The 144179-nt window shown below is 40.2% G+C and overlaps 1 protein-coding gene and 1 long non-coding RNA gene across 2 annotated transcripts; one reads left to right on the top strand and one right to left on the bottom strand.

Moving 5' to 3' along the window:
* Positions 1 to 25802: 25802 nt before the first annotated feature.
* Positions 25803 to 118088, bottom strand: cspg4 (chondroitin sulfate proteoglycan 4). The gene is made up of 11 exons (XM_028034796.1): positions 117888 to 118088; positions 58103 to 58266; positions 52560 to 56099; positions 49927 to 50115; positions 49507 to 49782; positions 45461 to 45637; positions 35417 to 35615; positions 34970 to 35101; positions 33481 to 33641; positions 31056 to 31239; positions 25803 to 30400 (listed from the first exon to the last, which is right to left on the bottom strand). Exons 1-11 carry the CDS (start codon positions 117961 to 117963, stop codon positions 28614 to 28616), a joined length of 6885 nt encoding a protein of 2294 aa, XP_027890597.1. The 5' UTR covers positions 117964 to 118088; the 3' UTR covers positions 25803 to 28613.
* On the top strand, positions 61094 to 62110 carry LOC114155105 (uncharacterized). Its single transcript, XR_003597668.1, has 3 exons — positions 61094 to 61145; positions 61802 to 61873; positions 62006 to 62110. It is a non-coding gene; the product is annotated as an uncharacterized LOC114155105 (long non-coding RNA).
* Positions 118089 to 144179: the final 26091 nt, after the last annotated feature.

Raw genomic sequence — 144179 nt, 5'->3', positions numbered from 1 at the left:
TCTATGGGGGCATTGAATTTCTTTTAATGCCCCCATAGATTAAAATATAATTATCCTTAAAATACTAAAATATCCACACAAATTTACATTTTGGTCCATCTGATGGTGTAATTTTTAAATATTAAATGATTCATGTATTGATAAGTAACTCTGTATACTTTAGTCATTTTACCGAATACTTTATCCTTGCTTTAGTAATTTCTGAAACAGCTATTTTTACTTGAGTAAAAATATATTGAAGTATAGCTATTCTTACTTGAGTCCAATCTTTGGCTATTCTAGCCACCTCTGGTGTTAATTTAGTTCTTACATGACTTGTCCAGTTGACAAATTTCTTTACAGCTTGTCACACCACAGCCACAAACGTCAGCGTATTTTATTGGGATTTAAACTGACCAACCAGAACCGCTTTCTAAAGGGATTGAAGAAGCAACTCCACATGTTAAATCTAGTGGGCCTTTTTGTTGCCGTTTGCTCTTGTTTCTACACTGTAAATCAGATTTGTGAAAACGGGACGCTGTTCTGCGGACCAGAGCTTTTGTGTTTGTGGGAGTTAACATGCTGAGACGCAGATGTGGTAACAAAACACAAAGCTTGAAGAAGTATGTGACTGTCCTACCAGAGGGCTGGTGGGGAAGAGGTGTGCTAGGTTTGGCCCAGAGAGGCCGATCTCTTTTTTTATTCTGTTGTTTGTTTTGACACACATTGATTTACAAGACACTGTGGCTCTAGGCGTAGACAAATCAATAAAATATTAGATCACAACAACCATCAATATCCCAGAGAGAACTTTATTCACGTGAGCTCTATGTTTACCTCCTAAAACAGTGACTTGTTGTGCTCGTTTTGTCACTTTCCATACCACAAATTCAATGTATTCTGTTAGGTTGTCTGCATGATAAACCAAAAAGGGCATTTTTATCCCATCCCGCTTCATTTTCCTGCTTGACAGTGAAATAATGTGTTCGACTGCCTTCAGAAGTCACCTAATTTACTAAACAAAGTCCAGCTGTGTGCAGTTTGGAGAAAAACAATTGGCCCGGTGAAAGTTCAGACCTAAGTTCAACTGAAAGGTTGTTAACTGGAACTGGATGGAAAACGTTGCAGTCTCTAGATGTACAAAGCTGGTACGCACACAACCTAAACTAAGTTTTATTTATACAGCCAAAGGTTATTAGAAAGAAAACTATTGAATTCTTGTCATTATTTATAGTTAACGTTGGCCTATCATAAAATCTCAATAAAATACACAAGATTGTGGTTGTAATGGACGGAAATGTGGAAAAACTACAAAGAGCGGTAATGCGTGTTGGAAAGATCACTTGCAGGATAAATTATACACTCAAAATATACTTCAGAATAGTCTTTGAAGCAAACAACTTTAGAATAAAGACACACTTTTCACTTTTTGCATCTGAATACTTGGAAAAAGGGTAAAAATCAGGCTATACGTGGCTTAAACTTTCACTGTTTTAATTTTATTTTTTCAACCACTGGTATAGACCGAAATCCTTCAGTCCAGGAACGTTTTATTAAAAATTTCCTTGAATGAGTCAAGCTCTCCTGCCGAGCCGATTCTTGGAGGCACTATACAGAAATGCCAAGCTGCAGCTTGCAGATCTAGTACAGTACGTTCAGGTGAAGACTAATTTCCCCCCCCGGCTTTAATGTGTTCCAGATGCTCCGAGGGCAAACAGAGAAGGTTAAAAGAACGAGGTGGACAGCGCTGATGGCGGCAAGCTCCTTATTCTGTTTCCAAGCTATCAGCTTCTCGTTGAGCCGCTTAAAAAAAAAAAAAAATCTGCGGTCAGTCAACGAAGTCAACAACAAAGGTGACTCGACGTTACGGAGAAGGTAAGGAAGTCCAGATGTTTCTGTCTGAACTTGAGGCCTGGGAGGGAAGGTAATGTTTCTGGTAATGGGATGCAACTAACGGTGATGTCACCTTTTACGGGACACAGAGACCTGTCAACAAGTTCCCCCTGAAACTCCGGGGCTCGCGGACGAACGAACAAAATCTAAATCTGACGCATTATACACCACGGGAATTAAGAGTGTTGATAGCTGAGTTAGAAAGCGTTTTCAGACCAATTAAGTTTATTCTTTACACACTCCTCCGACGCTCCGAGAGTGTTTGGGGAAAAGCTAAAAAGGGGTTTAATGGTAGGGAAATTACAGCTTGGAGAAAGTTCCAGAAACCCCTTAAGTGATGCCAGCTAACCGTGCACATCTCCGCAGCTCCCGGATTTGTGAGAGGAAGAAGGGTGGGTGGGGGTGAGGTATGTAGAAACCGGTCGCATTCGCCCTCTCAGACGCTTTTTCCATCAGACGCAGCTGATTCCCGGGACCAGTAGACAACTTCTTTCCCAAGGTGGCTGAAACGGATCCATTGCGCCGCATTCCGAAGAAAAAAAAGAAAGCTGAAGAAGTCTGGAAGCAGAGTTTAGTTTATTCGAACTTCATAGGGAAATATTCAGCTCCTTTCAAATCTAGTCATAGTTGACAAATGCTTTCTAAAAACTTTAATGAATCAACCACAACTTTTATTAGGCTTTTATGTGACAAGCCACCATAACATAGTGGACAAATGTGAAGCGAAAAACCCCCCACAGTTTTCAGAAAATTCTCCAAGTAAGAATCTGAAAAGTGTGGCCTAGAGCAGGGGTGTCAAAGTCAAATGGACGGAGGGCCAAATAAAAAATTTAGCTACAAGCCGAGGGCCGGACTGATCGAATGTTCATTGAAATTGTTTTAAATGACGCATATAGTCTAGTGAACCTAATTGAACCTACTGAAAACCTAACAAATATATTCCAATATGATCAGATAAATAAAGCAACATTTTCTTATGGCTCTGTCAGTAATCTTTAATTTTCAACAGACACAACTGAAATATTTTTAAAATATAATTGGATTGAAATACAATAAAATAAAGTGCAAAAACTATTAATCAAAAACAGCACTTTCATCAAGGAGAAGTAACATGCAGTGAAAACAAATATTAAACTTTAACTTTTAAACTTGAACTGAGTAAAAACTCTAAATATGTGATTGCACAGTAATGTTCACTTGTTTGAGGTTGAGGGTGACACTTGGTGGTGTCCCATCTTTTCCACAAGTTCATCAATGTTCGGGGTAAGGCTCTGAGCTGAGGAAATCCTCAGAATTGAGTGAAGGTGTTCAGCAGTAAGTCGACTTCTGTGTGATGTTTTGTTCAGGTTCATCAAAGAAAACAGTTGTTCACACAGGTATGTGCTGCCAAACATAGACAACGTTTGAGCAGCCTGGATGCGCAGCTACACGTGTCGCCGGCGACACATCTAAATTTGCAGTACCGTAATTCCGCCACACGTAGCGCTAAGTGGAAAAATTCCAACGGTTTCTGAAAGGGGAGACGTTGCACTTTCCAGCAAGTATCGGGTTAATACTGTAACTTCGCAGCTGCAGAGTGTGTAATTAATCCGGGGGGCACTCCTTTAGTAGATGGTATATTTCGGCAATAACTTGGTGGATATTGAAAGTTCCGGTTGTTATGGATACATGGGTAAGTACATCATCTCACAGAACATTTAAAGAACTACTTACAGTTCAAATAAGGAAGGTATTTTTTTTTCAGACGGGGTGCCGGCTTACTGCGGTCTGCGGGCCGGTTCTAATAATAAATCAAGATCATTCCAGGGGCCGTAAAAAACCTTCTCGCGGGCCGGATGTGGCCCGCGGGCCTTAACTCTGACATATGTGGCCTAGAGGCAGTGGTGCCCCCAGGAGGGGGGAGAAGGGGCCATAGCTCCCTCTTTATAAATACTAAAATACTGTCCACCCCATTTGCCCCCCCCCCCCAGAGAGTCATATATATATATATATATTCACACACACATGTTAATCACTATGTTCATCTTTGTAAACTTGAAATATGAAAATTTATGTCTTCAAAAAAATGGTTACAGAAATTCTTTTACTGTCTTACACCAAACATCTGTTTTCCAACTTTTTGATATTCAGGAAGGTTTGAAAGAAGCCATTTGTTTCAAACGTAATTTAGAAACGTTAACCATAAACTGCTGAATGCTTCAGTGGAACAATAATCCATTGTGGCAATACGTAGGCGTTTTATCCAAACGTCCATTGCGGTGTTTTTGTTGAGCTAATTTTGCCTCTGAGTTCATTACGTTGACTCTCCTCACTAATGTTTTCACTCGCGTTTGTGACTGCATTGCTGACCGAAGTACAAGACCGTGTAACGCACTGCTCTGAACTAAGAGAGGCTTCACCACCTCCACCAAAGGAAAATATTCCCTCAGCTTGGTGCTGCCACCATGTTTCACTACGGGATTGGTGTGCTCAGAAAAAACTTGGAGTGCTAATTTCCTTGCCTCACATTCACTAGTGTTCAAAAAATCTCTCGAATCCTTTTCTTCTTTATTTCCATAACATCCAAGTGTCCCTAGCAACTTTGAATCTTAAAGCAAAAGCCTAGATGTCAGAGTAGTCTGTCTTGCAGCCTTAAGAGACGCATGGTAAAAGCATCATGCCTTAAAGTGGCAGCAGATGTCTATAAAAGAAAAAAAAGGACATAGTGTTAGAATTCAGAGTCTGTATGCAGAGAAGCGCTCCTCTGCTTTTCCCTCCAGGAGCAAACCTCAGTCTGCCTTAATGAAAAATCAGTCTGCTCTCCTCCAGAAACATGTTGTCGGGCCCCAACAGCGCCACAACTGTCTGCGTTCACTGTCTGACTGCAAACATGCATCACCCAACTCAGATTTGCCTCACATTCCTAAGTGATCCTCCCTATATGATGTGTATATAGTATATGATCTGTTTCATACGGCTGCTACTTTGGTTCAACCGGACTATCTGACCCTCCAGGCTGACACCGCTGATGTTGTCTTGACCCTTAGGACAGAGGGCTTCCATCTTTAGTGTCTGAAGGAAACGAAGGCAGCAGATGGTTGAATCCGCACCACGGTTGAGTGTGGTAATCTCCTCTCCCGCTTATCGCCAATGTCACAAGGCCAAAAGCTCACGCTGAAATGTTTCTGTGGATCCATCTTATCTAGACTGGAAGGGATGTCCAGCGCTACACGTTTAGAATATTTCACAGGATGTTTTGTCCTCGTTCGACTGTTTGCAGAAATTCCTAAGATAACTTTGTTTGTGAGCTGCTGCTTCTTCTGTCTTTTCTTTTAGAAATTAATTTAACTGCTGGAGGAGCTAACCAAATTTCACAATTTTTGATAGGGGTTTAGAGAGTATTTAAAGTAACACTTAAAAAAACCAATGCTACCAGGACATGATGGTTCTAAAAATAGGGGTAGAAGCCAGTTGGACTTCTCCTCTTGTGTCTTGAAGACATTTCACCTTCTTCACTTCTGAACTTGGCTGGGAGTAACAGGCTTACTTTAAGTTGTAGTCAGAACAATCACACTAATAGGATTGTTAAGGTCACTAAAGCTCTTTCTCCACTGTTAAGTCTCACTGTAGTCGGCTAATGTATGGTTTGGTTTAGGCCAAAGTTGTGTGTGTCTCTGTTGGCAGTAGTTGGGAGGTTACAAGGTTCAAACAAAGTCATGCAAAAGTATTCATATCACTTTAAACTTTTCCACATTGTGCCACCCTACAACCACAGGCCTTGTTATATATTGTAGGTATTTTATGTGAAAGAAATCCAAAGTATTGGTGTGTCTGTTGATATGTCAGAATCCACCTCTGCATAATCTAATCTCAGCATAAATACAATTGTTCTGCCAACTCCTTAAAAACTTTTCAGAGAGTATTAAAGAACAATTGGCATCATGAAGACTGAGGGGCATGTTGGGGATAAAACTATGTAAAAGTCTGAAGCAGAGTTGGGTAATAAAACCACGATTAAGACTTTCAGTAGGTGTTCTACTTCAATAAAACTAAAGTTAAACCTTGAGAACCCATGCATAGAGATATTTGTGGAGGAAATCTATCACTGAAAAACACACCATACCATAATGGAACATAGCAGTTGCTTAGATGACAACATTTTCAAGTGATACAATGGCTCAGTCAAAGTCCAAACCGAAATCCAACTGAGAATCTACGCCAAGACTTGAGAACTAATGTCCACAGACTCTTTTCATCCTTTGACTGAGCTTTAGCTAATTTGCGGAGATGTATGGCCAGCATTCTGATCTCTGGCTGTACAAAACGGGTAGATTCATTGTCTAAAAGATTTTCATTTGTAACTGTAGCAAAAGTTGCTTACTACAAATTATTGACTCCAGCAGTTTGGAATACAAATGCAGACTACACAATTTTGGAAAACCAAAACCTTCTACTACCTCATACGTTTTTATTATTTCTTACTTTACCACAATGCCCTCATACTGTTTACCATCTTTGTGGCAGCCAGATTGTTTTTGTGGTTTCCTTTTTTTCCACACTTGTTTCCTTGTCCACCCTCAGCATTCCTCTTTACTCCCAGTCACTCAATAAAACCGAGGGAAAGCTGACCCAGAATTCAGCGGAACTAGTTAGTCACTTTGGTTTCCTTAAAAAAACGTCTCTCACAGAGTGAGGGCTCTATTATGCCTGCTAGGGGTTCCAGGTTAAAAGAGCTGTTCTGTAACACATACAAGATATGTTTTTTGTTCGGCATGGAACGATTGAAAATACTCCGGGTCAAAGTGATGTAAGCAGAGACAGGTCTGCGTGGTCCATCTAATTGATTATGTGTAATGGAAACTTTACACAAGACATACATCAGCTAGTTCAGTCTAAGATGCTTTTGAGGGTAAAGGTCACATATCCACTAGTGACCACCCCTTCTAATTAATGTTTGCGTCAATGTTGGTTCACTCTAGTAAAAAAAAAAAGTATCTCTCTCATGAGCAGCCGCTAAATCAATCCAAACTTGTACTACCTACAAAAGTAGGACTTTGCAAATGTGTTGACCCTTTCTTTTGACGTGACATCACAATCTTCAGAACGGACGGACATCCAAACAACTGATGCGCTCCTGCAAAGCTTGTCACAAACGAGACAGTTGATATTCAGTCAACAAGTTGACCATAGGGTGTTGCCCGGTCGGCTACACAAACAGACAAGGATGTAAACCAACCTCGTCATTTTATCGTGACCCTTTAGATGAGGAAAGACGGTGACGATAAATAGCAGCCGTCGATTGTAAGGACTGACAACATTCGGTGAATTCGGGATTTGCAGCAAACACTTTTTACATGGTAAAAAGATTAACATTCATACGCTTGATAAGTAAGCAAGACTAGAATGATGCAATCAATTATTGCCTTATGGAAAAGGTGTGTGCCTAATCAGTTGTAATCCTGGAGAAAATGACTCACCATCACGTAGCCTAGTATGTACCAAAGGAAAACAAAAACAAATCTGGTTAGCATCTACACTTTTGTACGCTTTTAAGTCTACTCCGGTGTGAGAGGATGTGGTGGTATAAACCATGTGGCGTGAATTCAAGTGAAGTTGGTGATCAAATCATCACAAATTGCGGTTCGTCTTATAAGCTAGCTACTTCCAACTTTTGTAAATAGTGCCGTATATGAGCCCCAACCAGGTGTGTTATGTTCACAGACAAATTAGCTCGATTTGAACGAGTCGAAACCATGGCTATACTGGCAAAAACAACCCGGGGGTGGGGGGGGGACGATTTCTGTCGCTCTGTTCAATAGTCCTGTCCCTCATGTCTGACATCTGTCAGAGCGCCTCAACGTGGTTAGGTGATGTAGTAAGCGCTGAAACTTTTCCCATTCTGTTGTGTTATTAGCACAAACTTAAATGTATTTTATTGGATTTTTATGTGATAGAGCAACAGAAAGTAGTACATAATGGTGAAGTATGCCTTGTGTTTACACAAGTAGGGACTGAAATTTAGACCCGTTCCTCTTTGCGCAATAAAAGTTTAATAAGCTTTAATTCAGTCTTAGTAAGTCTTCATATTCTGAGTTGGATTGAGATTTGGATTTTGACTGAAATCACACGAAATCCTGATGAAATAAAGTTTGTTTGAAACATGAGACACAAAAGCATAAAGAGTACGGATACTCCTGCAAGGTAGTCTTTGCGCCAATCCCATAAAATCCTTAAAGCGATAACTGAAAATAAGTTTTCATAAGAGCAAACTATATAATTTCTTAACATTTTATTTCACTCTGCCTGGCTGAGGAAGCAGATTCCAGTGGACAGAACCCGACATGCTTCCACATTATGTGTCATAAGTCATTATGTGGTGTGGGAGAGAGAGCACCCGTGTGCAGAATTTATAGGAGGCAGCTGGACAGAAAACTGAAGTCTGACCCAAAACAAAAGTTTTTCAGAAAGAGGACAACCAAGGACAGCAAAATCCACAGAATGAAACAGGAACGTAAATAAGAGGAAGACTGAACACAATTATATGGAAGTGATTTAATGAACCTCGGCTGAAGTTGGACACAGAAGTAGTGTGCACATACTGTAGAGTACTTTGTTGATAAGTGCTGTTAATGTTTTTTTCCCCCCCGGAAACATTTAACTTTTAACATGGCTGGACTATCATCCTCCTATCACTATTTGTCGTCTTCATGGTATTCAGCTGTAGTGACATCCGGGTATTGATCACGTGAGTTGTGTCATGCAAAAGGTTTCTCCATTGCAGTTTGGCAAAATGCATCTATCTCAATACGGCTGAAAAATCACCTCATCCTTGCGCAAAGGCTTATAATCAGGTTTTTCGAAGTTGGCGTGTTTCCATTAAGCAAATTTATTTTCATACTTCCAATTTACGCAATTTTTATGGTTAATGGATCTATAGATAGCAATTTGAGAGGGGTGGGGTAATTTATATGACTCATTCCAGATTTTCTAGAATCTCTCTGGATTCTTAACGAGTCTCTTAGCTTTTCCATTTTATAGCTATCCAGAATAACTTGGAACTATTTGTGGATGGGTTTGGCTCAACCACGTCCTTCCAATCGCTCTCTTGCTAGCCGCTAAGAGAGCCCGAAGCAGTTTAATATCTCCTCCTTTTTGCCAGTCTTGTTACCTGGCTGAAGTCTAAATTTTGAAAATCGCATTTGATTGGGTTTGCTGCTGATACCAACTGTTTAAATTGGGACAATCCCAGAAAATGTGATAGTGGTTTGCCTTTGTCGAGCCATATTGCCTCCAGCGCTCTCCGTTTTCATCACTATGTTTGACTTTGGAGGGAATCCTGAAACATCTTATACATTTTCTAGAAATCAGAACTTTCTGATGATCACTTTAAATACAGATTGTTGTCCTTAAGTCACTTTATAACTAACTTATTTGGAAGACCAATTGGCTTATGTCTTGAGATGTTTCCACATAATGTTTTGTCAGGACACCATCTACTTGGTGAAATGCACCACACCCTCGGGCAGCAAAACACCCACAGAAAGTTTCCAAAATTAAGGCCTTTGTCTCTGAATGTTGCTGCAAACTGTGACCTTATTTTGCTGCTGCTTTTAGACTAATAGCTTCTTCATCACTGAACGGCCTCTCAGGTCATAGCAGTACAGGTTTTTGTTTCAGTGTGGATAATGAAATTCTCTTCTACTGGTTTCTGTCAGCATCTTCACAAGTTCCTTTGCTTTGATTTCACACCTGAATATGAAGGGATTTGTTATTGCGTATGCAGAGTATGTTGATATCTGTTTTCGACAGTGTGAAATCCCAACATGATTTTTTTCTTTGTTTCTTCTCTGTTGCTGCAAGAAAAGAGGGTGTTCCACATTGCCTGACCAGTTTATGTTTTTTTTTAATTGTTTGTGGCGAGAATGATTTACGCAAAGTTCGTCTGCTTGCTTTCATTAACTATGAAAACAATCCAGATCTCTGTGGTGTTATGTTGCTGCGCTTAAAAATCAATAAAGCTCGCCTACAGATGTCGCATAGATTATCTGTGAGGTTCCACCGCTTTACATTTCAAGTTTGCTACGTAGCGCCAGCCTGTTCCTGACGTAAAAGACTGTAAAACTTAAGAGTTTTTAGTTTGCAAGTGACTCGCACTAAAATTGCTGAAGCCTTTGGGAAAATAAAGAGAGCAGCTTATGTTTAAATGAGGCAAACTACAAGACCTATAAACAAATCCTTCAGGGTCGCTGTGTCATCACGTGGAAACTGCAGAGGCTGTTGTTGTAATCTGAGCACTTCTGTATCTTTATAAATCTGTCGGCACTCGCACCACTGAGCTGCTTTAAATCTTATTCTGACTTTGGCACATTTTCAGACTTGTGCAAGGAATTAACCGGGACTGGAGTGACGCAAGACACCAAGCCCTACTGAATGAAAGGAAAGACCAAACCCGAGTTTTTATATACTGTATATATTTGTATATACATGTACTGAAGCAGCATTATTGATATCGGTGTTCTCCAAATTCATTACTACAAACTAGAAGTTACATGGAGTTAATAGGGAACAAAATGGAAAAAAAGAACAAAAAAACCCAAAACGTTTTCTTTGGTAGAAATTGTAAAACCTTATTCTTGTAGTTTTTCTCAGGCACTGTATATGAGGGATGGATCCAGTCTGACATGAGTTTGAACTAATTTGCAATGAAGAATGGGGGGAAAAGTTTCAGTTTTAAATGTGCAGAACTGGTGCAGACATACCCAAAAAGACTTGTTTGGGGCAATGCAGCAGATCGTGGTTTTGAAGTATTAACTCACCGGATTTGAACACAAATTCAGATTTTTCAGGTTATTTGAAAAAAAAAAAAGTGTATTTTCTTCCTAAGTTATGTGCTGCATCCTAGGTGCACAAACCAGCGTCATCACAGATCTTTCCACCTAGCAGCTGTTAGATTAGGTTTTTTTTAACCATCACTGCTCCAAATAAACTCAAACTGATTGAAGTATTTATATCATTTACTGTTATATGCACAGTTTATCCAGATTCTTGCAGACGTTGCATTTTATTCACATTAGCTGCTTTTTTCTTTGAATGAATGATGTAAATTTGCTCTTGCTGTGCAGTCTCTTGTTAGGTTTGCCTGAGTCGTTGCAAGTAGTCACAACACGTTGGAGTGGCTCCGGCTTGGCTCTGATTTGTCCTTTTTGTAGACATTTGTTTATAATTTTTTGGGTTGAGGCATTGCATGTCTGAATAATTATTCCCTACTGAATTTCAATGAAGTGCAGATGAAAGGAAATGGCTCTTTGGTTTTTACATTCGGACAGTTTTAATGGGTAAACGTGGAAACTATTAATCTTAATTCTAGAGCATTGGGACACAGTTATTGGCATAAACTATAAATGCTCTACATTCTTGGGATTTTTATCAATTTCCTTTGAAGTGTGTTGTTTACATTGTTTATAATGGTTAAAATTAGCATCTAGAGTCGTGTATATCTGCTATAATAAGTCTAAATAATCAATAACTTAATTAATAATAATAAGCCTATATGGTTGTCATGACATTTAGCATTCAGTACTTTGCAGAAACTAGAGTGAAAATGACATCGCACAAACATACCAAACAATAAGAAGTGGGAATTTGGATACTCAATAAAGAAACAAGAAAGCAAAAAACACCACACAGAAACACACACGCATGCACAAGCATAAATCTGGAAGAAACTAACGCAATATCAGTGATATCATTAGAAGATACAAAACCTTATGGTTTGGCTTTTTCGGCTTCCATTTGCATTTCCATTGACCTTATCAGTTTGACATTTTGGGAATAGATTTGCTTCAATGGAAACACGCCAATTTCGAAGAAAATATTTTTTGATTAAAACAAGTTTGTTTTTTAAAAAAAATCAAAAACATGGGACTTTGAGTATTTAATGAGAACATTGCAATTGGAAAATTGTGTTTTTCGACATTAGCCAAATATCAACAAAGTTTTGTGCACATTTGTAATGCCAATTCAGCACGTGTGGCTAATTAACAGCCCATTCTTTTTAAAGAATGACATCTTGGGTTTAACAAGTCTTCCATCTCCATATCCAACCATTTGCTCCTGAGTCAGGATGATATTATGGTCTGCTGCAGTCCAGGGAACAGAGTTTGTTTCCACTCCAGCAGAAGATGAGCCCAGCCAGCTCACGTTTCAGACTGGCGAAAAACGACATATGGATAAATCTCAGTTTGATCTGCAGAACTAATTAAACTTCTAATTAAAATTGAGTCCTATTCATATTGTTCTAGTTTTGTAACAGAACCGAAACTTTAAGCCACAAAGTTGTCCTCAGGAGGAATTACAACATCCTCTAAAAAGGCAATGAAAACAAAAAACTACATTACGCATGTGTCGTTATTTCATCACATCTTTTTTTCTGAGGCGGCTTTAAAAGCGTGCTACTCATTTTGTTTCCTGATCCACAGCCAGGCAGCAGAAGTTCCCTCTGGAGACAACATCCATTTCCTCAGAACACAGAGCGCATTCCTGAGACGCTGTCCGATCCATGTAAACAACATTCCTGCTTTGGGGAAACAAAAGAAATGCTTCTTTTTTTAAAAGTCACACATTTGGAGCTGACTGCTTCTTTTTTTTCATTTTTGTTCTTGGGTTTTATTCTTGCATTAATAACTGGCTCTTATTTTCGATCTCCGCTGTGGCGACAGTGTGTTCAGGGTAATAATACGGTGTTCTATATACCGAGCCTGGATGGACCTAGCTCCGCCTCCGAGGACGAAGCTCCTCCTCAGAGCTGCAGTTTCTGAGCGTCTCTCTTCCCCCACTCAGCGCCTTCAGACTAGCCAGCAGCAATTAGCAAACAACTGGTGGAACTGTGCATCTGCTGAACTCATAATAGGAGCTACTTCTCAGTGAAACTCTGGTAAAAACATTGTTATAGGGTTAATAAAGGAGCCATGTTGTGATGACTTCCTGAAGGCGGAGTTTCAAAAAGAGCTGAAGTTTCTTAAAGAGGCAGAAGCCCAATTTCAAGGAGTTAAATATCAAAGTGAAATTTTGTTTAAATCATATTTGATACATATAGTATTTTTTATAACAACATAATGTAACATAGATACTAGATTGTGCTATAAAATGTCAGCCACATAGTGTTTTTCAGCCACTATATGGCTGAAAAACACACAATACTGCCCCTTTAGCAATTCTCCCTTCTTTTATTGTTCTGTCAACATATTCTCCCACCTGAGCAGTGGACCTCTGCAGCTCATCCAGAGTCACCATGGGACTCTTAACTTGTTGTCCCACTATTGCTCTCCTTGTTATCCCTGTTAGGTTTTGGTGGAAAGCCACGGCTTGGTTGATTTTTGCAGCTGTTTTAAGAATGTTTCTGTTTTTCAGATGATGGATTGAACACTGTTCTGGGAGATTTCCAAACCTTGATGTGTTGTGTTTTTTTTAACCAAACTTTCTCTCTCTCTCTCTTTTAAAAAAAAAAACATCTCCACACTCTCATTCCTGCTCTGTCCACTGTGTTCCTAAGTTCTGGTGTTGTTTTTGTTTCTATAATGGCCTCCAACAAACCGCTGAGGCCTTCTCAGAGCACTTGTCTTTATTCAAAGTTGCACCAGACTGCACCAGATTTTATTAAGGACTACCGGGTCAACTCGGACCAGAAGTCATTTGTCCTTTTTCTTTCACTTCAAAACAACACACAACTGTTTTTATTACTATTTTGGGTTTATTGAATAGTAAAATATTTCAATAAAATTCAATGTACAATTCGATTAATTTAAAAATTGAATTGAATTGTCATCACGTGACGTCCTCCCGGTGCGCTTTAATCCGAAAATACTGTAGCTTTGTTTGTGTATCTGAACCGGGGGAAAATGTTTGACACTGAAAATTAGAAGCTAGGATGGATGTGACCACTAAGGAGGAACAGCGCCACCACGCAGCGCGGCTGTTTGTGCCGTAACCAAAAAGCTGTCTGTTGCCTCAAGTGCAGAATGTAAAAGCTCAATGTCCAGACAGTAGAGATGATATTTCATAGTAGCATGTCCTGGATGACATCATTTTCAACAAGCACTGCTAATCCACCTCATTAGTTTTTGCTGCTCCTCTTTAAATCTCTCACCGTATGTTTAGCTGAGCAAGAGAGACGGTGGAGTAGGGAATAAGATTGTTTCATATTTTTATGGATGCAAGAGATGGGCTTTGCAGCCATTGTTGGGGTAGCCTTTGAGATAATGGTTAGCGACTCCCAGTTGTAAGAAACAATACCTCGTTGCCACGGTTACGGATCATAACAACTGTCCGAAAGTAAAAAGGCAAGAGTGAAAACATTTTGAGCTGGTCAGTACTCAAAACTAGAGACAATAATTGTGCAAAAGAGTAATACCTCTGCAAAAATGTCAACAACAAAAAAACAAATCAGAACTAACATTAGGGAGCTGCAATTCTGGAATAAATGTGATGTACAATCTTAAAATAAAAAACAAGTTACGTTGCTGTGAATGATGTTGTGATTCCACAGATTATTAAAACATATTGTTCCAATAAACTGAGCAACGGCCAACTATGTCAGCTGTGCACGCATTCTTTGGTCTCATTGTCTCATTCAAAGTTCCCACTTGACCAAAGACGAGCATCAGAGCGCAGAGATTAAACAGCCAAAGCATGACTCAGGCTTTGTTTTTCCACCAGCACACACATCTGCGGTCAGTGATTCACAGCAATATCTCAGTTTGTGCTGCTTAATGTTTCCAGAGAAGCTTACTTTTATCGCCCAACCCGTAGCGATAATCCTGCAGCTCAGATATCTTCACCAGAAATAAATCCCTCTCTGAGAAGAAAAAAAAAAGTAATTCCTAAACACACGTGGGAGAAAAAATGAAAAATCTGTCGGGCCCTAGTGTGCAGTAAACTGATCGGACCGGTCGAAAAGGACGTTTTCATGAGATTTGCGTCAGATATTTTCCTATTTCCACTGCAGCTTATTTAAAGATGATTAATGTAGAATTGACACCAATTTTTTTTCTTCTCATTTTTACGTCAGCTTAGGAGAAAATAGAACACATCAAATAAGTAGAGCAGATGCATTTAAATAAAACCCATAAACTATCATTACAAAGCTTCTCTTATCAATAAGATGCTTAAACATGACATATTTAGCTCTTCTTTTTAATTATTTGCAACTGTGAGATGATAAAAGATAAAGTTACCCTAATCACTCCATTCACACCTGAACTCTCTGTGTGTTACAAGCTCCTCCTACTTCCCGCACTCTGCAGATCATTTTTCAAGGTGCTAAGGCGTTCACAGGGATGAATTTATAGATAATAATGAATATTTAACTTACAAAAATTTACAAAATGTACATTTTGCTTGAGTAGATTCCCTTTAATTTACAAGAAGTAGAAAATCTGTTTAGTAGTCACAAGAAAGTGTTTGCCTTGTGTTTGACAAGTTGGCCTGCAGCACTTTAGATGTGACGTAAAAGCAGGAAAATACGTCATACAGGTTATGGACAAACACCATCAGAGATTCCCACAAATGGCAAATGCAAAGCTGGTGGTGGTTATCTGCCCGCGTCCCGCCCTCTGCAAACGTTGGACTTGAAATAACGAGCAAAGGGAAACGGATGAGGAAGGGTTCTGCTCCGGTAGAGAGGCAGCGGACTCCTGCCAAAAATATTTCCTTCCCAGGTAGTTGCTTGGGATTTCTTTGTTTCTCCAATGTCTCTGCTTTCACTCTGGAGCCGGGCACTCTTTTTATGGTTTGAGACAAAACTCTGAACAGCTATTACCAGTGAAACAAGCAATGAAAATATACACTGCGTGCCAGAATTATATGCAAATCGGTCTTTTTGCTCTAAGTCGAATAGTTTTCAATAAAAATTGCGATACTCGGCACGTTACATGACGATGCTAAGACATGTGTAGATCTAAAATTTCAAGCTGATCGGAGCAATAGTAAGCAAATGGCAACCTTTTTGGTAATATCTAGTCTGTGTGAGTGAGCCATGTTTATATGCAAATCAGTGTTAAAGTGGCAAAGTGAGGACGGAAAATAAAAACATTTATTAGATTAGGAACATTTAATGTGAAAACAACAATAATACCGAGCAAACATAGTCAAAAAGGTTTCTTGGTACAATCAGTGTTTTATGTAATTGCCATTTTTGTGGATCAGAGAAAAAAGCCTTTGGTCCATCAAAGATGTCAAACTTCCGATGTCATCTGATGAGATGTTGTTGGCAGCAGTCAGAACGGCATTCCAGAGGTCATCCTTGGAAGAGTACTGCCTCCCACCGGAGTAAAGCTTCCTTTTCAGGATGCTCCACAGATTTTCGATGGGATTCAAATCTGGTGAACAGGCTGGCCATTCCATAATTTTCCCATGCTTCGCAAAAACATTCTGCAAATATTCGTTGGTAAGCCTCGCAGCATGGGATGGGGCATTACCATGCATGAATACCATATTTTTTCCAGAATGACAATTTCTTCTTGTGCCAAGGTTCCAGGTGTTCCTTGAGGAAGTCAGTGTAAAGTTCGGCAGTCATTTTCACCCCATATGCAACTCTGAATGGTCCTACCACCTCGTTTCCAATGATTGCCGCCCAAAACATCACACCACCTCCTCCTTGCTGACGCCTGATTCGATGGGGACGTGGACCCTCCTTGCAATACCATCCTCTCTTCCATCCATCGGGTCCATCAAGGGTCGCTGGTGAACAAAACTGTTTGAAAATGGACTTTCATGTGATTTCTTGCCCACTCCATCCTCTTCTTCTTGTGAACATCCTTTAATGGTGGGCGAACTTCTGGTTTTCCACATTCCGCAACCTTCCTCAGGATACAACATCAAGTTGATTTGGGTACATCTGGAACGTCTGCGTTTTCAAAAACCTCTTTGCTGGTTCCAAGAGGGTTACGGCGGATTTCTCTCTTGATTCTACTCATTTCTCGATGTGAAACAAGTGCTTTCTTACGAATCTTCCCTTTGTCAGAACGTCCGTTGAAAAGTTAGGGGTTATTCGCAAATCTTTTGATGGTACGATGATCACGGCCCAATTCTTTGCTTATTTCCAAGGTAGGTATGTTATTATGAAGCCTTTGAATAATTTTAGATTTCTCAGCTTGACTCAAAGCACCTCCACGTCCCATCTTGCATATAAAGTTGGCACGTTGCACCAGACGAAATATCGTCACAATTTCTGCCGTTTGTTTACCATTGCACAGAACATCTTAAAATTTTAGATCTGCGCATGTGTCAGTATTGCCATATAGCATGCCAAGTTTCGCAAATTTTAATTGAAAACTATTCCAGTTAGAGCAAAAATACCAATCTGCATATAATTCTGGTACGCAGTGTACACCCACCTTGTCAACAAGCCTCCAAGCCACATTCCTGGTGTTTCATGAGTCAGGAGGTCTCTCCGGAGGAGTCAAAGAGTCAAACAAATTCTCATGCACAAAAAGTGAACAAGTCAAAATGAAACAGAAAGTTTGGTGCATGAAAAATATTTAAGTTCTATTCAGAAATGAATATCATAGCCTTTAGCTTGTCCAATGATTTTTTTTGTGACTAATTTATTATTCTCAGTTGATCTCTATTGTTAGCTTAATTGTTTTGAGTCTTCTCCGCAATGTAACACATTTCAATGCACATTCGTTTGTGTATTTAAGCACTTCTCTTATCTGAATAAGATTTAAAACCAGCCTTTTAATTTTGATTTCATGTCACTTCATACATTTTTGGTCGTTATGGTGGACTGTGAACTTCCTCCCCAATGCCTTTGAAAAATCTGTTCCCTCACTCGCCTGTGGGGGTGCTGCACCAAGAACCGATGAAGGAAATGACACAAAAACCTCCAAAGAAGACACTGAGCGCAACTTCCCTGCAGAATAGCATCAGCTTATGGCGGTGGAGCCATTTCTCCTACTAGTGCTAGACTTGTGCGTTTGTTTTGGTTGTATCTACCCAGAATGCACCCTGAACTTGGCATTAGGTTTTAGTTTTGGCTTAAGACCTGCATATATACTTTGCAAGAACACATATTTTTCTGTCACTTGAGTGGCAAGAACAAGAAGATAATGCACTTCTTTGTTGTTTTTAGACAGTAGAAAAATAGAATTTGAATGAGCAAAATACTGTTGAAGACCACCAACCACAATTAAAATTGCAATTTTTAGGCTGATGCTTCCTTTATTAAAATAGAGCTGTAATTTCTATAGTAGTCAATAAAATAAGACTGTTACAATCCTTCAATTAAAGTAACAATTGAACAGTTCCTTCAGCCATGCTGGGGCAATCTTTTATTAAATCTATTCCCAGACTATAAAGGGGCAAAATGTAAAGCAAAGTGCTTGTTTCAACGCTGTTATGAGGTGGTTTGTGAAGCAAAGCTGTTAATGAAAGGCAGCAGAGGCAGACGGCGGCGCTGAGTGGATTTCCAGAAGGTCTCCCCCCTCATAACTTCCCAGTCAGGTCCTGCATACCACATCTCTGTGTGTGCCACAACCCGCCCCAATCCACTCCCACCCCCTTCCCTCCTGGTCCGTGTGGATCGGGGCATCGCCTCGCCTCGCCTCGCCTCGCCTCGCCCGCTCCCTCAGCTTTCACCTCCAACCGCACTTCCTCCTCCTCCTGCCAGGCCTTTACGTCTTCATTATCCAACAGCAACAAAGGGAACTTGCTCAACATTTGACCTTGATTGCAATCGAGAGGAGTCGCAAGCGCAGCAGTTAGGCCAAGTTCATAAAACAAGGACTGCTGGCTTCTTACACAATCGCAGCGTGGAACAATTGTTATGCTGACATGTTTTGGGCAGTTTTCATGCAAAACTGACGCAGTTTGATTCCTAAAAGCACCAAAACCCCAGAGGGAGAGACCCACCCTATCAGCTGGTCGGAGGAGTTACACAATGCAGATCTGAAGACTTGACGCCACCCCCACCTTCTGCTGTCTGGGAGGGATGATGGGGGTCCACCCTGTTGATTTCCTGCCTGATCCACTCTTTTAGCCTGAAAATGGAAAGAATTAAAGCATGGTGATTTTGACTAGGGGTGGGGGACATGAAAGGAGGGTGGGATGCAATGTAGAACCAACACCGCGTCATTCCTGTGGACTTTCCCAATCCTGCCGTAGGGTGTTGGAGACTCTCGCAAACAGACATTTCCATGACAATAGTGTTCCAACCATTGAGAAAGTAACAAAGCAGGGTGACCACAGTTTATTTCACACAGAGGGAAACATGGATGGAGTCATCTGTTCCCATCAGGCCCAGTAAGTGAATAAAAACAAGGCAGAACTCATGGGAGTTAGACTGAAAATAAAACATTTTATACTGTATGTTACCTTCAGTTGTTATAAAAATACTATATATATCAAGTATGACTTTAAAGAATTTTGTCTTTGCTCTTTCTGAAACTCTGCCTTCAGGAAGTCCTCACATCACTCTTGTAACCCTTTAACAATGTTTTTAACATTGTTGAGCTGAGAAGTAGCTCCTATTATGAGCTCAGCAGGTGAACAGTTCCAGCAGGTGTTTGCTAATTGCTGCTGGCTAGTCTGAAGGAGCTGAGTGGCAGAGTCGTGGGGGAAGAGGGCTCTGTGAGACAGAAGGCCAGAAACCTTGAAACTTCAGCTCCGAGGACAAACTTCGCTGTCGGAGGTGGTGCTTGGTCCCCCTAAACATTTAGCGAAAAGCTGAACGGTTGCCACGGGAGATTAAAGTATTTCTCAAAAATGTATGAAGGGATCAAAGCATTATACATAAGAACTGATTGTAAAATGTTGCAAAACATTTATTCACAGTTTTTGGAACTTAACACATTGTCCTGCATGACAGAATACATTAACAGATAAAAATAAAGAAATGTTTTAAAATCAATTTTCTACATCTGGAAAGCAATTTGAAAAATTATTTGACTTCACACATTTGAAATCTTAAGTGGCAGCTGTTTAAAACAGACATTTGATTAAGTATATTTGTCACCTTTCTTGTTGATATATAGAAAAACCTACATAACATATATTGCATACATGAGAAATATTTTATTCAACAAAACGTGTTGTAAATCTGTTACTGACTAGCACTAACTTTAACAGTATTAATTCAGCAAATATTCAAAGCTGTATTTTTTAATAGTGCAACGTTGTCAGTAACATTCCATAGGATTTGGTTTTACTCAGTTTTTGCCCCTGAAACTTGGCATCTTTTAGCCTGGACAAGTACATCAATATCAGGCATCATGTCCTGAGCAGCAGCCAATTTCAGAGTCTCATTTAAGTGCTTATGTGAGCTTTGAGTGCAGCTTTGTTTTATTTATATTCATTAGTGAAAGAATTTGCTCCCAAAGGTAGGTAGTCCCAAACATGGACAACATTTTTGCAGCCAGTGCTGTCAATTTAGGATATCCTGGTAGGGGACACTTGTAAAATGTGTCCAAGCCAACTGATGCAAACTTGTCCTTCAATTCCACATCACACTGCAAATCAATGATTTCAAGTTGCTTATCAACGGGCAAATCAGAAGCTCTGACTGTGAATGGTGAGCGAAAAACTGAGAATTCTGTCTCAAGTTCGCTAAATACCTGAAATCGTTTCTCAAACTCACTCAGTAAACTTGAAATCGTATCTTTGTACCGTTTCACTAAATTGTTCGGCGGGCCAGTTCCAGCCCGCGGGCCGTGCGTTTGACACCCCTGTATTAGCCTAATAGCTGCATAGCATATTCCCTTCCCAGTCATTAGAACGTCCTACAAAGAGTTCCATGTAATTACATGGTATACGTGTCCCACTGTGAGAGGAATGTGTACTGAACAGTAAAAGAGAATGCACACAAACTGCAGGACAGGGACTTTAGAGTAGACGGTTGTTACAGTCTTCATGCAGACTTTGTTCATGTTCAACCCTTATGGGTTGTTTGCTCAAAATCCACACGACAAAGTGAAGACAAAGACTATTACCTACTTTTAAGGTAAGATGTCGATAGCTCATAATTTAATAATAGAGCCCCATGTCAAAATTATTGAGCTTTTAGGATTGTTTTTATTTTTCAAAATGTGTGGAAGCTCAAAGTAGCCAATGCATGTCCGACTACTTTATTTCCTACTAATTTAATGCTGTTCCACAAGCAACAATTACATCACCCCACCCCGTTTTCTCTAATGTGTTTGTTCTGGAAGCTCAAATTTTTCTCCTTTGTTATTAGGACTCAGCTGATTTCCTTTCATTTCCAGGGTTGGAAAAATACATGAAGCATGACAAAAACAAACCTTGTAATTTTGACAACCTCAAAATTGTTGCGTTCGATATTTACAGGATAAAATTCCCAAGCTGTGAGGCACAGAAGCTCAGCAGATTCAACACAAATTGTGTGTCGACCGAGTAAAGACAAGCAGGAAGTTGCAAACAATTACATGAGCCTGACAGGAGAAAAAAGTCTCAGTTCACTATTTTATCTAATAAAAGTGACACAACTGTCAGCGGCGAGGCGAGGCCTCTGACTTTCTGTGCTGGTTACGGTAGAGAGGGGAGCGTACCGAGGATTGAGGAGCGTCTCGTTGAGTTCCCTGTGGTGTGTGAGGTGGGCTCATTGAGTATGTAAATAATGTAGCTTAATGACGTCCAAAGCAAACAGACGTATCACTTCTGCAGCAGCTGACTCAGAGAGGAAAGTCTAATGTCAACACAACTCTGCATATAGAGGGTTATAAACAAACAATGACCCCTTTTTCCTGGAGCAATGTAGGTGCTTAAATCTTTGGTTGTGCTGTTTGGTGTTTCTGGTGGATGAATAATTGTGTGGGATAGAAGACAGAGAGTAAAAACTTTGAATTTTTCATGAGTTGTTGCTTTTGAACCTACTTGACGCTTCACAAGCAACTCCACAGACATTCCCTCCGCCCCCACCAAGTCTCTGACAGTCAGGGTTGACCCGATGCTATCCGAAGAATGGATTGTGCTTCCTTCGTTGCTTGTTTTCATTCCTGTTGGCCTACTGGGAGGAAGGACAGCTTCTTCTCAATCACAGGCCCGGCTATCTGATTAAGCTGAAAACAAGCCTGCAATAAAGAGTGTATCTCAGTTCACATTGGAAGTCGAGAGATCTCTGTGATTACAGAGAAAAATTGAGTCCTAAAACCAGTCTGTGTCCGCGGGAGGATTCCTTTCAGAACCAAAGGAAGAGATTACTTTCTCAAATCAGCGTTTCCCTTTTTCAGATTTTTTGTTGAAGGAGCATGGACGTTAAAACAAAAAAGGTATCACACTTGAAAAAAGTCGGGAAGGATATATTGGATGAATATCCCAGAAAAAAAGCCGGTTCAGACAGAGGTTAATGTAAGGGATCAGGCAACGACTGGAATGAGCGTCACTGCTGTGCCAGATCTGCAGTCTGTGTGCTGGAAGAGAAACCCAGCATGCAATGCAATGAGAAGATAAATACTTAGATATAGGGAAGAATTGAAAACCCCAGCTTGGAGGAACGGGATGATATGACGATAACTTGATCTTCACAAAAACAAAAACCTTAATTCCTCTCTGGTATTTTGGTCCAATGGAACATTCTCTTTATTCTCAGAAGTCAAACTTCTGGAGCTTCCAGCTTTAAATACAAGAAAACCATCCCTCAGAAGCCAAATCGTGACTTGTATTGAAATAGAAGTTCAAGTTGTTTGCTGTGTTTCAGGTTGGCATGCTGCGCTGCTGGCAGTGTACCACTTACTTTGTAGAGCTAAAAACAATTAAAGTGCGACATTAAAAGGGCAGTATTTTGTAAAATTGACTTTTTAAATCATGTTATAATCATCAAATACAGACCTGTAGTGTTGCTTTGATTCTTTCATGCAAGTTAGATCCCCGTGGCAACCGTTCAGCTGTGGAAAATGCCTGGTGAACCTAGCCTGAAGGCGGAGTTTTAGAAAGAGCAGGAGCTTCTTAAAGAGACAGAGACCCAAATGGTTTTAAGGCGTTAAATTACAAAATCAAGTGTCTTTAAGTCATGTTTGTATATATACAGCATTTTATAACAACTGAAGGTAGCTGCTTACTGGACTGTGCAATATGTTTTATATATTTTCTATGCGCCTGGGAAACACATAATTCTGCACCTGGTCATCAAGGTCATAGAGATGGCCTTGATGACATTTGGACAAATATCAAGAAACATTTAAGTGACAGAAATGGACTTTAACAGTTGTGGTGATGTTGTAGCCAGAATATATGATCATCTCTATTGAGCTTGGGATGCCAAATAAGGAACAGTACAACCCTTGGGGGGGAAATTTGATAGTCTAGTTAAGTTGATATGTGATAATCCTGGTGGTGGGTTGGTGGGTGTAATCTGGAATACTGGTGTGTGAGGTGGGCTCACACACCAGGAAGTTCTGGAATACAAACCACATAAAAGCAAAATTTTATTTGACAAGAAAATCCACATTGCTGTTGCTGGTGAGAGCAAATATTATTATTAATACATAATATGTATTATGTATATTATGTATTCATAATACATATTATTATGTATACATAATACACATGTATTATGTACACACATAATACATGTGTATACATGTATTATACACAAACATATAATTACATGTTTGTGTAAAAAGTTCATAAATTTGTTCAAAAACCAAGTCAAGTCTTTAGTCTTCTTGGGGCAAGCTGATAGTCTTTCATCCCATAACCAATTCAAATCTTATCTCTTTTGTTCCAAGTCAAAGCCTCTAGAGATTAAAGTAAACACTTTTCACTGCTGTTAGTCAGGAATTCAAATCCTGCAGTTTCCTTAGGTATCATTTCACACGGAGACGTTTGACAATTGTTCTGGCGAACTGCTAGGTAGCCACTCCCCTCTGCCGCATCTTTCTGCGGCTTCACTGCTGGTTAGTGATGAGAACCAGGTGGACTCAATCTCCTAGCAATCAGAGAGTGCAGGTACTTTTGGTGTGACTGAGCTGTCACTCCTGTTTGAAGAAGTGCCACAGCATGAGAAGCAAACCGTGCTGGTAGCACGTGTAAATTGAGAACCGTGCAAACGTTTTCTACGAACTGTGAAGGACAGCCGGGAAGCCTCACAATGCTGTTGCTCACTTCCTGAATCTAACTGGAGCAGCAGATGGACTCTGATTGATTGTTGTACTGAACAGTTTTAATATTCAAATCAAATCAAGCGAGTAACTTAAAAATAACAAAAAAACACTTGGTGTTTATTGTTTATGGTAGAAAGTGAAAATGAATAAATGCTGAATAGAATTTTGACTAAATATATATTTAACAAAATGTTGATAAATATGCTAATTTATTTATTGGTGTTGAATTTTACTGTAAAATATTTGCTATTTATTATACTTTTGCTATTTATTATAATTGGTTTAAAGGGGTGGTAATCGGTTTGATTATTTCACAATGTATTCATCTTTAATTTAATAATTTAATAACATCTATTAATTTCAAAATGTAATAGATGTGTTTCTGTTTCTTTTGAGGTTTTTCACCTATGTGGCTGGAAGGCTAAAAACTATGGTGACCATCATACAAAAATAAAGATGGATCAGCTAAATTGAAGGCTCTTTGAGTGAAATCCAGTTAAGTTTCATAGTAGAGACTATCTCCCTTTCAAGTGGGGAATTGCACAGTAAACCAAACCTGACAAAACTTGACAACATTTGTCTCCTAACCTTTTAATATTTATAAAAAACTACATTTTAAGATTCTAGAAATTAAATAAGCGGAAGAAAATCTTACAAATTGGTTTAAGTTGTTTTGCTTCAGAAGCCTAGATCAGACGTTTACCGCATATACTTTCTCCTGATGGTTTTCTCAAGAGAAGTTAAATTCATGATAGTTTTCTTGGGATAATAACTTAATTTCTGGAAAACAAAAACCATTTCAAAAAAGTATATGCGGAAAACATCCGTTCTTGTTTTCCATATGTTGTGGATTCAAAAGGAGCTAGTTTTTCCTGGCAATATATATTTTTAATGAGGAATCTACTGTCTCGTATTTTCCCAGAACCACTCTTTTAAAAACTCCATATTGGCCCTTTAAACTTGAAGCAAAATGTGCTGCGTTTGCTTCATTTCTTAATATTTCATTTTCAGATTGTGAGTTACTTCCCAAGTATGACTTTAGCCTTACCTGTTTACGTAATTATTTGACAAGAAAATCCACATTTCTGTTGCTGGTGAGAGCAAAACTGGAGCTGCGGGCACCTTTCTTCATGCATCAAGAATGCTCCAGTTTCTGTTCGCTCGCTTTACTTTCGGGTTGTGGGTTCAGCAACTGTTTTGCTGACAGAAAGCAGTTGTGGCGCGTATTAAAACACAAGGAGACTTGTTGCTCACAAGCAATGCGCTGCTCAGAGACGGTGACCTAAGCAGACACATGTGGAGGCACAGCTGTGCCAAGCAGCTTATGAAACCTGCAGGACTAGTTCTTAAAGCGTGGCCGAAGGCAAGACCAGGCCAGAGACAGACGGGGAGAGAAAAAAGGAAAAAAAAAAAAAAGAAAGTTGGGCGACATGCTTAAAGCAAAGGCCATTCAGTGGAAAGAATGATGGCTGGAAGTGAAGTTTAAATCATGACAAATTGAAACATTGCTCAAGTCTCCTCACTACCCCCCACCCAAGAGCTTTTTACACTGCACTGCCCCCTGCTGGTTCAAAAGATTAATGTCTGTGTTTCGAGGTTCTAAAACAAACTTGTACAAGGGGGTTTATTGGACTCTTTCAGTGTGGGAAATATTAAAATGCACTTCACCATGAATGCATTTACACGTGTGACCACAAAAGCAATAAGCCAAACTTGTCATATATATTTTCCTATCTGCGATCTGCAGCAGCAGGACATTAAAAGAAAGAAAGGGTGTTGCTCTTGAGTTTTATGACGAACTAAAGCCACGAAGAAAAATAATGAGCACACAATTTGTTGCGTCAACATTTTTATTTCCATTAGCGCCTGTAACAGAATCAGAGACATACTGCAGTCCTGATGTTGCATTTGGTCCAGAAACATTTTACTTAAAGGCGCCCGCAGAAGATGAAAAATAACAAAGCACATGAAAATATGAGCTGATGAATGGGGAGTGACCGACTTAATAAATAACAAATGCGAGGACATGGTGATGAAATGCTACGGTGAATTAAAAAAAAACAAAAAAACATATGAGTGACGCATAAAAAGGATGGACTCGCAAACATATACATATATCAACGTTGAACAGTCAATTTTAATATAATTGTTCTCATAACATGTATACTCCGATATGGAAAATCTTATCATTTACTAGGAAACCAAAGACTTTATTTTTTTAAACACAATATTTACACAAAAACCAGAGGGTGAAAATGGGATATCCTGAGGGAAGAAGCTTTGTTTTATGTTGAACATTATTACTCAAATGCAACTTGTCTTAATGTTTTGAAGCTCTGTGCTGCATCTATAATTACTGCTGAAGACTATTAAAACAACAAATCAAGGCTACTGTAAAGAAACAAAACATGACAAAATTACTGTTTGGCTTGTGAAAAAGGCAATTCTGGTAAAGGCTGTCAGAAAAAAATATATAGCAGCTCATTTTGCTCTAGTTTTGTTCTAAATTAGAATGATTAACTTGGCACAACAGGTCAAAGTACCAAAACTTTAGCAGGAGAAAATTGTGATTTACAGTAGCAACCTTTTTTAAAAAAATCTTTAACACGCAATCAAAAAGAACTAAAGAATTTTTTAAACATTTATAAAATGAGCTTGAATATTCAACGAGGCTAAAATAAGGAATGTTTCTAATAAAAATAATTGCTTTTTGGTTTGTCATTAAAAGTTAACAAAACCCAACAAGCTCAGGATGTTTATGGTCAATTTCAGTTTTTGTGAAGTCTTTAATGGAGACGTGGAAACTGGAAACCTTTCAGTTTGAGATTAAATAGGTGTGTCAGCGTAAATATTACAGGACCAAAGTAATGTTTCTGTTCTGCTGCTCCAGTCCAATAATGTTTTACAAGCTCTTTGGAAACACATAGCAACAATACAATCTGACAGATGTCGACATGACTGAGAGCTGGAGTGGATTAGATTTGTGCAATTTGACTTCAAGTGCTTCTTTTTAACTCCTGTCTGCTTCAAAGCATCAGTCTTGTGGTTACAATTGGAAAAGCATTAGCTTGGCATAAGATGTCAGGTACCAGCTATTGTTAGCTTAGCTTAGCATAAAAAAATAACAAGGGAAAACCCTAAACTTTAGGTTTGAATGTCATGCAATGGTGTGTAGACATAGCTGTAAAAGTGGTATTCATCTTTTGGTTTCTAGACAGAAAGTGATATTATCTTTAGGCTGAATACATGAGATAGGACTTGGAACATAATGTTCTAGAATTGCGCTGGCAGCATGTTGGAGTAGCTCTGTTATTTAATTTATCTAATTTGGGATCAGTAAAGTATTTTGAATTGAATAATTGAGGTTAGATTTTCAAAAATGAAGCAAAAATAATGTACCTTATACTCCAAAGCTACGTTATGTGCTACACCTTGCTAGTATTACGGTGTAAGTGTCTTTATTTTTCAGAACTGCTTTAATTCTTTTTGGTAAATATTCACTAAGGTATTCAAAACGTTCCTGAGATTTTGATTTGTCAGCTGCACATCCATAATCCATGACACCAATGTTACACCACATCACTAAGGTGTTCTACTGGATCTGGATCAAGAGCTTGTGACTGCGGATACGGTTAGAGTGCACTGATCTCAATGTCATGTTCAAACCTGTGTGAAAAGGTTTGTAGCTTCATGACATGGTGCACTGTCCTTCTGGAAGCAGCCTTCAGAAAATGGGTACACTGTGAATATAAATGGATGGAAATTTATTGGTTGGCACCAACATTTTGGTAGTTGGGGCACTTAAAGGATGACCAACTGGTACTAAGAGTTTCAAAGTGTGCCAAGAAAATATCCTTCACCATCATCTGCCAGAACCATTAAAATAAGGCAGATGAAAATGTGCCTTAATGTTGTTAAACCCCAATATGACCCGGTGGATGTTTCAGGTGAAATAGCAAGTTTTTCTGATTTCTTGTAATTCAGTTTTGTTGAGTTGATTCTTCGCTGACAACAGGCTGCTGTGGGTTATTTGAGTTACAGTTGCTTTTCTATGAACTGTAACCTGCCATTTTTTTGCCAACACATCTTGTCCCTTAATAGTTTCTTGATTTTAGACCATTGTCTGTAAACTACAGAGACACCTATGCTAATTTGCTTTTTATGTACCTGGAAAAAGTGGCCATTAAGTGATTCACTTATTTTTCACTTATGTTTCACTTAGTCATATTTTTTTGTTGATCAAGTATCCTGATTATCCAAAACGTAGTTTAAAAAACAACAATGAAATACGTACCTATCAGCATGACTAATGTTTGGCTATATGACATTTAATACAATAGTTGAGCACATCAAAAGTACTTTTTTTGCAAACACTTTGCATGTTCATGTCATGTCTGTGCCCTTTGACAGAGAGGAATGATACAATGGAAATAAATAGACATGGCATTAGCCCTCTGAATGTAAGAAATCACTTCCTTCTTTGCCAATACGTCTTCAGTGTTTTCATGCCTGAGAATTTGTCCACAGCTGTTCTGAGAGAAGTCAGTGAAAAAATGCGTCAAAAGTGTGTTTCGTTTAAACTGCTGTAGGAAAATTTAAACACCAACATAAATGAAGTTCACCTCCTTCTATGTCCAAAATCAAAGTGTTTCAAACCCAGTACTGGTTCTTTTTCAAGGCCGGGCTCGTTGTCCGACAGTGCTGAAGCAACTCTGGATCCGCCCCTTTAGAGTCCACATTGGACATAGGAATGTTGTTGGCTGGGTCCGTTTTGCGAAAGGTTTCCGTTGTGGCCACCTCTCCGTTTTTGGGCTTTGAGGTTGCTGTCTGGACGTTGTGTTTTCCTGTCTTGTTTTTACGGATTAGATAGTAGGCCAAGACGCCTGCCAGTAGTAAGAGTAGGAGGACAACTAGAATGGGAATGAAGATGGACCAAAAATTCCCACGACGGGAAACGTGTGGTTTCCCGTGGGTACCAGAGTCAGGGGATGATGGGGTGACACTGTCTCCTGGGGACCTGAATTTTTTATCAGGATTCTTTAGCAGAGTGGCAGGATAAACTGCAGAGGTGTTGTAAGGGCTTGTCTGGAATGAAAGGACACATTCTGCTGGAGGGACTCCATGGGCTTTTAGCAGGAACCGAGCTTCATCCTGATTACCCTTTGCTTTTGATCTTGAGGCAGTATCTAATATTTCCATTGCTACCCGACCTTCATCCAGGTCCTTCTGGGTGAATGTCTGTATTGGCTGGCCAGCATCAGGATCCTTAAACTCTACAATACGAGCTCCTCTTGGCTGCTGGATGACTGTGAATGTGGGTGAGGCTCTTGTCTTGTTGGCTAGTGGAGATGCATCCAAAAGCTTTCTGTCCAGCTGGACAAGTGAGCCTTGAGGTAATAAAGGATTTTGAGCAATTTTTGCCAGAGGCTGCACAGTGATGTTGAGGACAGAGGAGACATTGGCAGCCCGGCTACGGGCTGTAAACGAAACACTGTCTCGGGGTGAAGTGGACTTGACAAACCGGACACTGACTCTTCCTTCTTTGATCTGCTTCTGGGTGAAGGCAGATGTAGGCTGCCTGTCTACCATGACAGCCGCATATTTTGGAGTATTGGTGATTTTATAAAGGATGTCCTCCTCAACAGGACCACCTGTAGAAGCCCTCAGCATCTCCTCAGTCACAAGAATCTGATCGTCTCCCTGTCGTACCTTGATCTCTGGGACTTGTTTGAGAAGCAGGGTGTGAGCTAAGATTCCTATGTGGAGTGTGTGCGGCTCTGTTTCATGCTCGCCATCTGATATAGTGAATTCCACAAATCCGCCTTTAAGGGTGCCGTCACTCTGGAAGGCCACCTCTACGCGATTGATCATTTCTTGAGTGAACTTAGAGAGAGGTTCTGACGTAACAGAGTTAAGGAGATAGCCATTACGAGGGGCTTTGGTCACCTTGAAGAGCACCTCATCTGGTGGATTGTCTTCATCTTGGGTGTTGAGATGCTTCTGGGTTAGTGAGATCTTGGAGCCTTGGAGAACTTCCAGAAGCATATCTGTAGTGACTAATTCAGGGGGGTTGGAACCACGTCGTTTGACTGAAATATGAAAGATCTCATCCAGGATTACGGACTCAGCAGGGGAGGCCCTACCACCACTTCCTAACTTCAGATAGGCCTTGAAAGCAAGGCTGTCAAAAGCAGCCCCCGAGTCATCGTGAAGATACTCCAACTTTCCCTGAGACACGTCTGATTGTGTGAAGTGCGGATTGTCACGGGGTAGATCCTCACCCCGTAGGGTGATATGACCATGATCAGGGAAGCGCTTTATTTCGAAAAGAATGTCCGCGTCCATTTTCTTTTCTTCAGGTAGACTTGCCAGAAGGTTGGAGGCATCAAAAATGGAATTGTCAATTGCTTTTCTCTGACCCTGCACAATTTCAAGCCCTGAGGGGAAAAACACAAGTAAAAATCTCAAAATATACAAATATTATATGTAAAAAATCCTCAACATCGGGGTCAGACGGTCTCCTATGTCTAACTGTGCAGCACTTTACAGTCTCGTGTCAGAATGTTTGCAGAGACAGATGGAGCTTGTTATAGTGGCAGTAGCAAAAGCAGGTTTGGTCAGTCCTCATAATGACTTTGGACTGTTCAGTTACAGTTAAAACAAGGAAATCTTTCTAAAATAAAGAATGAGCTACAGCCTTCAAACAGCATAATAGATCATGTAGGTAAGGACACTAGTTAGATTATAGCTAGATTTGGCAGTCTTTGAGAAGGATTGCTCAAAAGATTTTCTTACTTAAAAAAAAGGCATTTGAGAATAAATCTTAGTTTCAGATATAATCGATCAACTCTAATTTCAATCATGCTTAAACTACACAATATATCAAGTTTTTTCATCCATCCATTCATTTTCTTACACTCTTGTCACAAGTGGGATCGGAAGATGTGCTGGTGCCTATCTCCAGTGAGACATTTCGGGCAAGAAACGGGGTACACCCTGGACAGGTCACCAGTCCATCGCAGATCAAGTTTTTTTTTTTTTAGAGGTTAAATGTCCACGTTACTTCTACTGAAAAAAACCCTTTTATTTTACCTTTGTTCTTCCACATCTGAGAAGAAATGTTGCTATGAGCAGCATAGTAGGAGACTGTGATGGGCAGCGCGTGGCGGACGTCTGCAGAAGTCTGGGGTGATACAGTGAACTCCATAGAGTCTCTCACCACCCAGAAAGGCTCGGTGGGCAGCTGGTGCTCATAGTAGACTGCTCCGGACTCCAACTGGGCATCAAGAGAAAAACAGAATAGCTAGTGTTGAGTTACATGTATTAATAGTCAACAGTCTTTTGTTAAAGGTTTTGTTGGCACTAGTTGCCTGTATTTGATAGTGAATTGACAGGAAAGTGGGTAATAAGAGAAGGGCGAAGACATGCAGGAAAGGTCACTGGGCCGGGAATCGAACCTGTGACAACCGCTCTCTTTTTGCTAATTTTGAGGTATTTATGGCATTTTCTGCAGCATTACAGCACAGCTTTCTGTGCTTTCTGTGTAATTTCACAACCTATTTGGTTGTGAAATTTGAACTTTTGTGTTGTCAAACCTACTTCTAATCGACTACAATCAACTGAGGTAAAACCAAAATAGGCAGTCAGTTCTCATGTAAAATCAAATCTGCAAAGGGAGAGAATCTTATGCCATTATCACAATGTCAGGCTAAATCATGTCCTCTGCTGGCCAAGATGAGGAACCTACTTTATCCACATACTGACAGCTTTGGCACTTCATAATCATCACGGTGCAGTGAGTTAATACATATCCAAAAGACGAACCTTCATTAAAGCAAAAATATTCATCAATTAACTGCAGGATGAAACAGGATTACTTGTACTTTTAAATTTATAAAAGACACACAATGTTTTGTCGCTACCAGCTATTTACAAATGCTTAATTTCAAAGGAGATGGATTATGTGGGTTTTAATAAAGAGAGGATAGAAATTTTGTTTGGGAGAGAATATTTTTGATCATCTCAGCTAACAAAAATGTACACATTATTTGAATTAGAAGTAGCAGTTTGCTGCACCTGCATTTTATGCATCACTGTAGGATTATATTTTATAGGACTGGGAAACTCACAAAACTGACCTGACAAAAAAAACCCATTCTGACCTTGGAAAAGGCCTTTCACGGTTACATTGAACTGAAATATATAATTCTGCAGACTGTGCTCTTGAGAATATAAAAATTGCATTTTTATTAGCTGCTATTGCATTAAACAGTTTGTCACACAAACATTGTTCTTTTCCTGCTCGCTAAAATTAAATAGTCAAGTGAAGGCAACCTTGTCTCTTCCTCTGCTAGGAATATTTCAGTCCAGATCTTGAATGAAATCTCTCTTTAAACCCTTAAAAAATGTGTGAAGGAGTAATAATTCTTCTTCGGCGTAGGTAATGATAGTATGATACAGAAACGTCTGACGAAATCCTGCTATGTGCTGAGTCAATGCTAAGTTAAACTTTTAGATATATCAGTTGAATTACTCTTGAATTACTCTATATCTTTAAGTAGTTTTAAAATTGCTCCAGATAGTGATCACCTGTGTTACTGATGTTTAATCCTGCCCTGTAATCGTTTGGCTGAGTGCCTATTACAGATACAGCTGCTTAGTGCATAAAAATATTTCGATTATCACTCAATTCAGCTAAAGCAAATGTGACAATGGATAAGATGCGTGATGCATAAAATAACAAGTAATTAATTACATAAATACAATCAAATAAAATCATTTTTCATTTGAATAAAATACACACTCCTGTTCTTACTGTTTGTTTGGATGATATTCTATTTCTATTATATGTATGTACAGTATATATATGTAGATATTCTATCTACTGTTTAAATGTTAAGGTTCAAGATTAATGTTTGGATTGGTCCTAAGATTCCTCCCGCAGTCTTAGGAGGACTGCAGCAGATGTCACAGTTGGACACAGTGGTGTACTGTCAGCCCGCCAGTTCCCGAAACCACACACAAAACCTTATAAAAGAGTGTTTATATTAGGGCCATTGAAGGTAGAAAAAAGGACTAAATTAATGCCATAAAATGTGGAAATTTTGGGAATAATTTCAAAGGTTTTATAGAATAAACAACAACATTTCTGAGCTCTGAGGGAAAAATTCAGGAATTTTGATATTTATCTCAGAAAATTTCCAGGAAAGAACTTGGAAATTTTTGAGAATCAAAATTGTTCAACTTTTGAAACTCAGAAAATTAAAAAAAAAATTTAAAGAAAATTTTTTAGTTTTTGCAAATTGTTAACCTTTGAAGCTCAGAAATTTCCATGTTTGTTTTTCAAGATTTCTGAGATCAGTCTAAGAATTTCTTGGCATAAATTTACTCTCCTTTTTCCATCTACAATGGCCCTAATACTGTATGTCATTGTATGTCTCTTCGGACTGCGGGACGGTGAAAGGAAATTCTTCTTTAATCTCTTCTAAGAAACAATCTCAACATCACACAAAGTTACCTGTGACTGTGAGAACAAGTTAGTTTCTACAAACTGGTTCTGCTCATTGGCCAGGATAAGCCTTCCCAAACGAGGCGCGCGGACGAGCAGGAAGCTCGCTTCATTCCCGTCCTTGCTGGTTCCAACTTTAAGGTTAGCAGTCTTGATGACCTGTCGTGTTCCTGAAAAGACACACAAAAACACGTCTGTATGGAAAGTAGTCTCTTGTGCACCACAGCCTCCTTTCACCTGATAATCCATGGTTGAAAAATACTTCAATTGAATATTTCGATTATATCACTCAATTCAGCTAAAGCAAATGTGACAACGGATAAGATGCGTGGTGCATAAAATAACAAGTAATTAATTACATAAATACAATCAAATAAATCATTTTAATATAAGTAATTAAATAAGTTTATGTGTGTGAACTTTGAATTTCCAAAAGAAAAATAAAGTATGAACTTTAAAATTTGTTTAAAAAAATCCATAACTATTTAAGAGTAGTTACTTTAAAAGTAGCATCTAACTAAGTAAATGATGCTGATAATAGCCAAAGCAGCTCCTTGAAACCTGAATCTGTCCTAAGGAGCATTTTGTAAAATATTGAGCAAATTAAAGTGCATCACACTGCAATTACCACTTGTGTCCATTAAGTGGTGCTGTTTGACGAGACTTATTCCCAACACGTTTGGTGTCTGATGTCAGTGTCTGGCAGGACATTGCTTCCAAAAATATTTACTTATAGCTCTTTTCAGAACTTTTTCACATCATATCATATTTTAGTCACAACATTAAATATCGAGAAGCACAACATTAGTAAAAGCAAAAACATAGTGTAGCACATAGCAAATAAAAGTCTGAAAACAATCACTGCTCCCAATAAACTCCATGTTTACATCTATACCGGTGTTTGTGCAACTTTAAAGTTGTACAGCTTTTTATTGTCGCTAATTGTAAATAGTCTTCCCTTTAATGCTTAAAGAGACATTAACTTTTTGTACTTTTTAAAAAATTAAACAGTTCTGGGACACATTCTTCTGGACTGGGGTCATTTTTTTCTTTTTTCTTTTTTTTTTAAAGAAAACCGTGAGAAGTAGAATATGAGGTTTGCCCCTCCACTCTACTCTAACACACCAATTCTCAGTAAAATATATAACATATTATGTGAGAAAATGTAAAAAAATGCAGGGGATGCGGATATTTTTGCAAAGCACCTTGAAAGGAGCTTCTTGCGATGAAAGGGGCACCGCAAAAATCCACAACTTCACTGACTGGCACCTCTCTGGCCACCCCACCAAATTATCACGCTCACTAACCGAAGTAACATTCATTCATTCAGCAAATTGCTCCTACTCATCCTCATCTCTTCCAATTACTTCCCTTTCATTCAGCCGTCACCCAAAACGTTCTGAATCCTTGGCTCTGCGTCATGCCCGCCTGCTCAGTCACGAAATCAAACATTCGTCACCTCGTCGCTGAAAATCTGGAAGCCTCCTGCTGTCCATACCTGGGAACACCATGAGTTCCTCCCCCGTTTCCAAGGTGATGGTGTGAGGCCTGGCCTTGATGACAAATCGATAGAGAGGAGACGTGTGCTCTCCATCTGTCACCGTGAAGCTGAACTCGCCGGATTCTTCACCTGCAGGAGGAGAGAGAAGTTTGGCTTTTTTCCTCTCTCTTTTAAACGTTACATTTGTTACGTCGTCAAAGCAGGATGTAATTAAAGGTTTGCTAAAGCTCTGTAACCTTGACGAGCAAAATACAAAACAAAAACATTTATATATCACAGTAAAGTGTGGAAAAGTGATGATCAAGGGTTCACAGTGTATGCTAAAAGGTGCATCAATCTGTCCCAGGGACTTTGTGATGGCGCAGGTCCGCATGCATTCAAGCAAATTAAAGAGAGAACTGGGAGCACATGAAGTTCATTTAATAAAGAAAACTAGCCCCTAACCCTCGTGGGTGAAGATGATCTCCCCTCTGTTTAGTTGAGCCTGGGAGAAATTCTGAATGCTCTGCCCCGGCTCCTGTTTTAATGTCATCACCCCGTTGGTTGGCATTTCTACGTGGTAAACCAGCTCCTCCACGGGGGTATCGGCGTCCTCTGTGCTCAGCACATTGGCAGTGATGGCGACTTGCTCGCCGGGAAGAACCTGGGAAATGTCAAAGACAAGCGGAGTCACGCAGAGATGAATAAGACATCGCAGATGATTACTCAGGAGATCCGTGTACCTAGGCAGAAAGGTGACAGACAGGAGACCGTGAGGCTGCAAATCAGATCGTCATACTAATATTGATGTAAAAATCTGATTTAAAAACCTGGTCCATGTTACATGGTGGGACCCCTAGCAAATTCTCGACATTACGACTTTATTCTCGAAATATTCTCGTATTATTATGACGGCCTTCTGGTAATATTACGACTTTACTCTTGACTTTATTCTCAAAATATTATGACTTTATTCTCATTGTTGTGACTTTATTCTCACATTGTTTCAACTTTATTCTCATACAACTTTATTTTCGTGATTTTAAGATGTTTTTTATTTTTTTCTTAGGGTAGCCTTAATTACTGCGTTGTACTCTTGCTAGATAACGCAAAAGAAGAAATTCCCCGATGCTCCATAGGAATGTGATCTCTGATCCCGATAAAAATAATTAATACTCGTCGGAAGGCTAGCAATTTTGCCTTTTCCATGAATAAATCGTCAGTCACTACAATCATGTTTGATGGGGCAAAGTTTTACAAAACCAAACATCGGAAATCAGCCCAGAATCTCTCATTGGTACATATTTACGAGGAAAAAAAAGCAACAACAATTTTAAATACACAAACAAGAATGCAGCTCAGTCCGTAGCTGCCTCAACAGAAACAATTAAAAAGGTTAATTATGTTTCCACTGCAGAGCCCAGACGCTCCTGTTATCAGAAGACGGCGCAGTGTTGCAGGCTGAACGATTCTCCCAGGGTGGAGGGTCTGTAATGGACTTCTAATGGTTGGCTGGCTGAAAGGAGCATTAATTGAAAGAAATGGGCCAGATCCCGCGAAAGGCTTTCTTAAATAGGCGGGATCAGTTGGGAGAGCGAGCTGAGGTTGCCCCGCAATAAGAGTTTTAAATCGATCTATGAAGTCTCCTCTTTTGCCTTCAGACTCTGGAAAAAGTAGGAACCTTCTGGCAAAAAAGCAGAAAAGATGCCTCAGACGCTTTATCACTGCTGGTCACCGAGACTTAGCTGTACAACACCAATAAACAATTGTAACGAGTTGTCCAATATGTTCATTTATCTCTTTTTAATGAGTGGATGTGCTGTACTGAACCTTTTAACGCTTAGAAACAAGATTACACAGAGACAGGGTTGGGTTGAACAAAAGGAAGTCAAACCCTGTATTTATACAAAATCATATTTAGAAAATTACAATACATGCTCTGATGTCAGTTTGTCAGATTAAGAGTTGAAGATAAAAAACCTTTAAGCAGGGATTAAAAAGACTTTTAATTAAACCCACGTTTTTTTTGGGGGGGGGAGTTTAATATAGTTTTCTAATCTTCCCATCAATCAGATATCTTTTTTTATGAGCTGGAAGAGGAAATATTATCATAATGTAAATAAAGACTTGAAAACGGTGTGTAATCTATATAATATTGCTCCCTCAGTGAGCTGAGTTACTGAAATAATAGACTTTTAAATAACCTGCTATATAAATGCAACTTTTAAATATATATATATACAGTGATAGGTTTTGTAATATAGTTGTAATGTACCCAGGTTTTCACTAAAGTAAATGAAGTAAAAGAAGCGAGAATGCTAACATTAGCATTCTTTGGATCCGAGTACTTCAAGGAATAGCTTGTTTTTAAATTCACTTCAGCCGTAGTTTATTTCAGCCAAGTGCAAACTTCACTTTTAAGTTCATTCATAAAAACTGTGAGTTGGCACACAGTTTATATAGAGCTAGATGCTCTATATTACTGCTGTTTGAGCTGAAGGCTAATATTAGCATGCTAACTAGCTAGCTAAATGTCTACGATGTGTTCCATCTGCTTTGCTATTAGAATTTCTAGAACTTTCGGGTCCAAAAAAAATAACAAAACGTAACAGTGAATTCAGAGGTTTTGCTTAAAGTGTCTTGGCAAAATGACTTCAAAATACAATATTGCTAAAACTGTTTATTTTGTTCCCCATTAAATCAATCCCACAGACAACTTTGTAACTTTTTCTACTGAAAGTCTTGTTACAATGTTTTGAATAGATAAGAAAATACATTAAATTGTTATTGACTTTTATTGCTACATTGTTGTTAGCTCGTATGGCTAACATTGCTTAATTTTGACACTGAGAATGAGCAAATGCTAATAAATTTCCTGACTTGGCATTTTTATCACAGTGAATACTAAGAGAAGAAGCTAACTAATTCTTTCTGGGATATTGAATGCTTGCTTTCTGTGGAAGCATTTAACTGCCAAAGGTAGGAGATAAATTCAGGAGCAGCATCTCATTAAAACGTTTCTCATTATAACAAGATAGTTTGTTGCGATTTAGATCTCATTGAAAACAAAATATGTTCTCGTTTAAAAGAGAAAAGTCGTAACAGTAAAACAACCGCACCTCGTGGGATGTTTGAGTGTGGCCTAGAAGAAACAAAGTAAAACAAAAAACAAAGAGATTGAAGGAGTTTCTTGTGTAACAAAATGCTTCTGTAATGTCAAACGTTTTACAACAATATGTGTTTTTTGCAGTTCCATCTACTAATACACCTGTACTAAAGATGTGTACAGAAGCCTGAAAAATATGATTTTTATGGACTCTGGTAAGATTTAACTAAGTCCTCATCCAGCCTGCTTTGTCCCAGCAGTAGTGGTTTTAAGCTCAAAGTTTTGCTTTGACTGTATATAAAGCCTAGTTTAGGCAATGAGTAAGTGTTTGTTATATCCATCTTTCTTTAATGGCACATTCTCTTGTATTTCTGATTTTGAATATTTTATTTGTGTCCCATGCGACAAAGTCATGGAGTTTTAATTGAAAGATTTCAGATGATCTGATCAACTTTCAAAATAAATTTAGACGTTAAGAAACGTCTCGGTTTCATTATATTATAATTATGAGCTTCAAAAAATACAAGTCTTACCAAGTACTTTTGGTCAATATTTTAGTGCAAGTACCTCTGTAACTTTTAAGCAAGGTATAGGAACTTGTTTTAAGTCAATAGTTTCTTAATTTTGATCAAATACATGGTCCACTGGTGGATTATTTTACGTATTTTAGCCTTATCGAGGACTGCTTGACTCTGTATGACAGCGTTGCTGGGCTACATCTCCATTCTTTCACTTTGTGAGTTTAATCTTTGCAGCCCAGACCAGTTGTCAAGCCACAGAAAGGTTTTCTTTTCCAAACCCCCTTTATGCCATCTCTGATACAGTATTTCAGACTCAAATGTAACAAATGTGTTATGAAGTGTATAATTTAGTTGCCTTACAGTCCACTGCATAAAACATCCTGTTCAGTTTCACACTCCATCAAAGCTCCATCACGACGACACACTGCATCAACAGTTCAAAGCCGTGATCCATCATCACACACTCTGGGCTTTTTTCTTTCTTTTTTTTCTCTCTTTAACTGTGAGATTGTGTCTTTGTTCCGCTCTAATGACAACTTTCAAAACCGACCACGAGTTTAAAGACAAGTGCGCTTTGAGTGGAAGGGAAATCAACTGCCCCGTTGTTCAGTCCAAGAAAGGCTGCAGCTGTACTCATTAACTTTTTCTGCATTGTTGCAGTGAATTACCACAATAATCAGAATTATGTTTAACAGCAACATTTAGATTTATAAGGGAGTAGTTTTATCTTTGCATTTGGACCATAGACACACAGAGATGTTCTTGAGCCAAAGTTCTTCCATCCTCTTTGCACTGACCTGTAAGTTTTTCTTAATGTTCTTGATATATAGCTGCCAATAAAAGTTATTAGCTCCCCAGCCTGCCGTAACACATGAGGGGATATTATTTATTAGGACCAACAGAGATGGATTTCTGAACCTCCGAGGTAGAGGTGAGTCAGCCTGTCTTGTTAGGGACCCCTGACGGAGTTTAAAGAGTTGAAATGTCTCAAACACGTACGTCATCCTGGGATCTGACCCACATGGCTACACGTGAGACTGATTTGAAACCGTTTCTAAGTGCCGTTAAAGGCCAGACCGTTGAAATTAATAGCTTTGAATATTCTGATTTGCCTATAACTTCCAAGGCAGGGAACGGATTTATACTGTATGCACCAGAGATTTATTTTTTATTTATTTATTTTTTACATTTTTGTCACATTGCAACCAGATTTGCCCTCGTGTGACCAGTTTAGCATGTTTCTGGGTGGAAAACCAGATGTCTTACTGCTTTTTTAAAACACTGAGCTTCCTCTTGCCACTCTTCCATTGAGTGTGGACTTTTGGATGCAGTTGACTTATACATTGTTTTGATCATTAATTGAACAATGCAACTGCTTTGTAGCCTAACAATGCTAACTCTTCTCTAAAACTTTCTCCCTTGTTTCTTTCTGCTGTGTTCCTTGATCTTCGTAATGCTGTTCTCTCAATAGCATTCTCTTTCTCTGACATAGTTTACCTATGTGACCTTCTCAAGACCATATTATATCTGTAGTACTTACTAATTAACATAATTACTAATTAACATCGGAGTTACAGGGGTTGAATATAAATGTGCACTATACCCCTTCAGATTGTTGTACGAAAAAATTTTGAAAAATACTTTTGCATCGTGTTCCACTTCACAATTATTTACACACTAGTTTGTCTTAGTCTCTTACAAAACATCTCAATAAAATACACTGAAGATGTTTGACAGAATATGAAAAAAGTTAAGCGGGTGTCATTGCTTTTGCATGTTTCCATCAAGCTTTGAAGTGCTTGATGGATCCAGTAATACCGCGCCATTGAGAGTCTCTATCTCCTGTTTTCTTCCTAAGTCCACAAATGCACAGCCTGGTAGTTATTTCTTATTTCCTAGGCCACAAAGACGGCAGGTAAATGGAGACTAACCCAAACAATCTGAGCCAATTCCACTCTTTGTGAGAAAGAGTGGAAATAGTTCTGTTTGCCTTCCAGCAGAACACCCACCATCTCTTGACGAGACAGCTGCTCAATGCGCTCCTGTACTTTATCCGTCTGCTCAAAGAAATCTTCAAAAGAGAGAGAGATAGCTTCTTAAGTAACTCCAGATATGGTGCGGTATGCAGAGATGACTCAACTGATAATAGCACCCACCTGGCAAGTCTCTCAGCTTTACCAACCAGGAGAAAAATACCTATGTTACCATACCCAGACATCATTCATCCAAGTCTGCTTACGTAGTTGCTGCTGCTCATACGGCTTTAGGAAAAAGCTCCAGGCAATGCGGAATATGTAATACTAATGTGGAGAATTATGTGTTATAATCAATTTCCTAGAAAGTCATGAGCCTTAAAGAGGAAGAAGCTAATGCATTTCAAGAACCTTGACCAGGTGGGCCATCTATAGAGAATGTCTAGCAGATTCATATCTAGTAGAAGAAACAGCTTTTCTATACTGATGAAGCAAGGTTGAGCAGCTCAAGTCAAGCCAATATGAGATCACCAGGAAGAATGACAGTGAAAAAAAAGTTTTATGGCTAACTTTAGATTCTTCAGTGCAATGAAGCAAAAAGAGTTCGAGATGATTTTTTGAAGGTTAAAACTAATATAAAGGACATTAGATACCAACAGGTTCTGATCGAGAGTCGGTTATTACAGCTAGAAACTAGTGATCAGGTGCAAAATCTGGGTGCAGTAATGAACTCTGACCTGAACCTTCAGAGTCACATAAAGACAGTTACAAAGTTGGCCTTCTATCACCCGAAGAACATTTCCAGAATTAAAGGACTGATGTCTCAGCAAGACCTAGAGACGCACTGATTACTGCAACAGTCTTCACAGGCCTGCCTAAAAAAAATCTATTAATTCTGATCCAGAACGATGCTGATTGCATTCTGACTTAAACCAGGAACGGAGCATGTCACCCAAGTTCTAAAGTCCTTACATTTACTCCCGGTAGCTCAGAGAATATACTTTATAAATCACTGCTTGGCTTGGCACCACAATAGATTAAAGATTTGCTATTGCTTCTCTCAGGTCTTCTGATTCTAGTCTACTCTGAATAAGAAACACACATGCTGTTGGCAATTAATGTGATTCACAAGATTCATCAAGCCAAGCCAACTTTCATCTCTATTTCCGATTCTCATGTTTCCATTGCCATCATCTTTAGGGGTGATTAGATATCAGAATGGGCACTCTTGATTGGTATGTTGCTATGGGAGTTACCCGTAATAAGTAATTTCTTGGGTTAAACCACAAAGGTAAGCTGCAATACCCTACCAGCATCAAAAAGCATGACGTTATCACCAGTTTACTGCTCATCCTTACTTTAGCCATATTCGATAGATACTATCTACAATCCCCACAAGGGTTTTTGTTTTGGGGATGATCTGACCCAGTCAAACCCTTAAGCTTGCCCATTTTTTCAATTGTTCAATATTTCCCACCCACTGACAGGTGCCATGTTCAAGAGATGATTAGTCTCATCTCTAAGTGGCCGTAATGTCCAGCACTGCTGGTGCTAGTTCAAGATTATTTTATGTACTGCCTCATATGTTTCTGTAGTGCAGTTCCCTACATATTCCACTAGATGGCTACATTGCCACACTCTCTTCCCACACAATCTAGGGCAGGTATTCCAGAAATGGCCCCACAAATTGATGGTTTATATAACAATCAATGCATTTAGCAACTAAAGAGGATAGATTGCAAATTCAATTTGATTGAACACAATGGCTGAGATTTCATATTGAGGCACTAATGAAGTAGCAGCCACAGACAAATGACTTAGTTTGCAGGTGACTCAACAGGACAGTATTGCATTTTTCCTTTTCTTTCTGTTAGAGTCTCTGGGGATATGAAGCTGTAACAACCGAAATCTCGACTGGTTCAGGAGCAGGGCTCGGGTTCTAGGAGTGAGAAAATGATAGTGTCTGCCAGGACTATGAAGAAGACAGCAGTGATATTTTCATTTTGATTTCAGGTTCAAATCAGGAGTATTCTAATGTTTATGAGCGTGAAAAATAAAAATATTCAAAATTCATATTAAATTCATAAATGGAAAAACATTTTATTAAGACCAACTGAGCTTGAGGAGACCATGTAAGTCATCACATCTGATCATCTGCTGCAAAGGTTGCTCACACACACACACACACACACACACACACACACACACACACCCACATACAGATGCATACACTTCCTGCTTTAAATCAGCGCAGCGGCAGCTGGGGCCGGCCCCGGCTCTGTGTGGGTTACACGTCTCCGTATGTTATTATGTTACATTCTACCGCCGCAGCAGAGGAGTCGCAGGGATTGGATGCCGCACTCCGCTCTGCCAGAAAGCAGCGGTCTCGTCGACCATCTTGGGTTTTCCAAAAATACGGGTTGCCAGGGAGACGGGGGAGCCGCAGGGAGAGCAGGGAGGGCTGAATGACACAGTTAGTTTCCAGTTTTGTGAGCTGCTTACTGCCGCCTTCATCTCCCCACTCCCCACACACACACACACATACACACACACCCGCCCTCCTCCTACAGCCCGAGTCCTTTAACGGTAGAGTTGACCCGACTGAACCTCAGAAACTTCTACGACTCGACTGACACAAATTAAAGATTAATTGGGCTTCCCGAGCTTTTGGCTACAATAACAACAAATACAATGGATGACAAAACGTACAGAATACTTGAAAATGCAATTAAGTCTAACGAACTTCCAGAATGCAATAAGAACTTCAAAATAAACATCTACTAGATTCATCGCCTTTTTTCCCCAAAGAAGTAGGTAAGTTAAACTTTGGTTAAGTTGAGGTTTGATATATATAAGATTTACTTAGATTGGACTGTGTTCCTTTTTCAGACTTTTCCCCCTTTGAACCTGTTTTGCAAGAAGAAAAAAAGCTTACATATGTTATATATGTAGGACGGGATGAATAATTAGATAAGAGGAACTAATCTGAGAATGGTCAATGATTACCGTAAACTTCAGTGTTACTTTTGCTCAACATTACACCAAATTCTAAAAGTCTTTGGCTAAAAGTTGCAATAACATTAACTTTGAGCCAATGTTTCCAGCAGTAAGATGTTTCACCGCCATTAGCACATTGAGCAGCATTGATTGACACTGCCAAGACGTCTCCTCCTGACTCTGGTTGGTTGGTTTTGGTTGGTAGTGGTGCATTTATTCAGCCAGCAGTAGTGCCTCATGGAGGTGGGGGAAGAAATCCATCTTTTCACAGATTATATGTCTCATAACTTACTGTCACAACATATTTTTGTAAAAATAATACTTCAACTTTAAGGAGGAGATTCTGCCATGAGCTTTAGGACTTTTGGTTTATTTTGGGATTTGTCAGCCTGTTTTTAATATTCACTTAAGTCCTTTGGTTTAGGATTTCTTGTAGCTTACTTTAGTACTTGTATTTCTATACAATGTATTTCTATTCCTCTCTGAGTTGGAGTTGTTCCTCAGTAAAGACTTTCTGTTTTTTCGTTACCTCTTTGTTCACAATCTTCAGTACATACATCTCTGTGTACTCCTATGTTTTTATCTCTATTGTTTACTTCTGATTCTCTCTGTGTTCCCCGTCCCAGCAGCTTCCCTCAGAGTCTCAGCTGCCTGCTCTCCAAGCTGTCTCCCATCTGCTCATTAACTCACCTGTCTAGCATTCAATAATCAATTTCAGATCATCCTGGAGTCTCCACTAACACGTTTCTATGTATTCCTGTTATACTGTATTATTTTGGATTCACAGAACTTTCTTTCTTGCAAGTTCTTGAATTTCTTTTTGAAATAACTAAGTTTATCTTAATCTTTCTGCTTTTAGGCTATTCACCATTATATAATATTTAATCTGTTTGAATGTACGGTTGGCATGATAAAAGGGATTTAACTCCAATAGCAGGCTAGCTAGCTAGCTGAGCTAATAACCCAGCTAATGTTGGCGTTTTAGCATAAAGAGTACAAAAAGTTGTAATACTACCAGGTTTTCTTAAAACCTCTGTGTGAATTGACTACTGTTCATTACCACTTTTTGTGCTGTTTACAGAGTTATGCAAAAAAGTCAATATTATTAGAGTTGTTAGCTCGGCTAGCTACCCTGGTATCTGTAGCTCTGGAGGTTTGATTGCTAGTATGTCAACTTGCATTCAGACAGACATTACCTGTCATATTGGCAAAGATCCAAAGGAGGTAATTATGTGAAAATAAGCTGAAGAGCTACAAATAGCAGCTTAGCTAGCTGAGCTAGCAACCTTGCTACCATTGGCTTCTTAGCATTACTCTATAAAGAGCACAAAAAGTGGTAATATTATACAGAAAGCAAGTTTTCTTAAGACCTTGGTGTAAATTGAGATTTATGATGGGATGGATGTGAACAGATTTAATTAAGTTATTCTTAGATAATCAATGTTCAAAAATAGACCTTAGCTCATAGATTCATTCCAGTTTACCACTTTCACAATGGCTTCAATTATTTTGTTGTGGAAAGCCCAAGCTTTTGACGCCCTAAATCAACATTAAAGCTTAAAGCATTAACACGTGGTTATAAACCGACTTCCTTTCTGCAGCTCAGAACCTCATAAATTCTTATGAGGCCATTCATTTTCTGCTCCTTTTTGTGTTTCTTATGGTTTGGGCAACGCATTAAACCAGACAGATTTATCAACAGTCTTACAGTCCAGCATGCACAAGCTGATATCAAGTGTGTATAATAATATAATACGTTGGGGAAACCTCTACATCCATGGTAAAACATATAATAAGTTGAGAGAAAACAGGCTTTGTGTTCTCCATGTTATCACCAGTTACTCATCCAGCGTGTCTGCACCTCATTTACCCTAAAGTGTTGCCAACGCACTGTCAAAGAGAGAAGCCTTACCTCCAGGCCGGTGTTGCGTGTCACCATTGGCGGCTCATCGTTCACAGGTATGATGGTGACTGAGATGGTGACAGGGAGGCTGCGGCGCTCAATCTCGTACGACGAGGCAGAGAGTGTAAAACTGTCCTCCATGGTCTCGCTGCTGTCGTGCATGTAGAAGACCTGTCCAAATTTTACCTGTAGGAGACAAAAATGTATCCGGCTGCCACTTAATTCTGAATCTGAAGCGAGTGTTTGAAACTCTTCGAAAATCTAGAGTCATTACAGCGTTGAGGCTGATGTGTAGCAATTTTAAAGAGCTAATGCAACAGTAGTATTTTATTTACACAAGTATAAATATAAGTACTTTTTGTGTAATATTTGATTAAGTAGCTCTGGCTGCACTCAACTTTTAAGACTTGATGCTTTTATTTGGAAGTTTAGAATATCTGTAGATGCAGTCCAATTTCAGACTTTAGCCTGACGCGTTATCAAAGAGGAACAGAATGACACTGCCATCAGCGTGTGTGCCTACACAGTCGGTTCACAGGCATATCTCCATAAAACATCTCTGAAAAACTAGTTTAATAAAAAAAGGTTACATTTATTCTGCAGATTGACAAATTACAAAATAATGAATAACAACCATAATCAAATCTTATACCAATATTCAGATGGGTATAAAGAAAATGAGTCATTGGTGCAAGCAGTGCAGTCAAACTGCAGGGCACTATGGGCTTCCTTAAGACCCATGTTAATGTGTTTTCCTAAATTTTTAACAAAAATAAACTATAGATATATTTATAAAACTTGATAGTTCTTTTCAAAGTTTTTTAAATTGTTGATACTGTAAGTACTTCATATGACCTTATTTTACCAATGAGACGGCATCAAATTTGTTGTTTCCACTCTGAAAGATAAACCCACACATCCTCTACTATGCTTAACAGTGAGCTTGAGGTCCCTTCAATATGTTCATTCTTTATTTCAAACCCAGCTGGAGTGTTTGTTATTATAAAAATTAATCTAATTTGACCAAAGTGCACAGGTAGAGTTCAAGTATAAATACAGTTTCAGTCGCAGTTAAACAACGGATTCTGTGGAAAATTATCCTTTCTCCATTTAGGTTCTTGATGTATGAGGTTGAAGAAAAGTGAGTTGAATTCATGACTTCCATTTTTTAAGCCTAAAATACAACGCTGGTCCATTTGTTCATGATATTCTTAAGGGCTAATGGAGCAAAATGGCATCTAACAACAGTTTGTAGTTCTCTTTGTTGGCCTCTATCTAAGTTACGCCCTAAAGAGGGCGTTCCTTAGTGTGTCATTTCCTTTAGTGCACACGTGCGCCAAGCTAAGGTTATGTGTGTGCATGTATGTATACACGATCATGCAAATAGCTAAAAGAGATAGAGGAAAACAGAATTATTTATTCTCACCAGTTTCTAAAACAGTTTCAACATGAGATTAATTTGTTTTAGTGGGGTAAAAGAAAAGCAGACTCACAAAGTTATAGCTTATGTTTTGTCAAACTGTACCTATATGGAAAACGGGTAAACTCTGCTGACTCTTCACACAATTCTGCTATTTTAGTCTTTTTTTTTTACAGTCTGGTCTGCATCAAATTACTGCGTGCATATCAGTATCCTCTGGTGATTTAAAAAAATTTTTTTTTCCTGATAGCTCTGGGAACAGTTGGGACTTTGTGTGAACAAGTACCAATGGGCTGCATCCTTACAGGGCAGGAAGTGCCAAATGGATCCCATATGACTGGAATCTGGACTAACAACCTCCACCGCTATTTCTGACTGTGGAAAAAAAAAAAAAATCAGTTGAACAATGAGTCTGTTTGCAGGGAAAATAAATACCTTGGGGGATGTTAAACACCTGCCAGATTTAGATATTTAACTTTAGCTCTTTAAGCTAAATTGTTTTTCTGAATATTTTAGAGCCACAAACAGGCAAATTTTTCATGATTAATTTGCTCCTCTGTTCCACAAAAAGATCTGAGAAGAGGTAACTTGTAAATACTGAACTGCATATTAGTGTGGGTCAGTTGTAATCTAGATCAGTGTTTCCCAACCCTGGTCCTCCAGGCTCACTGCCCTGCATGTTTTAGGTATTTCCTTGCTTCAGTCCAGCTGATTTCAATTGATGACTGATTAACAGACGTTTGTTGAACTGCAATCAGTTGAATCAACATTAAAGCAGGGAAACCTCTAAAACATGTAGGACAGTGTACCTTGAGGACCAGGGTTGGGAAACACTGGTCTAGATTTCTACTAAGGCTGTTTAATAAATTAATAACGGTTAACAAGGTCCATACACGTGATCAATATCAATAGATAATATGCCCGATAGAATGTTAAATAATTGAACAGAACTCCAATGCAGAACCACACTGCTATTTCTGAAATTAGCCGCTCAACCTCTCACGGCTAGCTAAGCAAGGTTGGTAGCATCAGCTAAGTCACTCGCTCTTTGGTTACCTAGCAACAACCTGTTGACTAACTTGCGCAGAACTGCTGAGTGAAAACTAGATAAAACGGGAAAGAACACGCCACTAGTTTGGTAGCGCTCTAGATGTTTAATGACTTTACTGCTTGACGTTGAATCTACTGATGTATGACACATTTGGTCTAAGATGACACATTTAACCCAGATGTGTCTTGACATTCTTCTGGCTGAAGTTCATGAAGACCTATTTGAGTAACTCTCCCTGCATGTTTCCATCTGGTACTTATGTTACTGTAAGCTGTAATAACTTCAGCAGGACGTCCTGATTTATGACTTTGTCATATCAAAACCTTCTTCCCTGCCAGAGGAGAGGTATTTCATACTGATTTGAAAATGCATGTACTGCAGTTTTTCTGTTGGGTTTGCTACCACAGAGGAAGATAAATACATTTTTCCACTATAATTTAACTTTTTTTTTTTTTACCCTCGTTTTTGTCTCTAACAGGATAATTCCCACTATTCACTAGATTAATTCATTTTCAAGTTCGAATCTTTGGGGAAAAATATGAGTGAGTCTGGCAGGAGCAAATGGGAGAACGTTTGGATGCACCTACTCATTATTATAGGAATACACCAGGCCGGTTTATTTTGGCTCCGAGCGGTCCGAAGGCACCGTCAGTTTTTCCACCGTGGCTCAGTGAAGGAAAAGGAGAGAGAGGGGGAGAGAACCAAGGCTAGCTGCAGGAACGTTCCGATTTGTGACTGACTACCTCCGCTAAACTATGTTCTCCATTCACAATGCATGATGTTTTCCACTCGAAAGAACTCATCCATTTTTCATGGTATCCCGAAGCCGGGGCGGCTCAACCGCACGGAGGGAGACCAGATAGATGCGCTGCAGCGGCTCTGGCATTCTTCCCCCCACTTCTCCGCCTGCTACAGCACAACAAACCTCAAAGCAGAGCTAACTGCTAATAGCTAGGGAAAACTTCACTGTGATGCCTTGGTGTGGCGTAGCAACCGCGATGCAGTTTTTGGGAGTAAGACGTTGTGCTCCCCAGAGTCACTAGGATCGGATAAAAAGATTCATTTTTCTGCTTTTCAAAACGAGACAACCGTGGGATGTTTTCGGCCCTCAAATGCGAACATTATGTGCATTTCTTTTTATTTAAGTTCATCTGTGTTGTTGCAAATTTAATGGAAAGACATCTTTTACAAGCATGGAATTGTAAAATGCATGAATTCACATGTGTGGTACACTGGGTACTTGTATCTTGTTGTTTTCCAATACTTATGTTATAAGGTAATGTCAAAGGGAAAGTGAGAGAAAATAATTGGCAAAGACATGTTTCAGCTTGTCATGTTTTTGTGACCGTGCATTATTTATGGCAGGCATAAGAAGAGGAAAATAAGTATTGAACACCTTCAATTTTTTTCTAAGTCAGCATATTTCTAATCAGACTGTTAACTTGAAATTCACACTAAACGCTGGTAACAATTGGTGTGGATTTCATGTCCCATTAAGAATATATTTCAGTAGACAAATCTTGCTGTTTCAGTTTGTATTATTTCCAATAGGAGTGCATAAAACAGATATGTAGGTATGCTTACATCATCCCATGTAAAGTAAGAGAGCTCGTCTCCTTCCAGGTTGCGGATTTCACCGTGCTGCGGAAGCTCCTCCACAGAAAAGTCGATGTTTACTAAGCTGTAGAAATGATTCGAGATGTTCAGAATCTCCTCGTTAATCACTCGACTGAGGCCTTCCTTGATGGAGAAGTTGGACGCCTGAATGGGTATAAATCGGGGCATGATGTCCACTTTGACGGTCAGGTCCTCCACCGTGCTGAAACCATTGCTCACATCCAACGTGAAACTGTCGCTTCCCTGAAAGAGACAGACATTGACACGATTTTCCGATAATCGGCGACGGGCCATCGGAGACGGGGTTTGTTCAGATTTATTTCTGTTTCAATGTGATAGAAAACACGTTGACTTTGGAGAGCAGAATGAAAGGAAGTACCCACTAACCTGCAAAGATGCAGACACGTAGAAGACGCGGCTCAGATTGATGTCTTCCTGAGAGAAAGAGTGGATGTAGTCGAGGACCGGGGAGCCTGCGACCTCTGAACTGTTTTTCAGCATGACCACATGACCCAGATTAGGTAATTTTTTCAGTGTGAAAATCATGTCTGTAGGAAGGATATCGGTCTGCTTCACCTGAAAGTCAAAGGTCGACATTATCAGTATTTTCTATATTAGAGAAAACCAAGTGCATAAAATGTCAATAAAACCTGTAATAAAAGCTTAAAGGGTTAGGATTATGTGTTTTCCAGCCACATAGAATAGTTTTACAGCACATCCAAGTAACTGTTACGTCCAGTTATAAAAATGCTGTATTTATCTAATATAACTTAAGTGAAATTTGACTTTGTAATAGAAGGAATTAAATTTGGGCCTCTGTCGCTTTAAGAAACTGACAGCTGGCTGGTTGCCACGGGAGATTAAAGGATTTCTCAAATGTACATAAAAGAATCAAAGCAAATCTTTAGGTATGTTTTTGATGAGGGATTAACATTATAACATGACGTAAAGCTAAAAAAAAATACATTTTACATAATACCGCCCCTTTAAAAAATGGCTGCTTTCTAAATCCAAAGACCACGCTTTGTGTAAGGCTGACATTTTGATATACTCATACAAAACCCATCATTATATGTTTTATCTCAGTATACACAGGTGAAATACTTCCTCAAGCATGAAACACCAGTGAGCTTTCCACATGTGATTTAGAATGCAGTATCTTATTAAAATGCAAAGCTACATTATATCTTGGAGAGGAAGCTGTAAACTGTAAAATCGTCTCAACCAGTTTGGAAAATAAGTGAAACCGGTTTAATTTCAAACTGTTGTTGCAGAATTTGTGGGGACATCTTCACATTGCTGCTATTTCTCCTTTGAACAAGAGCTTGTTCATTCTAATCATGCAATGTCGAGTTCAGGTTTTCATTTGCACTTAATGACTGTGGCATATTGTACATTAAGGAGCTGAAATATGCTTTGACACAAATTTGATAGCAACTCCTAAAAATACTTCTGTGTCATTTGGAAACAATTAAGCTGCTGTTTTTCTACACATGCGGATTTAAAGCCCATCCCTCTCTGAAATATTTTAATCTGTTCTCTGGAGTCTGAGGCCTTGGCCTGTCTAGCAGGCATGCTAATGCTTTATTTTTATTTTTTTATTCCAGAAGACGAGGCTACTATTCATGTCATAGTAAGGACGCGAAAGCTCCCACAGGTCAAATTCACATCCCAGATCTTGGACTGGGCCAATCTGTCAAGGCTTTCCTCTATGAATTGTTCAGTGGTTTGGGGATCCACAGGTCGATATTGCAGAACTAAATGGAAAACACAGTTGTGGAAATTCACGTTTTTACTTTCAGAAAAAGGTTTCTCATTATTTCGAAAGTCAAAACATACAAAGATGCACTCAGAGTGTGTTATGACTGGACCAGCAATTTAAACTTCATTAATTGCTTTTAGGATGAAGTGCATGCAGGCTCATCTTAGAAATAACACCAGGCTTCAGAAAGCTCCTGTGGGGATACTCAGTGCTCTGTTTTCCACACGTAATAGACTGCAATTTAGTGCATACACCAAATTAAAAGCAGCAGCGGTACAGTCACGTCAGCCCTAGCTTTCATGTGGTAGATTAGAAGCAGGGTTACGAAATGGTAAAGTTTTCTTCAGGAGTCTCGCGAACTCTGACACATTCAACGTTCAAGAAAGCTTCAACAAACCAAAGGAAAGTTACATGTCTCTTGTAATCGTTGCTACATTGTATTAAAATTAGTGCTGTCAATCAATAAAAATAAAAAAATTCAGATTGATCACACCCTGTTTTCAAAATATGTTTGAGTTTTATTGCATCAAACCAAACATCAGTCTTCCAGGTTTTCATATTCAGAGAGGTTTAAAAGAAATAATTTTGTTTCTAATCTAATTTAGAAATGTTAACTATAACCTGTTAGTGCTTCAGTAGAAGGACAATTCATCACTGCAGTACGTAGGCTACATACTTCCTTGGTTTGATCCAAATGTCCATGAGTTTTTAAAAATAATTTTTGGTACTAATGGCCTTTAGTTTTATAGTAATCTGATAGGAAGGAGGCAGAGAGGACAGGGGAGAGACATGCAGCAAACGAACCAAGGTTGGGAGTCTAACTTAAGTGAACCGTGTCAAGGTCTATAGCCTCTCTATGTGGCACGCCCACTAATCACAATATTTTAAAGTGAATTTTTCTCCTTGCTCATCTTTTCGCTCGCAATTGTGACTCTGCATTATTGAACACAGTACAACGCCAAGTAATGCGCTACTCTGAACTAGGTAAACGTCAACAGGAGAGGAGCTTTTAGGTCAAAATAGGTAATGTGATTAATTTGCATTATGCAATGTTAACATGTTAAACGTTTTAGATTAACACGTTAATGTTGACAGCCCTAATTAAAATTTAAAATTTATTGAAAAACATGATTTTTGCAAATAAAACTAAAACTTCAGTTCTAATATCTAGTACAGTAAAAGTTCTAGATATTAGAACTATTAGTAAAAGGTTGGTATTTTTTCAACAAATTGTAATTCTCCAGTTTGTAAAGATTACCTTGAGATGATCCTGGCTGATTATGGTGTGCTCCCCCTCATAAGAAATGATGACCTCATTGGTTATCACCTCTGGCTCTGAAAGGTAACCTTGTTTAAAAATCTTTATCTTAAATATGCCTTTTTCAGAAAGTTCCTTTGCTCGCACTGTGAAACCAAAGGAATCCTTGGCCTTGAGGCTTTCATAATTGTGCTCATATGAGACGACTCCCTTTTTCAAGTCCTCCTGGGTGAATTGTGAAGCCTCAATCCCACTCACAATAATCCTGCCATCGCTGGGTGGGGAAGTAACCTCGAACTTAATCTCGCTTTCATCTCTGATGTCCATGTTGGAGTCTGCGCTCAATAGACTGGTATTTAGGGTCTTGGTACTTCCATGGTCAATGACGATCATTGTGTTGTTCACCAATTGAAGGTAGGGCTCACCAGCTTGGATCTGAAGCATCGCGGTGGTTTTATGAAAGCCGTCGGAAACCTGCAGAGGAAACCGTTCTTGATCTGCTCCATGATGAACGAATAAGATGTTTTTGTCCCTCAGGTCAGCTTGTGTAAAACGGAAAACTGGCTGCGACGGATTGGATGCTGACATGATATTGCCCGAAAGAATTCCTTCTCTGGCATAAACAATTTGAGTGTCATTGAAATTTGAGTCTTCGTCTTTAAACTGAATGACGTTGGTTGTGAGCAAGCGCTGACCCCGGCGGACCACGTTGAAGACTTTATCCACTATCCTCACTGGGACGTGCTCATTCTTGAATTGAATCTGTATTTTGAAGATACCCATCACCACTTTTGGACTGTCTGTATCTTGCTGAGTGGCTGAGAAGTGGAACTCGTCGCTTGTAGTCCTGGAGCCATCATGCTTGTAAATCAGCTGACCATGTACAAGATCTTCATTACTAAAATATTTAACTGCCCCATCAAATCTAGGCAGTCCTGGGGTATCCCTTATAAGGCGTCCATGCTTTGGTTCTTGTGTGACTCTATACAAAATGTCCTGAGAAACTGAAAACTGCAGCCAGAGATGGTTTTTGTTCAAAGCTAGCTCACCTCCTTGTAAAACAACAAGATGCTTATTTGTCAAAACATAGTCATCCGTTCCAGCAAGTATGCTTATTGGGAAGCTGTATAATGGAGAGTACTGGTCCTCAACAGAGACTCTAAACTGAAACTGGTCATTAGTATCCACAAAGCCTTGCATCCGCACTATGTAACTCAAAGCATTGTCCAAAATGTCCTTCTGTGTGAACATGTCACCCTCGTTCAACTCTTTGTCTGATATCTGGAGACTACCATGTGCAGGAGACTTCACAAGAATGTATTTAATTGTTTGCGGATTTGGGGTTTTGCCTTGCACTTCAGCCCGAAGCTTTGTGATTATCTGCTTCTCTCCAGGTTTGGCTTCCAGAGGTTCCAGATATGAAACTTTTACTTTGGGAGGTTGGATCTCAACTCGGAAGAGGTTGTTTGTGAGAACAAACTCTCCTAAATGGATGTCAAACAGAATGTTATCCACTGCAATGTCTTCATGGCTATCTGTATCTGTGCTAAAATACCTAATTAGCTCTCGATCCAGATGAAACTGATGAAAACTTGTAACTTGCGTGTACATGCCATCTCTTCCTCTAACTCTTAATTCTCCTAACACAGGAGGTTGTGTGACGTTATATAAAATATCCCCATTACGAGGATGATGGCTGACAGCCAGATTCTGAATCCCTATTGACGCATTGCTCCCTTGGACTACGCTAAGGCCAGTGGTGCCGACAATGACTGCATTTGGTTGTATCGCCAACAACATAAAAGTGCTTGACTGAGTTACTGACCCACCCTCCGACATTTTCAAGGTCATTTCACTGGTACTGCCTGCGTTGTGTACAAAATAGATATTTCCATCTTTCAGGTCTCTGCATGTAAACTCTGAGATTTTTCTTCCTGGTTGCTGACTATTTACCAGGTAACCAAAATCAAAAGAGGGAGCCGAGGTCACAGTTATTACTAACTGGTCACAATTGGAGGCGGATTGACTTATTTTAAGAAGGTTGGGGCTCAAATGAGATCTTCCCTTTTCTGTGATAGGAAGTTCTACAGTGGATCCTGGTGAGGCCCTGCCTGGAATAATTTCCACCGGAATCGAATAACTGTGGGTACCTTTTAGGCACCCTGGAAGGTAGCTGTTACTTAGAACACGTACATATAAGGAGATCTTATCACTGGTTCCTCCATTTCCATCATGCATATACTTGATTTTCTTGTCGACCACATCAAGCAGAGAGAATTTTTCAGTGTTTCTATTGACATTAACGTCAACCAGGCCATACCAGGGATCACTGGTGAGTGTAAAGATAATTTGCGATTGGCTCAACCCAGCAGCGCTGAGGTCAAATGTTGGTCTCAGATTGTTGATATCAAGATAGGCTTCTTCACCATCAGGTACTCGCAAAGTGGTGATGTTGAGAAGTTTTGTTACATTTCTGAACACCTCAGGTTCAAAATTGTTTGGATAACATTCTTGCTCGTTTAATTGAGGTTCAGCAAATTGAGTTACGAAATCAACAATGGGTGAGGAAGTGGTGGGTCCATCAAATTCTTCATAAGTTGAGTAGTCATAGTCATCTCCTTCACATTTTATATGGACATCTTTGGTCACCAAAGCATCCTGCAGACCTTTGTCCCGTTGATTTACTTTAATTTCCCCAAAGCATCCAATGAAAGACTCAGATGTGATGTAGTCCTCAAAACGATTCAAGGACCCACTTTCACTAAATACTTCCTTCATCTTCTTCTGGATGCCTCCAAAGTACAGGTTTCCTACCAAATCCAGTTTTTGTGATGAGTCGAGAGTAATGGAGGATGATTGGCTGTCTACTTTAAGAACAAAAGAATCCAGGCTAACCTGAATCTGGACCCTGTGCCACTGGTCATCATCCAGCTGCACCTGTGTATTTTCAAGTGACTTTAAACCATCTCCTAGATCCAAAACCCCGTTGAGATAGCCTTTTACAACACCAATAGCAATAAAGTCTGACTTTTGGCCATGGTGGAAGACAAGTAAAGCATCCTCTATGGTGGTTTTCATTAGAAACTCCAGTGACATTGGAGCATTAGCAGATTCACTCCATGTAGAGAAGGACACAAAGGAATCTGGAGTGCTGAAACTGATTGTCTCCCCGTCTCTATGCTCAAACTCACTGCTGCAAGATTCCTTGGTGTCTTGGCACTGCTTAAATGCCGAGTTGAGAATGTTAAACTGATGGGATTCAAATTTAACGTCGGTAATGCAGCCACGGAAAGGTGGGATGGCTTTCCTGAGATAGGGAGTGTCCAGGTCACCGGTTCCTCCAATCCAAATGCCACGGTCGATATTTAGCCTTTCCCCACCAAGATCCACAGGGACGTATGTTGAAAACAGATGAACTATCATCATGGTGAGCTTGCCATCTTGCAATGTCAGAAACACCTGGTGGTCCCTCAGGTTGTTCAACGGCACGTCTTGAGAAGAGGACAGCATGACTTCTCCAGCTCCCACTTTCATTCGTGCCTATGGGAAGAGGACAAAAGAAGGTCACTACGTAACTTCAGATCTATATTTTTTCTGAATAACAAACTACAGTAGTTACAGTAGTTATATAAAACTGCAATATAAAAACTATTAATTCATAAATTGAGGTCTGCATGTGCAGTATGCATAAAAAGTATATGGACTTTGTGTAAAATACTTGGGGTACTTTTCTTTTTTTGTGATGTGTAGTGTTGAATTTACACATCTTTAGGTTAAAAAGTTCAACCTTGTTTTCATCAAACCTCCTCATGTGACTTCAGATATCCATTTGCAATACTTAGCTGAAATTAGATGGTTTTTATTCTTAAGAAAAGATTTCCGTCTTGTCAACCTTCTTCACAGTCCACACATATAAAGAATATGGGTGATAGTTAACTATATTACAGCTCATAAATTCCTGATGCTCCTTCAGTGTTGCTCTGTGAGCCTCTTGGCATCCTCTCTGACATGTCCTCTTCATCCCCCCGATTTTTAATCACTTCCAGACCGACGTATAAGTCTTGATAATGTCACGCTCATGAAATATTTTCTCCACTTGATTATTTCTGTCTTCCCTGTGTTCCATGTATCTCATGCCGTTGAATTGGGGTTTTTTTGCAACCTTTTCCTGACTGATCACTTTTGACAACGAGATCCCACTAATGCTGTGGAAGGTCTCTGCATGAGGAAATGGCGCACAAGGACAGCTGGACTTTATTTAGGCTCAATCACAGGCAATTTAAATGATGGAAAGAGGCACAAAGTCCTTTATACGATGAGCTTGAATGTTAATTTCCAGCCACAGTTATAAGAAACTGTGGCCTTAATTCCTCCACATTACTTTAATTTCATGCTTATTTTTGTTTTACAATGAATTTAAATAGGCTAAGCATGACATTTAAAGTGGGTAAGTTCTGAAATTATTTCTCATTCTCCAGCAAAACGACATCTAACCTAAAAGCTTTTGTCACTGTCCTATCTAAAAAAAATACTGAAATTTGATTGGGGAATGAGATAAATAAATAGGACTTCCTGGGTCAGAATCCGGGTCCTCCACATGGGAACTTGTCTTTTGAAAATGGGGCAATTTTTAACTGTTTTTGCCCCACATCCACAATAAAACAGAGTAGGAGTACCCTAAAAGTTTTTTTTTCTTAAAAACAGATGTCAAAGTGAAAATCCCTCGTTTGTGTCTTTATGTGGACTGAAAAAAAGAAAGCATGGACATATAGGCCCAACCTATCACCTTGCCTATAACCCTATAATCCCAAACACATCATACTCAACAATAAAAATAGCAGATTATATGGTCTTCTTGCAGTTTACTAGTTTCATAAACCAATGTTACACAAGAAGAAACTTGACTTTATCACTCCACACAAAAGATTTCACTTGCGGCTTGGTGCTCACCATTTTTTTTTTTTTTTTTTTTTTTGTATCGCCCCACAAGGGGTCTTTTTGTGGGCTCTAGTGTCCCTTTTTCAAAGTAGGCTGACAGGAAAGGGGGAAGGAGAGGCGGGAAGACATGTGGTAAACGTCGTCAGGTCCGGGAGTCCAACCCGCGACAGCCGTTTCAAGGCTACGTTGCCTCTGAATGTGGGTTGCGCTAACCCCTCCGCCACCACGGCACGCCCACCATTTTTGTTTTTTGACCTTATTGGTCACCTTATGCCACCTTATGCAGAGGCCTTGTCCCATACTTCCGCCTACAGGTCCGGGTGAGAAAAAAACTGCATTTTGGGCCGTTCTCTGCATTTCTGTGCTGATAAAAATCATTTTTGGAAATGTTTCTGTGCGGACAAGTGTTTTTAGAAAACGCCAACCCGTTTCCCACAAGTATGTGGATGTATCATTTGTCCTATGTGTCAGTATAGCATGGCAGATGAAACAGTAGATATTCTGTTAACCTTTTGAAAAAACTCCATTTTTAATCGGTTGTGCTATTTTTCCACATAACACCCTTCCCAAAAACATATATTCCTTCTGCTTCAGTTGAACCTCACCTGTAGTTTCCCATTTAGCAACTCCAGGATCAGGTAGTCCTCCATTCCAGCAGCCAGAAGCAGAAGACCACTTCGGCGACTCGTTTTGAACTTCAGAGACAGCTGGAAGGTTGAGACATCTTGGACGGCTACTATGCTACAGTGGCTATCCCCAAAGTAGGATTCTGTAAAACAGGAAAAGAAAAAACATTACTTTAACCAAGTATTCAACAACAGTTGATTTTCTTTGAACCACTTTTTAAATGTTGCAGGTGCATGCTACAGCTGCATAAAAGAAAAGGACCCCTGCATATGATGCTGTATGAAGTCACCTGACAACTGCTGACTGGCAGCTCTGACTATAAAAAAAAATCAGAAAATTAGAGAAACCAATTAGACCAACATTTTTGGGGATCTCACATTTGACGCGACCTGATTTCTATTTAATCACAGCCTCCAGCAACTCGCGGCTGAACAGGAGCGACCCTGGCCTCAAAGGCGTTCTCTGACTGAGACATCAGTCTTTACGCCTGTGGAGGTTTTCCGGGGATATAGAATGCTGTAACGCAGGATTTCCCAGCCTTGACTTGCCTCATTTTCAAGGGATATGCTAATTCAGCCACCTGCCTCGGTTTCTGCTCTTTGGAGCACTTGACAAAATGTAAACCGGGGAGGAAGTCAATTAATTACCAGCGCACATGCTCTGAAAATGAAAATGGACAGCTTCCAAGACCCAGTTTCCTCAGCTAAGACTTTCCACTCTCTTAGCAGGAGATGTAAAAGGGAGGCTTTAAATGAGCCACCTGCTTTGCCCTCACAAAGGTGATGGCTCAAGACACAGAAAGTCACTGTGATGCATAAGAAACACTTTTCTGAATCCTTAACTCCAGCGCTTCAGAATATTTTGGAACAGTGAAGCAGATCAAGACAGTGATTTATGAAAGTTAGAACATTCCTGTGAGATACTGAGGGTCAAAATGTTCCCTCAGACTCAACAGATGCATCCATAAGCCTGGCAAAAGGCTGGGCTTGACGCCATAAAACAGAAACCCCTCCGACCCAACCATCTCTGGAAAAACATCCATCACAGGATGACATAAGATCATATAACTTCCACATCCATATCAATTCATGGAAAAATGACATTTTCCCAAGACTCAAGCCAAAGTGTTTCTGTCTGTGCTGTACATTAGTGCCGTTCTGCCATTTTTACCTTCTGCCATTTAATAGTGCTGCATATTTCTGTAAAAATCTTTCAAATCTGCATACAAACACCTATTCTCACCCCTCAGGTTGTATTCCTTTCACATTTCTCATTATTTACTTCAAATTCAGTATGATTGACCATTATTAAAGATGGCTGGCACTTTTGAGCCTTTCTATTGCCTAAAAAGTCATTTTTATTACTTGGATGAACCTTATGTCACATCATTGACTTTGGTCATCTTATTTATGCAACTCCAATTTTAATATGTATCAAAATCAGAAACTGAGGACTTTGCTCTTAGTCTCAAACCAGCCGTTAACGGGAAGGAGATTAACATTAGCGTTTGCTAATTTTCAATGTCTTTAGCTGTTTAGCGATAGCAGAACCTAGATTCTTTAGCACATTAGTGTTTAGTGAACCTAACTTTTTGTTTTCTTCGCCCTAGCAATAACGACTGCCAATTTTAGTGTAAACATCCATTCTTCATCAGAACCATAGTGGCCATTTGAAAAATGTCCACCATTAAAGGAAAGCACAAAATAAAGATATTATATATGATTTATATGGCTCAAAACTCATAGGTTATGATTTCACACCAGACTCCATCTAATTGAAAAGTTTAGGGCAACAATGTATTTTACATGACAACCCCAGTGGCCATCTAAAAAAATAATAATTAAAAAGTTAAAAGTAAATATGATTTCTGTGGGCTGCATTGTGTATGATCTGAAACCAAAGCATTCATCTGTGATAAATATTGGCAAATATAGAACAAAACTGAATTATCCTTGAAGACCGTGGCGGCCATCTTGTCTTTTTCAGTGGCTAACTTTTGTTTTATTCTAAAACTAGTAAGCCCTTGGGAACATCTGTGCCAAGTTAGGATCTTTTTTTCCCGTGTGAAAGATTTTAATGACATTTTGAATTATCTACTGCACTATTAAGGGGAAGTTTGTCCTTTGTTTCTCACTCTTTAAATAAAACTCCCGGTCCTTAAATATAAGCAAAGAAAAGCCTTTTGATGTCGGCAACAAGGAAAGCCACGCTGCATCCTGCACATTCCTTTATTTCACTAAGAGGCATTTGCATTCCAAAGCCTCTCTGTCATCAACAAAGTCGGCAAAGAAGCACACCAACGGAGCATCCGCCTCACATTCAGCGATGTTACTCTTTAGAGAAGCTCCGCTACATCCGGTCGAACTGAAAATTCAACACATCCCACTTTACATCCTCGGCAAATTACCCCAGTTCCGCATCGTTCATTTTCAAAATGTCAAATCTGGGTGGCTGTCGTCTCGTTAGCTGGTACTGGCTGTGCCGTGGGCTGCGTTTTGAACAGGTCAGAGGGTTGCTACTTAGGCAAAGCTATTCGAAATGAAAGCCGAGCGTTAATTACACAATAGCCTGCAGGCTGAAACTGGAAAATGAGGGAGCGGAGTTCTTTTATATGCAAGTGCATTCAGTGGCGTAAAAAGTGGGTATGCAGGGTATGCAACGCATAGGGGCGCTGCACTAGAGGGGGCGCCAAAACCCCGTCTCGAAAAATGTTTTTTTCTTGTTGGCATTTTCTATAATTAACAGAATGAAATGATCAATAACAGGGGAACAGCACTGATTAGGCGCCCCTCTGCTCCTCCCATGCAGGTGGCTGTGCACGCACCCCTAAGAGTATGCAGGCGCGTTTTTTTTATTTTTTTTATTTTTTTTATTTTAGACTACCACTCGTAGTGCACTTGACAAAATGGAGCGGCAGAAAAAAAAGCTGTCCGGGGCGCAAAACAGAAAAAGGAAAAGGGAGAAGGATAAAGATGTTGGCGGGATGAAAAAAAGCCTTTCAATGTGGTTGAAAGATAGTAGGTAAGTACCGTCAGTGTATTAGCAGGACAGGAGGGTTGTAAATAATCAAGTTAGCTAAAGCTAGCAGCTAGCCTAATACGGAATCGTCCCATATTTGGCTGTTAAAAGTTGCCTCCCCTATTAAACCATTAAGGGACGCGATTTGTTTTGTATTTCTATGAATATCTGATACATAAACCTGTCACAGACACATAACCGCGCTCTAAGTAAGAATGACCGAAATAAAATTCAGGAAATATTAACACAGGAAAGCTAAAGCTGCTGCGGCGGCAGTGCCCAGCTATGGTCCAACACTTAGCCCTCCTGGGTGCATTTTTTCACTCATATATATTATGGATTCTTTAATTAAAGATGAGTTGTTCAAGTTCATGCGTGTATCAGACAAATTAGTCATCAGAGTCACTAAAGCCCTTAAACTCAAAAAGGTTGGTGACCTATTTTACCAACCTTTTTGGCAGGGGGACACTTGAGTTTAAATGTCTTATTCAATACTACTACAGTGGTGTTGTGATGTATCTGATAAGTCAGATCAGATGTAATGTCCAATCAGTAACGGTTATCCAACAAGGAGATGATTTAAATTAAAGTTTAATTTCTATTGTAGTTTGACTGCTGTATTTTTTAAGCCTATTTAACACAAAATTGATGTCATTCAGCTGTGATGGTGGAGAGAAAGAAGAGAAGATGATGAAAGAGGAAGAATCAGGACAGACAGGGGAAGGCAACAGGTTGGTCAAATGCAGGTGGAAGTGAGGGAGCAACTAGTCCATCTCAAGCACAAATTTTTAAACATTATTTTTAAAAACGGTAAGATCTGTAATTTTTACAACTAATAATGCTTTTTTGACCACATGACTTAGTGGAGAACACCACAGACAAGGGATGAAGGAGACAGACATGAGGTCAGTGATAGAGGAGACAAGTGATGAGATCAGGTAGGCATTAGGAAAGCAACAAAAACCTATATACCACGATGGTTTGAGTTTCTGATGACCATCTTTGATTGTGTTCTTTTTTGGGGAAAATTAGTGCAGGCAGTCATGGTGAGTCAACCACGAGAAAAGAGAATGAGAAACAGAAAGGTGCAGATGAGGGAGAGGAAGAGCAGAGAGGACTAGATGATGAAGAGAGAGAGAAGCACAGAGCTGCGGAGGAGAGAGCCGAGACAAGGCTTTATTCAGAAGAACCATCTGAATGGCCTTTACCACACAAAATGGGGGACACATTTAGGCAGTACATGGTTGTAAATGGCCCACAGAAAGTTTCTGATGGTCCATATCCAAGATCAGAGAAGAATAAGAGGTGTTTTTCCAAAGCATACTGTTTTCGTTTACTGTCTAATGGAGAGAAAGTTGAACGAGATTGGTTACTGTATTCTAAAAATACTAACAGAGTCTATTGTTTTGCATGTAAGCTTTTTGGTGAAGCTAAAGTTCTTGACACATGCCTTGTGGAGGGGTATAATAACTGGCGATGTCTTTCAAAAACACTGAAGCACCATGAAACCAGTAGTTCTCACATAAATGCTTATCTGACGTGGAAAGAAATGGCATCTCGCTTACGCCTAGGTAAAACTATTGATAGTGAACTGCAGAAAACCATGGCAGCTGAAAAAGCACACTGGAGAAGTGTGTTGACTAGAGTTATCGACTGCATACTTTTCCTTGCAGAGAGAAACTTGCCACTAAGGGGGAAAAATTCTCAGTTAGGAAATCCTAAAAATGGAAATTTTCTGGGAATCCTTGAGCTCATAGTGCGATATGATGTAACACTGGCAGAGCATCTTAGAAAGGCTGCCTCCAAACAAACCACTGGATATCTGACATGGTGCACTCAGAATGAATTTTTAGATTCAATATCAGAGTGTGTTTTGAGTAAAATATCTGCCAAGATCAAGTCCTCTAAGTACTTTGCAGTGGAACTGGACTGCACACCTGATATTTCAAAGCAAGAGCAGGCCTCAGTCATCATTCGATATATGGGGGGGCGCCGAAGATATGTTCGCATCCACCACAAAAATATGGAGTTGCGCCCCTGAGTGCATTAATAAATAAATTCACAATTTTCAAAAGCCCAGCCGAGCTTTGGTTGGATCGTACCCCGAGATTTGGAAATAAAGGAGCAAGCGTGATCTCAGGCATTTTTCTTTCCTGGCTCATTTTGTTTCTCTTGCCTTCGGGGAAAAATGGATAACTTTCTCCAAGTGTTTGAAACTCTGTCACTAATTTGTGATGTATTACCTGCATGACAACTGCTTGGAACAAATTATTTTCAGTTTCTGTATCTTCCTTTTAAACATCCTCCTTGTTCATCTGTTGAAGGTTGAAATGGTGTTGCATTGTTTCTGTTACCTTCTGCCACATCTAAAAATGGGTCTTAAGTTGGCATAAACATTAACAAATGTAGCACATTTTGTGAAAACTTCTTTTAAGTGTTTTGAATAGTTCATGCTATTGGGAAGAAGAGTGTGCCAGGAGAACTTAAGTCACTTTGGCATTTCTGTCTCACCTTTTGTTTTCCATACTTGTAGACAAACTAACCATCTTGGACTGGAAGCCCAAACCTTTATTCATGTAGTTAAGTAATCATCAGTTGAATGAATCAGAAAATGAATGCGAGGAAATTTTAATTAGCACAAACGGAGAATCTGTATATTGTAACAAGACAATAGGGATTGCTGTAACATAAGCGTATACCTTTGCTTGTCTCTCGCTGTCTCTTCATCTTTTGCATTCCTATGAGGAGACTTAAGTTTGCGTCGGAACCCCGCCTGGTATGATTTTTTTTTTTTTTTTTGCAGGAAAACACAAAGCCACATTTTCCATCCTTTAAAAGTAGGAGACGATGTTTGGATATTTTTGGACAGTGCTCCATTATCAGAAAAGGAACACCCTGAGTCCTAAGGAGCGGAAAACTTTACACGCCATGGCCAGAGATTGTGCGTGTTGACTTTTACCCACCTTAAAGAGAAGTCCCTGAAGAAGTTGTTCAACTTATTGATTCACAATCCTTTATTGTTTGCACAGCAGAGTCTTGTTTTTCGGCCAATGCAGACGGCTAGTATTTCATTACTAACTTCTGTTATAATTTGCAACGGAAATTTGCGTCTTTCCCCCCTTTTTAGCATAACTGAATGAATGAATCTATTGTTTCATTCTCCTTTTCATTCTGTTTTCATATAACAGAGAAGTACAGAGAAGTTTAGTACAGAGGAGACTGACTTACTTTCTGATTTGAAACATGAACTAGATTTCTTGGATAATTTGTTTTGCTGATGGCTACTATTTTAGGTAAGCAATGAACATGTTAGTCAAGTCGTTGATATTACAACCATATGTAGATTTAAGTGTTTTTAATACATATATTTTCTAACTCAAGACTATTTTGCAGAAAAAGATGGATTCTTGGATGTTTTTTTTCCCTCCATACATCTCCTTGTCTAGCTCAGTTAAACTGCCGCTAACGTCACTATAAATAGAGGTCGTTTGGTGGATTTCTTTCCTTTTCTCTGGGCTGTGCCTACTTCAGCCTGGTACAAAACGCTGAGCATGTAATTATTTAACGACAGGGTGTTGTTAGCCACGGATTGAATTGGAGAGCAGCTCGCGTTGTTACGGCATTGACCGTAAGGCAAAGTGGTGATTAACGCGTTGAGCAATTGCGTCTCTTGCCGGGGGTCAGCAGCACTTGTACCGGTAAAGAACATCAGATTTCCCGTTGGCTCTGGAAACGGTGAATGCAGGCCGTAAAAGGATGGAATACCTGAACATTACAGGCCTCCCAGGTAATCAGTCGACTGAAGATGAAGAAATGGAACGATGGCGACTGGAGAAGCACCGATCACCTCAACTTTGTTCCTGTGGAGTTCCGTTTCTTACAGGGCAATGTGGACGTTTTCACTCTCAGTGGAACTTTTGCGAACCTCTAAACGAATCCATTTCACTTTCAGTTCATCTCTATTCAACCTTCTAAATCTATATTTAGTTGATCAATATTTCACTGGAATTTTAGCAACATGCTTATTGAAATGTGTCTCTTCAAGCTTCGTACATCTAAAAACTGAAATTGTTTCCCATTCTAGTTTGGAAACAGCTTAAACTCTGAGCGTGGGGGGAGAATGTTGGTGAAAAGCAATCTTTAGGTCCTGACACAGGAATTTAGGCCTGGACTTTGACTAGGCCATTCTTATACGCTTTGACAAAAACCACTGCATTGTAGCTTTGACTGTAAATTTTGTACTGCAGCCTTAATTGAAGGTGAATCTCCACTCTACTCTAAATCCCTTGTCCACCACAGCATAATGCTGCCACTACTATATTTTACAATAAGGCTGTGGGAGAAGAAAAGTGCTACTTTTTCATATGCAACACTTCGTATGCAGGCTAAAATGTTTAATTTTGTGGCCATTAGTTGGTTTGTGGAAAACATCAGTAAGTACTTTTGCAAGGCTTTGTAAATGTGAGGTTCTGTAATGCTTTAGCCTCCATGTGTTAAACTCGAGGCCCGGGGGCCAAATATGGCCCGCCATAGCTTTTCTTATGTGACCCTTTAAATTGTAGAATTTAAAGTTATAAAAATAACCTTAAGAAACAGCTGTGTGCTTAAATATTTTATCAATGAAATCAAAGCTGAATTAGATCAATATCAAATGATGTTTAATATGGTTTAATTCAAGAAGTACTATAGAGACAGCTATTTATTAATATTTTAACAATTTAATGGGTTTTACCCATACATTCTTGCACAACAGACCCTCTAAAGCTGCAGTGTGACTTTTGTTAAAAAAATATTTTTTACATATTTGTTAAAAGTATTATATTGTGACAGATAATCTCTGAAAAACATTTGAACTCCTCTGTCTTCTTCCTTTAGTCCTGCTGTGAACAAATACACAGCTCTGTTAGAATTGACCAATCAGAGCCAGGAGGAGGGTCCAAGCGCTGTCAATCACCTTGCCGATACCGTCCTTCCCTTTGCTGTTTGCTACGCTACAGCTAGCCTGCCAATTATTCTCAGGCTAGTTAGCTTAGCCCCCGATGACGGCAGATAAACCGTTTTTATTGGAACCATGAGTTGACTGATTGTCATTTGCACATTTAGCAGCATTTACACATGGGTGATTGACAGCGCTAAGATCTTGATCTTTCGATCGGGCGTGTTGACTTTCTTCAGGCAGAAATAGTAGCTCGGGACGGAGGTTTATTTTTATTTTTTTTTTTCGGCTTTTCTTTCTCATATTATACTGTAACAACATGGTGACAGTTTTACAAAAAATGTCTTTTTAGATACTTATTAAAAGTTACATACTGCAACTTTAAGGAAATTCATGATCTTGATGTGGCCCAGAATGAGTTTGAGTTTGACAGCCCCCTTTGTTTGAACACTACAGGTGGAATCAAATAATATAAAAGCTCGACAAGCAGTTGAGACTTGGGTGGAAAATAACTTCTGTTATAATTTGCAACAGAAACTGAGTCTTTCCCCCTTTTTCACAACAACTGAATGAATTAATCTTTTGTTTCACTCTCCTTTTCCTTCGGTTCTCATATATCGAAACTTTCGTGTCGAAATCAAAATTTGGCATGCCATTGAGGTTTTGATGAGGTTGAAACAACACACTGTAAAACATTCAGGAAAGACTCTATAAACTCATAATAATTACTGACTACCAAAGTTTTTTTTCTGGTTTTTTTTTTTTTGCTGTGCTATGACAATATAACAACCATAAACACAGCTTTTCTACAAACCACAGCCTCCAAGCTGCTTTTAATCATGTAGGCAACATGTTTACATGCCTGACTCTGAGCACAGCAGCCGGTCTGTAAAAGAATATGCGGCCAGCTCCAGCGCTGTTAAACAGCAGAGGGCTGGAGCACAACTCTACATACCTTGACAGTAGTGCTGCTTTATGAGGGGCCTCCCCTTACAGTCCCCCTCTGCCCCCCACAGACCTTTCAGAAGTCACAGGGGACGCACTTTTTACGGGCTTTATGGAGCCGTTTCTCAGACTTGCATATCTCAGCGTGAAAGCAAGCTGCACATTTTTTATTTTTACCCCCCCCCCCTTTTTTAAATCCCCATCTGCTTCTGCATCTCTTTAAAAACACTCCAGTTGCAAGCCAGAAAGAAGAGGTACAAAAAAAAAAAGGCTTATGGAGCCACAGCGGGAGGTTTCCTCCAATAACTTTTCAAGCTCTCTCTGTGAAACTCACATTTACACAACACATAAAGGGAGGGGTACAGAAAAGAAAAAATATGACCTTTCTCTTTAAAAAGGAGAACGGCAATGGAGTGTAATTTTTACCTCCGGAAAATAGACCAGTAGGGGGGAAAAAAAAACGGGGGAAAAAAGCGTGGAAATAGGATCTAAAAGACTCACTGTTGTTTGAGTTCGGTGCCGTTTTTTGCAAGAGTGGCGTCAGAAAGGCGTGGCTTCTTGACAACTAAATGGACATAAAAAAAAAAAAATCTATCTTTGGCTGTAAGAATCTTATTGTGTTGAGGCCACACAAACAACAGGAGAGATGTTTGGATCTTTGTATCTGAAGCTGTTTCCCTCCTTCGTTCGTCACCTGGCTGCAATGGCATCGAGAAGAGGAAATCCGTAGGGATCAGAGGTTAGAAGATGAAGCTTAACTCCCAATCAAGGCAGGAAATCGGACAAAATCGTCTCGCCTAACATCTAGGAACTGGTTTCGAACTGTCCCACGTTGCTTGGAACAGCAGCCGGCGAAGAAATTACTATCAAACGTCGGATTTCCTTTCAGTTTCACGCTTGTTTGCGATGCCTCAAGTTTGAGGGAAGAGCGAACAAAGGAACAGTGCGAGTTTGAAAGCTCACAATGAGCTTTTGTAATAGAACATGATCAGATTCACCACCAGTTCCTGGTCGTGAATAAAACATCTTTGGTTTTGTACCTTGTGAAAGATATTCATATCTCTTCCGGCGTTTACAGCAACAAAGTTTGAGGTATTTTATTGGGGTTTAACCTGACAGATCAATACATGTTCGTTTATAAATATTAATCTGAACAGTGTGAATCTAAATTCTACTCTCCTTTATTCACTACTTTACAAAAGCACCAATAGGTGCAATTACAGCTGCAAGTGTTTTGGAGTATGCGTTCAGTTTCAATTGAATTTATGTCTAGACTTTAAATGGGCCATTCTGACTCTTCAGTTGTGTCTCTGGTTGAGTGTTTTGCTGACATATGAGCCACATTTTCAAACATTTTACAGCCTCTGAGGCTTTTCTCAGGGCTGCGTTCAACCATCTATCTACTAATCAACTCTGACCAGCTTCCATGTCCCTTCTCAAAAAAGGCAACTGCACTTTAATGCTGCCGCCGCTGTGCTAGGTTTCTGCCACACATAGAGCTTTTCATGTTGGTTAGAAACTGTAATTTTGGTCTCATCTGACCAGAGTGCCTTCATCAGCATGTTTTCCAAGGCCCTTTATGGCTTCTAACAAACTACAAATGGTTATGACTCTCTTTCAGGTACAACTTTCTTCTTGCTATTCCACCAGATTTGTTAGTTGCACGATTAGTAATTGACTTTCTGTTGTCTTCTATGAACTTCAGGATGTTGATTACTTAAACCTTTAATGCGTTCATTAGTCAGTTTTAATCAAACTCCAGTTCGTTTGGCTAGAAAGTCCGGTTCATTTGGGGAGGTGTGAACATGGAACAAGAAAAGTCTCTTCTAACCTACTGTACCTCTCAGTTTGGTGGAGGTGAATGAATACATGTATGGATGCCAAGCGGACCGGAGACCACTCCAAAAGCAGGAACCGGACTATAGCGCAGGGCATTCTGGGTAAATACTACCAAGACAAACGTGCAAGTCTAGCACTAGTGGAAGAAATGGCTCGTTGTCTATCATAAAAAGATAAAAAACAGAAATCCTAAAACCAGTAAAATCGGATGCCACTCCATTATTGTTTACATTTCGTGAAGGAAGAAGCTAAGTTTATGTCTTCTTCGGATGTTTTTGTTGCAAGAAAAATCAAAACCACGCCTTCTTTTCCCTTTATGTCACAATTATGCACTCCGTTGTGCTGAAACCCCAATAACATACAAGCAACATAAAGCTTGCTAGAGAAAAAAGGGGAATACTCTTGCACAGAACAATATATTTATCCATTCTAAATAAAGAGTTTAATGGAGTCATTGTGTGGAGGCTCATCAAACTCTCCTGTTGCTAATGACCAGTTTGGAGTCGTGATCTCACTGGAACACTGCAACCCAAACATAGTCGTGAACAGAAGTACTGTAGCGACTCAGGGCTCTGCTGCGGTTTACGACTGACTAATACAAAGCATGTCTGTGTCAGCCCAGCCAAGCTACGGAAGCCGTCAAACCGCCAAGGTCCCAGATGGTTGGGCCTGTTAACATAATCGTCCCGTGACATCAGAGGAGTCAACACCCCCGCGATATTGTTCCAACCCGTACTCTTCCTTGCACCGAACGACCTTTTTCTACACCCGTCCACACTAAAAAATCTTGGTTTTCAGAGAAGCGATCGTCGGTACCTGGAGCTGTGACTTTTTCTGCTTTCACGCAACCTGAGCAAGGCTGCTCATGGACTTGAGGTGTAAAGCCTTTTTAACACACTCGTAATGAATTTCTGCTTAAAATCTCCTGGTGAACTGGGGATGGGATACGGTGTCAAGGGAGCAGACAGGAAAGGAGGAGAAAAAAAAATATCCAAAAAGCAACAGAGAAATCTTTTTTAACCTCTGCATCGTACTTCTTAGTCCGATAAATTTAAAGTTTACTTGTCTTCACACCTGAATTGTCCTTTCAAAGTGAAACTACGAGAAACAATGATGTGGGGGAGAAGGAAGGGAGGAAAAACAGAAAGCTTTAAGGCTCACAGTGAACTTGGATAGCACAGCGTGAAAGGCTCTGTCGGCTTCGGTGGTGCTGCGCGGCATTAATGGCCCAGAGAGCAACAGCAGCAGGAAATTAGCCCGCAGTTAACTACAGCCACTTAGGCTTGTAACATTTACAATGTCAACACAAACGAGAGTTCAGAACGGTTCTTTGTTCTGCTGCTGCATCCAGTTTAGAATGGATAATTAAACTAATTTGGCGTAATGCTGGTTATTTTAGGGCTCATCATCATACCTGTGTTAAATTGCAGATGAATGAACTTGACACCACGCTCAACCACCACGCTCAACCACGACCACCTCTTTAATGTGGACTGCTTCAGGATTAGATTTAAAGTCTCACAAACAGTGTTGTGCTCTGATGTATTTATTTTAGAACATCATGTGATGATACTATTTTCTGCAACCTTTGAACTTAATGAAGTGTTTGTGTAGCTGAGGAACTTGAACTGACTGCATCCGGTTCTGGAGATGTTGTACGACATTCTTCTTTTTTTATCAAATGCAAATATAAAAAAATGTACCATGCACTTTCATTTATCCCCATTTACTCTTATGTCCCTGAATAAAATGTAACTGCTTGTCTTTGAAGTAGTCCACCTAAGAGTAAGCATAGGTGAAGTTAAGGTGTAATTTCATATTCCGAAATCCCTGAAACATCTCACAGAGGGATGTTTAATTCTTTATCCAAAAATTAAGAGCATGACTAATTTGCGAACCTGCCGAGAGATGGCTAACTACCTAAACTCGTTTGCCACCGCACAGGTCACACAGGGGATGTAGCAACCATCTGGAAGATGACACTCTGGTCGGGCGAGACTAAAACTGATGGCACATCACCATGGAAACACCTGCTTCACAAGCCCCTTTCAGGTCACAGTTCAGATCACAATAAACACGCAAGCAAGAACCCACCGCATCACAGGTCGCTTTGTCGTTTCACATCACACAAGTCAATCTGTCGGACGACGGTCCTGTGTGCCAACACGGCACGTTGTGTGACTGTGGAACCCCAAGGGTTTGGGTTTTCCTCTGGAAGCAGTCAACTGAGCCATGTGTTTATGTCGGGGCTGAGTTTGTCGTGATCCTCAGGCTTTTCAAACTCCGACAAGTTTGAAAAGCCTGATATTAGTATCTGCATCAAATTTTGTCTGCTCTCACTAGATAGTGAATAAGTGATTCCATTACCATATCAGTCTCTCTAGAAAATTTAATAATCGAATCATGATGTGATATCTGCCTAGCTAGATATATAAAAAATAATTGAAGCATGATGCGCTGGCTAGTTGGATAGCGGTTGCATCATGCTTCAATTATTAGATTTGCTAATAAATCTAATAAGTCTTTAGCTATCCAGCTAGCTATCCCATTATGCTTCAATTATTAGTTTTTGTTGCTAACTTGAACTTCTAATAATTTAATTATGATGTGATATCAGCCTTTCTAGATGTATTAAAAATTGAAGCATGGTGCGGTAGCTAGTCAGATAGCTGTCGCATCATGCTTCAACTATTAGATTTGCTAGCCAGCAAATCTAATAACTCGTTAGCTAACCAGCTAAATATCACTGAAGATCAATTATTAGATCTTCTTGTTAACTAGAAAATCTAATAATTGAAGCATTATATATAGTATTCTCTAGCAGGCTAGAGAATATATGCATAATGCAATAACTACCTAGCCAGCTAAATGGCAAATCTAACAATTAATGATACAATAGCTAGCTGACTAGCTAGCTACCCATATAGCTAGCGCATCGTGCGTCAATTATTTAAAAATGTCAGATCTTAAAGAGAAGAGTCCTAAGGATGAATTTTAGAACGTCCTTTTGATGCCCTTGTACAATAAAAACTTACAAATTGAGAAACTGTCGAGTGTGAAATAAACTGAGAATATTCACATTTGGAAGAACTGAACTCTGAACTAGCCCTGATGTTTAGGTAATCTTTAACAACACAGACTAAAGCATTAATATCATTTGTTTTAAATCAACACACATATATTATTTCTATATTATGCAGAAAAGAGGGAAATGATGGCAACAGTGCATCCAGATGAAGAAAAACATTGCGTTTATTATTCTGAGTAATAAAAGTAAGTCTTTTACTATAGCATCTTGCAATGCAGACCTTTTAATGCAGGGGTCTCAAACTCCAGTCCTCGAGGGCCGCAGACCTACAGTTTTTAGATGTGCCACAGGTACAAAACACTGGAATGAAATGGCTTAATTGCCTCCTCCTTGTGTAGATCAGTTCTCCCAGCCTTGCTAATGACCTAATTATTCTATTCAGGTGGTGCAGCAGAGGCACATCTAAAGGTTGCAGGACTGTGGCCCTCAAGGACTGGAGTTTGAGACCCCTGTTTTAATGTGTAAGTTGCTGGAGTGTTAAAGCAACTTAGGTTTGAAATGCCTCCAAAAATGCTAACATGTTAGAGAAGAAAAGACAGTGATCACATAAAACATAAGCTGCATTCAAATGAATATGTTCTACAATCATATGCAACAAGTTAAGACTTTAACACCCCGGCAAACACATGAGCTTTATCATCTCAGTGAGAGATTTTCTACTCGAGCACTCGGGAAACTTAATGCTTTATAGATTGCTTCTTGACTCTTCCTGCCTTAAGTGTAATAGCATTGATGGCCGTAATTATTTCCGATGCATCTAGACTCTTAGAAAGTCCCAGGGCGTCCTGTTACATGACCCGTCTGTTTTGATGTGTTGCACAATCGCGATGGCTTCACACTTTGAAAAAAAAAGAAAGTGTTTGAAGGCACTTTGGGTAGAGCATCTGAGAAACTACTGGAGCCGTGCTAATTAAACTCTGAACGAGCAAGAGACTCGACAGCACCATTGTTCGGCCTCATAGTTTTCACGGGGCCCGGCTTTTATGCTAAGTGAAATTGCATGTCAGCATGTTTGCGCCCATACTGATTCTGTCTGCCTCATTCGTCATTAACAGTCATTTCTGACATGATATCAATAGCTCCATTCATACTTCATTAAAAGTGCCCTTGTGACTGCAGTAAGCGTGTGCATTAGTCACTTTGCTGCTAATTTTCAGCATGACACTGGGCTTTTTAGCAGGCTGGGAACACTCTCTGCTGAGCAGCGATTCACTGTCATAAATCGAGCCACTTAAATGTCGGCAACAGAGAACAAGATTTAAAGACGGAGCTACGGTTTGGTTTGGCTGCTGTAAGGCTCCCAAATAGTTACCAGATCGCTGAAATTAACTTCTAACCTTTCCCCCCCATTTGTCTTTTTCTATCATTTAGGTCTTTTATATTACTGATACATTTGAGATATAAGCTTATGTTTTTTTATACATATGTTGATTAAGGGACTTTGTCTCCATTCACTCCAGAAATGGCAAAATGCTTTATGACAAAATTTATGGCGTCGTCCAGGATATGTTATTGAGGAATATCTTCTCTGTTGCCTGAAAATTGAGCTTTTAACAAGCCATGACACTGTCATCCAGCACCAGACTTCAGTCAAGAGGGATTTTCATGATGGATGAGTTGGTGACATTTGAATTGAATTGATTTTATTTAAATGGGACAGTGTATGAACATGCAATATTGTTGTAAACACTTTCCATCTGTAGCCCCATAAATTTAGTTTCCTTTTGGGATAAATAAAGTACTTTTATTTTGAATCGAACTGAATTTAATTTAGTCTCATTCCACTTTACTGGAATTTTCTGATGAATGGACCCAATAAGATGAGATGGAAGAAATTATACAGTTTTAATTTTTTTTATAGTAGAAGAGCCTTTAACAGCTGGAAGCCGCCCGGTGCCTGCAGTAGAAAAACAACAACACATCATGAGGCGGCGGCCACCATTTTTCACAGAGGGAGATAATATGATATGGGTAGTTAGAGGTTGGTTTTTCATTACACACAGCAGGTAGCCAAAGAGGCTAATTTTGGTCTCATTGAACAAGATTGCCTTCCTGTATCTTTCTTTTGTGTCCCCTACATGGCTTGTGACAAATGGCTAATGGCTTTCTATCAGAAACAGCTTTCCTCATTCCATTGATATGCATTATGCCTTAAAACTGCAAAAGACTTTATTTCAAACCGCAGCCAGTATCACAGCTAAGGAATCACGAGGAATCTTGGTCGAATCAGGGAAGAACTCCAGAAGTTGATCTTGAAGATCAGCAGATCTATAACAGCATCTGCTGTAGATCTTTTTTGTCCACAACAATTTCATACATGGTCTTCCTTAGCTTATGGGCTCACCCTTCTCTGAAGGGTTCTGGAATCCATGCCTTTCCTTATTGGTCTTACACATATGCTCCAAGCTCAACCAGAGGCCTCTGTGCTTTCAGACACCACACCCCACAAACCCTAGATTTGTGGTGTATAGGTAACAGTTGTCCCAATGATAGATTTTCCCACTTGAGTTGTGGATTTCTGAAGTTTCTCCAGAGACTATAGCTTTCTTCTCTGATTCTCTTCCTTGCCATGTCTGTAGTTTTGCAGCTGTGTTACTTTTTCCGTTTGTTCAAAGCTTGATATCGTTTTACAGACTCTAACTTTCCTTTTCCCAATGTTCTCCCAGGCCTTTCTGTGGTGTTCCTTGGTTTGTTCACCAAGGTTCTCGACCAAACATTTGAGGCCTCTCCAGAGGAACTGTATTTGTGATATTAAATTACACCACACTTTTACAACACGCCACACTTTTATGACACGCCACACTTTTCGTCTTTGAAACGTCTTGTGCTCTTTTGCTTCCACTTTATGTATCAACCTTCTGTTGGGTTGGTCTGTTGCATAGGCTTCCAAGAGATAAAACAACTTCTTTAAGGAGATGTTAATATATCATCATGTCTCTCAAGCTACATGACTTTCTTTTTTTTTTCTCTTCATCCAGATAGAATATCAGTAGCAAACGTCTCCTTTCATAGCTGCACACTCTTCCATGACCAAGTCAGATAGCGAGGGCTTTCCATAAAACAAGGCGCTCTGTCTCGCGGGGCTCTGAGGAGGGAAACCATGACACAGAAGCAGCAGCAAAGGGGCCTCTTAAAACCCATATCCGGCTTCAAACTAGGGTCTGCAAAGTCAGTGTGTGTTTGAGATTAGAGCCTCACATTAGCCTCCATAATGAGAACCAGCTGTAGGCACGCACAGTCAGACTGACCTTTTTCCTGCTCAGACTGAACCCCCCCTCCACCCTTCCTCAAAAAACAACCCCATCAACTCCACCACTTCACCACCTCTCATCAGATAAATGCTTTCCCCAGATGCTTTCTCCCAACGTCTTCCATCATCCAGCTTTAATCTAAACATTCCATGCCCCAAATACAGAAGCACCGGGTGCAAAAAGAGACACCCACGCCCAACTGTGCCCCTATTAGTGACCGTATACCCCCCCCACACACACACACACGCCCGCACACCCCTGCACAAGCACGCCCACACACACGCGCACACATTTTCTCTCCCCTCAACACCGCCATGACTTAACCGTCTCTCAATCAGCCGTTGTGTGCCCAGTGGCTGACTCAGCCCACCGTCTTCCCGCCAATCCGAAGGTTTTCCGCCAGACTACTGTTGAGGAGGCGCGCCCTGCTCCACCCAGCACATTTAGCATTCGTTTGGAAAAGTTAGCCATCCCTCTCTTCCCTCGCCCTTTCCTTTCTCCCATTCCTCAATGTCACTTTTGCCCCCCAAAATAAACAACGCGTACCAAGAAAAGCCCGGGAACACTAAGTAACATGACGAACAGGACTCCAGTGTTAATGCGCCAACTTTTATATTGCTTTTCCACAATACTGGCTAGTTAAATGTCACTGAATGTCACAATGGATAGCAGAAACCTTTCAAAATTGGCATGGAAGATTGCTCCGGACTCTGGAAGTTGGGGGCTTCTTTTGCAAGCAAACAAAACAAACTTTTCCCTCCTGATTTTTGTCAGCCTGTGTTGCAGATCAATCTACAAACTTTTCTCAGCTCAGACATGAACTGTAGCATCTGTGCACTCAATGCCAGCCTTCCTACGCAATGCTTCCACAATGAACAAGCATCAAAGATAGACGTTGATTTGGTCGGGTTTAAACACGGAGACCGCATCTGTGGCAACGGTCTAAACATGTGGTGGGCATAATGAGCGTCAGTGGGGCCGAATCGTTCAGTGAAGGCGAACGCTCTTCACACAGCAGTGGTCCCGTTGTGGCAACATGCGACTTCTAACACTGGACGCTGTTTATTGGACGTAACTTACGCCCTGTGGCAGCTTTGTTGTGTGCACAAGGAACTGCAGTCAAGGTTTTGGTATTATTATATGGGAGGTTGGTGGTGGTGGAAAAGGGTTGGGGGAGGAGACCACAGACTTGTAGTTTATTGGGCTTTCATGTGAAAGCCCAATAAAAGGTAGGGCCTGACTGAAAGGAAAAGCAAATATAGCCTCAAGTCTGTTTCAAATAAATCATTTACTCTGAGACCACCAAATAAAATCCATCAGTTGCTTACACCTGCTTATCCTAATTGTGTGATGGGAAGCCCAGTGCCTGTCTTCAACACTCATGAGGCGTGAGGTGGGGCTTACCCTAGCTGGGGTGCCAATTGATCACAGGAAGCCCCAACATGCAGAAAAAGACTTGTATTCACAGGGAAAACATGCCCAATCCAAGGTGAAAGACCACTGTCTTTCTGTTGTTGTCCCATTGGACAATAGCCCTACAGCCTGGAGCTACCGTGTAATGTAGGGATGCACCGATTGCAGTTTTCGGGCCGATCACTGATTACTGATCCTTAATGTGACAGTATTATGTAAAATCAACTTTTTTAAGATTTACGTCATGTTATAATGTTATTCCTTCATCAAAAACAGACCTGTAGTGTTGCCTTTGTTCTTTCATGCATATTTGAGAAATCCTTTAATCTCCATAGTAGCTGTTAAGCTGTGCAAAACGCCTGGGTGGACCCAGCACCACCTTCGAGAGCTAAGCTCCTCCTCAGAGACTCTCCCACTGAACTCATTATGCAAGCTACTACTCTTAACAGAGGAGCGATGTTTGACTTTCTGAAGGAGGACTCTCAGAAACAGAACTTTTTAACGACATAGAGGCCCAATTTCCAGGTTTTAAAACATGTAAAATTTCTTTTAAGTCATATTCTTTATATACAGTATTTCCATAACTGAAGGTAACATAGTTATTTGGTTATGCTATAAAGTGGCGCTATGTGGCTAGAAAACACATAATACTGCCCCTTTAAAAAGCCAGACCTGCCAATTCCAATTTTGGCCGACACCGATTTATTTATTTTTTTTGTCTGAAATGTCGCTAAATATAGCAGGAAAGTCACTGAGTTTGCCAAAGTGGGGTGGCTATTGCTAACTCCAAATGTGCAGACACGACCTAGTGGGCGGGTCCGTCAGGCAAACCTTTCTAACAGAGAAGAAATAGAGAACAATGGGTGATTTTTAGACCTTTGCTGAGGTAGATAAGATCCGCTTCACATGTAAGTATCAGCCGATCACCCATTGTCGGTGCAGCGCTTTGAAAATGCCCAGTTAAAGTCCAGACTTAATGGTCCATTCAGTCTGAATGAGTTTGAGCTATTTCTGAAAGATGATTGTATTTTTTTTATTTTTAGATCAGTAAATTCAGTAGAGACATATCCCAGAAGATTTGCAGCTTCCATTGTGGGAAACGCAGGTCTGAATACAAATACACAACACTCTTTTTATTAGTAAAATACTTCTCTCTACCTAATGTGCACACCAAATCAAAAAAAATACATAAACATTTTTGCTTGTAAAAATGTGATGCAGTTCAGAAATAATTACTGCTTCTGCAAAGCACTGCTTATCTACGAAGGGACATTCTTTCAAAGCTGTAAGATGTGTTGCTGTGGGCAAAAGTAATATCACATGTTATTCCCAGCAACTGAAAAAAAACAAGCAGTTCTGTGTTTTTGCTTGTATGGCATGGTTTACTGTGTGAAAGTCCCAACTTGTGACAAAGATGAGTCAGAACTGATGCGCGGTACCACGAGCACGTTAAGCCTCAGAGATGCCTTAAAGACAGAAAAGACAAAGAAGTTTAGAATCATTTGATGAGTAAATGGTTTAGATAGAAACCCAGACAACAAAACACAAAACTAGTTGTGAAACATTTACAGCTGTACGTCAGAGAGCCTGCTCCCTCCTGCGTGTCATTTTGCAAGTTTGCAGGAAACTTCAGCTGATCGACGGAGGTTCCAACTTCTTGCAATTTGCATTTAGACGATAAGACCAGCGGGGAGTTTGAATGGGCCGATGTTCCAACAACTTCTCTGTGGATCCGACAAATGCTATTACGAGTAATGCACCTCATTGCCTCTGATTGATCACGTTGTTATTTCTTCATTTAATTCGAGAGAAGCAGCTCGTAATCTCGCTTTCTGTTATCCCCGAACGGCATGGATGAATGAGCTAAATGCTTGTCAGTTTGTTTGAAACGGTCTCATGTACTGCAGTCCTTATGCCGTCCCCTTTATGCCGGCCAAGGATGGCAACATTTCTAGGGGAGCAATTGTTTGGGTTGACAAACAAAGACTTTGTCTTAAACACCTGAATGAAGACCGCAGTAGGTTCAGAAGCTATGAGGCATTCATTCATAACGTTGCGAGGAAGAAACACGTTCACATCTTCAAAGGGAAGTTGTGAAAATGTTTCATCTTTTTGTTTCTCAGCAGTTCTTGAAAATGTCAACCAATAAGATATTAAAATCAAAAAAGGTAAAACTTAAAGGGGCGGAATTGTGTATTTTCAAGGGATGCGGTGCCATTTTATAGCAGAATTAAGTTTCTGTTACCTTCAGTTGTTCTAAAAATGCTACATATGTATCAAATATGGCTTAAAAGGAATTTGTCTTTCAAATCAAATCAAATTTTATTTGTATAGCACATTTCGACAGCAAGGCATTTCAAAGTGCTTTACATCATATCAAACACAGAAACACAATGCAACATAGAATCAACAATGTTGCAGTTTAACACTTTGAAATTGAGCCTCTGTTTCTTTAAAAACTCCCTCTCTTTCTGAAACTCCGCCTTCAGGAAGTCATCCCAACATGAATTTCTCAAACTTGCATGAAAGAATCAAGGTAAAACTCCAGCTATGTTTTTGCTGAGGGAATAACATTACAACATGATGTACAGCTCAAAAAAGTAGATTTTACATGATACTGCCTCTTTAAGAGAGAGAGCAAAGATTTTTTACAGTAGACATAAATAGATTATGCTTACAACAATACATAGTGCTTTGATAAATCATGAAACCACAACTTGATGTTACTTTTAAAGAGAGAAGAAAGACCCAAAGAGATGGTTACGAGAAGTAGGGCAAACATCTTGGGATTATTGTCCTATATGAAGTGACTCAGCCAAATGGTGGCAAATTCTAAAAGATATTTTGAAGTTGTGATCAATCAAGCAGAACACATTCACACTATCCAGTCACTCAGGCACGGACGTCTCAATATGTAAAATTAGGCTCCAGGGGAAAAACAACTGGGTAACAGATCCAGGTGGGAAACCCGGCCACCTCTCTCTCTCCCCTAGCAACATTCACTGGATTATTCTGGGTGATCCCAAGGTGTTGCCAAGCCAGAAGGAAATGCGGTCCCTTCAGCATGTTCTGCCTCTGTCCCCGGGGCCTCCTCCCGGTGGGAGGGGGTTGCCTGGAAAACATCCAAAGAAAGACTCCATGCTTACAAGTTCTAGAGGCTAGAGGGTCACAGCAGGTCGCCCATGATATCCAGAATCGTTAAGTAATGAAGATGAAAGCATACTGGACCCCCTCTGGAGGTGGTCTCTGTAGAGTGTCCCCGATCTATAATGACTCCATTTATGCCAGTGTACAGCAGATGTTAGTACCAGCTGTAAATGTCTTTTAAGTTGATGTAGGGCAGTGTTTCTCAATTCCAGTCCTCAGGAACCTTTTAAACATGTCTCTGTTCTAGAACACCTGATTCAAATGATTGCATGACCTCCTCTGCATGCCATCAAGTGCTGCACAAGCCTGTTAATCACCCATTTATTCAAATCAGGTGAACTGAGAAGCATTGCCGTATTGCTGTGACTGTGCTCTGTCTACAGGTGTTGGAAAGTTTCTTCTACTCTCATCTGAATACATTATAAACACTACCAATTGTCTCCCTGCGTCTCGGTACAGGTGTGGTTGATAGACTACATTTTTCAGCAGTTTTCCTAAAGAGATGTTGTGTGGTATGTCTTGCAATGTGAAGTTTTGAACTTCAAACAATGACTTTCTCTCTATATGTCCCCTCTGAACTATCAAAATATCTTCAAAGATTGAAGGAACTCCCGATCTTTTAGTGAAATGTCAAGACTTGCTGGCAAGCCATTGCGCAGTTGTCAATAAGATGAAAACAAATCTAATACCTCTGGTGTTTCTTTACCATGTCTTAGGACAAGGCAGTGAAGTTGTCCTTGCAATACTTTGATGCTCAGCTCAAATTTCTTGTAAAATAAGGACTTTTGTAGAAGGATCAACAAAAGCCTTTTTTAAAACTGTATTCCTTCTTGGTTACTTGCAACCTACTGAGACCCTTTGACCATGTTACAGTATCTCTCAAAATTATGACTTTAAAATAGGTTATTATTATCGTTTCATCATAATAGAGGAAGTCGGTCATCAGGTCTAGGGTAGACTCTTAAGTGTACGTGTATCACTGTAATATCAATGGCAACGTGGTAGACAGACTACTTTAGCTATGTACATAGAGCAGACTAGTCTCATGGATTTTTAAATAAAGAAAAGCACTGTCAAAGATTTCATTATATTCTAATTTGACCTTTATCCAGGTGACTGTGGAAACGGGCAGCAATTTTGAGATTAAAACCAAGATTTTACATTCTTAAGAAATGCATACAAAGTAATTTTTAATAAAGCTATGTAAATGTGGTACAGCTCAGCCCCTAAAATACTTGTGGTGTGAATCAAAGTCATAAGAAAAAGAGAAAAAGTCCATGTTCCAACCAAAACGTAATGCAACTGCCTAGAATAGAAACCACAAATAACTATTTACTCCTAAGTCTTAGTAACAAGAGGCAGTAAAAGAGACTTGATGTTACTGGGAAGAGGGAAATGAAACCGTAGACTCAGTGAAGTCATACATTTTTGAGTGTGAATATGATTGGATATTTTAAGGAAAATGTAAAGACATTACAAGTCAACCGGCCGTTATAGTACTGATATTTCCCCCAACTCCCTCCCAAATGGCAGTGAACGTCCATGTACTGCAATTTAAGAAAATGGCCAAAATTTCTTTTTCCAGTATTTTGCTGAATCAAACTAAAGCAACCTCTGGTGGAGGTTGAAAAGCCAAGAAGTTTCTGACTGCTGGTTGAAAATATGAAATTACTTTCTCTCTTTGCGCTCTGCGTCCTGGCCTTGGCATTTCTTATCAAAGTGTAGTCTCAAACATCACTATTGCTCTCAGAGTGCAACTTTGGTGTTGTAAACATAAACTTATTACTATGTGCCCTGTAGAGATTCTTTAAAGGAGCAGTATTATGTAAAATCGACTTCCTTCAGCCAAAACATACCTGGACTTAATATGGTAAGTATCAAGGAGTATTGCCTTGACTCTTTCATGTATGTTTGAGGAATCTTTTAATCTCCATGGCGACCACTCAGCATTGCAAAATGCCTAGATGGACCTAGCCCCGCCTTCAAGCTGCAGCTCCTCCTCTGAGCTGCACTTTCCAAGTTTCTAAGACTCCTCTCAGTTCCTTCAGACTAGCCAGCAGCAATAGACAAACACTACTGAGCTACATTTCAGTGAAACACCGGTAAAATAATTAAAGGGTCAACAGAGGAGTGATGTTGTGGTGACTTCCTGAAGGCGGAGTTTCAGAAAGAGCAGGAGTTTCTAAAGAGACAAAGGCCCAATTTCAAGACGTTAAATTACGGTGTGAAATTTCTTTTTAAGTCATATTTGATACATACAGAATTTTTATAACAACTGAAGGTGACGTAGTTACATAATTGCAATTATAAAATGGCACTATGTGCCTGGTAAATGGATAATACTGCCCCTTTAAAGTACATCTTGTAATTTGTGAAACTTTTACAAATTAAACTATTGCTGAGATCAATCTTCTCCTCAACAAAATTTATTATATTGTTTTGCCTCAATCTATTGAGCTGAAAGCATGGCTCTATCTGAATCTCCCTATTTACACAAATGCCTTTGTAGTGTTTCTTCCTTCAATAAAAAGGCAAACGATGTTGGTTATGCCAGAGCTAAATCAGAGGCTGAGTACAGTGCCACTCTCCGCTGGGTAATTCCATGGTACAGGACATAAGCACAGATGGCTTGAACAGATTTTGTCCATAGTCGACACAAAGTTTTACAAACAAAGCTGTCAACTCTCTGGCTGTATTTGGATTCATAGAGACATTTGTTCACCTCATCCCGAGGATTTGCTTTTTGCTGTTTGGGTGGTGGATATCGACACAGCTGTAAGACTTTTATAAATCCAAAGGGGCCCGGAAGAAAACCCGAGTCTGAGTGTTTGAGACGGAGAGTCGCTGAGAGCAAGAGAGATCATCAACAGGACCTTGTGAGTACCAACAGAGGCAGAAGGAAAAAAGCAAGCAATGTGGGGTTTTTTTAATTCTCTGCTTGAGGCAAAAGACAGTCCGTCGAGACGCTTACTGTTTTGACTGAAGACTCAAACAAAGCCTATAACTAAAATCAATACTCAACTTCATAAAACCCTGTTTCTGGGAACAGAATAGAACTGGATCGTGGCTACATTCCCATTGTAAACTTTGATGCTGTGAAGGGATAAATAAACAGAAACCCCCAGGGGCTTTAATAATCTATCCAGAGAGCTGGGGTTTCTAAATATTGATTGGATGAAAGGTTTATCTTGTTTATCTTGACTCTGTAATTCCAGTCTATCCAATGTTGCTCCTGAGACAGTTATTAATGCTTTCTCTGCTTGTTCTGCAGCCAAATTTCATACATTTGTACACATCTATTATTCAGTTTTAATTACAGGTTGAGATGTATCAAAAGGAAAAACACGGTTTTGGGCAGCTGAATGAATTTTTAATTGTTGTGTGGCTGTGTATTTAAAAAATTAAACGCATGGCAACGTAGATGAGGCACTTTTGATTTGATGGTGCTGCTGCAGATGACGGCATATCGTCGGCTTTATTCTCAGTCATTCTCCTTCCTCTGTCTCTAATCTAATGCTCTCAGATTGTTTGTAAGGCGCATGCTGACAACCTGCAGATATGTGGTCTTACATGTTCCAGCACATCATTCTTGTACGGCATGCCTGCATACTTCATGTTTAGTCCTGAAGAAAAGACCTTCTCTTTCCTAAAAATATGGCTGACTTTACAGTAGGGGTGGATCATTTATTGCAAAAATTCCTATCATGAGAATTTTGATTTATCGTTATAACTGTCAGTTATTGACTTGTGTCCCGTCAGACCATCAGTTCCCAAAACCACACACACAAAAAAATCCTTGTGAAAGCGCACGCGGGGTCGTTGCTACCTCGCCGTACTTCACACAGAGTAAAAAGCTTGTTGTGTCCCTCGTCTCTTAAGGACTCTGATAAGCTTATGAGGTCTTCGAGGTTGAAAGGCCACTTTGCCATCACCCTAATCATTGACTACCTCAACAGATTCTTTATCGGGTGCAAATTTAGACTGAAAAACATCCAACCAACTTTCAATCATAACCAAGTTTAGAGGGGCACCATTATGTGATTTCCAGTCAGAGTACCATTTCATAGCACAATTTAGCAACTATGTTGCCGTCTGTTCTTAAAAGTAAAATTGCCACATATCATTTAAGAAATGTAATGCCTTGAAATTGGGCCACTGTCTCTTTAAAATCACAACACGTCTCCCCCATTAACCCTTAAAAGTTTTTACCAATGTTGCACTGAGAAGTAGCTCCTATAATGAGCTCAGAAGACGCGCAGTTTCACCAGGTGTTTGCTGATTGCTGCTGGCTAGTCTGAATGAGTTTGTGGAGGAGGGCTGCTCTGTGAGGCAGAAACTTGGAAGTCAAACCATCCTCCAGAACTTTCTTGGGTCTTTTTTCAATCACTAGGGTTGGATTTAATTTCCAGGTGCAAAATAAAAGATCCAAGTCTGAAAGCGAATCATAGAGCCAAACTTTGGTGTGGCTGAAATGTCAGCCCGTCTTTTATAAGGCCAGACTTCTTTGAGCTTATAGCGGCTTTCAGGCTTAACCTTGTTCTTCCTCGCTTGTCCTGCTGCTCACCTGTGTTTGAGATGTTCACAGCGCTTGTTACTGGAAAAACATCTCAACTTTTACGGAAAGACAAAATCACGGGCCTCCTTATTTATGTCGTACTTCTGGGAGAATGCAAACCTTTCCGTCTCGAATCTGAACGCAATAAAAACATGACAGTTTAACCCTCTGAACCATGGACAGGGGAAGACGGGAGGCCTCCGACTCTTCTTCCAAACCGTCTGCAGATGTCGTTTCTGCGCCTCGCTTTGCTGACGGAGCAAAATCTCGAATGATCGGGTACGTCTGAAAGGCCGCGTGGGACGTGGTCAGAACACGCATGTTGCATCTCGCCGGGTAATTCAAAACTCCCTGCCAGCAGATCTGATCGAAATCCGAGGATTACCGCGGATCTGGATGAGCCATCAAGCTGGCGGCGTCGCTTCATGTCACAGCTCTCCGAGTTCTGTTTGAAACGTCTCACAAACTAATGTTTCCCCTGTTATTTCCAAGAACTCTCTCTCTCTTTTTTAACACAGAACAGAGTAAACAAGCGTAAGAAACAGTTTGAAACAGACTAACGGTGAAAGACCTTCCGTTGACTTGAAGCCGAGGTCTGAGGCGAAACAAAATTCTTTGAAAAAGCAGCCCCCTCGTCTGTCCTTGTGTATTGGAGGCAGGATTACAGTGCTTAGTTCGCTCTCAACGCCTGTGATGTTGTTGTCTTCTCGCTCTTCCCCGTGTTTGAGTTTTGCAGATTAAAGGAGCGCAGCTCCTACAAAACTGTAATTTACCATTGAAGCCTCACGAGTCAGCCCGGTTAAAAGCTCTCTGAGAGTAATTAAAATTCTTCAGGATTTAAATACGGCAGGCGCGCGTGCAAACCGTCCTTTTGGGAGCTTCTTGGACTAATCTGGGCGACTGTAGAAGTGAGTTTTTGCGCCGCTAATGGGAGTACACATAATTTCACAGCTCCCAATGCGATTATGCTCTTATTAGGGTCAGACATTCATAAAGACTCATTAGCACTTTCCCCCCCAATCATGCGTGTGGGTGATATCGTTTTCATCTCATCAGTTGTTCGCAGCGCGCTCTGCTTAAATTTCGGGGACCGGGTCCTCCCTTTGAACTCATTTGTAAGCCGCCGAGTGTTTACACCCAATCTCAACTCAGGCTCAAGAGGAAAAGGCTTGGCGGGTTTGATGTTGCATGTTTTCAGTGAAGTTTCAAGTGACTTTGAGGCAGAAGGAGATCATGTTTGGTTTATGCGATGCATCCGAAGGCAACAGTTTTGGACGAATAGCAAAAACTACCCGAAATCCTTCTTTCACAGTATTATGTACTTGTGTTTGGAAGGTGCAGGGAGAGCTGCTGCTTCAGGTCACAAATATATTTAACTCATCTAACTGCCACAGCATTTAAAGGGGTAATGTTGTTGCTTTTTGAGCTTTACATCATATTAGAATCTTATTCTCTCAACAAAAATTAAATTGTTAAATTGCAAAGTGAAATTTCTTTGAAGTCATACTTGATACATGCAGGATTTTTATAACAACTGAAGGTGACATAATTACTTAATTGTACTATAAAATTAATTTAATGTGTGGAAAATGCATGATGGTGCCTCTTTAAACAGCAGTGAATCGTCAATGTCATAAGTAACAATATAGAAACAGGATGGTAAACGATCAATTGGAAGAGAAGACATAACCTACTTTCTGAATAATTTAGATACATACAAGTTTACCACTTGTGTGCACTTACGGTAGACTCTTAGAGTATTGGAATTTTACTCAATGTTAGTACTGTTGATTCTTAAATACAGAAAAACAACTAAACAATAGACAAAGATTTCATAGAATTCATAGAATAGTAACATAACCAATTCTGATAACCAATTTTTTACTCTTAAAAATAAGAGTTAAAAAAAACAAGTTGCGCCGATAGTATTTTTCCACTATTTTTTTTTTTGCAAAAACATTAGGACAAACAATATCCAGTTCCCTTCCCGAGGAGGGAACTGGATATTGTGAATATCTGGATGATGAATACACTGTGAATTCATCATCCATTTTTAAAGTTTTATTTATTTATTATTTGTCTTTATTTGCAGCGCCCAGGAAATGGGTAAAGAGACAAGGTAGGAAGAGGACTATTCTTTGGACTTGCTTGGAGTGTTTGGAAAGTGTTTGGAAAGAATATACTTTAAAAATCCAATTGTATGTTGACTTTAGTGGTTAAATTTTTAATTTAAATAGTTTGTATTTTGGCAGTTCAAGAGACGGATTGTAAGATGACAATAATTATTTGTTTTTGTTGCACCACCAGGATTATTTCTCCAATATCCTTTTAATTTAAAAAAAAGTTTTTTGTCTTTGAAGTTAGTGTGGCCCAGAGCAGAAGATGGCAGAGATAGTGAAGCAGAAAGTCACATGCAGGTTTTTTTCTCTCCTGTTTTTCCTTTTTTATTTTTTTATATTTTTTTATATGCTGGCATAACGGTGTGACAGCAGCTTATTCACTACGCTAGCTCACAACCCTGACACTTCAAAAATACGCTCCACCGAGAGATTACAATAATGGTGACAGCAACACTGATAACGACGACGCAGTCCCTCCGTTTCAGTGAGGCTGCTGCAGGACATACACTGAAGCTTTGTGCTTCTCTTTCAACTGAAACAGCTGAAATCAAGAGCCAGATGCCTATAAATGTTTGGCAGCCCACCTGCAGAGGTCCTTTACAATTGAGTTAATTGAATAATGTGCAAGTACTTTGCAATGGCAGCCTAATTAATGGCTAACAAGGCATTGATTCACACAGTTGGCAATGCATGCAGCGGTCTCAGGCAATGTGACTCTGCTCTTTGGATATGTTAAATACAGTTTTTGTAAAAGCAACATGACATTTTGTTTCCTCTCATCAAGTCAGTTAAAGGGTGTGGTCATTTTTTTTTCATAGACACATCCATATAGTCCATATTTAGCATAGCAACTTGAAGTTAACAACTTTTTTTTTTCTTTTTAGAACTTTTTTTGTCTACTGATCATATTCTTCTAAATGTATATTCTGTTTTTGAATCGCCTTTGGTCAGTATGGACAGAGAGTAACTCGTTTGTCATGTTTTCTTCAATTTATTAATTTAAAACAAACAAAAAAAATCCAATAAATAAGTAAAGCCTATTACTTTAATTTAAGTAGTAGCCTGAAAGTCTACCACTGCAACAAAAAAAAACAACTTACCTAACTTGTTTGTTTTGAGAGGTGTATTGAATTGTTCATAGTCCTGGGAAGATTAGCTTGTTTTTATTTTTAGCCTGGATCAGGAATCTTGTTAAAGTAAGTGGTTTGATGATCTCAAAGCTCTGGTAGGTGTGTTTGTGCGATTAAAAGGCTAGTATGATTCTGTGTTTCCAGCCTATAAAGACTCTTACAAACACCAACAATGCATTCTGAAGTAGACTGGAAGCCAAAACAAGGGAAACATGGTGATTTCATTTAGCTCTGGAAAGAAGACAAACAGGATTTTGGAAAACCTGTAGATGACAAATCAACACATGAACTAACCCAAACATGAGGTGACAAAGATTCGGATGACTTTGTAGTACCTCCCGTTTTTCGTGATATCGTGATCACGGACATTCACACAAAATCAACAGCAAATAAAACTGAGACTAAAATATAACCACAAGGCACTTATACCATATATTTACTGATATTTAGTTCCAGTTTAACTTTGCTTAGTTCAGCTCCTTATAGACTTTCATTTGCATCGTTGATTTACGAATGTATGTCTGGAAGTAAGAGACTTCTGTGTGTTTGTTTGTTACCATTTAAGTAGGATTGTCTCTGAAAGAGGTGGATCTGCTGAAAAATTGTCATTCTGATACCAGTGGAGCTACTGGTGTGTTTTAATATCCACACCAGTAGCGAAAGTAGTGAAGACTTGTTTCCACCCATCCGCCAGAGCTCGGACCCCCCTCACCCAGCCTGTTCTGCTTGATCTACATCTGAAGAAAGATACTACTTAATCAATATCTTCTAAAAAATTCTATTTCTTTTAATGTTACATTTTTGATGTGTCTGAACTGACAATAAATTAGTTGCTACTGGCTATGTATTAAAGTTTCTCGTGTGGAACACAATCACTGATGGTAACAAAACCCCAATTCAAAAATGACACAAACCCAAACCCTTCTGGCCAGATCAAACACCAAATCAAGTGGTGACCTGAAGTTTGATGAAGTCGTCTTTTTAGCCTTCCAGGATGCAAATTTGAACCCTTGTCTGAGCTTTATGGTTGTCTACCGACATTTCTTCGTCTTAGTAAGGGTTTAGTGAAATCCGTTTTAGCAAGACATGGATGTATTGGCGTGAATCTGAGGCTGAGTGTTGAAAGATGTCTTCTCTTTGCAGTGATTTCCCCTCCACACACCAGCTGTGCGGAGAATATGCTAACATTCACTGTTGGCTACGGACACGGAGACCTCGAGTTCACACAGGTTTTCACCGTTCTCAACAAGAGCTGAAAGCATCTGCACAGCTTCATTCAGGCCACGGTGAGTAAACACTAACTCCAAAAAAAACCCACTGCTGAAACTAAACTGAACATACACAAAGACAGATGTAGGTTTTTTTTTTCTTAAACTGAGTAACACAACTGAAACTGTTTAGCGTTCTTGATGACATGGAATGTATTTTACTGCATTCGGTCTTTAACTCTGCCAGGCTTTGACGTGGTTTTGGGAATGAGCAAAAAGAGGTCTCTCTCTCGCTCTTTTGTTTTTTTTTTTATTTTGAAACATTTATAAGCTGCAGGGTGACTCTGTACCAAAGAGGGAGAGGCAGTCCAAAATCCAGGAAACTGCTTCCCCCACCAAAAAAAGCAAACCAAATAAATGGCACAGAAACGTATTTTTCAGATGGCATCTGTAAAAGGGGCCTTTGTACCCTCAAAAATCTGCTCCAACCAACTAATCGCAGCAAAGGAAAGGGCAAGTGGAAAGAAATGGTCAAAAGAGAGGGAGTACGAAGTGTACTTGGTGGGAGGAGGGGATTTTCTAACGGCAAAATATGTATTTTAAGGCAGAGATCTCCTTCTGGAAGCTTCTGATACGCGGTTTCACCAGAAGGCCTTGGCGTATCGTCAAAGACGTCTTTCAACAGAATCTCTCTTTGCATGAAGGAAGATTCAGAAGACCTCAACAGCTATATCAGTTATTTTGTGCAGAGATGCTGCACACAAATTGTTTCTCTTTTTCTTTTGATTGACAATCAGCTTTGTGGGTACATTGGCTGAAGTGTTTGTTCAAGAGGAAGAAACCCAACGGCACTAGAGCTTGCCTTCTAGTGCCGAGTCTAGCAACCTCCAATCGTCGGCACTCGGGCCTATGGCTGCAGCGTCGTGAAAGAAAACCCATTTCAGTCTTTCTAGCCGTTTATGACAAAATTACATATGTGCAGCCTCCAGCTGTTGGTGTGCTGAGCACTTAGCAGCACTCCATAGATTCAAGGCTGTCAGGAACGTGCAATAAAGCATCTTTTTTCTGCTGGAAATGAAGAGTAAAGGATTGCTGCTGGTACTGACTGTGCTGAACAGACGTTGGCTCATTGCATCATGCGTTATTTTCAAAGAGAGTTCACCCTGAGGTCTGAAAATCTTTCTTTACGTTTCTGAGAAATCAAACCAAAAATTGAAGCTGTTGGGCGTCATGACTTCTACGCACCACGACTATTGGCATCATTAAATGGTAGCTCGGGATTTTGAAAGTGAGGTACTATTTAAAAGTTGTAAGGATAATATCCTACCTGGAGTAGATAATGGTGTGGTTGGATTTTAGAAATTTCAAGTTAGAAATACAACAAATGCACTTCCTGTAGTTGGTATTCCAACCAGAAATTATGAAATCTCCAAAGAGTTGTACGTGTTCAATTACTCTTGTGACAATTTCTATCATACAAAGTAGTGTACAACTTCGGTTGTACACGTGTTGCTGTGAAATTGACTGCTTAAAAGGGAAAAAAATAAATTCTCAGACTGCTTGGTGGTCCTGGTCTTAGCATTGTGGTCTTGAAACCAGAGGGTTATGGTATAAATCCTAGCCTGGGGTCCTCCTGGATGCGGTTTGGATGTTTTCTGAGTTCATGCGTCGGTTATCTCCAGATACTCCAGTTTCCTTGTAGGAGTAGGATGACACATTAGTTCAAAGACATGGCTGTTGGCTAATTGCTCTTTCTAATTTGTCCTTTGGGAAGTGAATGTGTGTTTCTGTTGTTGTCCTTTGTGTCTCTGTCTTGCCTGGCCCCACTACAAGTGGATATGAACGGATAGATAGATAAATGTATAGGTAGCTATCGTCTTGTTCTGCAACAAGGTTGCATTCAACCTGGGTAGAACATCATTCCCAACTCCTACTTCAAACGAAAATTGAATCCATATTAGCTAGAAGTTATTTTAACATGTCAATTTCATACAGTGGCACTGATTATCGTGGACTTGCACTCAAAGACGAAGTCAACAACGTCACCTGCCTTTTCACAGAACCTCACTGCTTGAACTGACAATTAATATTTTTAATACCATTAAAAACTGGTATATGATGCAGAAGTTGAAGAAATTGACATCAATGACATGTCTGGCTTTATGAATGTATTCAAACTTGTTTATTAGAATTTTAAAGAGGGTCAGGAATCAATTCCTCGGACCAATTGGATGCCTTATATCTTCCTCACTGCTAAAGAATGGCAACGATTCTCGGTTATCTTGCCAAAGTCCTCCAGTTGGCATTCAGGTGTTCTACAGATGTTCAATGGGAAGAGAATACATTTAAATGTGTCGTACAAACTGGATAAATAATGTTTTTGTCAGTAACACACAGTTACTGACAAACACACCGTTTGTCAGTAAACACACCGTTTGACAGTAACTGTGCTTACTTTCTATCTAGCTATGTATTTAACTAGGTAACTAGACACATAGCTATCTAGTAAGCTAGCTAAATAGCAGCTAGCTAGCTATCTACCTGTGTACATAACTAGGTATAAAGATGCCTAGCTAGGACCTCTCTAACAAGCTAGGTAGCTTGATACCTAACTAGATAGCTTTGTATCGATCCAGTAAGCATCTAGCTAGCTAAATATCAGCTAACTAGCTGTCTAGGTAAACACCTAGCTAAATACCTATGTATCTGTATATCTAGCTAGATTCTATATTAGACTCATTTATGACTTTACTCATAAATGAGCAAAATCCGACGCATGAAGTGAGTCTGAGTAACCGATGTTAGGTTAGGTTCACTTCTAACATTGGACATTTTGTGTGTGAGATTTTAAACCCACTATAGGGCTGCTTATGGGAAACATGCAGTAATCACAGAAAAGATTGGGGTGAATTGATGTAGTGATGTTCAGCTGAGTTGACTCTAGTGTTGACAGACGTTTCAGCTGCTACTGAAATTCTCCACACGTCTAGAAAAACCTGACCTGAGCACAATGTAAGTAAATGAGGTCGCAAACCACAAACTGAAGTGAGATGGACCGGAGTGAAGCAGAGTCTGCCTTTTCCCGGCTCATCTCAAAGGAAGCGCCAGTTGTTTTTTCCCCCCTGCTCCGTATGTATGCATTCTGTCTCCATCTCTAAAGGGGTGAGATGGAAAAATCCCACAGAGAAAGAATATGTTTGACTAAGTTTCCACATCATACAATGAGTCTTTCACAGCCAAACACCAGAATGGTTCCATGTGCCCTTATGACTCAGGATCTCGTGACGGTTTTAGTGGTAGACCATCATTTTTGCTGCATTTCACTCAACAATGCACAGCAGCTCTTCTCTTTCTAAGCAATATTTTTTTTGTGTTGGCCAGAAGAAGTCACAGAAGGGGAGTATGTCTCGTCCTGTAATACATGACACCTGCTCAAGCCTTATTCATAAATCCAGAACTACAGCTTGTTGGAGTTCATATTACCCATCACACACACGCTAACGCCCACACACTCTTTCTCTGCACAGACGGATCGTTTCAGGCCCGCTTAGATTGTTTCCAAGTGACCTCACTTTGGAGTGATGCGATTCAGCAGCCGGCAGCGAGTTCAGATGTAGACCACCATCAATGGTTTATGAATGAATTAGACAGAGGCAAATGGCAAAAAAGAGGTCTGCTCAGGTCAAGGTAAAACCATTTCGTCTGTGAATGAGCAAGATGTTTTGACAGTAGCACTAAACATGGTGCTGCAGACATCAAGAAAATCACATTTGGAACGAGACCCAACAGATAATGAGGGATCCGTAGGGTACAAGATCAATACAAAGTCCAAACACTTAAGAGGAAGGTCATTAAAAAACATCCCACCATCAGTAAAATTTGAACTAAAGCTAAATATGAATTTATGAAGGAATTTATAACTTCAAATTTACTTTGCAATAACCATAAAAAAAGAAGAACCAACACTTCAATTGCTACCAGTAAAGATGTTCAAGCAGTCCTAAACTATAGCTAGGTTTCCATTGACCACGAGATTGGAATTACAAAAAGTAAATTCCCTTAATGGGAAATTGCTAATTTTGGAAGTATGAGGTGTGTTTTTCATTTTGGAAATTTGTGTGCTTCAGAAAACTGCAATGGTAGCACTTTTTTGCATCACAAGCACCATGCCAGTTTTTATATTATGAAGGAGTATTAGGGCCACAATAAGAAAATAAAAACAAAAAATGTAGTTATGAGAATAGGGTCATAGTATTATGAGAATATAGCCATATGAGAACAAAGCCAAAATAATACAAGAAATAAATGTGTTGTATTATGAGAATAAAGTCAGTCACAAAAAACTTAGTCACACTCGATTTCAATTGTATTTATTTAAAGGAAACAATGCAATTGCAAGCTGTGTTTTTCCAACTTTAGCAGAATTATTCACAGAGTTTTGTGCATATTTGTAATGGAAACACAGCTTTTAACCAAGACTCCAGCCAAGGTTTTTTATCAACTTACAACAGCCTGGGATGCCTAAGTCAGGGTTTTCATATTTTATTGAGCAAATCTTTTACTAAATCCATACACAGTCGCATGTGATATTTCTGAAACAAGGGTGTAATAGCTCTAACCCAAACCTAACCCTTAACCTAGGAACGTCACTGGGTTATGGTGCATGAACTTTGACTTTCCTTGTTTTCAATGCATCTTATTGGCTGAACTCTTAAAGTTGATGTTTATCTTAGCTGGTGGTTTATTTCAGTTAGGACTTAGCATTTCTGTGTTTTGTAAGTCTTTCTGACGGACGCGGATTAAAGGCAATAAAGTCTGATGGATGAAAACAGTGCAGCTGTTCTGCATTTCTCCAACCTGGTTCTCTGCGTAAATGTCTAAGCTGTCTCCACCCTCACTGAGAGGCTCAGGAATGCTGACCTGAACGCAGAGAGGCAGATGTCAGGTAATAGCTGAGCATTCCCTGGCAACAAATTGGAATTGCAGATTTCCAGAACGGTGCAAAAATATGCATGCGTCTTAAACCTTTATGCATTTTGTCGCATCTCAACCACAAAAAAACTCAACATTCTTTATCTTGTTTGTCTTCTCTTCAGACAGAGAATCTCAACTGGATTTAGATGAGAACTTTAACTGGACCATGCTAACACATCAATTGGTTTGATCTAAACTCTACCAATATGATGGCATGTTTAAGGGGGCTGCCCTCCTGAAAGGTAACCTTCTAAGTCTCATGTCCTTTGAAGACGCCAGAAGAGCACTATGCTTTTACTTGAAAGTGAAGTATGTGTTTGAACTTTTATTTTGTAGGATATCAATAAAATGAAAATGTTTTATGTAGGAAAATAAATCTGTTTGCTTTATGACTTTTGGTTAACAGCAAACATGACTTTTTATGGCTTTCATCCCAACAAAGTTTTTCTCCTGTATAAAGAGGACTTCCCTTAGCACTGTCAGTTTACACAAACAGCCACATCTTGATGGGTTTGTACTTGTGCCATAGTTTTCTCATTTTGGGATGATGGAGTGAATTGTGCTCTATAACATCTTCACCTCTTTGGTTGTTGTGTACCTTGCTTTAAACCTCTCCATAACTTTATCCATGAAGTAGTCTGGAGTGTTCCTCGGTCTTCGTGGTGCTGTTTTCTCCATTAATGTTCTCTAAATGTGTTTTATCGAACTCTAGTTCATTTGTCTAGAATGTCTGGTTTGATTGGGGAAAGCAGGAAGTGGACTATTGCGCAGGGCATTCTGGGTAAACACAACCAAAACAAATGTGTGAGTCTAGCGCTAGTAGTAGAAATGGCTCTTAGTCTTTTGCCGACAACAAAAGAGACATCCTAGAACTGCTAAAATCCATTTTTGCATACATTTTATTAAGAAGGAAATTGTCTCCACAAGTTTTCGTGTCGTTTCCTTCAGTGGTTATTGGTGCAGTGACACCACAGGTGGGGGGTGGAACAGGTTTTCAATTGCATTGGATCATTTGACTCAGTGCAGTGTGAAAGTGAACCCCGCCAGTTGAAAATGTAACAAATGTTGCAACTTTGTTCCCCAATCTAAGGGAGTCTACCGGACTATCAGGTGTGAAAACACCTTAATGAACCTTTTAGGTCTTCACAGAACATATGGATTGATACTGAGATGAAGTAACACTCAGATGAACTCTATTCAGAAATAAAATGAATTCTGAACAGGGTGTACTCAATTTATGCGTTAAGGGGGGGATGGAGATGAGTACAAATGCATGCCACACTTGCATACAAACTGTTCATACAGTGTACAATTATCCAGTACTTTGTGTTTGTCTATCACTACAAAGCTATCAAATACATCAAAGTTTGTGGTTGCATGGAACAAAATGCTGAAAGGTCAGAGGGTTATGGATCTTTTTTTTTTTTGCCAGGCACTGTATATTAAGGCAAGTAGTTCCCAATAAAACACTGAGACAGTTACCTGCTTTAATCTTAAACTTTCATCTCTCAGAAACCTGGAAAGGACAGGATTGTAGCAGCGTAGCTAGCTCTTGGCTAGTTTTGGTTGTGGAATTCTAATAAGAATGGGTTTCAGCCTGCAGCCTCTTATAAGGGATGTTCCCGGCAGTTATTTGGCTGAGCGCAACTAAAGCTTATCAAGTAGTTCCACGTCCAAGTGTCATATCAGTTACAGCAAAGTCTGGGCTTGTTGCCACCTAAATGCAGATGGGAAACAAAAACACTATGTAGAGAAACTGGCAGACTTTTAACAGGATTAACAAATTTCTCAAGATTTTATTGGCAAAGCCTTTAGCCTAAAACCCTCCATCAACAGTTTGCCAGGAAAATATTTCTCCAAATATGTAGCTTCATGTTAGATCACGCCATACAGAAGCAACAGCTGCAGAGCTACTTAGGGTGACTGCTTCCCACTACAGTGACAGTGACAGGGCAATGTCGTTGTGCTGTTGGAGATTTTTTGTAGTGACACCCGTCACAGTGAACCCCCTTTCTGTTCCGTCGCCACCAGGCACTCATCAGCTCCTGACAAATTGATGCGCTGTCAGGTTCAGCGAGAAGGGAATATGCATCGTCAACATTGAAAACCTAGCAACCAGCTCTGAAACAGACGTCTTGTGGAGAGATAAGCCATGCAGTTCCTGTTTTTACTTATCATCTGATAGCACTTTGAGGCTTGCATGTAAAGTGCATCCTAAATAAAACTATTATTAGCATTAGTGGTATATTATTCTTACTAGAAATGCACCAAGTCGATATTAATATCTGTATTGGTCACGATACTAAAAACTTTAGATCGGGTATTGGTGACACTGTGACTGATCCATAAGGGCAGATCTATTCAGTCTAAGGCTGCATTCACACTGCAGCCCGAAGTGAAACAATTTTTAAAAATTTTTTTTGGGTCAAATCGTATTTTTTTTTGCCGTGGCCGTTCACGCTTCCAAATATATGCGACCTGTAGCTGCAGTGTGAACGGGCAAACGACCTGAAAGTCTCCCGCATGAGCAGTAGAGGGCGCAATAGCATCATCGTTCTCAGTGTTCTGCCAACCGCCATAAAAAGAAGAAGTAGTGCTCGGTGTTTGCGGAAGTAAACATGGAGGCTAACGCTGGAGCATAGCTTACACATTTGAAGTTGTTGTTTGACCGGAGCAGCATATTAACAACTTAATCCTCAGCTTAGCCATGGTTGTGGTTTTTCTTCCCGCTTGCTTGTATCAGGGTGCAGAATAGAATTTGTCGGGTGTCAGTGACGTTCAGGTTGGATGAATGCGACCTCGACTTTAGGTCGCATTGAATCGAATACGTGTCGGATACCCAAGTGGCCTGGGTCGCATTCTAGAAGAATCCGACCTGTTCTGTTCAGACTGTCATGAAAAGATCAGATACAGGTCGCTTTACGTTAAAAAAAATCCAAGTTGTTTCACTAAGTCTATGCTTTGTATTATGAGTGACGTCATTCTTTTGTGTTTATTTTACATTACATTTAGAATTACTAATTGCATTTTCTGAACCATTTGAAAGAAGGCTTGTTGGCAGTTTATTTTTTATATTTTACCAAGGTAGTCCACCTATTGTTTTTGTCAATTCGTTTCCTTTATTATTTATTTTGCATTGGCTGTTCTACTCCTAATTGCGCTGACTGAACAAATGAAAGTTTTTTTCACATATCTGGCCAAGCTTCTGACGCTGCTGGTGTATTTAATTGTGCTGTACTGGTGCAGAGCTATCAAATAAACTTGCCTGAGTTTTAAAAAATAAACATTTACATCAACTCACCATTGTTTTTCTGTATCAGAAACCTCATATCTGTATCGACATCAGTATCACAAAGTGAAAGAAGTGAATGAGTGCGTCCCTAATCGTCACTGCACAGCCTCAGATCTCCGAACTGTGGTGTATGAGTCGACTGCTGCTGTAGCTTAAACCTGATTAAAAGTGTCTTCCCTTTCTTCACCTGGGGCTCCCATTTGAGACTGACTTGGAGCTAATAAGTCAGCCTGGCTAATGATAGCTTCCACCTACTGATGAGGGCAGAGCAGCTGGTCATCATGTTAGGAATAAATGGCCACGCAGAATGGCCTCCGGTCTTTAAGTTCAGAGCTTCAGGGACTTGATCTGGTTTTAAAAGCTTGACGCCGGCTCTCTTCCCCACTCTGCTTTAGAAATGTGCATCTGGCTACACCCTAGAAACTTTTTCTACGTTTCCATTTTTTAAGCTAGCGCTCAGTGGTTTTCTAAGAAAGGTAAACAAACACCCGCAGACCATCATTAACCTCATAAATGGACCCGGATAAGAGCAGTTTTCTATCTCAGATTTTCCTGAAGGAAACTGCCATCCAGTCGTTGTTGGCACACTCATGTGGAGCAAATTGCAATTTCATAGTCTTCAGAGACTTTTTTTTGCAGATTACGTGTGTCGATATTTGTCAAGAAAAGTCTGAATTTCTTCTCGGGACGGAGTAACACTTCCACCTCACAGAAAGGATGGAGAGAGTGACAATTACGTTTCACCAAATCCGAACGGGAGCAAACAAAGTTTGAAACATCCTCCTGCGGTTGCTCGGGACAATGGGAAGTGATTCTGAGGAGAACCTCGGGAATGCGTTTTTGGCCGTAAAGCGACGGGACGCTCCGGGGTCACACGTGGTCAGCTTGACCATCTCTGGCTCATTGCAATTCCTTCAGAGGCTCCAACTGACAATGTGGTGCATCAGGTTGCATAGTTGGCTGCAGAACACAGGTTGTTCAGAGCGATCCCTCCTATCATCTAGCACATTTTTATTTGTTTTGTCGGTTTTGGCTGATCACTTGTTGATTTCATAAGGGCTCTGCTGCTGTCAGCGGCTGAAAGACTCACATTCTTCTCTCTCAACTCTCATTCTTTCCATCCACAAGTGGGGGGGGGGCAAAGGATTTTGCTATTTACTTTATTTCTTTGCTTCAAAGCAGAGAAATCAAGCATATAATTGTTTTCGAGCTCGCTCTTCTGAATTTCTTCTGAAATGTGGAGAATGTCTGGAGCTGCAAACATGTGCTTGGTGGCAAACCATGATTTGCCTTTTATTGGCAAAGAAAAGTGAGATCTGACGACTGAACGTGAACAGAAAAAGGCTGTTATGGTGTAACATAACTGGCTAGATACATCATGAAGAAGTTTCAGCTGCTGAAATGGTGAATAAAATTCATTTTAAAAAATGTTACGTCATCAGCATTCCTGTAATGCCATGTTTACCTTCTTCATTTTAATACCCTTAAGTTAACCAGCTGGGACCCATGTCCTTTAACGTTGCACGTCAGTTTATTAGGTAGTATTTTTATTTAACAGTGGAGGTAACAAATTTAAAAGTTATTTTCCAAAGATGTGTTGGAACCTTCCGTCAGATTTCCGTAACTCGCCGACTTGTTTTTCTCAGGAGGTTACGATGGACATACAGAAACTCGCCAGTTTCTTTCCTCTGAGACGTTCCAGACATTTATTAGGTATTATCCTGGATTTTTAATGTAGCGTACTGGTTTTCCTTAACCTTTGAGTAGATTCAATAATTGGGATGTATGACGAGGGGGATAGTATGTGGCAAGCTCCAGGGATGTTTCAGCTTAAAAAAAGAACAAAAAAACATTTTGTTATCCTGACTCTGTCAGGAGCCAACGCTTTCATGAAATGTGAGAGAAATTTGGGCAGACATCAAACCGAAAATAAGTGCACAATATTCCGATGAGATTGTACAAATTCAATTTCCTTACAGCAGTCTATCTGTAGCAATATTTATTGTCAAAGTAGGTTTAAAATGTCTGTCAAGGTGTCAAACAACTCCCATTGTCTTGCACCCAAAAAATATTTCTGTTCAAAACCATCAAAAAATGCTGAAGTTGGAAGTGATGAGCTAAAAGCATTACACATGCAAATAGTTGCTCTTGCACAGTTTTATTTGACTGTTTATATCATTAATATTGTGCTTGTTCATTTTAAAAATCACAGCAACATAATTGATCATTAGTGTCTGCAGAGCGAAAAATGGTGCCCTTCCTTTCTCTATGGATCAAAAATACCTTGCAGACTTTCTTTAGGTGTACTTTGCAGACCTTTTTAATCTCCCTTAGGAATTTTATGTTGCGATAATTCTCTGAAGACTGAGAGCCTCCCAGCTATTGGACAGGTGTTGGGCCACTGCACCAGAAAACTCTGGGGAAACCTTACATTTTCCTTTCAGGATGTCTGAATGGCTGTAGGGATTTAAAAAAATCAAGCTGACGGGTCATTTATACTGTTAACATGTATTTAGACTAACTCTCTTTCTGAAATCCTTTTTTAACAGTTTCTCCCTACCTCTGTCTTATAGCAACAGCATTTTTATTTTTTACTATTGTGTAACTACAACAGCAAGATCATTTCACATTTTTCGGTTCCTTAAATAACGCTCTCTACTCTTACGTCAGCTTTGTTTCATGTTATTGAGGAACTATATAAAAATATACTGTATATGTCAACCAAGCAGACACCCAATTATTTCCAAAGTGATTCAAATGCACAGTGGCCTGTTGACGCTTTGCAACTATGTCACCTAATCACGTTGAGGCACCATGATGAACTTCGGAAGTGACTCCTGGTGTATTGGACGGAGCGACTGCAATTGTTTTCCCTGGTTGTTTTTGCCAATATGTCCATGGCTTCTACTTGCTGAAGTCAAGATGATTTGTCTGTGGAAGAAACAAACCTCGGTGGCGCTCATAGTGGGGTTTAAAACATTGGAAATAGCTGGCTTACAAACTGACCCATACCTCCTTCGTCCTGTTTGTTTACTTGATCAAATTGTAGACTTCACCTGCATTCACCACATTATTTATGTGTCATAAGAGGTCATGTCCCCTTACATTGACAAAGACGTAAAAGCGTACAAAGAAGTCTAGACACCAACCAGGTTTTTTTTTTTTCTTCGTACTAGACTACATGATGGTGGGGCAATTTCTCCATAGTTTCTCATGATTATATGTGCCTTCTTAATAATACAATATTTGATTGTCTTACTCATCTTACGTACACTCACAGGTTGTTTTGACATCCATTATGGAGGGGTGCGGTGCTTTCTGAAGAGTGTGATGTCACACGCAAAGTGTCAATTCCTGGTTCAGTAATAGCAGATTCACCTATTTGCATATTTTTCTGTGGACTTTGACTCAAAATTATTCATGTTTAGAGTATATAGCATATCTGAAAGAAAAATCAGCTTGGGAAGCTAAACTACCTAGACTCAATGCTACTTGATCTGCTATTGAAGAACTATATAAAAATGCACATGTCAACCAAGCAGACACTAAATTCTTTCCAAAGTGATTCAAATGTACAGTAGCCTGTTGACTCTTTGCAACTACGTCACCTAACCAGTCCTGGAGACCCATTTATTTTTGTTAGCGTTGATTGGCATCTTCCCCAAGAGAGGCAATAAGAAAGACTGCAAACATACAGTAGCTTCTTCTGTAACGCTAAGATGATTTCTACTGTCTGGATTAACGTAGACAGTAGAAATATGTTATAAGTTATATGTTAAGGAATATTTGGTGTTTGAACCATTGAAACAAATGGTTGTAGACGCATTTCAAAATTTAGTGAAATTTTGTACATATGCACACAACCCTGGAGGGCAAAAAGACGATTCTTTTACATGTCAACCATAGCCACGCTGCCACAGTAAAACAATTCTGTTAACAAAATGATATTTGGAGATATCGGTATTACTAATTAGTGCAGTGCATCACAGCAATAGAAAAAAGAGCAACTCAAAGCCACTTCTGTTTCTTCTGAAAAGCAACGAATTCTGTAGCACATCTACTGTACATGTTAAGGTTGTCAAAGTCAAGCCAGCATGATTGACATACTTCCTTCTTCCTTGCTATTTTTTCAACTAATACTTTTTTCTGACCAGTGAAAAGTAATACCCTTGGACCTTATCTTGTTGTCCTGGTGTTGATGATTAGTAGCAAAGCACTTTTTCATTTATACATCAGGCGTACCTTTAAAATTTAGTGCGTTATGTTGACAACTTGAGAGCTAAAACCAACGGTAGTCATTGCTGTCGACCAACTTTCAGAAAGTCTTGCACGCATGACATCACGTTGCAACGAGTCTGTAATCAAGACAAGTATTTACAGATTTTAGCTCTTAGCCAATTGTTGTAGTCTTGCAAAAACCAGAGGTCCGCTGTATCCCCAGTATCATCATTCAGTGCCATTTTTGTCAAAAACTGATTTTGCGATTTCAACGTGAAGATATTTACTGTTGATTCTTTGCTTTCTTCACTAAAACGTTGAATGTTTCAGCATGTGATGTGCAAGAATCCCTTCCCCCCTCCCTGCTCCACAAGGAGCTTGGCTGTGGGACTCAGCGGACCGGAGCTGTGTGTTTAAGGCCCGCTGCGCAGCGCTTTATGCCACTGTAGACGGCCGAACCGTGAGTCAATCCAAACTTCATGGGACGCATTATTTCCTCTGGTTATTTTAAGCCTTCTCAGCGAGCCGGATGACGACATTCGCTCCGGCTGCCGAACACTGGATTCTGTGTGAACCACAGAGCATAAAGAATACACGCCCTCACACGCGAGCCTACAGTAAACATAACCATGAGTTCACACACACACACACCCCCCCCTACACACACACACACACACACACACTGCACCCTCCCTGGATCGCCTTCCCTCCTTTCCCTTTTTTTGTCAGCCTCATGTGAAGCCAACATGATCTTTTGTTGGTGCTACAGCTATATTTATCATCCGCATGCTACTTCAGTCTGTCATCTGCCAGATGCTGGGTCTGGTGCCACCCTCCGCCTCCCACCTCTCCCCTCAACCCCATTGCATTGTTGATTTTGTCTGAAGTTACTGCGTAATGATGCCGTCTGGCCTCAAATTATTCGGAACGTTTCTTCATCCCATAGCAGCGATGAAGATCTTCAAGACAGGAGCTGGCACTGATCTGCCTCTACGTCGCCATGCTGCACAAAGCGAGCGGCCCTCCTGAGCGCCGTCTCCCACCGCCACACTTTGGGAATTACAGAGCAGGAGACTGGCCGCTGCTGCCGTGAAAGGGGCACATCATAGTTATTTACATCACCGAAAATTGTACATGTGGAAAAAACAAATTAGCCACTTCCTTTGCAGAAATCCATCAAGTGCTAGCAGGGAAGCTGAACACTGTGTCAGAATGAACTCTGACCACTTTAGATGAAAATCTTTCATGAAGCATACAGGTGTGAAATACCTTACACATTTTGTCTCATTGCAAACACAAACTTCAAAGGTTTTTATTGCGATTTTGTGAGTAAGGCAGTAGCCCAGGGCCCATGATTTTTTGGGAAGCCCCAAAGACTTTTTCATTTTAATGAATGTATATTTTGCAAACATTGTACTTCATGTGAGACTTAAATGCCCATATCCGAGTTGCATTAGTATTTTGGAATTTTTATAAATATTTACAATACCCAAGTATTTAAAAATTTTTAAGTTGCCGTACATTTCTTCTGAACTATTGGCCGTATTAAACCTACAATACATCAGTTTAAGCTCACTGATGAATAGGACTACCTATTAATGAATTTAATTTAGAATTAGAAAAACACATATTCTTTAGTGAATGGGGCACCAAAATTGACTGAGCCCAGGGACTCATAACCTTGTAACTCTGTCTATGGTGACAAGCCAGCAATGTTATTTTTTGTTTTTTCAAATACTAATGTGAAAAATGTGGCACATTTCTGTATTAAGTTCCATATAATCATATGCTCCTAAACAAAACTGTAATACTTTTTGTTGCAATTTTCTGCATCAACCACCTTTGTACAACAAGTGACTGAACATTTTGCCCATTCCTTTTAGCGACCTAGCTTAAACTTTGTGACAAGTCATGTAGGAAACAGAGCAAGCATGAAAGAAGCTGCCTGTTGACTAGTGGTGAGGACTGCTTGCTAAAAATTCAGTTATGCTAAAGCACTAATCATAAACATAAGCTCTCCTGATGCTAAAGCTAAGTGTGTTAAATTTCTTTAAAGTTAGCAAAAGTGCTAAAGAGCTAAACAAAAAAAATTAGCTCTGCTGTTAGCGCATTAGCAGACGTGTGTCCACCACTGTTTTAGTAAGATTAGACCAACATTGAATGTTTTATCCTGTATGCTAGCTGTGGTAGAAATCTATGGAGCTACATACAGTCTCCATACTTAGTCCATGGGGCAGTTATGAAATAAAATCTTTAGGTCTCAAAAGCCTTTAGAAAGGGGGAAGATTTTGTCATTCCCGCAGAACAATGTCCCTAAACAGAGACGCAGAGCTGTGATGGAAGAGTTTACATGAAAATATTTCTGTATTAGTCCACCGCAGTTAAAATTCAGACCCGAATCCATTTGAAAAATGGTGTCAAAACATAAAAATTGAAGTGCAAACATTTCAGTCCCTGTGCTTTTTTTATTTTTTATTTTTAAGGTGGTAGAGGCATACCCAAGTAATGAGGAATGAATATAAATGTATGTAGTTAACGTGACAAAATTTGAAGAAATTTTACATACCTTTGCAGCAGACTAAACATAGACACATATTACCTTTGGGCTGAAGCTCAAGTATTTTAAACTCGAAGGCAAAACCAAACAGTATCACAGAGTCGAAGCGTAATCACAAGAAAAACAAACAGTTAGTCCTGAGTGCGATATCTCATGATTAGCCGCTGTGGCCTTGTGCTCATGAGTCATCTCCCCTTGGAGCTCGGGGGTGGTGGCGGGCGGAGGGGGTGGTGGGACTCCCCGGACTGACAACGGAGTTCTCTTTATTTAAAATAATGAGTCATGTGCAGCTACCACCGCTGTAAAAATAGCAGACTCAAGTCTCCAAGGGCCAGTGTGAACCAGACGGACCTGAAACAGAATCTAGCCTCGCCCCAAATGAAATCCAACACATGGCTCTCTCTGGACACACACACACACACACACACACATATATGTGCACACACATCCAGCTTTGCCCTGTTGAATTTGATTTATCTAACAGAGCCACCTACCCAGAGGCTGGAAATTTGCTGACAGAACATAATCAGGTCTGATAGCCGCCCAGTCCGTTTCCAACAACTCTCTGGGTTTCTTTAAACTTCGCTGACTGCAGCACATTGATGTCCTTTCGACACCTTTTTTAAATTTTATTTTACGTCTATATTAGGGAAGAAAGAGCAGGATGGGGAGAGACCATGTGATTAAAGCCCTTTTTAAATTTGGCTGGCTCCAAGCCGACCACGCCAGCTCCAGATGTTGGACGGGGAAACCTCAAGCTGTTCCCAACACCTTTTCGACCAATCAGAAAGCAGTTCCCATGATATAATTCATGCTGCTTTTCCAGAGGCTCCACATGCCTTTTCCACACCAAAACTAATGTAAGATGACTAATTAGGACATATACAGTGCCTTGTAAAGCTTTTCAGACACAATGCCCTCTCAACTTTTTCACATTTTTTTTACATTACAGAGTCAAACTGCCATGTGTTTTTCTGGGATTTTACGTGATGGACCAACATTAAAAAAGGAAACTTTCTCTTGGTTTTCAAACTCTGGTGAAGAAGATGGATGATCAGCAAAGCAGCTGCAAGCTGTTCTGGGTAACGGCTTTGAGTTTCAGATATAGAGACTGAATGTTTTGCTATTCTTCTTTTTGAAGATCTGGATTAGTCAAACATTTTCAGTAAGAAAAGTCTTTCCCAATCTTACACAAACAAACCTGTTTGATTTAAACCACCCCATTCATTCTGTATATTTAGTGCTGTCTTGCTTTTGTAGCCATTGTATTTAAGCTCCTTAAATCTTCCCAATAACTATCAACAGCGTTTAGCAATTACCAACTAAGCCAACTTGGTATGGTCTTTTATTTTTTATTTTTTATAGCTCACATAGTGGAGGCCAAGCCTTTCATTTTTAGTTTCTTTCACTGTGACATCCAAACGGCTTGTGGAAAACGTTCACACAGGAACACCTATTTCAGAAATAGGAACGTTTTTAGCCCTTTTTTCCATGCGCCCACATGGAAGCGGCACTTTTAGGGGACCCAAAAGTTATTTTATTTTTACGTAATGCTTGTTCTGGAGTGAAAATTTTGCCCCCGCGTAATGTTAAGGACAATAAAATCACCTTCTTTGGGGAAAAATGTTTTAATTCTGACCTATAACCCCAAATGCGTCATGCATAACAACAACAATGGCGTCTTACATGTTACATGTGTTGCTTCAGTTGCTACATAACGTTCTAGAAAAGACTCCATTCGCACTTTGTTTTTCGTCATTCTTGTTTTCTTGTCGTGTTTCCCGCTAGCCTCGTGTGGAGACTTCACGCGCATGCTACTTGTGTAGCGCCACTCACAGGTCTGGAGGAGTGAAAACATCGTTTTCCGTGTGAATGAAAACATTTCTGAAAACGATTCCGTGTGGTTAAGTTTTTTTTTTTAGAAACAACCTGTTTTAGAAAAAAACCTTCAGAACCATAAAAAGGGGAATTTTTATGCCTGTTTTTATAGTAACACCTTTTTTAAAAAAATAACGGTGAATGTCTGAGCTCCCCTGCTTCACAATTATGCAACACTTATTGTTGTCCTGTCACTTAAAATCCCAGTAAAATACAAGATGCTTGTTCTTGTTAAATGTGTGCGATACTGAATATTTTTGATGTCGTTCCAATACCATGTAAATACAGGCTCAGTGTCGCCGATACTGATACCAATCATTTTTATTCACGCTTGAGATATAAAACTTCTGACCTCTATGTGTTTTTCGTTTTGTTTTTTTGTTTTTTCCTTTGAATTCTTATTCTGACCTAGGACACAATTTTAACAAAGTTTAAAGTTGTCCACAAAACTATGTATTAGCATACTGACATGATTTTGTTCAAAAGAAAAAACATAAATTGAGAACAAACCAAAAGAAAATTATTTTTGAAATTGAGAAGTAAAATATCAAAACAAACCAAAATTTCAAGGACGAATTTGAAAAAGTGTAGATTTTACCCCATTAGTATCGATCCAATACCGGCTTGATATCGATATTTTGTACACATCTAGTGCTTGTAAAATTTGACAAAAAATAATAAAATAAGTAAATCACTGCTTTGCACTGTAAGCTGAGGAGGCCAAGCGCTGCTAATGAATCAAACATGACGACGATATGTAACACATTAAAGTGGTTAAGGCCCCATAACAATAATGGCTCCTTTGAAATGATGACACTCACGGTAAACAAGTAGGAAAGATCCTAATGGTTAATCCCTCTGGGAAAAACCGAATGATTAATTTCACAAAAGCTCTTCTGTTCTTCTTTTTCTTTTTATCCAGCGAATAAAAAGACACAATGGCAGGCACAAAAAAAAAAAAAAGAACGCATTCATCTTCAGTGAAAACGATAAAAACAGACAGTCCTCTCTGAAAGGGAAGAGAGAAAATGTGAAAAGAAAAGCCCGTGGAGGCCGCTCGTATCGAGGCATCTGGTCATGCATAATTCCTGCTTATTGAAAGCTTGGCAGTCCTGCGATGATGAGAATTTTCTCTGGAGTTTTCATTTTGGGCACCAAACTCCCCAAAAGCTCTTATCAAGAATAAACATGCAATTCTGCTGCTGCTGCTGCTGCAGTGAAAACAGGGGCGAATGTTTTCTCTTTTTTGTTGTTTGCTCAGGGTCACAGCACAGTTGGATTAAAAAAAAAAAGTTCTGCCCTTGGTCAGGGCGCCTCAGCACAGCAGGTACGCTGCCTGATCCTCTACCTGTAGCTTAAAATATAATTCATAAAGTCTAAGAACAGCAGTGTTGGTTTAATCCGCCCTGTGTGTTGCTGCGCGTACTTATTTTGCAAAAGAAATATCTAAATAACTGCAAGATTAACTGGATGGACAAGTCAAACTCTGACTCAAATAAGTCCCATGAAATTTCTACTTTGAGGCTATAGATCTTGAATATTAGCTTATAGCAAGAGCTAATATTCGGTTAAAGACAAATTTAAGCCAGCTGTAAAGCCACATCAGCTATCTTTGGCACTACTTTGAAAACAGAACATATAACTTTATGTCGGCCAGTTAAAATGATCTAAATTGTGCGTTTCTGCAGGCTTTCAACAAAGTTTCCAATTTAACATTCAGTACTCTTCCAGAATTCATTTTATCATAAATTTTTCGATAAATTTATAGACATTTGAGTAGATAACTGTTGGGTTTTAATAGGTTTTCACAAATGCTAAAGCACAGAGCTCAACCGAACCCAAGATATAAAAAAAACAACATAAAACAGGAGGAATTTCAATGCTTGTTTTGGCAACTAAAACCCCAATCGGGTCCGTTTCAAATTTCAAAAGTAAAATAATGTCAGGACAAAACTAAGTGAAAGATAATGAATCAAAGATTAAACAAAAACTTAAAGTTAGATGAATTGGATCAATTCATCTAACTTTGAATTGATCTTTATTTTTTCAGAAACTTAATGGAGTGTAATATAAAAGAAACATACACAAAGTGAAACTTTATCTATACCCAGTTTTCTTATTTGTTCCCCCCACTTGAAAAATAATAAGAAAATCCAATTCCACACTCTTCCGGACATTTAACGCACCGGAGCCTCTGGGTTTGCTCTAATTTGACAGAAACTCCACAGACGCCATATTTCTTGGGAGAAGCGACGGCTGTTGTTTTTCTTCTGCTCATAATCGTACCGTGTGTTTTCCAGGCTCTGCTCTGTGTTTAGCGTCATCCCTTGATTAGAAGTTTTATCGTCGCTGTCGATCTGTTGTGACTGCGCGGTCACAAAGCTCTGGACCGCGTTCAGACTTGCAGAGAGTCCAAACCGGACCGTGGCGGCCAGATGCGGTGGTGGGGCCAGTGTGGCTCGGGTTTGAAGGTTTAAGTTCACCACTGAAGCGACAGAAACACGTAGAGGTGGAAAATAAATCCTGTTTCCTTTTCACTGCATGCACCAGATGAATAGACTTGTTGTGCATTTGTATGAGAAAGGCAGGTTTAATTTGCTTCACTGTTTTTGTTTTCATTATTTTTGCTTACTTTGAAGAGTGGAGTCCCAAGGGCCTTGGACCAAATGTTGGGATCTACTTATTTAGACTGGAAGTATTGAGCAAAACTAGTTGGACACATTCATGTTTTTACAGTTTCCTTCCTTCCTTCCTTTTTTTTTTTTTTTTTTACAAATTATCTTCCAAAAACACACCTTTAGTGTCACCAGTGTTTACTTTCTTGCGTGAACTCTGGTAATCTGCCAATTAAAATGAGTTAAATATGGATCCAGTCAACAGGTTTAATAGAAAATCTATTCTAAACCCATAAACTATAATCACCAATGCTATGGTTTCATTTTCAAGACCTTTTCTTGTAACATATGTATTATTTGGCAAATTGGTACATCAATTAATTTTTTCTCATCAAATTCACAGATACCTGTGTTTCCATTGGCCATATAATTGAGCAAATGGAAATGACGAAAATTAATTTGCTTAATGGAAACACGGTAATTTTGAAAAAACCAGAAAGCTTTTGTGTCCAGTTAGATGTTTTTTTTGGCCGTATCGAAATAGATAAATTTCACAAAACTGTAGTAGAAATGCTTTTTTTGCATCACGCTAGTCATGTGATCAACAGCCAAATGTTACCACTGGCAGAAACGACAAAGAAGATGACATGTAGTGGTAGAAGGATGTTTTTTTTTTTTTTTTTTTCTGACATTAAAATATAACTTCATAAAAAGTTTTGTATTATTCGAACGCATCTAATCCACAGCTCTTCTGTAAAATCGCCAAAACGCCGCATACTGTATGTAAGTGGGACTTGTTACTCCAACGCCTAAAAACGGCCCCGACGTCTCCTCTGATGGATGATAGCGATGAGCTCTAGCTCCAGGGCTGCAATATGAATAATTCTCATGTAACTGTTTACATCTGATTTTTTAACATGTGAACAAACTTATTCACATTTGATTTTAATTTCATTTCTGATTCAACAAAAACACCGCAATTGCAAAATTGTGTTTTCCGTTTTCACATTAGCAGAATATTGACACAGACCTGCGCTCATTCGTAACGGAAACACAGCTACTGTCTTTCTCCCGCCCTGTTGATTTCCTTCTTCTCGAGAAAACTTGAGTATTTTCTTCTCCGTGTGGTTTGGACCTCCTGTTGCTGCTGCTGTAGGTAACACCGTGCCCCTAGAATGCATAAAATAACACGCTACAAGGTAATCACAACAATCTGAAATCCCAAATTGCCACTTATGGACCTTGAGTCTGGGTGTAGCCCATCTGTCACCGAACTGCTGCTCAAGCATTTGTTTTGCTGCCGACATAAGAGGTTCCAACAACGAAGGAGCGCCGCCACGAGATGCCCTTTGACCTTCTACCTAGCATCAGAATCCGGGCCCGTGTTTATGTAAGAGAATCTTTTGTGTACACGAGCGGGCTAAATGAGGTCTGTGTGTGGGCTGCGTTCTCAGCAGATCAGAGCCCCAAAATATAATCCTAGCAGCTTGCCTTTGACAGCCAGCCACCTCAAAGGGAGCAGCGCGGGGAAAGATCATCTGCCAAGGGAAAACGAGTCCTCAAGGCGAAGGATGTGTCTTTTCTTTCTAATTTTTTTTACTAAGGCTGCTGAATCACAATGAGAATCAGTTGAGCTCTTCCGCTTTTTCAACTCTGCGAGAACTTTTAGCGGGAATAGGAAAGCAGAATGTATCTCTTTGTTTGGAAGGAGGGTTCATCTGGCACATCTGTGAAGGACGACCAGATGGCTTCAGCTTCTGTTCCCCCCCCTCTGACACCAAGGAGTGATTCTGTCCAGCGCTACACGAGTCACACTTCATGTTTGCAGATGTGGCCGTCTTTCGCCGCAGATATTATCGCTCAGGCTCTTCCCAGGTGACTGATGAAACATGAAATACTGCAGAAGACGTCGGAGCGGCAGGGACAGAGACGGTCGCAGTCATCCCACTAAACAGTCGCAATGAAACGAACGTTCACAAGCCAAATGCCTGGCAAATGCTTGGTTTGGAACTAAAATTATGCACTGCATGGTACACAGAAACAGCTCTGGTTCTTCTCTGAACATTTCATTTACTGGCATAAGGAAGAGAAATAGGCCTCGAGTTTCCCTTTCATGTTGTCAAAGTGGGATAATGAAGACTTGTCGTCAGGCTGAACGATGTTGAAATTGTGCAGCAGCCATTTTGAGTAATTAGAAAAAAAAATCAAAAACTGAAAATATAAATAATATTAAAGCACAGTGAGTGCTACTGCTAGCTGCCCGTTAGCTGCTAACAATGCTAAAGTTGACGTCTGGGCTGTTTTACAGTTTCTTAATGAGGCTGGACGACTGTCTAATTTAAAATCTATAATACTTAGTTATCAAATTTGGAGTCGATTATTCTACAATGATCAGAGATTCCTTGGAACACAGTTTGGGAACTGTAAAATTCTGCTTTTAACAGCGTTGACATAAAGCACTTTTAATGCTTTTCTGAGAGTTGAACATTCAGAAAATCTGAAAGGTCAAACCTTAAAGGTCACTTCAACTGAAACTCTGGTTGATGTGACCTCCAGAGTTCGGTTGAACTGTGGTTAGATTTGTTGGCAGACCAGAATTAGCTTTTTTGATCCACATCAGAGTCCAATTGAGCGTTCATACGTCCCCAAACAAACCAGACTCTCCGGACAAACTAACGAGAGCCAAATTAAAGCGGACTAAGCAGGTCTGGTATGAACGCACCCTTAATTGTTCTACTTAAAGATCGAAGTACATGCAAGACAGTAAACAAAATCTTAACACGGCCAGTATAAACAGAAATGTTCAAGGTTTAGAATCATTTGCATTCCCAAATGACCTGTGGCCTTGAGTTTTGCTTTTTTTTTTTTCTGGGGGTTTTGTGAGTGTTCTGCCTGCGGCAGCTGCTCATTCACTAATCTGGCCTCGCTAGAAGGCTAGCCAAATTTACTCAGGGAGGATAAACTGAAAGAGTTTTTCCAAATGATCCAGAACTCATTTTACAGATTCTAACCAGCCACACGTGGTACACTCGCGTTTTATTTGTTATGTTCTGTCCAACTTCTATTAATGAGATGCTTAAACAAGCTGCCTAAATGTATCGGCTTGTGTTTAATTGTTTCAAGGTTAGCTCGGTTTTCACAAATATAACAGGATGGAGCAGCTGTGGTTGTAATTAAAAGAAATGAAAGATAGAATACATGATGTGCCCTCTCGTTCAAGCACTCTTTCGCATTTCCCAAAACGGATATCTGACCGAAGCAGCACACTTGGATGACCGGCGGAGTTAGCATGTGTTGCATGTCAGGGACACCTTCACAGAAGCGAGAGCGTTGCTGCTACAGGAATCGAGCCTTTTTAGTAAATCTACTCTGGGCCCGGCATTGCAATTACAGGGCTGCTTACTCTGTGGCTGCAGGCTGGGGGGGTTGGGGAGGGAAATCATCCTGTATGGAAGAGATGAAGTTAAAAAGAAGGAAAGAGCAGAGTGAGGCTGGCTGCTCACACAAACAACGTTAGCTTCACAGCTTCAAGGATGTTTGCCTTGGGCCAGAATGCCCAAAAATAGTTAATAAACCATGACTCCCTGAAACTTTGTGTCTGAAAGTGGCAGCCAGAAATGTCAGGCTAGCAGTGAGGGAGTTACATTCCAAGAAATAATATCAATATTGATCGCTTGAGCGATGTTAGTTGGGGGTCTTGCCTTTCATGAAGCCGAAAGGACAAGCTTGTCAGCGAGCAGCATGTCTTCGGGACAAAATGACTCGCGCTTTAAGGAAACGCTAAAGCACAGGAACCTCCGGAGTTCATATAGAAACCAAACGTTTTGAAAAGAAAAACCTGGCTCAGTTTGAATCATCGCTTGTTCATGTTTGATGCATTCTTTCCTATAAGTCTCACAGAGCTGAAGAGGGAACATGTTCTTCGTTCACTCATGAACAGATGCTGCGTAGAAAGAAAAAGAAAATGTCCAGCTCCTCTCTTTGGATTCATTACGATAGTCCCAAACCTTTTCAGTGCTGACCTCTGGAGCTACACCTGTCTTAGCTAAACCTGTTGGAGACCGTTCACATAAACAAAGAAATTTTTCTTGGACTTGGTTTGGAGATTTTAAGTTGCTTTTGGCAAAGTACTGTTAAAATTCCCATCGATGTCCAGGTGTATGTAACGGAGAAAGCAGACCTTCACCTTTACGCAAAGATTTTTAGGAAAGAATAAAATATGTTCCCTCTGAAACGTCCTCACATCGACTATAAATACACATGCACAATTTCTCCCCTCTTAAGCTGCCGCATGTCATAATTTGGTCAGCTTTGTCCATTACTTTGGATCAAAAGTTGGCGACAGCAAAGGGCAAAATGACCAGCACACCTTCCAGTCTGGCTCTCTGTTGTAGCGCCCTGACCTCCTTCAAACTTTGTTCATAAATACTCTAGCTATTTTTAAAATGCTTTTTGACATATCACATTAAAAAAAAAGTTGATAAAACAGCAAAATTCAGAAAAATTGTCCTAAATTTCACACATTCTCTCTGGAGGTGGTTTTTGGATTTTGCGAAAAAGAGTGAATGTGTAAAAAGGGAGAAGGAAACACATTTTCTAAATAAGTTCTGATGCAGCAAACTTTCCAATAATATATATTTTTTAAATCCCAGCGTCTTCTATAAACTGAATGGAGGCTTCGGATGCCGGATTCTCTGAATATGAGAGCTGTTCCCTGATTTCAAAACTTCAGCTGTCGCTTGTAATTCTGATCTCCAGTGCGGCTGCAGAGTGTTTTCAGGTCAATACCAAAACATTGAGATGTTTGATTGATATTACAAATGGGTAATTCATGTTCGTGTTTATAATTGTAGTGCGAGGTACATGTACACACTTCGTATGTGAATACACCATATGGATTCTCTGTTGCACCTGTTGAATGTTAATTCAACCAAATGAAAATGAAATTGCAGTTGAACTGAATTATTTTCATTTTATAATGACGGGTAAAAATGGATCACGGCAACTTTTTCAAAATGGCAGACAGGGAAAACGCGATGGGACGCTCTCATCTACTGGTGCTTTTGTGCCTTAGTAGAGGCACCAAACTGAAAAAAAATCCGCCTTTCACTACATCTTGTTCTTTTGACAGCCATGCGTAACGCCAACATCTGATTGATTCACTTCATTTTTTGCTGTATTTTATAAATTCGCTCAAAATCACAGTTGGATGGAAACATGGAGATTGACAGCAAAACTAACTTCAGCTCTTCTGAAATAACATCTTCACCAATCAGGGGTGTTGTTAGCTTCACCTGTTAGCTCTCGGGTGCTAACAGGAAAAGGGTTGCATTTTTGTGTTCCCGTGCAATCCGTCTCCGCTCGGAGCTAAAAATGTTCTTCGGGAAACGTTCACTCTGCGTTTTCTCTGTGGACATCAGATTGTGTCACGATAAACGAGGGTGACGGTTCAGGAAATATGTTTGTTTCAACTGGAAAAAACAAAAACGATGCAAAACATTGATCTTCTACGTTCCCCATTCACCCAATATTTATGTCTCACAAAGCAAAGGCTAACTTCAGTACCCAGGGGAAATCATATGCAATGTAAATGTCTTCTTTAAGCTTTCCAACTCAGAACGAACAAAGACACCCAGTAGTAAAACTCACTTTTTAAAACTTATTGAAACTTATTAAAATTTATTTGTGAAAAAGCAGACCAATAGGCTCTGTCTTTCATGCCGTACACATTGATTACATAAAATCTTCACACCCATTCGGGTTCACTCATACTCATGTTTTGTTCATGTTTGTTTGTTTCTGAAGAGAAACCCAAACGCACGAGGTGGATTTCCATAAAGCAAATTTAAGACGCAATGGAGGGTTTGTTAATGGGGCGAGAGAAAAGTCAAGATGTGTTCACTGTGTGAAGAAAAGAGCAGCAGCAAGGAATCCAGCTCCAAAATGTCCCTCTAACACCATCAGACTTCCTGTTTTTACCAACGCAGCGACAAAAAGAGAAACTGTCACCATACCAACCAAACAGGCGTGTTTGGATCGGAAATATCTGGCCGGCCAATTATTAGTACTTTTTTCTCTCTCTCTCTCTCTCTCTTTATCTCTCTCTCTCTCCATTTCTCTGCCGAAAGGACGAACCTAAATGGTTGCCGAGGAGACGGAGAGGCTGTTGAGATGTTTTGAAGGAAAAAGTTGAAACAGGAACATGTCATGTCCAATTTTAGATTGGGCTATGATAAAGTGAGCATCCCCTGATGTGGAAAAGTGCTCTCACATGGCTGCTCAATGCAACGCGGCAGCCTGTCTCCTTCTGAGCAATAAAAATGTCACTTTTACATTTCACAGCAGAGTCATATCAGCATCTCAAAAGTTTGCAGGATAGTTGGTGTCCATTAAAGCAGCAATGTCATTTCTTGTAGGTATAATAGTGGAATCAGCCAGGCGCTTCTCAGTGAGACTGTATTGTAAAAAGTCATTTTGGGTCGTTTAAATTATATCCATTTCCATCGAGCATTTCTGTTTGCAGATGTGATCATTAGTCGATTAATGGTTAAACTCGAGGGAAATTAACTTCTTTTATTTTGGTAACAAATCCTACCTGAACGTTTTAAGTAGAATTTTGCTAAAATATTAACTACTTCTGTTGGTATTAGGTGTCCAGAAGAGAACAGTAAGGTTGATATGTATACACAAGTTCTGTTTATAAGAAATATACCAACATTTTTCATATTTTGGAACCAGTCATAAGACTGGTATGTTTCAAAACTGAATGTAATCTTGTGTCCAGCTTTAGCTATTTTACCGACAGCGCTGATGCTAATGTCAAGCAAGCTTGCTAGCAAGTAAAGCTTTTTGTTGCTGTGGTTGCCAAGGAAACTGTTAGTAAATTTCACAAAATGTGTATCCTTTTTGAAGTGTTTTGGTAACAGCCTTGCTAAAATCTCTTTGTTATGAGGTAGCCATCACTGAATTGTAGCCATGGCTACGTTTAACATTTTTCTATCTGTTTATTTTTGTCACAATACTAATACTAAAGTACATTTTCCTTGCAAGCAAAACTTCAAAACTCTGAAGCGACAGTACTAAAAAGACACACATTACAACAAATGAAGAGTAAGTTCATTAAATTTACCTATTTTGCAAGCGTTTTATACCTTAATCACAAAACAATTCATATTTGCGGATGAAGCAGAACACCTAGCTTATGACCTAGGTGTTCTGCTTCAGAATGCACCTGCATTTTATAATAATGCAGGTGCATTATAAAAAAGGTTAAGTTATGAAATCTGTTCTGCAAAGAATTTGGTGACACCTACATTGCAACACAGCTATGGCACCTGGATGCCTTTGAAACTCAGTCAGATTTTCCACCAGGGGGAAACTATAACTTCTCCACAGATGAACACTTTTTATGACGAGGGAGGCTTCATCTAAACAACTTCTGCTCCTGTGCAAGATGTTCCAGGAGCAGAAGTTCACTGCTCCTGGAACAGTGAACTTCTGTTCACCAGTCTGTTTGAACCAGACTGGTACAAACAGAGCTCTTAATAAAAAGGCAGGTGACAAAAAAACAACTTAAGAACAAGAACGTGTTAACATTCTTATTGACACTCATCTGCAGCTTGTGGTCGGCATTTTGTGGAACGACCGGAGCCCCCAGAATCTAATCAGCAACTTGGCACATCTGGTCAACATTAGCATTTAGCTCTCCAGGGTCAGTGGGTGAGATTTGTCACACTGAGGAGGCAGGGATGCCGTAAAAACAGAAAATCTTACCAAGTATTTTTGTTTCTAGTGCAAATATCTCAGTAGACTTGAAATTAGACAAAACTGACTTCGAAGTAACTTTTCAGCAACATATAAGAGCTTGTTTTTAAGTAAAAAAAAAAAATCCTTAAGATTAAAGAAAAAGTACCAGTTCCATTGGCAGATTATTTCACTTAAGACCTTTATGAGTTACAAAATTTCGCAATGTCGGTGTTTCCTTAAAAAACAGAAACGCTGTTAAAATCACACGTGAATAAATTTGTTCACACAATAAGTCGTTAAAAAACATGCCACGCCATTATCTTCCAACTACTTCCTGTCGTCGTCTTCGTCGTGGTTTTCGCCAGTGGCAATATCCAGTTGTTTATCATGTGACTTGTGCGATGTGAAAAAAAGTGTTTCCATTGTAGTTTTGCAAAGTAGACCAATTTTGATATGGGCAAAAAAAACCCATCTCATCGTAGTGCCAAAACGCTTTTTTGAACGAGTTTCTTTGAATTTGCAAATTTATTTTTGAAATGTCAAGTTTCGCAAGTATATTGTCAATGGAAACCCAGCAAATTAAATCCGGTTTCGACACTTTGGCGAATAGGAGATCCTTAGCAATGGTTTTACAGAAGGTTTGCGCCATACTTAAACTGCGCCTCGACAATTGCCAGCAGACATAATTCGACAACACTCCGACAAGCCAACGTTGGGTCAACATGCCGCTAACTCTTCCAGCAGCGGTGTCACCGCCGTCACTTCGTTCAGCAGGACTCATCTGCAAATGAGCAAACATGAGGGGAAAATGACTCTTTTTTTTTTTTTTTTTTCATCCCTGTGATGAACTGATCACAGTGTGGAGAAAACCGAGTCCAACTTCCCATCTGACCTTTGATTCGGTGCCACCAAATCAAAACGGTATTCCCGTGTTCTGATCAAAGTCACTTTTCTTCCTCCCTCTCCCTCCCCACATTAGCTGCCAATAAGCCTCTCCTGGAGACGTTTGGAAGGGAATTGAAGTGGGAAGCACGCTGACAATTTGGAGATGAGGCGGGGGAAGCAACGGACTCAACAGCTGTCCGAGCCAAAGACGGTTGAACAGTTTTCCTGCTGATGTTGTATGTTGGTGAACTGACTTTCTACTTTTGAATCCCACTGCTTTTTGGCGTTGTTGTGTCATCGAGAAAGTAAACCTGTGGCACTTCACTCCATCTCTATAGGAACATTGTATGGGCCTCTTCCGTGAAGCAGCCCACCTCCCTCACACACACGCATACACACACCACCTTTCTCACACTTTTATAGCCCTGCTTTCCCTCTCTCACTTTCATCTCTTCTCTCTGGGTGAGGGAGGAGCGGTTCTGGCCTGCCACCGCACACTTCTCTTTGAAAGAGCCATTCATTGCCGCAGACACAGGGCACCTATAAGCTCAGAGGGCTTCGGCTGCGCTTTTGGGGACGTGCAAACACTTTCAAGAAAAATACAACCCGGCTGCAGGCAAGAAGAAGGAGGAGAGAAAACTTAAAAGGATTAGAAGAGAACAGATGTTGTCTCAGACCTTGGACAAGAGTCAAAGCAATGACACGTCTTTCTCGCAACGCGTGAAGTTTCAGCACAATGAATGACGCAGGCACTGAGAATGTAGAGAATTTCATGAGGTACATCTTTTACAAAAAAGCAGCATTAAAGTTGAAGTCGGTTCAGTTGAAGTTTGAGGCATTAGCTCTCTTGCCTGTCATGCCTTTGAGGTACAGGGGATCTGACTTGTACATCATCTCTGACCGGACAGGCGGCTGCGGGAGCGAACGGTGATTTGCGGTGGTGCTTACCTCCGTGTGCGGGGCCGGGCAGGCAGAGCAGCAGGGTCACCAAGGCACCAACCAGGACTGGATGCAGGGCTCGCATGGTTTAATTTTTTTTTGTTGGGGTTGCTCAACGTTAAGTCCTGCACTCTCACGTTAAAGACGCTCCATTCAGAAGAGACTGAATGAGTTTCCAGTTTTTGGGGGGGGTTTGATCTGCTACAGGATACTTCTCTATGTGAAAGGGGCAGGGCTGGGGTGGGACCGCAAGAGGGACGCCCTCTTTTTTTTTTTCCCCTCCTCATCTCCACACACATACACACACTCACAAACTTAGATCTCTGTGGGGCTGGAAAATCATATGCTGCTTCTTTCTGCCGACCCAGCACTCAGACACTCCCAGTCGAGCAGACTGTTGATTTATTTGGCTCTTCTCTAAAAGAAGAAGTAAATCTTATTAATACACCCACATGCTACACGCTGACAGACGTTGGTTTAGAGGCCTCACACCAGTCTTTCCTCTCTGTATTTCTCTCAATTGCCATGTTTCATTGCAAATGTGCGAAAAATTTTGTTCACATTCTGCTGTTGTCGAAAAAACACAATTTCGTATTTGCGGCGTTTCCCTTATATGAGAAATGCAACTCAAATCATCATCCTCCAACCACTTGCTGTCGTTTTCTTTGACCATGTGACTCATGTGATGCGGAAAACCGTTTCCATCGCAGGTTTGCGAAATAAGCCAGTTTCGATATGACTAAAAAAAAACCAACAAAACACCTCATTCTGGCTCCGAAACCTTTTAGCGGAAAACTAAAACTTTTTTCGAAATTTTGCCTTGCCATGAAGCACATTTATTTTCGAAGCGTCAAATCGCACACTTACATGATCAGTGGAAGCATAACTTCTATTCCACCTGCAGATTTCTATAACTCTCTTCTTTTTGTAATCACACCAGGCCTTGAGTGCAGCAGAGAATCAACCTTTTACTGTTGAAGACAAATCGTGTTTGCCAACTCTTTCTGGTGCTTTATCTTCCAGACCTTCTCTTGATCAATGTGTAGCTTTTCTGAGATTTTCTCCCACTGGCCTGCAGCCTTAGCTAATTAAACTCAAACCCGATCAAACAGAGGTGAGCCACTTTGGATTCGCTCTCAGCATTATGTCTTCTCCGTCAAAAGACGAAAGACAATTCAACAGCATCGGGCGATCACGCGATCCGAGACTCGTCTCAGGCAGACTTTAATTGAGGTGAATCCCGTCTCTGATTGTTCTCCACTTCTCTTTCTCTCTCTCGCTTTCTTTCTTTTAATTTGGTGATGAACAAGCGTGTGCACTCCACGAGAGGATTTTCTGCCTGGATATTAAAAAAATTATAAATTATAGTTGGAGTTTGCCGTCAGAGCCTGAAGATTCAATTTTACCTGTCGCTCAGGCAGTTGGCTCGCCAATTATTCCTCATTCGTTCCCACGGCTGGAGAACGAGTGTGCAATTAGAATTTCTCTGCAACTTCTTGACTGGAGTCCACGAAGCTCAATTAGGCTTTCCTCTTAGCTGTACATACAGTTCTTTGGAAATGATGCCCCGAATAATTGGAACGTGAAGAATGAAAACACTGAGTCTTTTTTTCTTCTTACTATCAGCTAGCTTGAATGCTCAATCCAAATGCAGCTGTTTCAAAAGAATCGTAGGCGGCCTTTTAAGCTGATTCCTCAAATCTGTACAAAATTACAAGATATGCTTGTATTACTTTAAAACATAACTGATGTCCTTTTCATTTTGCTTATTAAAGCTGCGGTAGGTGACTTCTGTGGAGAATCTTGCACTAAAAGTTACATTAAAAGTGTCTACTTTGCATTAAACGTGTCATTATTTACCAAATGACACTTCATAAACATTCATGATGAAGTCTCCTTCATTTTCAGGACAGGATTTATGTCATGTTTATGACAGTGTCTTGCAGAGGTTGGGCTAGACTTTTTTGTTGTCCGTCATTATGATTGACGGCATCAAAGATATTCTGTCATATTCCATTTTCATTCGTGAATGTTTTGTATCGATTGATTTAGTTGCTTTCTCGATGTACGCTTATAGTCGAAAGTGTCCCACGCGACTGCACCAAATATAGACGGGGGTGTGAATCTGTCAAAATGACGGACAAGCTTCAGATCTTTCCGTCGATTTAAAAACGTATCGGTCAAATACGGAAAATATTCCGTTAACGCGACCCCTGGTGTCATGTCAATCTTATGCACACACCTTCAAATGAAGTGTTATCAATAAAAGTTACATCATTATTTATCTTTAATCATTTAAAGTTTGTGGTTGGCAAACGTCAAGAAGTAGAACATCAACCTTCTGGCCTTTAATTGGCTTTAATTGGGTCTCTGAGGATAGGAGGTGTGGAATCATGTCCTGGGTGGATGAGGCTCCGCCTTCAAGGCGTAGCTTCCGCCTCAGCTCCTTCAGACTAGCCAGCAACAATTAGCAAACACCTGGTGGATCTGTGCATCCTCAGAGCTCATCAAACAAGATACTTCTCAGTGAAACGCTGGTAAAAACGTCCTAAAGGGTTGATAGAGGAGCCATGTTTTGATGATTTCCTCGGCGGAGTTTCTTAAAGAGACAGAGGCCCAAATTCAAGGCATTAAAATATGAAGTCATGTTTTATATACAGTATATAGCAGTTTTATAACAACTGAAGGTAATATGCTTACTTGATTGTGCTATAAAGCGACTATGTGCTTGGAAAACACATAATACTGTCCTTTTAAATGTACAAAGCTTGTATAAAAGACTTCAAACTATAATTGATTCTGTGAAGTATTTTAAGATTTATTTTGTAAAAAAAATAAATAAATAAAGAACATGATGGATAATTTCTCTTCTATCTCACAATTTTGTGCTAATTCTGTTGATCTGCTACATACAGTCCCATGGAAATTCATAAAGGTTTGTGGTTTTCTTATAGCAAAGTGTGAAAGAACTGAAGTGGAAAGAATATTTCTGTTTTCAGCCCAGAAATCAGCTCTCTGTCCTGAGGTACCATTCTCTGTCTATCTCTCTCTTTTTTTCTATTTCTTTAGTAAACAAACATAAAAACACTGAAGGCCTCTCAGCTCCCTCCATTCCAAGAAAGCATTAGCTGCAGCGTCTTTGAGCGGAGCTGTGAAACAACACACACACACACACGGCTCGCGTAATGGGACACTGTTTATTGCAAACAACCTTTCCTGACACCGCAGCAGCCTCCTTGATTATTTCAGCATGACACACACTACAATTAAAAAAATCACCCAAAAAAAAACAGGGCTTCCTTTGAGCCTCGGCCAACGGTTTGTGCGGATGACATGCTCCTCGAGGAAGCAGAACTTTCCCTGGAGGGATGACACCCACTTCAAGTGAGTGGGAGCCGGTGCAGGATGCGAGAGCCCGGGTTGAGGCTTATGCAAGCCACGAACATCAGTGACCCCCTTTAGCTGGAGCGCCGCGCATGACGCAAGCCAAGGTGCAGAGAAGCCGCCTTTATTAGTGGAAGTCGGTTCTGTTCATGAGGAGGCTTTGGGGTTTTTAATAATGCATCGCCGTGCTTTGATTGGAGGTGTCGTGTGGAGGCTTGTAAACAAACAGGGTTCTGTTTGCATTCAGCCACGCATACCAAAATGCATTATATGCATCCTCCAGGCTTAAATAAAAAACATGTCTAATGTGTTTCCAACCTTACAAAACATCTGCTTGCCCCCTTTTTTTTCTTTCTTTTAATCTTTTAAAATCTGTTATGTTTGCATCAGCAAGCACTGTTTTTCTTCTTCTTCTGCTTCTTTTGTGGCTGTTTTTATGGCGGCTTTGCTTCATTTTACGGTTTAATTTATTCCCCTTTAACCGGATGCGCGCGTCAAATTCTTGTGGTTGTGGAAAAGATCAAACAATCAAACATTGTGCAACAAGCAGTGGTGCGAATGACAATGCACACTGATGCTACTCGAAACACATTTTACACTCTTAAAAATTAAAAAATTATTATAAAAAATTAAAAAACACAATCTTACCCAATCTGGGTTACTTTGCTGACCTAGCAGAGGGTCAAATATGGATCCATTTGTGGGTTCATTAACCACAACAGGGCTGACCCAAAGTATTGGGTTAAGCTGTAAACAGTAAATCTTACAGTGAACTATATTTTAGTTAAAATGAAAAATCTGTATTATTACTTTATTCCTGTATGAAAACAATCAGAAACAGTCTTACATATAATAACAATTGAATTGTATGGGGTACTATTTGTAAAGTCAGCAACATTTTTGGCATATTTAGCCCATGATAGAGAAAAAAATATTTTCACCATGTTAGTCATACATTTATAAATGTCACAGTTCCAAACTAAATCATTTAATTCACAAGCTAAATATTTAGTTTGCAAACTAAATTTTTACTTCCCAAATAAAGGAATCTGAGCAAAACATTTAGTTACTATGTCTCTCGGCTGGCCTGGGAATGCCTTGGGATTCCCCAGTAAGAGCTGGAACAAGTGGCCGGGGAGAGGGAAGTCTGGGCCTCCCTTCTGAAGCTGCTACCCCTGCGACCCGACCCCGGATAAAGCGGAAGAAATTGGATGGATGGATGGATTACAGTACCGCAACTCCTTGATGTAGTTTGTTTGGAGCTCTTTTATTTGCAGCTGACCCGAGTCGGCAAGACAGACACTTTATCTCTCATTCTGCTGTTTGGGAAGTAAACCTGTCATTTGTTGAATATACAAAATTCCCATAACTTTTGATGTACAGCTCCGGTTTTCAGCTCAACAATATACAACCCGACAAAACAAAAACTACAATAGCCAGTTTAAACATCCATCCATCCATCCATCCATCCATCCATCTTCTTCCGCTTATCCGAGGTCGGGTCGCGGGGGTAGCAGCTTCAGAAGGGAGGCCCAGACTTCCCTCTCCCCGGCCACTTCTTCCAGCTCTTCCGGGGGAATCCCGAGGCGTTCCCAGGCCAGCCGAGAGACATAGTCTCTCCAGCGTGTCCTGGGTCTTCCCCGGGGCCTCCTCCCGGTGGGACGTGCCCGGAACACCTCACCAGGGAGGCGTCCAGGAGGCATCCTGACCAGATGCCCAAGCCACCTCAACTGGCTCCTCTCGATGTGAAGGAGCAGCGGCTCTACTCTGAGTCCCTCCCGGATGACTGAGCTTCTCACCCTATCTCTAAGGGAGAGCCCAGCCACCTTACGGAGAAAACCCATTTCGGCCGCTTGTATCCGCGATCTCGTTCTTTCGGTCATGACCCAAAGCTCATGACCATAGATGAGGGTGGGAACGTAGATCGACCGGTAAATCGAGAGCTTCGCTTTTTGGCTCAGCTCTCTCTTCACCACGACGGACCGGTACAGCGCCCGCTTGACAGCAGACGCTGCGCCAATCCGCCTGTCGATCTCCCGCTCCCTTCTTCCCCCATTCGTGAACAAGATCCCGAGATACTTAAACTCCTCCACTTGGGGCAGGACACCCCCCCTGACCCGGAGAAGGCACTCTACCCTTTTCTGGCTCAAGACCATGGCCTCGGATTTGGAGGCACTGATCCCCATCCCGGCCGCTTCACACTCGGCTGCGAATCGCTCCAGCGAGAGCTGCAGATCACGATCTGATGAAGCCAAAAGGACCACATCGTCTGCGAAAAGCAGAGATGAGATCCTAAGGCCACCAAATCGGATCCCCTCAACACCTTGGCTGCGCCTAGAAATTCTGTCCATAAAAGTGATGAACAGAATCGGTGACAAAGGGCAGCCCTGGCGGAGTCCAACTCTCACCGGAAACGAGCCCGACTTACTGCCGGCAATGCGGACCAGACTCTGACACCGGTCATACAGGGACCTGACAGCCCGTATCAAAGGGCCCGGTACCCCATACTCCCGGAGAACCCCCCACAGGGCTCCCCGAGGGACACGGTCGAACGCCTTCTCCAAGTCCACAAAACACATGTAGACTGGTTGGGCGAACTCCCATGCACCCTCCAGGGCCCTGCCGAGGGTGTAGAGCTGGTCCAGTGTTCCACGACCAGGACGAAAACCACACTGCTCTTCCTGAATCCGAGGTTCGACTATTCGACGGACCCTCCTCTCCAGGACCCCTGAATAGACCTTGCCAGGGAGGCTTAAGAGTGTGACCCCTCTATAATTGGAGCACACCCTCCGGTCCCCCTTTTTGAACAGGGGGACCACCACCCCAGTCTGCCAATCCAGGGGAACTGCCCCCGATGTCCATGCGATATTGCAGAGTCGCGTCAACCAACACAACCCTACAACATCCAGAGCCTTAAGGAACTCCGGGCGGATCTCATCCACCCCCGGGGCCCTGCCACCAAGGAGCTTTTTAACCACCTCGGCGACCTCGCCCCCAGAGATTGGAGAGCCCAACCCAGAGTCCCCAGGCTCCGCTTCCTCAGTGGAAGGCATGTTGGTGGGATTGAGGAGGTCTTCGAAGTACTCTGCCCACAGACCCACAACGTCCCGAGTAGAGGTCAGCAGCACACCATCCCCACTATAAACAGTGTTTGTGCTGCACCGCTTCCCCCCCCTGAGACGCCTGATGGTGGACCAGAATCGCCTCGAAGCCGTGCGGAAGTCTTTCTCCATGGCCTCTCCAAACTCCTCCCACGCCCGAGTTTTTGCCTCAGCAACCGCCCGAGCCGCATGCCGCTTCGCCCGCCGGTACCCATCAGCTGCTTCCGGAGTCCCACAGGCCAAAAAGGCCCGATAGGACTCCTTCTTCAGCCTGACGGCATCCCTCACCGAAGGTGTCCACCAACAGGTTCGAGGGTTGCCGCCGCGACAGGCACCGACAACCTTGCGGCCACAGCTCCGATCAGCCGCCTCGACAATGGAGGCACGGAACACGGTCCACTCAGACTCCATGTCCCTCACCTCCCCCGGGACGTGTTCGAAGTTTTGCCGGAGATGGGAGTTAAAGCTCCGTCTCACAGGGGATTCCGCCAGACGTTCCCAGCAGACCCTCACAACACGTTTGGGCCTGCCAGGTCTGACCGGCTTTCGCCCCCACCACCGGAGCCAACTCACCACCAGGTAGTGGTCAGTGGACAGTTCCGCACCTCTCTTCACCCGAGTGTCCAAGACAAACGGCCACAGATCCGATGAAACGATGACAAAGTCGATCATCGAACTGCGGCCTAGGGTGTCCTGGTGCCAAGTGCACATATGGACACCCTTATGCTTGAACATGGTGTTCGTTATGGACAATCCATGGCGAGCACAGAAGTCCAGCAACAGAACACCGCTCGAGTTCAGGTCGGGCGGGCCGTTCCTCCCAACCACGCCCCTCCAGGTCTCACTGTCGTTGCCCACGTGAGCGTTGAAGTCCCCCAGCAGAACAAGGGAGTCCCCAGGAGGAGCACTCTCCAGTACCCCCTCTAAGGACTCCAAAAAGGGTGGGTAATCTGAACTGTCGTTCGGCCCGTAAGCACAAACGACAGTCAGAACCCGTCCCCCCACCCGTAGGCGGAGGGATGCTACCCTCTCGCTCACCGGGGTGAACCCCAACGTACAGGCGCCGAGATGGGGAGCAACAAGTATGCCCACTCCTGCCCGACGTCTCTCTCCCTGGGCAACTCCAGAGTGGAAGTATGTCCAGCCCCTCTCAAGGAGACTGGTTCCAGAACCAGAGCCATGCGTCGAGGTGAGACCGACTATTTCTAGCCGGAACCTCTCGACCTCACGCACTAGCTCCGGCTCCTTCCCCACCAGAGAGGTGACATTCCACGTCCCAAGAGCCAGTTTCTGCAACCGAGGATCGGACCGCCAGGGTCCCCTCCCTTGGCCGGGGACAATATCAGATAATAAACACAAACTGACTTATTGGGAGTCAGTTTAGCTACTACAAATGTCAAGTTAGTGGTCATTTCTTTTGCATGGTATATTGATTTTAATAAATCTTGGACTTTACTGTGGGCCATTTTATTAGAGACTAAATGTTTTACAAACAGAGCTCTATTGAGTGTTTATTTGCAGTTATTAACTTTCCTGTAGTGCTAGACCTCTTAGGATCTTTGTTATGCATAAATACCAGTTAGTTGGTCGCTGGTCAGAGTAAATGTTTGCCATGTCAAAACAACAACAGCGTTCAAAACTTCACACTTGTTCTGAGAAACGATCTTTCTGCTTCTGTCCAGTCTCTGGGTTTTTGGCTTGTGGTTATTCTTATAGGTTATTTATGTTTCATAGTTTCCATCACATTAGTTCTTCCTGTCGCGTGTATTCGGGGTTTCCTGTTCTGAACACTTGTATTCATAATCTGTTCTCCAGATTATTCCCGTTTGTCTACTTTTTTATTCAATCATTTTCTTGAATAAAAGGAAATTATTACTTATTTCAGTTAGTCTTGTCATATTAAATTCAGTTTCCTATAATAGTTCGTTTCCTTATTTCTAGTTTTATTTGACTGTTATTGTCAACAAGATGTTGCTATAGTAGTTATTTCCTCCTTCTTAGTGTTATGCTTCTTCTAAATGTGTATTTATTTTTTCTTAGATTACAGTCAGTTCTGTTTCTCCTTTTGGTTCCAGTTCATATTTTGTCTCAGTTCAGATTTTTCTATGACTCCTACCTCAGCTTCCTCACATCTATTCCATATTTAATTATTAGTCTTCTTTATTCTCCAGTTGCTTATTCCACTCACTTATTTCTGTTGCCGTTTCTGGCTTTTCTTAGTTTTTTTTGTTTTTTTTGTGTGTGTGTGTGTCAGATTCTCTGTTCTGTTTTTATGTTCAGTTCCAAGTCTGATCCATTTCAGTGAACTGTGTTTAGTTTACATTCCTCAAGTTTTTATTCATCTTCATTAAAATCTTCATTATGCCATACATGAGTGGATGCAGTAGCTCAGTTCAATGCAACTACTGGTTTTAACAAGGGAACCCCAGTTGTTTTTGGTTTGTTTTTTAACCTGCATCGTCACTAAAAATGAGCTCATTTTAAATTGCAATCATTAGTATATGTATTTATATATACACATTTGTATATATATTGATATTTTAATATGTATTCTTCTAGTTTAGCTTGTATGAGGATTTCTTTCCTTCGGTACTGTTTTTAAAAAAAAATGTTTTTCACTTCTTTTACTTTTTCGTTCTGTTCATGTTCTGCTAGGACATCTTAAATTTCCCACTTTTGGGACTAATAAAGGATTAGCTTGTCTTAGCTTAGTTTAGCTTATCGTAGCTTGTCTTATTTTAGTTTAGTTTATCTTAAAACTTAGCTTATCTTAGCTTAGTCTGTCTTTGCTTACCTTGTGTTGTCTTATCTTAGCCTTTCTTCACTTATCTTACCTTATCTTAATTTAGCTTATCGTATCTTAGCTTAACTTATCTCACCTTCTAATAAAAGTGCATTTAATGGAAAACTCTAACTTTGTAACCTTACATTTCTGAATGGAAACAAATGTATGGAGAACGCCATCACGCTCAGGCTCTCACTCTGCGAGTCAGACATCATCCACCTTTCTGCCGCCGCTGATCCTCCAGAACCTTACATGTACATGGAGCGGGCGTGAGGAGGAGGCCACTGACGGAGATCAGAGTGATGAAACACAGATCCACGTTCTGTTTTCAGTAACGCAACAAACCCGGATCTCCACACGCGGCGCATAACGAGACAGTTTGTAGGTGAACATGAGACGAATTTCAAGTCTTTTTGTTTTTTGTTTTGCTATAAAGGAGACATTTTGTTTAAGAATTCATGAAATACAATTGAAAAACATTAAAAAGAGAGATTATGTTTTATTCATCTATATGCTGACCTGGTCAACATGAGAAATATGGAAGTCTGTACCTTAAATAAAAACAGTTTCTAAATTTATGAAACTACAGCTCCCTCCGTAAATATGAGAAAGCATGAGAATGTGCTTCTCATGCTTTCTGGGGTCAAATTTTGTAAATGGGTCAGATTTACAAAAATATTAGCATTGATATTTTCATATTAGTGTGTTTATTTTTCTTTGCATGTATTCTTTTTACTGGCCTGGTCTGGCCAACCCTATAAAGATCATCTTTCCTCCCCAAAGGTCCAGTAGTTTGAGAGCTGCCGAACTTCCATCTTGAGGTCACCAAGTCGCCATAGCAACTACCTATTTTAAAGATTCTTAGACATCTTTAACAGCGGTGCTAATCATCGCAGAGAGGGCCATATAATCCACTTGCTGCTACCAAAATCACCGGTGTTTATTGGATCACATACTTTTCTCCTTATTAACCAAATTATCTCAAGTTGTGTTTGGCCGAGAGAGGCTTTCACCGCAGGCTCTCGGATATCATCTGCGCGTGTGCCTTCGGCCGCTGGGCCAGACCGCCACTAGCCCTCCAGACTTGATTGAACCGCAGAAAGCACGTCAGTGTTATTCAAAACCGCTCTTTTTTCCCCCCCCCCACTCTCACGGTGGAAAGTTTAGCTTAAATTGCATGAACATTAACGGCAACCTATTTTCAAGATTGTGATTTTAGTGCTTTTAAAACACTGTAATGTTCAAGTTGAGCAAAGAGTTTCAATGTCACAGACAATGGCGGGAGCTGAGTCACTAATCCACAGAGGTTACTGTTCACAAAGTCATTCTGTTTCTGTGGTCCAGTAAAGAAAACGAGTTCACATGTCAGTCCAGTTATTAGCTAATGCTCACTTTGCATCTCACTAATACTGGTCCTCCAGTAGTTTCAGGACCATTTACTCAGAAATTTAAAAGGAGACTCCCAATATTGAAATACAACAACTTTGTTTGTTCAAACCATAACTTAAAGCTACAGTATGTCACTTTTATGAAAAAAAATATGTTTTTCACTGTCACTGTGACAGTATAATGTGAGACAGATAATCTGTGAAAAAAATGTAGCTCCTCTTCCTTCTCCCTGAACTAAAACTAGAGGAATATACAGCTCAGTCAGAGACAACCAATCAGAGCCAGGAAGAGGGCCCTAGTGCTGTCAGTCATGCTTGTGTACACACTGCTCAGTAACTCCCCCTTGCTCTCTGCTGTGCTGCAGCCCATTCTCACGGCGGAGGCTGCTGTTAATGCTAAAGCTACTTAGCATGGTCAACGATGAACGGTTTTCCTGGAACCAGAAATTGTTTCTCTGCACATTGAGCAGCAGGTACACGACGGTGATTGACATCGCCAAGACCCTCCTCCTGGCTCTCATTGGTTGTTTCCGAACAAGTGGGGGATTTCTGCACAGGAAAGAGACACGTTATCAGTTTCATATTATATCGGCAGCACAGACTGAGTTTTAAGAAATATGTAAAAAAAAAAAAAAACATTTTTAGAAGTTACAAACTGCAGCTTTAAATTTCTAAATTGTTTCAGGAAATAGTTTATAGCAAAGCTTTACAAGATATTTTAGCTTTCTGCCACCTCACTTCAGCAGCTTTGAAACTATGAAAACTATGACCTGGAGATCATTTATATACTGTATATATATATATATATATATATATATATATATATATATATATATATATATACTTGTTATATCAGTTTATTTCACTTTAAACCATCTAAATCACAAATTAAAGGAAACTGGATGACTGTTAACAACTTATGTTGTTGTTTTTTATATTTGCTTAAATACTATTAGTTTTATTGAGTCATTTTAGCAAATTAAGCTAATGACATTTGATAAAAATCCCTCTTGTTACATTCTTCTTTTTATGGAATATCAAGTTACTGTGATATGAGGTCAGAAGCAAACCGAGACGTCACCCTCCATTGGGTCACTCTCCAGCTCACTGTGGGAGATCCTCCGCCCAGAAGGAATAAATGTCGTCCCTCCAGAGTTTTCTGGGTCTGACCCAGGGTCTCCTCACAGGGGGACGTGTCTAGAAACTTCCAACGGGAAGAGCCCCGAAACATCTGGGCTGACTCCTTACGTAGCTTCTCATGCTATCGCCAAGCATGACTTTACAGAAAAAAGAAAACTCTTTTCATCTACAGTCATGTTCTTTACCTCCAGACCCATATCCAATTATCTAAAGGTGAGAAACATGGAGAGCTTTTCTTTCTGGATCAGCTCCTTCCCCACCACGACCGGCCGCAGAAAATCCTCCATCGACTCAGACGAGGCTCCGATCCTTCGAACATCCTCCCGCTCCGCCCTCCCGTCACTAAAGCCAAGATACTCCAGCTCCTCTGCTTGTGGAAGACACGGATCGCCAACCAAAGTATTACAGCAAGTTTCCTGGTGTAGCTGTTTGTCTTCTGTTTAGCTCCAGTTCAGTAAACACCCTAGACGGTCATTTAAACATGCCAAGAACAAAGGCAAGAAGAAGAAGAAAAGTCCGGAGGGATTTCCAGCATCTGTTCCGGACAGTAAGGGAGGAACATCCTGCTGGCTTGGATCGAGAACGTTTTGATTTCTATGATTAAGAAAAGATGCTTAGACCAGAAACGAACTATATGAAAACTGTAAGAGCGGAAATACTTCTTATGGAGTTGTTTTTTTACAAAAAAAAAACTAGGAAGATAATTAATTTACAAAGAATGGCGTATTATACAGCGCTGGACTGAATTGTGCCTCTATATAGCAGATGTGCTACAAATTCGTGTCACCATCTTCAAAGAATTGATCTCAAATGACTTGTCGCTAGCATTAGTAGCATTAGTTGGTGTATTTTATTTGTATGAAATGAAATGCAACTTCTGTTGGATGAACATGTTAAAATGCAGAGGTTCACTCTACTGTTCTTCCTCCATGACAAAAAGGTTTCTCTAAACCAATTCCATTTGATTTCAACCATTAACAACTCCTGATATTATTTATTTTAAACAAGCTTTATTGTGAAAAATACTGTATTTCCTGTTTGTTAGATGACAAACAGGAAAGCCAGTTAATCACAAAGGCTCATAAACAGTCACATGGCTTCTGGAGACCAAAGGATATGGGTTAGAGGACTCATGAAGAAATTAAAAAAGCTCTGATTCTACTCAGAATTATATTTTCATCCAGATTTAGAGAACATGTCCCTCATTTGCCTTTGAGTAACATAAGGTAATAGCTGTGAAGTATTACCTGACATTTAAGCACACATAAAGAAGAGCAAAGTAAGGAGGAATCGTATGTGTGCTGCGTTCAGGAAGGCAAACAGTCTTCACTTGATTGAAAGCAGAACTTCTTCTGGAAAATGAACGAGACAAAAAACAGGCATCTGAACACAGTACTGCGTGTTTCAAGGACAGATGAGCCTGCTGGCGGCAGGGTGAAGGTTAGCTTCACCAGATATAATTCATCTACTCTGGGTTTACTCATCTATCTCCTCACAGCTGGTCTTCAGATAAATAATGTGTCGCTGTTAGAATTCAAGATGCTCCGTGATCCCTGAAAAATGAGATGCATTTTGTTTAAAGGGGCAGTACTATGTAGAATGGACTTTTGAGCTTTACATGGTGTTGTAATGTTAAAAACATTCCTGGAGTGTTGCTTTGAGTCTTTTATGCATGTTTAAGAAATCCTTGAATCTCCTTGCGAAAAACGCCTGAGTGGACCTAGCTCCGCCTTCAAAGACGAAGCTCCTCCCAGGAGATGCAGTTTCCAAACGTCCGAGCTTCCGTCTCACAGAGCAGACCTCCACCACTCAGTTCCTTCAGACTAGCCAGCAGCAATTAGCAAACATATGGCGGAACTGCTGAGCTCATTATAGAAACTACTTATACTACTATAGAAATATTGTTTAAAGGTTAATAGAGGAGTGCTGTTGTGATGACTTTCTGGAGGCAGGGTTTCAGAAAGAGCTTCTTAAAGAGACAGTGACCCAATTTCAAGGCGTTAAATTAAAAGTCAAATATTTTAAAATATTTCAAATATTGACATTAAAAGACAAAATGCTGTGTGATATATACAGCATTTTTATAACAACTGAAGGTAACATAGTTACTTGATCATGCTATAAAATGGCACTATGTGCCTGGAAAACGTGTCGCACCACCCCTTTAATTAATGATTTATTAATTAAGCCCAATTTCAAGGCTTTAGATTCCAAATTAAAATTTAAGTCGTGCTTGACATTTGTAACATTTTTGTAACATCTGAAGGTAACACAGTTACTTGATAGTGCAATTTTATAGCAAAATGTGCCTGGAAAATTTATAATGCTGCCAAAAAAAATGTCCACATTTAAAAAAATCTATATATTTTTTAAATTGTTGAAGGTTGAGGGAATTGGGTTCCAATCAACAGCAAGTATCAACTTCTAGCTCCACTGTTTGGTGGTTTTAGGCAGTTAGGTCCATCCTGCACACACTGAGACAAAATGCCATTTTTTGGAGTTCAGCATCTGAGCATTTTTGAGACTGTATGACATTGTGTGAGCATATTATCAGTAATGTCAGACTATTGTCTCCCGTCTGCTCCGTGACCTTCTGGGTGAAGCTGTGTTTGACGCCTGTATACAGATTTCAATCGGGGGCAGCCGTGATTAACTCAGTGTGACAGCATAAACAGTGACTGCTTGTGTTTCTGTAAATGCTTCAGGAATGCTGACGCTCACTGTCACAACTGCCAGATACGTGAGACCTCGCTGGAATCCGTAAGCTGCATAATATAAATCAAACACACAAAGGGAAACTGTTTTCCTCTTCTTTTGCTGACTTAACGCTGAACAGTTTATAAATCTGCCTCCACAGTGCACAGTGTACTGATTTATTTCTATCTGAACCCCCCAAAAAGCTGCTCGGCTACATTTGCTTAGTGTTAAATGGAACACTGATGAACTTATTCAATATGTGTTTGATGATTTTGATGATGGAATTTGACAAAATGTAATGTTTGATACTCGTTTCATAACTCGTTGCTTCTGTCGTGTAAGGCACTTTGAACTGCCTTGTTGTGGAAATGTGCTGTACAAAACTGTCCAGTGATAAATAGTATGACTGGGCAGCTTATGATTTAGCATGGTGTTGGTGGTAAAAGAGAGATAATCCTGGCGGCTGCAGCATCCAGCATCCCTGTCAGAAACCCCCAGTTGTTGTGGAGAAAGCAGCCAAAACACCGGTCTTTAAAAATATTAACAGTCAAAGCAAGATGTTAAGTTTCTGAAGGAGCACAACTTGTTTTTGCAAGATTTATTTTTTATTTTTTAGCATTTTGTGTCACGAAACGAATTGAATTGTTGCACTCTTGATTATCAAGGAGTCGTATCAAAACCAATGTTGAACTTGTTAGCATTAGCCTTGACCTTTAACTGTACATGGAAACATTCTAAGCAAGATGATTGACAAGTGACAGTAGCTGCGTTTCTATTGAACCATATAATATCACAATTTGACATTTTGAAAATAAATTTACTTAATGGAAACAGGGCAATTAAGAAAAAAAAAACCTCATGTATTTTGATTAAAGGTTTTGTCCAGAGGATGAGATGGTTTGAAATTGGTTCATTTTGCTAAAGTGCATAGGAAAAACCTTTTTTGCATTAGATGCGTCACATGATCAACAACCAGATGCTGCTGCTGTCGCAAACCATGAAGAAAGAGGCAACAGGAAGTTGCATATTTTTATTGACTTACTGCATGAACAAACTTATTCACATAATTTTAGTTGCATTTCTTATCACGGAAACAACGCAATTGCAATTTTTTTTTTGACATTAACAGAATACAAAACATCTGTATTTTTGTCCTAGCTTTTTCAAAATTTGTCAAAACTTTAGGAAGCCTAGTCCAAGTAAAATGTCTCCCAATGGACGTTAAGATTTGTAATATTTTTCTTATTAATATTATTGGCTTACAGTTAACTTTCAGCTGCTAACACCATCAGCAAAGTCTTGATTGAGCCCATTTTCAGAGTTAAGTCTCTAGCTTGGCTATTAAAGAAAAAAAAAAGAAGCAAGTTTAAGTCTGAATAATTGAACAACTTTTAATCAATAACTGACCGGGTTGCATCGTCTCCAACCACAGTGATTTTATTTTTTTTTTTACACTGACTGGCAGCTACTGATAACATCAGTTCACCCAAGGTTCACATTTTCATCTCTCCCAATGACCATGAGACAACATTTTCACTCAATAAAAAAGCATGGCCAACATCATTTTTCAAGCTCCTATTTTGTGCAGCCGAATCACACGCCAGTCCTGAATTACTTTCCTCCTGCTTTAAGCCTATTACATTCTCTCTTTTGACAAACCGTCGGAAGCGTCAAGCTAATTTGCCTTCCTCCGTGCTAATCCGTGAAAATAGCTAAATAGTTGACTTATGTAATATTGCATCTGTTAGTGATGCTCAAGCGTTGCTTCCCCCCCTCTCAGTCTAAATAATTACCTGTTATGATATGTTTACTTCAAGAGCAAGAAGGATTAGGCTTGCCAATCACACCGCTGCACACACATTAAAAGCAATGGAGCGTGATAATAATTGCAGCCTGAACTGTGTTTCTGTAAACTTAATTTAAGAGTTTTAATCTCTACTTGCATAAAGCTCACCTTGGCCCAAGTCACTGGAAAAACACTCATCTCAATTCTGATGGCTTTTTGACTCAAAGTTTCCATCTCCAGTGCAGTGCCTTAGATGGGATTGTCTGAGATGCCCAAGATAAAAGGATGTGTAACAGAAAGCATGTTCAGTAGCATTATGCAAAGAAAATGGAGGATGAAGAATCATTAATTAAAGGGGTATGATGTGTTTTCCGGGCACATAGTTCCATTTTATAGCACAATCAAGTCACTATGTTACTTTCAGTTGTCATAAAAATGCTGTATTATCAAATATGACTTAAAAAAATTTGACATTGCAATTTAACACTTTGAAATTGGGCCACTGTCTCTTTTAGAAGCTCCTGCTCTTTCTGATACTGCGCCTTCAGGAAGTCATCACAACATGGCTCCTCTGTTGGCCCTTTAAAAACATTTTTAACCAGCATTTCACTGAGAAGTGGCTCCTATCATGAGCTCATCAGATCTACCAAGTGTTTGCTAATTGCTGTTGGCTAGTCTGAAGGAGCTGACCGGGGAAGTCGCAGAGAAGGGACTCCTTTGCGAGGCGGATACGTGGAAACTGCAGCTCAGAGGAGGAGCTTCGTCGTCGAAGGCGGGGCTAGGTCCAACAGCTGAATGGTTGCCACGGGTGATTAAATGATTTCTCAAATAAGCATAAAAGATTCAAGGCAACACTCTATGTATGCTTTTGATGAGGGAATAACATTATAAAATGACGCAAAGCTCAAAAAAGTCGATTTTACTTAACACTGCCCCTTAAAGCTCCTCACAGTTGCGTTCATTTCTGTCAAACATTAAACGTTTCATGCTGACAAATTAGTTTATGTTCAGTAACCTAATAAATATTGCTTTTATGATGGGAGGGGGAACACAACTTCTAAGTGCTGCAATGGAAACAACACGACAGCGACGACGCAAAAAAAACACATTCTCCCTCCATCAAAGGCAGCAGATCGTGACAGAAATCTTTCCAACAATCAGCCACGTGTCATTTGATGCGGAGGAACAGTGTTGGTGATTCAGCTGCTTTCATGTTCTTAAATAGTAACGCAGAAAGGACTTCCTGAAACACTGCGTCGGCCTGCCATGACTAGAGGGGAGTTTCATTCATACATTAACCCTTTCAGTAATAAATTATGCTAACATAAATTAGGATTTTTATCTTATACAGAGATAGATGTTTATGATCCCCAGTCGAACTGAATCTACCAGAAGATCTGGCGTGGAAACACTCTAAGCCTAAGTGGCATTCTGTGTTTAATTTCAAGAAACTACTTGTAATATTAGTTGTGTTGGTTTACTGTTGATATTTTTTGGTTTATTTGTTGCAAACACTTGTAAATTTTTATATTTTCCCAATAAGTCGAATCTTTTTAAGTCCAGCTGTAAGACGGAGGATCTGACTCAGAAAGTATCAAAACTCGTAAGTTGCAGTGTAATAGCCATACCACAGAACGTTATGTCCACTTTCATAGGCAGATTGTTCATTGCAACTTCTTGCCTATATAAACTCAATGCACCATCATTAAATATCATTGTAGCTCTTCATTTTTAATTGATGTTTTGTTTAGTTTTTTTACGTCACAAGTCTCGAGGCAAAACATTACTGAGCTGTTCGAGAATTCTGGCCGACGCCCAAACAAAAAACTTTTTTGTTCACTTACCCTGGCCACCAGGTGGCAGTACAAGTAGTTACATACTGTAGTCCAATGGAGTGATGTACATGCAAGTCTACGTTCAGCATCCACACATTATACAAGAAGACGTTATTTGAATATCTGGCCCCCTTGGGAATATGAGCAACATCTAAAACTGCCAAAAGTGTTCAGAAAGCCACTTCAGGGGGAGATGGGTGCAGAGAGGGAAGTTTAGGCTGGTCGCCTGAGACTATAAAAGCCTCTAAGTGAAAAAAGAAGAAAAAAAAAAACGCCTTTGATCTCTCACCTGAGATCAATAAGTAATGCGCTGCAGCATATTATTAAAACATATTACCGGGCTGGAAGCACTGCATGAGATTCTTGTTTCTGCAAAGCTAGATTTACACAATCAGCAGGATATTAAAATTCATTTATTGAATCACCTCTTTTTTTTTTCTTTTTTTGCTCCAACAAGCAGACTTTTATTGACTTAAGCTGGAAAATAAATCCAAAATTTTTTAATAAACAGTAAGAGAGTTGTACGTGAGCAAACGGCTAAATGAGAGTTAAGGTTAGGATTAGCAACTGGGAAAATTAGGGTAAATAATTGAACAAGTTGTGGGTAACATGAAGACATTTTTTCCCCCCATGGAGCCACAACAGTGTGAGGTTTCTGACTATTGCAAAATTTAAATCCATCCTGCAGAGGGTGAGGGGAGAGCCAACGCCATCACAGCTCACACATAATGAGAATCTACCTGTTGGTCTGCCTCTGTCAGCAGCTGAGTTTCCATTACAAACGAGCGCAATTCTTTCTCCACATTCTGCTGATGTCAAAATATTTCACAACTGTGGCGTTTCAATTAAAAATCCTGAATTTAAATCAAAATAACACATGAATAAACTTGTTCATCCACGAAGCCATTAAAAGGCAGCGATGGACGTTAACGGTTACGAGAGATATGTTCATAATTCAGCCGTGGCGCTAGCGCTCATCATCTATTAGCCAATCAGAGGAGACGTTGGCGTCTTATTCAGGCGTTGGAGCGACAAACCTCTTATACTTGGGAGCGGCTACGTTTGCGGTGTTTTAGGGAAATCGTAGTCTGTGATTTTACAGAGGAGTTATGAATTCAACACGTTTTACACACAACCTTTTATGAACTGTGCGGCGCTGTGAGAGCTCTGGTGGAGTCAGCTGCACATTGTCTGACAAAAACAAAAACTAACCGTCGTCCTCATGCCACTTCCTACCGTCTTCTTCGTTGTTTCTGTACACGCTGCTCAAGATTGCTGGTTTGCTGCAAATTTTGGTAGTGGAAACAATTTACTGTTACAGGAGAACTACTTATCCACCGTCATCGGTGGCAATGCTAACTAGCTTGTACATACACAGCAGGCTCTGTTGTCAGGAACTAGCTGTAGTGTGGCAGAGAGCCACACTGCGTACAGTGTGAGTAGTGCGTACACAATCACAAATTACACAACTTATTTACTGCAGCTTCAATTTACTGTGTCAAGTTTCCACTGAGTGTAACTCCCATTACCTCTATAATTTCTCAGATTGGAATTAACTTAATTTCTAATCCCAACAAATTGTTTTTGCTGGAATTATGCCGTTGGTTTCTCAGCAATGTTTCAAAATTGCAGAGAATGCGCAATGCCAATTTAGGAAAAAAAACCCACATCTTTTGATAAAACATTTTTGCGGTGGGATGAGGTGGATTTTTGTTCGTATCAAAGTTAGTGTGTTTCGCAAAACTGCAGTGGAAACGCTCCTTTCACATCACACGAGTCACGTGATCAGCAACCGGATGTTACTTCTGGAGGAAAAGACAAAGAAGACGACAAGATGTCGTCTTCGGCACAGTGCAGCGTACTTTTTAACGACTTATCGAGCGAACAAACTTATTCACGTGCGATTTTAACAGCAAATTGTGGGGTTTTTATATTAGTGAAATATTTGGTTTTATAAGACTAAAGTCTTGTGGAAACGTCAGAGCACTTCAGTGCTTATTGATTGATGTTCATTTAAACTCTCAGGTTTTGCGAGTCCCAACCAGTTCAAACTGAAATCCTCCCAGTATAATTACAGTTGTGAACAGCATGTGATCCACCTGTAACAACCCAATCCTTTCTAAAGTCACTGAAATTCAAACTTGTTGGTTTGTTTTTTTGAGGTTTTTCTCTTTGCTCCTGACACCTCAGTTTCAAGGTCAGAAAGTTCACATGCTGCGTGAGAAATCCCCGCCGTCATCAGGTGCAGAAAATCGATGTTTGTCACTTCACCTGTCAGAGGTCGTGCCGCCATGGCTGATCAGGGCTTGCTCACATCTCACGGTGTCTTGCTGCGAATAGCAAGGTCACCTCAGTTTATGTATCGGCACACACTGGAAGACAAAAGCCAGTTAAGCAAAGTTCTGTACAGATAAAAGCATCATTGAGCAGACAAAGAACCAAAAAAAACTCACATCAAGACTTAATCCATCCATCCTCAAGGATGTGGAAGAACCTCATTAGTCTTTAGGCCAGACTTGGGTTATATAAGTTTCAGACTGGAGCAGCTCCTGCATTCTCCCTGACTAGCACATTTACCTTGGCTCTCACCATTAGATGCTTTCATGGTTAGTGTAAGCATATGCTTTTCATCATAAATTTAAGGCTGTTCGTCTCGCCAACAACCCTTGTTCCAGACAATCCCGACAAAAGACAAGAGCAGACAATGTATTTTTAAATCTGCATAGGACTCAGGCTGCCTGGTTTCTTTGGAGCAGAAGTCCCAGAGAATTGTTTTAAATTTATTTTAACATGTCATGTCCGCCAATGTGCCAATCAAAATCGAGTGTCAAGGTGAGACCAAATGAGTTTACTCTCACAAGTGGAGCATTGTGTAAAACTTTATTAGAAATGACTTTGGGTTTATTTCAAATACAATGAGCCGAGGGGTGAAAATGGAAGGCAAGAAGTTTTAAAAGGAAAGAGTGAGTGAAGAAGAGAAAGAAGACAAGTAAACAGCCTGCCTCTAAACCTGCAGAAAGAGAAAAAAATAAAACAAGAGAACGACAAACATCATATCCATATATAATACAATAATGACAGTTATAGCATCAAAATACGCGAACAAGATGCATTCAGTGCCAGCTGCTGCCCAAACGAGAGTGTATCTGACAAACGCCTGTGTGAGTGTCGGCGTGTAGGGGCGTGTGTGTGTGACTGTGTGTGTAAGGTTTCTCCATAAGAATGTTAAAAAAAAAGAGAGAGAAATTTAAAACAGAGTTTAAGTTATGAAACAATATCCTGAGCTTTGAATATGTTACAGGGGGCGTAGCACAACTTCAAACCTACCATGACTTTCTGATTAAGCTGACATTAATCAGAGAAGCACCCAAGGGGCTCATGATTGTTGTACAGGTGCTCAAAAGTAACATGCAGCGTGTCTATAGAAAAACGGACAAAAGCATGTTCCACTTTCCTCCAAATTATGTTTCCTTTCATACATTTGACCCATTTTGTGGCCATGAAAAGATGAATATATAGTTCGCGTTAAATTATTTTTGAAAAAAAAAAAATGCCCTAAGTTTACATTTTCTGGATGTTTCTGTTAAAGACTCCTGTACCATGAGGAGACAATGCCTTATTTTCCCCACACACAGGAAACCTGCTGTGAGAATAAAAAAGAAACCCATTTCATATTCTGTTTTCCTCTTTTGCATCCTCCTTGTTGAGACACAAAAGACACTTTGAAACATACAGCTAAAGGAAAGTGCAAACAAAGTAATAATAAAATAAAACTGCTCCATTTTAGATGTCCTAATAGCTTTTTCTTTGTTTTGTTTTTTTGAGAGGATGGCGGCGATTCAAAGCGGCGTCTATCTCTGCTTTGTAGCAAAGAGAAATGAGGCTGCGGCAGTCTGAAGGTTTAAGCACCACTTCACTCAGTGAATGCCGAAACCAGTCCAGCATCAGCTGAAGAAAACGACATTTCAAATGTTTCTCAGTTGCAGCGCGCGTGTGAGTGGAGCTGTATGTTTTGCTACAGCACTGGGACGACGAAGAACAGCTGGGAAGTAAAGCTGAGGTCAAGAGAGCGCTTAACGCTGCCCTCTGGTGGCCGATCAAATGAGCTCTGATGACCACTCATCAGGCGGGTGGGTCTGACTGCACACACTTGCTAGGGAGCAGGAACAAACACAAAGGGGTGGAGGGGTTTTTACAGAGAAACGGTCTAAATAATGCACGTCTCACTATGACCGCTTCCATGGGAAAGCTCTCGTATCCAGAGCTTCCGCTCGGTGTTTCAGCGTTTCACCCTGAACACTCATGGAAGGAGTCATCACTACATAAACAAACAGAAAGTGCCTCTTTGTCTCGGAGCGAGCGAGAGAAATGTCCGAGTTCCTGGGAAAAAATGCAGGAAATATAAGCTTGTGAAAATAATTCCTGGTCAGCAGGTTGAGTTACATGGGAATGGAATCAAGAAAATATGCTTGTAATACTCACTGATGGGTTTTTTTTGTGGTTATTGTAGGTTTATGATAAAAAAAAGTTGCATTTGCAGTAAACATTAGTAGTATTGTATCTGAGTGCCTTGTTAAAGTATTCCCACCCCTCTATTTTCACATTACAGCCTCAAACTGCAATGCATTTTATTGCTATTTACTAGAGATGCACCGATCTGATATTCATACCGAGATCGACTCCGATATTGACAAAAACTCTAGATCAAGTATTGGTCAGATCCGTGAGAGCAGATCTATTCAGTCTAATTCTATGCTCTGAGCGACGCCATGCTTTATTATTTATCTTATATTATATTTAGAGTTCCTCATTGAACTTAATGAACAATTGAAAGAAGAAAGTTTATTTTAACTTGTTAGGGTACAAGGTAGCCAAGCTATTGTTTTTGTCAGTTTCTTTTTTATTTGTTTTACATTCACTGCTATATGCCTAATTACACCGACTGAACAAATTAAAGTTGTGTTGTTTTTAAATGTTTGACCAAGCCTGCGAGTGTGCTGTACTGGCGCAGAGTCCTCAAATAAACTTATTATTTAGTACATTTATGTCCGTATTTACAAAAACGGTTACCGTCAATTCAGCACTGATTTTCTGCACGAGATCGGTATCGGCCGATACAAAACATCAGATATCGCCATCGGTAGCGGAAGTGAAAAAAGTGGATCGGCTCACCCTTAGTATTTTCGCGATATGTAGTTTTTAAACAGTGTGGCATGTATCTCTTTTCTACCGCTTTAATCTGGATCAAATTCAAAAATCGTCTTATTAGTGGAGAGTCTCAGTATGGACCCAGATGTTTAGTTAAAGTTTGTTATAGAACATTAGAGATCAAACTGCATCTCGAAGACCAAGGAACAGCCGACAGGTCAGGGGGGAAAAAGTGTTGGAGAAGTTTAAAGCAGCGTTGTTTGAACATTACACTCAATCCATCTTCCAGTGACAGAAGGAGAATCTCGCGACTGCAGACTCACAAAGTCGCGGCTGTCCACCTTAAAACCGACACGCCAGGCAGGAGGGAGCATTAATCAGAGGAGCAGACAACTGGCCCAGGGGAACTCTGCAGGAGCTGCAGCTACAGTTCAGGTGGAGGAATTTGTTGACGGTGCACTCTGCCAACAAGTCTGTCCTTTATGGAGGAGCGGCGAGAAAGAAGAAATCTGTTGTTGAACGAAAGCCGTGAGAAGTCCTTTGGAAAGTTCGACACGGCAAATATCAGGAGAAAGCAAAATTTGTCTTTTTTTGGATTTATACGAAATTGTGTTTTCCTGTATATAATCCAGGAAAACACACAAATGCCAGTGTGGACCTTCTATACGCATATATAATTTTCATTAGAAAAGTACTATAAACTACATTTTTAACCTGTTAGTAAAAAGGCTTAGCAAAGTTAACGCAGCCAAACATCACAGGTTTTACAAAACTTTTTAATGTCATAAGATAAAAAAAAAGAAGTCACTTTCAACAAATCCTCTGATTTGATCGAGGACGATAAAGAACAGTTAACTCATTTTCATTTTGCTCCATATCAAGATCATGAACAGCCTTAAAGGGCCGGTGGTGCCAGAATGTATTGATAAAATAAGCTTGTTCACGGTAGACCATTGAAAATCATGGCAGCCATGGATGTAAACAATTACATGAGATTTCATAATTCAGCCATGGCATCATCTATCAGCCAATCAGAGGAGACATCGGCTTCTTATTAGCCGTGAGAAATGTTGTAGTGAGAAACGTTGTAGTGAGAAACCCTTTGTCCTTGGTAGCGGCTACGTTTGCGCCGTTTTAGGGAAATTCTAGTCGGTGACTTTACAGAAAGGCTATGGATTCAACACCTCGGAATGACACACAACTGTGATGCTGTAAGAGCTGTGGTGGAGCCAGCTGCACATTGTCTGACAAAAACAACCCATCATCCTCCCACCACTTCCTGTCGTCTTCTTTGTCGTCTTCACCAGCAGTAACATCCAGTTGTTGATCACGTGACTCCTGTGATGTGACAAAAAAATTTCCAATTGAGGTTTTGCGAACTACATCTCTTTCGATACAGCTGGAAAAACCACCACTAGCGCAAAATTTTTATATTTATAAAATTTTATATGTATATACAGTATATACATGTATATAATTATATATATAGAAGTTTTTTGCAAATTGCCCTATTTCTTTTCGTAATTCCAATTTGCGCAATTTTATGGCCAATAAAAACGCTATCTAGTTAGAATGGCTTACTCAACGTTCAGATTCACATTCAGCTTATTCTTTAACATTTCCAATTAGACTTCGACTTAGACTGACTTTATTGTCATTTTGCATGCACAGGGTGTATACAGAACAAAGTTTCGTTGCATACGGCTCAGGACAGTGTTTTGAGGTTCCAATGTTGTGAGGTTACTCCAGAATAAAATAAAATACAGTATAAAATATGAATATAAATCTAAATATAAAATATAAAGTGCAGGACTGACAGTAAAATAGAAGTTATTTAGCTCTGTACATGTGCAAGGTATAAAGTGGAGACCAGATTTTAAGTGCAGTCCAGTTAAGAGTTCAGCAGTCTGATAGCAAGTGGGAAAAAGCTGTTTCGGAACCTGGTGGACCTGCACCGGATGCTGCGGAACCTCTTTCCAGAGGGCAGCAGGGAGAACAGTCCATGGTGGGGGTGTGAAGGGTCACTGATGATGTTTCGGCCTCGGGACACGCAGCGCTGGGATGAAATGTCCTGGATGGAGGGAAGGGGGGCCCCGATGATCCTCTCTGCTGTCCACACCACTCTCCTCACGTTCTTCCAGTCGGAGGCGCTGCAGCCTCCACACCACACAGAGAGGCAGCTGGTCAAAATGCTCTCTATGGTGCTTCTGTAGAACGTTTTGAGGATGGGCGGGGGCAGGTGTGCTCTTCTTATCCTTCGCAGGAAATACAAACGTTTCTGTGCCCTCTTGACCAGAGACGTGGTGTTCCCAGTCCAGGTGAGGTCGTTAGTGATGTGCACCCCCAGGAATTTGGTGCTGCTGACCACCTCCACAGCCGAGCTGTTGATGAGCAGTGGAGCGTGGCTGGGCCGGTTCTTCCTGAAGTCGACGATCATCTCCTTCGTCTTGTCAACGTTCAGGATCAGGCTGTTGTCTCTGCACCAGTCCACCAGCTGCTCCACCTCCTCTCTGTAGACCAGGTTGTTGTCGTCTCTGATGAGGCGACATCATTAATTGCTCCCTTTATCTTTCCATCCAACCCAATGAGCTATTTTTGCTAAAATTGGAAACACATTTCAGCCTCTAGATGTGCAAAGCTCGTTGCGAAATATCCCTAAAGACGGAGCAAAAGACGGTCCTACCGACTCCGGGGGGCTGAGCACCAAATCACACACAGATTTTTATTTATTATCAGTTTGGGAAACAATGTATGGTTGAGCTTCTGTTCAATTATCCACAACCTTATCTTACGTCAAAGTCCAAACGTACACCCCGATGTTTGTGATTGTAAGCTCTGGAGGTAGGAATGTTTTTAAGATTCTGCTTCTGGTTGTGAAAAAGCTGCCTTCCTCATTCTTACCGTTTGGCAGTCCATTCACATTTCAACAACACTCCTACAGTGACAGAGGAGGAGCCGCAGAATGAATGGCTCATAAATCAGCGCTTGAAAACGAGGAAGATGGCTCGCCGGGGCCTCCTGTTGGCCTCCGATGATA

The sequence above is a fragment of the Xiphophorus couchianus genome, chromosome 2 (assembly GCF_001444195.1).
Source record: "Xiphophorus couchianus chromosome 2, X_couchianus-1.0, whole genome shotgun sequence".
NCBI lineage: Eukaryota > Metazoa > Chordata > Actinopteri > Cyprinodontiformes > Poeciliidae > Xiphophorus > Xiphophorus couchianus.
The sequence above is the reverse complement of the archived record's forward strand: the minus strand, read 5'-3'. Positions and strand labels throughout refer to the sequence as shown.

Excerpts from the sequence above, each read along its gene's own strand:
- cspg4 (XM_028034796.1), bottom strand. The coding sequence starts at position 117,963 with ATGCGAGCCCTGCATCCAGTCCTGGTTGGTGCCTTGGTGACCCTGCTG. Across the intron at positions 45,638-49,506 it reads CTTACTTTACATGGGATGAT|GTAAAATTTGGACAGGTCTT; the intron begins GTAAGCATACCT and ends TGTCTCCTACAG. Across the intron at positions 30,401-31,055 it reads TCAGATGTGGAAGAACAAAG|GGCTTGAAATTGTGCAGGGT; the intron begins GTAAAATAAAAG and ends TTTTCCCCTCAG.